At 40.8% G+C, this 111,739-nt stretch overlaps 2 protein-coding genes across 2 annotated transcripts; both read right to left on the bottom strand.

Moving 5' to 3' along the window:
- Positions 1-1,157: 1,157 nt before the first annotated feature.
- RBM34 (RNA binding motif protein 34) lies at positions 1,158-13,177 on the bottom strand (the record flags this gene model as incomplete). The annotated part of the gene is made up of 13 exons (XM_080717232.1): positions 1,158-1,436; positions 2,771-2,889; positions 3,109-3,148; positions 4,253-4,316; positions 4,687-4,770; positions 7,266-7,309; positions 8,228-8,287; positions 9,557-9,791; positions 11,501-11,637; positions 11,805-11,946; positions 12,020-12,235; positions 12,528-12,580; positions 13,145-13,177. 13 exons carry the CDS (start codon positions 13,175-13,177, stop codon positions 1,158-1,160), a joined length of 1,506 nt encoding a protein of 501 aa, XP_080573358.1.
- A 3,840-nt stretch (positions 13,178-17,017) lies between these two features.
- On the bottom strand, positions 17,018-90,107 carry ARID4B (AT-rich interaction domain 4B; the record flags this gene model as incomplete). Its single annotated transcript, XM_080717231.1, has 23 exons — positions 17,018-17,145; positions 21,223-21,369; positions 22,888-23,103; positions 25,597-25,710; positions 28,952-30,166; positions 31,670-31,868; positions 35,108-35,192; positions 49,419-49,685; positions 55,620-55,795; positions 56,326-56,569; positions 57,539-57,636; positions 58,746-58,840; positions 61,027-61,099; positions 63,897-64,051; positions 65,630-65,706; positions 68,608-68,687; positions 70,754-70,892; positions 76,766-76,857; positions 80,189-80,268; positions 81,297-81,387; positions 83,835-83,900; positions 88,310-88,420; positions 90,102-90,107. 23 exons carry the CDS (start codon positions 90,105-90,107, stop codon positions 17,018-17,020), a joined length of 3,954 nt encoding a protein of 1,317 aa, XP_080573357.1.
- Between the last annotated feature and the right edge of the window lie 21,632 nt (positions 90,108-111,739).

Here is a 111,739-nt window from a genome sequence, read left to right as displayed (position 1 = left end):
TAGGTGATTAGGTTTCTTGGTTTAAGTACAGTCGATGTTAGGCTTATTCGCTTATTTTTATAATTTTTTCCTGTACTGGGGATAGACCCCAGGGGCATTCTACATCTGATCTACATCCCCAGCCCCCCCCCTTTTTTTTTTGCTTGTATACTTGGTATAGAAGCAAGGAACATTCAAACTCCTAGCTACACCCCCAGCCCTATTTTTTATTCTTTATTTTGAAACAGGGTCTGAGTTGCAAAGGGCCCAAGTAGCTGAGGCTGTCCTCAAACCATGATCCTGTCTCAGCTTCCCAAATGCTGGGATTACAAATGTGTGCCACCACGCTCAGCTCCTATTTTTTTTTTTAACTTACTTTTTAACAGTCTCATCTCAAATAATATTCTTGAAATAAATGTCTGAAGGCTAATTATGTATTCCTAACAATCATTAAAATTCTGATGTTCAGCTGGGCATGGTGGCACAGGTTTGTAATCCCAACATTTGGGAGAGTGAGACAGGAGGATCATGGTTCGCAGCCAGCCTAGTGAGACCCTCTGCAACTCGAAGCCAGGCTTGGTGGTGCACGCTTACAATCCCAGCATTCAAGAGGCTGAGACAGAAGAGTCGCAGTTTACAGACAGCCTCAGCTACTTAGTGAGGCCCTTTGCAACTCAGTGAAACCCTGACTCAAAGAATAAAAATAAAAAATAGGGCTGGAGGTTTAGCTTGAAAATAGAATGCCCCTTGGTTCCATCCCCAGTACAGGGGAAAAAAAAAAAAAAATTCTGATGTTCACCCTAAAATCATCTTCTATATCCTCAGTAGTAACATAGTTCATGGTAACTGATTTGCCTACATCAAAAACAAATGTTTCAGCCGGGCGTGGTGGCGCATGCTTATCATCCCAGCATTCAGGAGTCTGAGACCAGAAGACCACAGTTCGCAGCCAGCTCAGCTACTTAGTGAGGCCCTTTGCAACTCAGTGAGACCCTGTTTCAAAATAAATAAAAATAGGGCTGGGGGTGTAGTGCAGCTCTGAGGTAGAACCCCCTGGGTTCCATCCCCAGTACTGAAAAAAAGAAGAAACAGCTTCAAGGGTGGTATAAAAGTGAGCTTTGGCTTTAATGTCTCCAGTGCACATGGATCCTGAAGTGCACCCAGGGCTCTGCTGGGGCTCACTTCTGCTTCCGCGGTTTCCTTGCTTGTCCACTTCTCTTCTGTCCCTTCTTCTTTTTAACAACAGCTTTTTCTCCAACAAATGCACTTTTCCTAGATAGTCCTACGTTTTTGGAAGCAGAATTAAGTCCCTGCTTTGGTTTCCTCACATTCTTCACGCCTGGATGCGAATTTTGCTGTTTTAACTTTTCTTTATTCACAGAGCGCATGACTCTGAGTTTTCTTCCCATTAGCTCAGAATTATTTAATTTCAGAGCAAGATGAACAGCATCTGAGTTCTACAATAAGAAAGAATATATTAATTTTCTTCAGAAGCTTACATGCAAAGAGAGTAGTACAATATTGACTTTAGCAGCCGAGAGTGGCCTCGTGGCCTCCCAGCCTGCACTGGGAGCACCGCCCACCTGCCTGCCCTGGAAGGCGGCCAGTCCCAGTGTCCTGGCAGCCATACTTGGTTTTCCCTTTGGTTGTGCTCTCAACACGTTTCTAAGATGTGCCTCAACTGCCATGCCCGGTGTTCAAGTAAAAAACAGGCTCCTTTATTTCACTGTAAGGAGTTTTTAAAAATTTATTTTTATTTTTTTGTAATACTGGGGATGGAACCCAGGGTCCTTCTATCTCCGAGCCATACCGCCAGCCCCACTTTTTTATTCTTCATTGTGAAACAGGGTCTCACTGAGTTGCAAGGGCCTAGCTAAGTAGCTGAGGCTGGGCGAGAACCCGGATCCTCCTGTCTCAGCCTCCCAAATGCTGGAATGACAAGCGTGCTCCACCTTAAGTTTTGTCTGACTAGCATTTGTAGTCTTTTAAACCAATAAACCTTCTCCCAAGACACTACCCTGTAAAAATACTGCTGTGTGTTGAGGGCAGAGAACTCTCCATTGCAGTCCCTGAGATGTGGGACAGGTGCTGAGTATCCTGAAAGCCCGTGCTTGCTAAAGACTCCGTAAGCTACCACGTAACAAAGACAACAGGGAAATGCAAGATCAGCACAAGGCAGAACATGAAATCCTCGGGCGCGCCGTGTTTTTAAAAAACTACCTGGCACTACCTAAACAGTGACATATCTTGGGACCCAGGGGCATCCTAGCGGGGAGCTGTCCCAAAGAAGGAACCACTGCAGTTTCATTATTTCAGGGGAAAAGAATACCGCCAATGCCCAGCATAAGGGAAATGACAGCGTAAGTCGTGTACTATGTCATCAGCGGTTTTATGTGCATACATAGCTCACCTAAAAAGGGCATGGGAGAAAATTGAAAGGAACTTGAGGGAAGAAAAAAACACAAGTGTCACCAGACTCCAAGTTGCTCTTTTACTGCTTGGTGTCTGGCATGGAACTGGTCAGCGAGGGAACTAATAGAACTCTTCCACAAAGACTAAAAGCGTTCTCTCCCGGACTGGGCAGTTACGTTCTTTTGCTGAAGATGGAGAAGCAGATTTAGCCCCTGTAATCTCTGCTAGCCAACATGACCTAACTAGACCACCCCTGGTGCGGTTGCAGCAGTGACGCGCCATGCTGCGGGTCACGAGCCCAGGCTTCTTAGAGGGGATCTGAGGGTGACACAGAAGTGACAGCTCCTCCTCCGCGTGGCAGCGCTTTGGTTTCCCATACCTCAAAGAGCACGTAGCCAAACCCTTTGCCGACTCCTGTAACTGGGTCTCTCACAATCCTCACAGCCACAATCGTCCCGCAGTCCAAAAAGTGTTCCTCCACGGCCGATTCTTCAACTTCTAAAGAACCCAACCACAAAGGAAGTAAAGAGCAGGCCTCTCCTTGGAAGGCTGGAGATGCCTGATAGTACTGCGAGTTGGGCACAGCTCGGTTAATGGAACTGCTACACTGCATGCTACATAGAATGTGGTCTTCAGCAAAACATTGTCACTACTCAGTTTTTATTTCCCTGTTATTTAAATAACAACATTTGCATTCAGTTATTTAAACAAACTTACTGTAAGGGAGATTCCCCACAAATACTGATCTCTTGTCTCTCTGAAACACAAAGGTTAATGAAAACATCTCATTAGACCAGGAAATGGAAGCCATCTCGAAACCTCCTGCCCTGCATCCCTCCAAAGAAAAGGGGTCATCCACTCCCAGCCTCCACACATGTGCTCTGCCTTTTGACTATTTATTCCGTCTTCCCTCTGGCCTGACTATGCACCAGAGAAGGAACTTTTCCTTCACAGCTGGTACTGACAGACAGTAGTAATGGGAAAGTCTTGCTATAATTGGGGTTGGCAATTATGGTACTGAGGCTCGAAGCCAGGGGTGTTCTAGCTCTGAGCACAACCCCCAGCCCCATTTTACTTTTTTGTTTTGAAATAGGGTCTCCCTAAGTTATAGAGTGTATCACAAGACGTCGAGGCTGGCTGCAAACCTGCAGCCTTCCTATCGCAGCCTCTCAAGTACTGGGATGGCAGGTGTGTACACCATGCCTGGCTCCTCCTAGGCACTCATGATGGTATCCATCACAAAGCACAGCCACATTTGCCCCTCTGCTTGTCTCCATCATATACTGCAAGAATATCTTATGGAGTAAGATCTCAAAAGCTCTCTAGTGAATACGTGAACTTTCTATAGACCTAGGAAAGCTCTAACAAGCCCTTGGTCAGCTGATCTCTACTGTACCCCCTGGCCTAACTTTATATAAACATTTGATAGTGACTCAGGGGTGGGCCACCTCTGAATGTCCTGTGTGGGGTGGCAGAAGGTTGGGGTGTGAGGAGAGAGAATGGGGACTGAATCCAGGGCACTGTATATCTTGAGTTATACCCTCAGATTGATTTTATTTATTTTTAATTTTGAAACAGTGTCCACCGCTCTGGCTGGTTTTGAACCTGTGATCTTCCTGTCTCAGCCTCTCAACTACTGGTATTTCAGGCATGTGCCACCATGCCCAGCCAAGGACCTATTCTTGAAGCTGATGCTGAGTCCCTGTGCCCCACTGCACAAGCTCCGTGTCCCCAGAGAACACAAAGGCTACTCTCTTCAGTCTGTCTCATGTTCATGATACTAATTCAACAAAGCTACTCTCACAAGGAAATATTTCTTTCCACAAACCTAATTAAGTTCATCAAAACAAGTACTACTTACAGATGAAGTCTCAGATGCAAGATCAACTCGAATTCGAAATCCTTCTGCAATCTGGGCCCCATTTCTGTAATATAAATACAACAGAAAAACAGCTGTTAAAAAATACTAGAATGTTTGCTCTAATAAGAATCCAAAGAGCCAGGCATGGGTGGTGGCGCACACTTATAATCCCAGCATTTAGGAGGCTGAGACCAGAGGATCGTGGTTCGCAGACAGCCTCAGCTCCTTAGTGAGGCCCTGAGCAACTTAGTGAGACCCTGTTTCAAAATAAATAAAAAATAGGGCAGGGGGTGTAGCTCGGAGGTAGAGTGGCCTTGGGTTCCACCCCCAGACCTGCAAAACAAAAAACAAAAAACAAAAAATCCAAAGAATAAAACGTGCTCTGCCCCAAGAAATACAAGACAATAGCACTGTCAAACCTGAGGCAGAATTACCTCTTCAGTGCCTTCGCAGCCGCGCTCTCATCCCTAAACACGACATAAGCATTAATGTTTTTCTGATCTGGGTGAATTTTACGTCTACAAGAAGAAAATAAAAGACAATATAAAATGTATTAACCTCAAAGTTGTTAAAAGTTTGTACAGCTTACTTTCTACTACCAACAAATGTGACAAGAATTGCTGGGTAGAAGTTTCATCTTGAATATTTAGTAACTTAAAGAACACCAAACTTACAAAGCTAATGGTGGAAACAGATAGCCCATACCATCCCTGTAATCATCACCATAAAGGAACAAGTTGTCCATATTGGTAAATGAATCCTGAGATAACACAAGAACGAAAAAGGATCATCTCAGCAGCAGCTCTGGTACATACAAAAACTGGGTTTTCCTTTTTACTGTAAAATAAACACCCACGTAGAAGAGTGCAGAGCCACACGCAGCTCAGTGGCACGTCCAAAGCCCACCCCAGGCAGCGCCTCCCTGCCTACAAAGATCACCACCTCTGCTAATCTCTGTGGGTCTATCAAACAATGTATTTCTAGACATTACCCTTTGGCCTTGTTCATTTTTTACTTGATCCTCCTCTGAAGTGTCTACTAATTTAATCTTTTCTCTCTCGATTGCTATCTTACTGCTGATGGGCAGAGTTCCCACCACCTGGATCTTGCTGGCTGCAGCCAGTTGTACAGCTCAACACATGCCTTTGCCGGCAACCTGGCAGCTGGATCCAAAGTTTTGGTCAGAATCAGACTTGGCCCCTTTGTCAGGACACAGGAAGGTGCTGCACTCTTTCATGGGAGACTCTGTTATGAATGACGAGCTTTCACTCTTTATGTAATGACGGCAGTTGGCGCTGCCTAAACACGCAAGCTCATTAGATTTGCCAAACGGTGATTTGAGATGCGAAAAGTCAGCCAAAAAAAACATTTCCTGAAGATGAAAACTTACTGTTTTGAGGTAACAAAAATGCTAATACACTAATGAGTACCATCAAGAATGGAACTGAAAAGCCAGGTATGCTGGTGCATGCCTGTAATTCCAGTAACTGGGAGGTTGAGACAGAAGAATTCCAGGTTCCAAGATGACACATAATAAAAATAAAAAGAACTGAGGTGTAGCTCACTGGTAGAGCTCCTCTGGGTACAATCACGAGTACCAAATTAAAATAAAAAAATAAAACAAAGAAAGAAAGAAAAAAATTTAGGCTTCTGAATTTCAGCCTCAGGTACAATAAATATTTCAATAACTCAAAAAGAAGGGTTGTACCACACCAAGTTCTCCATTCCCAACACTTATGGTACAATGTTTCAAGTCTTGGAGGACTTGTATATTTGGTCACCAAAATAAATGTTATTGTGGGAGTCAGTAATTATCAAGTACTAACTATGCACCTGACACTGTGAGGGTTATAGGTCAAGACAAGCAAAGACCTTGTGTACCAAATATCTACAAACCAAGAAGACCCTTGGCAACTTAGTAAAAAATTAAAAAACCACAAAACCCTCAGAAGACATATCCAAGAAGATTAAAATATTTCTAAAGCACAGTAGTACACCTTGTGTAATATAAAGATACCCTTGTAAAATCCACCATCTGGAGTATCATTAAGGAAGAAAAAGACCCCTAAAACCTCAAGAGATAGGGTATTGATGACTTGTACGGGGAAATTTGGGCATGAAACTTCCTTATTCTATTCTAAACACTATAAACAGCCTTGAAATTTCTCATGGTACATTTTTTCAGTAAATTATAATATTTTCTTGGTACCAATATGAAACCTTGCATAAGCTGAAATGAATGAGAAATCCACCATGTGAAAGAGGGAACAGGGAGCCTCGAATGCAGAGAAGGAATCCTCTCAGAATATGAACTCCAAGTTATCCGCCTTTACATAAGGTCCCTTTCAAGCCCTCAGAGAGAGCTTGGTTATAAGCTGGTGGTGCCCCCAGGTAACCAGCAGATAACCAGGAATTTCCTCTGTAAATGTCTGAGCATGCCAGGCGTGGTGGTGCACGCTTGTAATCCCCGTGCTTGGGAGGCGGAGACAGGAGGATCGCGCAGGTTCGAAGCCAGCCTCACTGGCTTAAGAGACCCTGTTTCCAAATAAAAATATAAAAATAGGTCTGGGAGTGTAGCCCAGAGGCAGAAGGGTTTCCAGGAACCCCAGTACCACCAGAAAAAAAGTCTGAGCATGTGCTCCCAAGGGTGATTCTCTAATGCACTTGCTCTCATGGCAACTCCTAGGCACTCCTAAAACCTCAAGAGATAGGGTATTGATGACTTGTACGGGGAAATTTGGGCATGAAACTTCCTTATTCTATTCTAAACACTATAAACAGCCTTGAAATTTCTCATGGTACATTTTTTCAGTAAATTACAATATTTTCTTGGTACTCTACAGTTTTAATTAAGGCTTGAATATAAACATATAAAAAGTTTAAACACTATTAAAGACACAAGAAGCATGTTGTATTATCAAATGTAAGCGTCTATAAAACAGTTAAGTAATTATCTCAGTCCTTAACAAATAGGAAGAGAGTCTAAGCTCCTTTCTTCTACTTATAAACTTACTTTATTGCTGCCAACTTTTTAGATAGAGTTCCCTCTGCTGGAATCTGTTAAGAGAGACAAAAATTTTAATTAAAGTCTAAATACTCAACAGACATGTTGAGATTAAAACCATTCTAGGAAAATGATCCTATCAGAAACAACTGTGCTGACATTATGTGAAAGGGCCTTGTGTCCGCAGATAAAAACCTCCAAGAACAGCACCACTCAACACTAAGCGGTAGTGGCTCTCAGACAGCCTCGTGGAGGTAGACAGTGGGCTTCCACACTGTGCGGGTAACTCCACAGGGCGAAGGATAGAGGAGAGCATAATGGTGAAGGCAGGTGTAAATTATGTAAGGAAAATTGATGAGGGTGAAAACCGCAATGCTTGTGCATTAGTCTCATTGTTTGCCCTAGATCATTTTAACTGTATCTAAATAAACTGACAAATAATATGAGGTCATATTACTTCATCCATATCCCTAAGTTTATATTGTCTAATTGGGAAAAAAATAGTGGTATCTTAAATACGACAGTCTATCCCAATCACTCTATTTTACTAACATATAGCTCTTAAGAGTGAATGCAGCTGGACATGCTAGTGCATGTCTGTAATCCCAGTACCTGGGAGCTTGAGATGGGAGGATCATGGGTTCAAAGCCAGCCTCAGCAATTCAGCAAGACTCTTGGCAACACAGCAAGACCGTGTTTCCACGTAAAAAATAAGATACGACTAGTGATGTAGCTCTGAGGTAGAATGTGCCTGGGTTCAATCCCCAGCACCCCCACAACTCACCCCTGGCAAAAGAAGATACACTGCTGGCCTAAGTGTGGACATCTTTTACTGGGCTAGATTTATACCTGGTGGCCCCAAAGTCAAATGCTCCTTCATTCCCTTAGTACCATGAAGTTAGTAAGCTTGATTTAAATTAGAAATATGTTAAGATTATGAAATTTTAAGGGGGCAAGGGGAGGGAACATACCAAAGAACGAAATCGTACAGACTCTATCTGTCCATATTCTTTAAAAAATGACTTCAGCTTCTAAAAAAAAAAATTATACTTTCAGAATATCAAATAAATGCAAAAAGCATAAAACTGTCTAATAATTTACTGCCAGTTGTTTTTACTTTAAGAACAGTCCAGAAAAAGCAGATGACAATTCAGTTGATGAATGAAAAGTTTTACTAAAACTTATAGAAGAAAACACAATTCAAGTTCATATCAGTATGAGTTACCCAGATTTTTTCTTTTAATTAATCCTTTCTGATTTTTATTACATGTAAATTGAGGTTAGACTCTTATCTTCTAAATATTCTGACATTTTCACATTGTATTAAACCAAAAATAAATACTAGGAATGGTACATCGCGGAGATAGTTGCCTCTAGTTGAGACCACCGCTTGAGAAAAGCTCTAGTGGGTAAGTGTTAGACATTATTCTTATGATCAGTATGTGAGGAATATATAGGTTTTATAAGTAGGACAAGAACTTCTATACCCATTCTACATTAAAAGCAATTTATCGAATAGTTGTATTTGTGCAAACCACCATACTACCACACTCCTTTCCTCGAAGCCTCTTATAATTTAAGGGGAAGATAAACACTGCTACAATATAAAATAACCTCTGCTCAACTGGTAGAAGACAAGGGAGTGGAAAAAGGGAAAACCAAGAAATCTTTTACATTTTTTAAAGAAGTTAAACTGTCCTTCTGAAGATGAGCAGGACGCTGACCCAGGGATTGCCAACACAGTGACTACTACAAGATCACAGAAACCAAAGGGCATGTTTTAGGATTGGTGAACCTGACACAATAATCGTACTAAAAAAACCTTGTGGGGCTGGGATGTAGCTCAGTGGCAAAGTGCCTGCTTTGCAGTTGTGGTGCTCTGGGTTCAAACCCCGGTTCCGAAAAAAACAAACAAACAAACAAACAAACAAAATGAACCCCTTAAAACAATCTTGCTGTGTTCATTCTTTCACAAAATGAATGCTTATTTTCTGAGCCTCTACTATGCTCAAGGCACGTCCTCAGGTGTGAGGGACAGAGCAGCAGACCTTCCATCCCAGGAGATAAGGCTGGAAAAAAAAAAAAAAAAAACCCACCAGGGAAAGGCCACTGAAGGAGTTCAAATACGAACTGCAGGACCGGAATCGGGGCAGTGACTACAATGGACAGTGAAATAATCTATACAATGATAGATGTAGTCATTAATTATGAAGTTGTATCGAGGACTTACTATGCACTTACACAAAAGAGAGTAAACAAAATTAATTATTCCTTTAAATTTTTAGCAACCACAAACTCACCTTCTTATTACACGTGACCGGTAAATTTCCAACAAAAACGGTCCTCTCATTCTTTAGCTGCTCTTCTTTTTGGTTTATTTCAATTTTCTTTCTTTGACTAGCATGAAAGTTGTCATCAACATTATTAAGTATTTTTCTGTCTACTGATGTAACACTAGATTGAGAATTTTTTCTTTTTTGTCCTTGTTTCTGGTGAATTTCTTCTTCTAAATCAGCGTTTGCTAATGCACTTTCCCTAAATGTTAAGGCCAAAAACAAAGAAAATAAGAATTAAGAGGCATGGGAGTTAGCATTTGATTAAGTACATTTCCACTCTCCCAATTAGAAATATTCCCCAATGAGTTCTGTTTTTTTAAAATATAAACTTACTGTTCCCATATATATATATATATATATATATATATATATATATATATATATATATATATGTATATATATTATATGTGTATGTATGTATGGGGATTGAATCCATGCAAGCTATCCCCTCAGCATTATATTTTATTTTCAAACAAACTATTCTAAGTTGCTGAGAACCTCACTAATTTGGTAAAGCTGGCTTCAAACTTAGAATCCTCCTGTTTCAGCCTCCCAAGTACTGAGATTATAGGCATGTGCCACCATGCCCGGCTATGCATCAAAAAATTTAAAGCAGTATTATCTAACAAGTGACTAGTGCTTTAAAAAACAAATTCTGTAACTCAAAAGTTAGAAAACATTACGCACAATTTTATTATTATTTTTTTGTGTGTGTTATTGGTAGCAGAAATTTACCCAGATTTCTTCCTCTGAGTTACACTCCAGCCCCACCCCCCTTTTTTATCTGGAAACAGGGTCTTGCTAGATTACTGTAAGTCTCCCTAAGTTGCTGAGGCTAGTTTTGAACCTGAGATCCTCCTGTCTCAGCCTCCCACCTACAGGCAAGCACAACCATGCTGGGCTTTAGGACAATTTTAAAAGATCTGCTAAAATTGTCAGATAATAGTGGCAAAACTAAAGTTCATCTAAGCAAAAGTCAGTTTATTTAAAGGTCCTGTAAACCTGAGTCTTATTAATACCTAATTTCATTCTCTGCTCTAGAGCTCAGACACTGCAGCAGTCCCTGAGAATCAAAGGTTTATATCCCTGCCAAACACTTATCTTGTAAAAAGAATCTGGTCAGTAGAAAAAACCAGATGCCCTACTTAGAGGAGTTCTTTATTATAAAAAGGGCTGCTTACCAAAAGTAAATTCCAAAACGGCAAATACGACTTATAGTTTTGGTGCACAGGAATGTGTAAGGTCTGACATCAATAAAAAATAAACAGAACAGGATGGGCATCTTGTGGAGCGAGGGGAGAGAATGGGCAAAAGAGGTCATAAAATAATTCTCTCATTAGTAGATATTTGCTGGGTTCCAACTCTGTTCTAGGTTTGCAGACACACAAGAAAACTATTAACTGGTTTCTCAAAGAAAGAAAGCAGTCTGGTACATAGTCTTCAGTAACTGTGGACTACTATCACTTAAGAGCAGAAGCTCCACGGAGGAGGGCCCACTGGCCTCTATATTTTTGTTCACATTGGTATATAACGTAACCAGCAAGAAGGGAAGGAAATGCGACAGAAGGCTAAGGAGATACCCAAGTGAAAAAAGACCTTTTATGTTATACAACTGCTTAATTTTTTTCTATCCTACAGAATAAAGGGACCTACCACTTTGAGAGTAGCTTAAAAGGAACATTTGAACAGAAAGGAAGGAAGGAAGGAAGGAAGGAAGGAAGGAAGAAAGAAAGAAAGAAGAAAGATAGATGGATAGATAGATGGGGGGGACCAAATTAGAGAGGGGAGACAACAGCAGTTACGTGAGAAGAGCACAGAGCACGCAGGACTGAAGGTGGAAAGGGAACGAGATTGAAGAGAATCTCTCACCATCTGTCTTAACATAAGCTAAAAGAAAATTTTACCAACCTGTCTGCCAACTTGACGTCTGCGTTAGAGAGTTTCTTTTTCGTCTTCGCCTTTTTTGCCGGTTCTTGCAAAAGTGGCTTTCGAGGCGGGGGTGGACGTTCATCCTCCTCATCTGGTTTCCTTTTTTGGGGGGCTTCCTTTTAAAACGTGTAAACTGTGTTTGAACCTCACCCCGTGACACTTCTGACCCGGGGCAATAATCTAGCGGTCTCGCCGCCTCGGCAGCTCTCCGGTCTCACGGGCGGGGGCAGGGAAGGGGCTCTGGGGGCGGCCCGCCTGTCCCCGTGCGCGTGCGCGTGCTCACCTGGGGCGCGGGGACGTACAGCGGGCGGGCGGGCGGCGCGGGGGTGCTGAAGAGCGAGGCCAGGCGGCCCGAGGGGGAACGCCGGCCGCGGTGCAGGCTCCCGGCCACCTGGCCCACCAGGTAGTCTCCGGTCGCGTCCGCTCTGCGAAGGGACGCCCGACACTCAGTCGCGCCCGCCCCGCGAACGCGCAGGCCCCACGCGGCGCGCCACTCACCCGGGCTCCGCACTCGGCTTTCTCTTCCGCCCGCTCTTCCCTGCCAAGGCCATTCCTACGGCCAGCGCGCCAGGACCGGCGCCGGGAAGAACGCACTTCCGGTCCGGAAACTTCCGGTGGAGGCCACGCCCCTTCCGCTCCCGGCGGCCGGCGCGGCGCGGGGCGGGGCGGGGCGGGGCGGCGGAGCTGGAGGCCGGGGTTCCGGTCGGAGGCCGCCTGCCCGGAAGTGAAGCGAGTCCCGGGTGGCCGAGGCCGGCAGGGGGCGGGCGCGGCCCGAGGACGGCCCGGAGGAGGCGGCGGGGACGCAGGCCGCCGCAGTCTAGGGCGGTGCCTTGATCTCACGGCCGGCGTCGCGCCAGCCGGCCTCCCGAGTCGTCTTCCTTCCCGCCCGCCCGCCCCTGCCGCTGCCCTCTGCTAAGCGGTACCCCTCCTGCACAGCCCCCTCCTCGCGGGAAGACGAGTCCTCAGCGTGGATAGGAACCGGTTCCCAAGATTCCAGCGTACTTACCGAAGTCGAGTGTTGCCTCGTGTCACGTGCTCAGTCTCTTTCGGTGTAAAAGGCTTGGGGGGAAAAATCCTGTCTCACTCATCCCTACGCTGTCCATTGTACCTAGTGAATCTACGCTACACTGACGTCGGGGTAGTAAAAGATTGCTAGATATGTCACCAGGTGGTCAGTACTGGACTGTGAGTCTTGGATGCAGCCTTGTTGACAAGTCGATTCTGTCCTTTGCATATATACATAAATGTGCGACCTTCACATGCATACATATATGGCCTTTTATTTGCTCTAAGATAACTGTGAAAAATTCACACGATATTCTGCTTCGGTCAGGTTTTGAGTATGGTGCTTCCTGTTTTGGTTTCCCTTATCATCCACAGCCTACTATTTCAAAGATGAGAGAAATGCACGGAAGCAGATCAGACTCCTGCATCTGTCCTCTTGCACCCAATGAAAACAAACCTATTCACTCTTCCTCCTCTTGCAGTCCTTTGCTCTCCACTCTCCCTTAATTCCAAGAATTACCTTCCGTGCTCCGTCCACTCTAGCCTACAAAGCCTCCTGCCAACCAGGTGAATCGCCGATAGGGTGGTTGACCTCAGGACTACTCTCCTTCACGTTACCATCAGACACTGCAACTCTGTATGCTCATGCATACTGGCTCTCCCTGCCCGTGTTGAGTTTTATGACTTCCTGTACTTGTACAACTAAGCCATAAAACTCATCCTCTGGAAAATGTCTTTGCATTCCCAACTTCCCACCTGATGTTGGCTCCACATCCCTAAGTAGCGGGGTCAAATTAGAAGTTGGGAAGTGGACTTAAAAGAATGTAAGGCAGTACATACTAAGATGGAAAATTAATGTGAAAGAGGCTGCAGTCAGAAAGTCTCGAGATTATCCTCACAGCCGGGCGTGGTGGGCACGCTTGGAATCCCCGCTAGGGAGGCAGAGACAGGAGGATCGCGCAGGTTCGAAGCCAGCAGCTCTGGTTTAAGAGACCCTGTTTCCAAATTTCAAAAAAAGTATAAAAATAGGCCTGGGAGCTTAGCCCGGACATAGAAATGTTTCCAGGAACGCCAGTACCACCAAAAAAAAAAAAAAAAAAAAAAAAAGATTATCCTCAGGAACCCAGGAACATTCTACCTCTGAGCTACACCCTCCAGCCCCGTTCTGCTTAAAATATATTTTTAAAAATTTGAAATAGGGTCTGGCTAAATTGCTGAGGCTGCCCTTGAATTTAACAGTCTGCTTCTCTCAACCTTCCAAGGACTGAGCTTACAGGGATGCACCACCATGCCCAGCTCTGAATTGTTTTTTAACCTTTAAGAGATCACTAACCCCTTTGTGTATTGCCTAAATATAGGGATGCTTCTTACACAAATAGACAAAAAGTAATAAGAAATGTTAGCGGTTTCATGGATTTTGCTGTACCTCACTAGGTTTAGAAAGTCAGACTCATTTCAGTTGGAAACCAAGTTTTTGGAAAGCAATTTAAAAGGTGTGCATGTGTATGAAAATAGCCATACATATATACTAATCTAATAAAATGCACTTTACATAACTAAGGGTAGACACTTGGGTCAGATTCTAATAATAATATAAAATTCCAGATCCTCTCAGAGTTGGGAAGAGGGCAGTATGGGTAAATAGCTTAACATTTGGATGCATCCCCCATGGAGGACAAGGTTTGTATAACACACCTAGTAGGTGACAGTATCTGTTAAGATAAAATTGAAAACAGTTACTTAAGTATCTCCCTACAAGCCTTCACAAGAGTTTTTAATATGCTAACACAACTGTCTACAAGTTTAAAAACTTTCCCTAGGCATGGTAATAGAGGTTAGACTGGACCATTCTAGGTTTCAGACCAGCCTCAGCAAATTAGCAAGACCTGAAGCAACTTAGCAACACCGTTTCAAAATAAAAATGCCCTTGAGTTTGGCCCCTCCAGTCCACCTCCAGTTAAGAACAAACTTCTCTAATTTCTGTAAAATAAAACAGCCATTCCAAAGGTGCTTGAAAACACACTAATTTTAACTTCTTGTACCTTAAAACGTTTTTTATTGTCTTAATAAAGACTTTCTCATGCTAGAAAATCCACTAAATGTGACCAAAGCCCTAGATCACTGATTTTAAAAGGGAGTCGGAGCTTGAGTATGGACAACTGTTTTAACAAGATCCACTTGATTCCAGTGTGTAAACACAGTAGTGCACACAAGTCTGAGACCCAACAAAACTCCAATTACATTAAAAGAAAAAATAGCCATAAGGGCCTTAATTTTCTTTGGACAAGCCTCCAAATCATAAGAAAAATATCTACAGGTAGAGTCAAGCAAAACAATATAAAAATATAATATTTAAAAACAAATCTCTCTTTTCCGGATAATGGACCTTTCCCCCCTTTTATCTGCGCCGGCATTGACTCTAGGATCCCGCGTATGCTAAGCGCGCTTTCCATCACTGAGCTATGCCCCTAGTATTGCTCAATAGACTTTTCTTTCCTTTGAGGGGTCAAAGAGTACACAGAGGATCGAGCCCAAGGACATTCTACTTCTGAGATACATCTCAAGCCCTTTCTGTTTTTAGCTGCTAACGGTCTTGCTGAGTGCTGAGGCAGGCCTCAAACCTGTGATCCTCCTATCTCTGCCCCCCCAGTGCTGGGATTACAGGCATGTGCACCACACCTATTGAACTTTTAATTTTTAAAGGTAGAATATTCCCTTTTATTGTATATTCCCTTATATTGTATATATTCCCTTATATTGTATATTAATTATATATGTTCTAGTCAGTCATCACATTCAAAAATGAACTAAAATTACTTAAACCTTTTAGAAACAAAATCACGGATTCACAAACTATGGCATTTTATTTCAGAGCCTTTGCTTACATTTGTACAATATATTACATAATTCTTCATTGTTTGCAGATCCTAATATATACTTTATAGCTTTTATTCTATAAGCTTTTTCTTCAACATTTTGCTGTCAACAAATCTTTACAGTCCTGTACAAATTGGAATAACTTGAAACCATTTCAACAAAATTAGTTACTGTAAGCACACACTACAAGACTGAAAATGCTTTTCTTAGAAAAATTGAATGTAAAGGATTACGGATTCTGACACGTTATCATCTACAACAAAACGCTTCGAAATTCTCACGTCGTATTGCCAGAAAACAAATAAAACATGCCAGCCCCATTAAAAAAAAAAAAAAAGTACACAGAACTACAATTAAAACAGTAAAACAGTCTGTACAAGAAAGTACTGTGTATTAACAGTGCCGGGTATTAAATAGCTTCAATGAACACATCCGCAATATACAAATGTCTTACAAAGGTGAGGAATTAAATACAAGTGCCGAACAGAACAGAGATTGGAATCACACAACATAAAGTCAATACAAACGAAAACAGTTTTGCGTTCATTTTGGATTTTATACAAGGCATTTAATTTTATAGGCCGACCACCTCAATTAGCTATTTATACTTAAAATAACAACCATCCTTCTGAGACAGTTCATATAAACGACCTTGAACCATACTAGTAACAGTTTGTTCCTGAAGTCCTTGTGTTGTAGCTCATAATAAAATAAGCAATACAAATGAATTATCTGTATTTAAGGGAAAAGAAACATTTACAAGAAAACACAAAAATATAACTGTTATAATTCATTATGAATAAATATACACTTTGAACTGGCTAAGTACAATCTTTATACATTGTTTAAGATTTAATACAGTTTATTAGCCATTTTCGTTTTTTTCACACAATGTATTATATCAAAATTAAAAAAAAATACTGATTTATAGAAAAATGGCAAAGTACAGTAGTTCCATTCCAATTTGAAGGGCATGAAAAGCCACTGCAAGACCTTTTAGCCTAATTCAAACCTGTAAACATGTTCAGTCTTTTTTTTTTTTTAAGAGAATCTTTAGTATTTGGTTACCAGGATTGATGTCTAATATCCTGTTAACTGCAGGTTTTGAATTTATTACATGTGCTTGACTTATACAATTAAAGCCACCCTAAGGTGACTTGCTTTAAAAAAGAATTCGCTTGTACAAATGAAAATAGGTTCATATTTTTTTCATAAATAAATGGAAAAATATCAAATGTTCCAGCTTTAACAAAATACAAGGGAATACATATACAGTAAGTTATTTTAACATGTCCTGGCCCACCCCTCACTTAGGCTTACTGTATTGTCTCTACCGGCAGTGAAAAGCCTCCATTTGCCACAGTGGAAGGCCTTCAAGTTACCAGACTCGCAATTCCCAGACAAGTTGGAAACAATTATTGCTTGAGGAAAAGCAGTTCATTGTACTTTTTCTTCATAAAAAAGTGCACTTAAGTGCCAAGTCAGCTTGTCAAGAAACAATTTTTAAATATAAAATAGTGCTTGTCTGATTTTTGTGTATGTGCCACTGTGCAGTATAAAAAGACGTGGCCCTCAACAGCCGGCAAGTGCAACGTGCATCCGCAAGTCCTGCCGTCACCTGCACTCCACTGACACGCCGTTCTGTGACGCACTGGACATGGAAGGTTCAGCCAACGTCAGCATAACAGCGGCTGTGATGGAGCTGGACGAAGGGGAAGAGGACGAAGAGGAAGTAGCAGCACCTGCGGAGGGGAGACCAAAGCGAGAACTTAAAACCTACATTCCATAGCAGAAAGAAAAACAAAAACTCTCTTGTACTGCCCCAAACCATTAGCTTACAAGAGCAGTCAGTTCTCACAGTACCATCATGTGACGACAAGAAAAGCCAGTGTATCTCAAGCTGCTGGCCAGTACCCAAATATGGGAGAAAAAACGTAAAGGATGGACCTGTGCGTGTCAGACAGGGAGGGCGATGGCATGCCTGGTCTGTGAGCCGTGGGAATACAACAGGATACAATACTCTGCAATGAAGGCCAGAACCAGCTTTGAAGCAACTGTGCCTGTTTCTTGTACTAAGAATGATACCTTACTTGATTTGCATTTCACTGTACAAAGACAACCAAATACTTTTATACTGATATTTTTCACAGTATTTAAAACCTGACTTTTAGCTAGGTGTGGTGGTGCCCACTTGTAATCCTGGTACACAGGAGGATCTCAAGTTCTCAGGCAGCCTCGGCTACTTAATGAGGCTTAGTGAAACCCTGTTTAAAAATAAAGAATAAAACATAGCATTGGGGGTATAGCTTAAAGGTAGAATGCCCCTAGGTTCAATCACCAGTAGTGCAAAAGGAAAAAAAAAAAAGACTTTTAGTGCTAACTCCCCAGAAAAAGGCATCTATTTTACACAATCACTGATTACATGGAATCTTGTTGACCAAACCTATAGAACAGTGTTCAAAGAGCTACTTCTGTAACAATGTCTGACTGCGCAGAAAAAAGAAAAAAAGAAGTCTACCAGGTGTGGTGGCAAACACTAGTAATCCCAGCATTCGGGAGGCAGAGACAGGAGGATCGCGGTTTGAGGACAACCTCAGCTACTAATGAGGCCCTTTGCAACTCAGTGAGACCGTTTCCAAATAAAGAATAAAAAGTGCTGTGGATGTAGGGAGAATGCCCCTAGGTTCCATCCCCAGTACCATAAAAAATAAGAAACATAAAAAAAGGGCTGGTGCCATAGCTCAGAGGTAGAATAACCCTGGAGCCAGTCCTCAGTAACAAACAAAGTAAGTGACGTTACCTGAGAGCGAGGCGCTCTCATGGTAGCATTCAAATGGTGTGTTAGCTGTAATTGTAAAGACCCCATCCTCGCCTGCCCCCACCCCGGGTGGCCACAGCTGCCATCTCAAGCCCTGCTGGTCCTGTCTCCTATCCTCCTTCCAAGAGCCGGCTCCCTCCAGCTTCCCTTCTTTTCCACCCACGTTTCTTGCTTAGGTGATTGACATAAACACAGACTGCAGGAACCATTGCGGTATCCCCTCTACTGCAGAGATCCAGTGATGTGCGGGCTGTCTCTAGTCCCGACTACTCAGTTACCACTCACACCCTACGTCTGCTTGCCATTCCAACACGCATGCCTATCGGACATTCTAGATCCTAATGGCTAAAACAGGACACGCGGACCCTGTCCTGCTCCCCGGGCCACACCTCGGCCTTCCAAGCTGCCCCACAGTGGCCGCGGCCCTGGCTGAGCAGGAAGCCTTCTCGCCTTCACCCTCCACCCATCAGCAGTGCCACCGACCAGCGCCACTGCTCTCTTTACTGCTTCCCAGTTCCCCGCAGAGCACACTATGCGCCCAGCAGACAGTCATTTTTAAGAACAGACAACATTTCCCACTCTAAAACTTTCTAATAGCTGTCATAATAAACTCTAAATTACTCATCACCTATATGGCCCCACATAATTTCGCCCTCTGCTTACCTAGCCGATTTTTCTACCACATTCATACCACAATGGTTTTCTTGTTCTTGACAGCCACCTACTGTATCCTAAACTCAGAGGAGAGGTTCTTAACCTGGGCTGATTTTATCCACACACCTCCACACACATCTGGCAGTGTTTGGAGACATACTTGGTTGCCACACCGAAGAGCGCTACTATCATCTGTTGGGTAGTGGCCGCACAGGTGGCACCCAACACCCTACAAGGCACCACGCAGCTCTCTGTAGCAAAGGAGGGCTTTTGAACATATTGTTAAAAGTATCAATCACACCTCATTTTTTTGAGGGAACTGTGTAATTCTCTCTGCCCAAGATTTTTGTTATGTTTTGAACTGGATACCCCAAAATTACATGTTTTAACCCCACCTGCCAATGTGTGTCTTGGAGAGAGCGAAGTAATTAAGGTCATAATTGTAGGGCCCTAAAATGACATGTCTGATGTCTGTATAAAAAGAAGAAACACCAGAGGTCTCTCTGCACCCAGAGAGCCCATGTAAGGATGTAGCAAGAATGTGGCCATTAACAAGCAAACAAGTCAGTTCTGAGGGAAAAACCAATCTGCCAGCACCTTGATCTGAAGCTTTCAGCCTTTAAACTGTAAAAAGTTAAATTTCTGCTGTTTAAGTCACCCAGTCTTTTGGAATTCTTTATGGCAACCCAAGCAAAGTAAAATAAGGCTTTCCCCAAGATTATATGTTATCTCACTCTCTCCTGTCATTCAGGTCTCTTTAGACCATCCTGGCCATTTGTAATCTAAAGCACCCCATGCGTGGAGAAAGGGAAGCTCTGCTCCGCTGTTAGTGATGTCCATTAGGTTGGCCACTGCCCACTCCTGAGCACATACCACAGAGCATGAAATCAGTGTGGAGGAGAGAGGCCGCAGTCCTCTTCCTGCAGTACTACCACAAGGGCAAGTGCAACCCAGCCTAAACCACCACCAAGTGAGGTGTGGGTAAAGAAAGGGTGTTAGAGAGACAAAAGGGATTTATTTATTTATTTTGGTGGTACTAAGGAATGAACCCAGGAGCATTCTACCTCCCAACTACACCCCCAGCCCTATTTTTTATTCTTTACTTTGAAACAGGGTCTCACTGAGTTGCAAGGACCGCACTAAATAGCTGAGGCTGTCCGCAAACCGCAATCCTCCTGTCCCAGCCTCCCGAGTGCTGGGATGACAAGCGTGTGCCAGCATGCACAAGGGAATTCTATTTAGGCATAGTGAAATTCTGTCATTTGCAATAGATCAAATGAAGATCACAATCAGAGAAACAAGCAGAACACAGGAGGACAAACACCACATGATCTCACACAACTGTGAAAAGCAAAGGATGGAGAGGGGAAGGGAGCAGGCATGGGCACTGGGAAAGATTAGCTAATGGTTACATCATCCCTGACAGAAAGGAGGAGTGCATTTGGTACACTATTACACAGAAAAATAATTATAGCCGCATAATTCAAAATAGCTACAAGATAGAATTCTGAATGTTGCCATAACAAAGAATTGATAAATGTTTCCATGGATAAACTAAATATACTGAGTTGATCATTACACAATATTTAAATATGCAGAAACATCACACTGTACTTCTTTAAAGATGTAAGATTATCTATTGAAAATACTTTTTAGGCTGGGCGTGGTGGCGCACTCTTGTAATCCCTGTGCTCGGGAAGCGGAGACAGGAGAATCGCGCAAGTTCGAAGCCAGCCCTGCTGCCATAAGAGACCCTGTTTCCAAATTTTAAAAAAATATTTAAAAATAGGTGTCTGGGAATGTAGCCCGGAGGCAGAAGGATTTCCAGGAACCCCAGTACCACCACCAAAAATAAAAAATAAAAAATAAATAAAAAATTTTAAGCCAGCACGGTAGCACACAATTGCAATCCCAGTACTTGGGAGGGCGAGATAGGAGGATCTGGGTTTGTGGCCAGCCTCAGCTACTTAGTGAGGCCCTCTGCAACTTAGTGAGACCCTGTTTCAAAATTAAAGAATAAAACCGGACTGGGGTGTGGACTGGAGGTAGAATGACCCGCCCCTGGGATCCATACTCAGTACCCCCGCAAAAAGTAAACAGAGCAAAGCACAGCCTTGACACCTCTCAGCTTCCTTAAGTATGTCTCTCACGATCTAAAACCATCTTCTTCACATTTTGGGAGCAGACTGTGAGGACTCTGAAAGTGCACACTGTGACTTGGTATTTCCCACTTTTGAAATGAAGAAAATAAGGCAGGCAGATTTGAGAACATTCCTGAAGATACAAGGACAAAAGCCACATGAAACAGTAACGACCTGGCTCAGGCTTAAGCAAGCCAGAAACTTACTTTCTCTTTCTTTCTTCTTTAAACGCTTTCTCCTCCGATCAATGGAAGCTACTTCAGATTTTAATGACAAATAATGTTTTCTGATTTCTTGTAGTTTTTCTTGAAGAATTGTGATGCGTTCAGCACTTGTCATATTTTCCAGGTCCGCTGTCAATTTAAAACTTTCATTAATACGTAATTGGGGAAAAAATTAATACAAAAAAGGAGAGCCTAGAGTCGTGGAGCAGAATAAGGTCAGGTGGATGCACTGAGAGGCCAGGCTCCATCGTACTTGCTAGCTTTCCTGCTTTCATTTTGTTTTTTGCGGCACTGGGGATGGAACCCAGGGGCACTCTACCTCTGAGCTCCACGCCAGCTTTATTGTTTATTCTTTATTTTGAAACAGTGAGTAGCTGAGGCTGTCCGTGAACCGAGACCCTCCTGTCTCGGCCTCCCAAATGCTGGGATTGCAAGCATGTGTCACCACGCCTCGCCATCCTCTCACTAAGATTATTTTCTGGCCTAGGATACTACTTGGCACATAAAACATGAATACGTGGAGAATCAAAGCTCTAATGGTGTGTGTGTGTGTGTGTGTGTGTGTGTGTGTGTGTGTGTGTGTGTGTGTGTGTACACGGGGGGTGTACTAGGGATTGAACCCAGGGGCTTTCTACCTCTGAGCTATACCCCCAGGTACTTTTTTATCCTTTCTTTTCAAACATGGTCTCGCTAGGTTGCCGAGTGTTGCTACATTGCTGAGGCTGCCCTCAAACGTCCGATACTCCCGTCTTAGCCTTCCAGGTACTGAGATTAGAGGTGCACACCATCATGTCTGGCTTATAATATTTAAAAAGTAATGAAAAATGTTAAAGTTCTGCAACATTTAGATTTTCAATATTCTGAGAATATCTATCTGGCCCATGTGAGGAGCTAATGTAGCCCCTCTGTAGGGAATAAAAGGGAGGGAGCAAATTTATAGCCAGTTGGTGGTGCATACCTACAACCTCAGCCACTGGGGAGGCTTGGGCAGGAAGACAGCCACGTTGGAGGCTAGCTTACAGAATTTAGGAAAATTCTGCTCCAATAAGTAAGCAAATAATTTAAAAATAAAAGAGCTGAGGATGCAGTTGAGCGATATAGAGTGCTTCTGGATTCAATCCCTAGTTCAGCCAACAAATAAAAAGTGGTGGGAGATGGGGTGACAGGATGAGGACTTCTCATATACGCAAAGGCTAATCAATTTACAGCAAAACTTGTCTCAACTGTATCCCATCTACTCTTTAAACAAAAGCATAACATTTTAAAGAAAATTCCCATATTAAAAATATTTACAAGCCGGGCGTGGTGGCGCACGCTTGTAATCCCAACATTCGGGAGGCTGAGACCGGAGGATCGCGGTTCGCGGACAGCCTCAGCTACTTAGTGAGGCCCTCTGCAACTTAGTGAAACCCGGTTTCAAAATAAAAAATAAAAAATAGGGCAGGGGGTGTAGCCCGGAGGTTGAATGCCCCTGGGTTCGTTGGTATTTGCCTCAATTGCCTTAAAAATGTTCTTCTATCACTTTGTTCAAATCAGAATCCAAATACGGTCTACTGTTTGTAATTAGTAAAGATATGTCAGAGTATGGGCATCAAGAAAAACTGGGCTAAAATTTCTACTACTTTGCTGTCAATGCATGTCACTTACACATCTGGAAACTCCACTTGTAAACTTTGGGTAGCCGACTGCTAGGGTCCTTGAGATCAGGATCCTTATCCCCATTCTTTCCACATTTTCCTGGAGACTGCATCCGTGCAGGAGACTTGGCATTATGAGACTTCATTCCAGTGGACACCGATTTGACTGGCTGAGTCTTAGTTACACTTTCTCCAGCTGAAAGTTCTTCACTATCACTACTGTTTGCTGAAAGAAAAGGAAGAGCGTGAGTAAACAAAACTAATGATACATCTGTCACAGATTTTACAAGATCGTTTAAAATTAAGCATTTCAAATAACCACTGCAGTAAAGAGCCTGATCAGAAAACCTAGATAAATCATCTGCAACAGTATTTTAATCAATGAAAAAAACCTCTTACTTCAACTGCCCAAGAATATTTTAAAAGTACACCAATTTTCCATTATACTAGACTACCAAACATATAGTAATCAACTAATGGGTTTTTGTTCTATTATGTCAATATATAAAATATGGGCTTTTTGTGTGTGTGTGGTGTGGAACCCAGGGGGTTTTTCTACCTCTGGGCTATACTCCCAGACCTATTTTACATTTTATTTGGAAACAGGGTCTCACTAAGTAGCTGAGGCTGGCTTTGAACATGTGTGATCCTCCTGTCTCAGCCTCCCAAGCAGGGGGATTACAAGCGTGTGCCACCACGCCCGGCTAAAATATGGTATCTTTTAAACTAACTCATTGTAGAAACTTAATTTTAATACTTTAGGTTGTCTGTATAACACTCTGGACACAATACTGATGTATAATCATCATATTCAACAAATGACTGGGAAAAAACTCAATTCTGACATATATAATGAATTTCTAAAGTAACAGCTTGTTGGCTAAAATAAGCTGTAAGTCTCCCTTAGTAAATATATTCAGAAGTTTATGAAGAATTCAGAAGTCTGCATAATAATTGTGACATCTGACTTTGCAAATTAAGTTTCAGCACTAGATACAAATACTTAACCATGACAGTTTACCATCTAAATAGGTGACAGAATTAGTATTACCACCAATTGCGTCTTTCAAAATTCAAAACATTATTTCAAATCTCATCTAAGTTAATTCATTTTACTAAATTACTCTCAAAGAATGGTTAACTCATTCTGATTTACCATGGCAGAAGTCCAATAATAAAAATGAAATTAAATAATGGCTCTCTCAATCTATGGTTTTACTTACACACACATACACAACGCACACACATATACACTCACTGACTCTTTGAAGATGTGCCTGTTAGAAAATATCAGTTAACTGCAGTCTTGATTAAAAAGTCATAAGAGTAATTAGACAAAAACAACCAGGTGTGGTGGTACAGGCCTGTAATCCTAGTGCTTAGGAGGCCGACAGAGGATGATTGAAGGTTCAAGGTTCGAGGTCAGCCTCAGCAACTTAGTGAGACAATGTTTTCAAAACTTAATAAGAGATGAAAGGGGTGTGGCTTGGAGGCAGAATGCCTCTGGGTTCAATTCCCAGCACCACTAAAACCAAAACCAAAACAAAAAACAAAAGCAAAAACCTTATCAGTTATAACAAATCTTGACCAATCTGTTGTTTTCTCATATACTTATTGATTTCTGTATTAACAGAAGCCACCAAAAAACTAGACAAAACCAAAAACCCAAAACAAACAAAGGTTCTCAAAGACTGAAAAGTGTCCCACACAGTACAGGTACACAGCAAGTCCTCCTGGCGTGGTGTTGGGAATGACCTCTGTGCCTTTCTGCGTGCACTGATGCTCCCAGCCCCGCTGCTGCTCTAGAACCCTTGGCAGCTCCAAGCTCAGGTACCCAGAGCTGGGCCCCACTCTCTACAGGGGCCTGCCTCGGCCTGCCTTTCTTGGCCTTGCTGAGCACAGCCGCCCGGGGCCCCGAGGGATGCCATATTCACCGCCTGAAGTCATACGGGCTCGGCAGAACCTTGGGAGCAGGCCCAATAGCCCTTTGTCTGCACTCAAGTGCAGCTGGGCCGCTGCTAGCAAAGGTCGGGCAGTGGAGATGGAGGAGTCTCCTGGAAGAGCAGAGGCGGCCAGTGTGGGACACCTGAAAAAAAATTCTTTACATATTTTCTGCTTCTTATGTTGTCTACAAAAATAGATCAAATGTGCAGCCCTCAGGAGGAACAGTATAACATGCTTGGCAGGCTGATAAACATGGTGACTGCTGAAATCTTAACTTGGGGCATACTTAGAAAAAGTAATTGTTTGTAGCTTCCTTCAGGACAAATACTTTGGGGCACCAACAATGAATGGACTGTAACAGTCAGAATTGTATCTCCAGAGCTATTTTAATGTTTCCGTCTATGCTAATTTTGCCTTGCAGAAATACTAATCAATTTCATTGTAAAACAAAAAGTATACATAAATGAAGCATTTCTTAATACATATACATCCTAAAAGCAAGTGCAAAGAATTGCGAACAAAAGGTAAGAGAGATACTGAGGTTTGTGCTGTGCTGGCTACTATCACAAAAGGATTTCCATGAGGTCCCACGGCCAATGGCAATGGCTTAAACCCACAATCTGCCTAGGACCAGAAAACTTCTGTGTGATTTTCTTGAGGGTAGAAGCAAAAATCAGAATGCTGAACTATCCCATATGCTGAATACCCTTTTCTTAGTGAGAGAAAAAATGTCTGCTATTATTTTTATGTTAATATTAGAAGGGCTTTCACTTACCACCTTTCCCCTTCTTTTTGCTGACCACCACGGGTGCTTTATGGCTTCTCTTCTGCTTCTTTGACGACCCTCCTCCTCCCTGAGCATCTTGTGCTCTTTTCTGACCTGTACAGGCTGTGATGAAAAAGAAATTAGCACAAAGAATAAAACAGAATTGTCCCTACATTTTTAATTCTACATCTTAAAAAGCAATCCCAAAACTACACATTCTGAGATTATATGTGATTACAGAAATCACTACACATTTTAAATAGTTACTAGTGAAACTGAGTAGCACAAAATAAAATTTTAGAAGGCAAATAAAGTATGCACATTCTTCTTAGAATAATCAGATATAAACTGAAAAGTTCTCAATGTAGTACTAGTTTATAGTCTAGTAATCAAAAAACGGGCATATGCTGAAAATAAAAACAGATTTATTAAGAATCAATGAGCCAAAATACTGGGACTTCGTTACAGCTTTAAATATTTAATTTTAAAATGTGACATTAAAAGAGTAAATTTCTTGCAGTAATTAAAACTTGTCTTGTTTGCCAATTTACTTGAAGAGTAACTTGGCTTGCAGGGCACTGGCTCCCAAGTGCTTATATAACACCAGCGTGGTCGTTCTAAGAAACAGTTGCTCCTCTTGGCGGAAACCTGCCGCAGAATACCATAGACAAACATCAACCTCTGAGCAGTGGTCCTGGTCTGTCCCCCGGGGCCTGCCTGGCCTCCCAGCCTTGCTGACTGAGCCCTCACCACAACCAAGGGCTGCACTTTGCTTAGCCCGCCCGGTTCACAGTCTATCAACCACAGACACAATGTGCACAAAACATCCTTTTTTATCCTGGGGTGGGGAGTTACACCTCCCTTTTATTTTAATGTCAGATACAACAATACATTACGTGAATTATTATTATGATAAAATTATGTCAGGTTTGATACGAAAAAGTGTTTCTTGGCAAAATCATCCTTCAGTGTTCAGCACATAGTTTCTTTGGTTTGGCTAAGACCTCCTAGTTTTCTTTCTTTCTTTTTTTGGTGGTGCTGGGGAGTGAACTCAGGGGCATTCTACCTCTGAGCTACAACCCCAGCCCGGTTTAGTATTCTTTATTTTAAAACAAGATCTCACTAAGTTGCAGAGGGCCTCACTAAGTAGCTGAGGTTGGACTTGAACAGCCAGCCTCCTGTCTTGGCCTCCCAAGTACTGGGATTACAAGCATGCACCACCATGCCGAGCTCTTCATTTTCATTTTTGATGGATCATATCTTATGATTTTTTTCTGTCTACTTTAATAAAATAATTTAAATGGAACATAAAAAGTGATTTACAGATTGAATATTTAAACTAGAGAATCTTAAAAATAACTGTCAAGTTTCTCTTCAAGAGATTTCAATTCTAAGGTTTTTTGATACTAAGAAATAAAAATTTTGTGTAGGCTAAGTTAGAGTAAAACCTAATCTAAATTGCAGAACCTAGGCTGAATTCACTCGAAACAACCCCTCATGTTACCCGGTAACATGAGGCTGTAACTATCTTCTCTATTTCTATCTTTTTAATAAACTCTTTTAAAGCTTAAAAAAAAAAAGCAAATTGCAGAACCTACATTTTTGCTTTTAATACAAGTGAATCCTTCGATATTCTTGTGCCATAAACTTATTAAAATGAGACCATGTGATACAGGGTAGAATACTTTTCTAAAATACTTGTCTAGCATGCATATTACCTGGGGTCTGCCATCAACCCCCACCATACTCATAAAGATTCAAAATGGGGCCGGGCGTGGTGGCACACGCTTGTAATCCCCGCGCTTGGGAGGCAGAGACAGGAGGATTGCACAGGTTCAAAGCCAGCCGCGCGCGCTGGCTTAGGAGACCCTGTTTCCAAATAAAAATGTAAAAATAGGTCTGGGAGTGTAGCCCGGAGGTAGAGGGGCTTCCAGGAACCCCAGTACCACCCCCCCCCAAAAAAAAAAGATTCAAAATGGTGGTGTTAAGTCCATCAAGATAGCATAACTGTTTCTGATTATTATTATTATTATTATTTTTTTTTTTTTTTTTTTGGCAGTACTAAGGATTGAACCCAGGGGCATTCTACCTCTGAGATAAAACCCCAGTCCTGTTTTTTATTTTTTATTCTGAAACAGGGTCTCACTAAGTTGCAGAGGCTTCACTAAATAGCTGAGGTTGGCCATGAACCTGAGATCCCTCCTGTCTCAGCCTCCCAAGTACTAGAATTAAAAGTGTGCACCACCATACTCGGCTTAATTGTAATTGTTAATCATTTTCAAGATATAAGGAACAAGGCTAGGATGGAGCCTTTGTAGAACTATCACTACAAAACCTTTTCTTAGTGTTGAAAACCTATCTAAGCTTCTATGATAAAGGATCTCTCACTTTGAACATCACTGTCATCAAGCCGATACAATGCCGTTCCGTGAGACAGTATGGCACATAAATAGTAGTATATACATGTATATCCCAATTTAATTACAAGTATGATATTTACTTACTGAAAAAATGTTTCAAGTAAAGATCTGTGAGAAAAATTTTAATTAACTAATCTTATCTACAACATATCTCTTTAATGGTAACCAAAATCTAGGACACTAAAATCTAATGAGGGTGTGTTTCAAAGCCAAGTGTCAGCCTGCAGAGAACTGATTTTGACACCTGAACAAAATTGTTTATAAGAAAAGTAGGGGTATGGCACTATCTAGAAGGCACTAATATTTTTGGGGAGCGTACTAATTTGAGCTTCCACTTGTAACAAGTTCAGGGAAAATCAAAAAAGTATTACTGTAGATCATTAATATACACAATAGTCCTTCAATTTGGAAGCTATGCATCTAAGAAAGCATCAAATTCCTTTACAAACTCACACAAGTTAGTCAGGCTTGAAAATCAGTTTGACACGGTTGTCTGAGGAGAGCAGTGCCTGGACAGTTGGTGGCTCCGAACCCTACATACAGTATTGGTTAAGGGTGGAGGGGTCTGTCAATAAATCAAAATGTTTGTGAGAAGCTGCACATTACAACTGCAAAAACAATGTTACAGAAATAGATTTAAGCCCCTCATGCCACATAGTCAACCAATGTATATAATGAATTGTCAACAGGTTTGGCTTGGGCCCAGGTGTAATTCCCAGCATGTGTTTTGATCCACTTGAAAGACCATGATCAAGCAAAAGACATTAAGACCTTCTCAAGCTCTTAAATGTATTTCACAATCATTATTCAAATTACCTTCCAAATCTCCACTTTTACCACGTTCATACAAGTTTGCCACTTACACGCCTCACTTAAAACAAGAGACACTGTGAAACCATCAGGACTGCAAGGGAGCCCTAGAGTCAAACACAAACCCTCCTCACCTTTTTCAGGATGTTCTGCCTCTGGCTGGTTGCTGCCGCTGGAGCTCACGCTGGCCTCAAAGCCTGCTGGGGAGCTATTCCCTTCAGACTGGAGTTCCTGGAGCTCTCCTGCAACACTGTCAACTTCAATTGTGCTATCAGTTTCACTCTTGATACTTCGAACCTCTTCTTGGTTTGGAGCCAGGGGTTCTGATACTGTGACAGAAGACTGCTGCTGACTGGCTTCTGTGACAGTGACGGACGAAGGCGATTCAGGTGTAGTAGGAGGGGTATTTAGCACTGAATTACTGCCACTACTTGGAAATTCTGCTTTTCTGTCACTGACCTCTACTATTTTTTCCTCAATGGGCTTACTATCAACACTGGCTGCTGGTGGTTTTTCTAGCTCTGCACTGGGCACACAGCTCTCTTCCTCAGCAACAGTCTGCAGCGACTCCTCTGCTACGACCTCCTCCGGGGCAGGATGGGGCGGGGAAGCTGCAGCCTCAGTATCAGAGTCTGAAAAAAGCTCCTTCAGTGTTTTTTTAGGCCACTGTCCCTGAATACTTGACCAGACATCTTTTCGATCTTTAGCCCTGCTGTTCTGAAGTCTTTCATCAGAGTTATTTAAAAGTTTTATCCTTTTTTCTGCCACTTCTGAGAATCCGGAATAGAAGCCGGTTGTCCGCAGAGATGTCCTCTTCTCCTCCAGTCCATTGTGCTTCTTGGGTGGCGTGGCCTTTGCTGTGGGCTTGTCTCCATCGTCTTCATCGGAAGAGCTGCTGCTGCTGCGTCCTACGCACAGTGACTCTCTGCTCCTGGCCCTGTCTTCCTTCTTGCCAGGCGATCCCGCTTTGGAACAGTCCTCTGTGTTGCAATGCCTCCTCTTACCGCGCTTCATTTGAGACTTGGAAGACTTGTCTGCTGTGTCCTTCTTGACATCTTTTCTCTTTTTTGTGAGTTCATCATCATCTTCATAATCGGTATCTTCAGAAATTTCTTCTGTATCTTTTCTTAATCTTTCTGGAGATTTTGACAGTGGTTTGGATGTTACCAAATCTGCGATGACTTTGTTTTCTTCCAGCAACGAAGACCTGTTCTGTTCTTCTTTTGAGATGAGCTCATTCCTGGTGTGGACTAAATGATCAGTCTTTGATTCCTCTTTGCCACTACTGTCTATGTCCTGGACCCCTCTGTCATCATCTTGTTCACTGTCTTCAGCAGAACTCTCAGAAGCTAGAAACAGGAGGGGAAAACGTGATGAGCACGCTGACACGCATAATGTAGTCATATTAGCTTACAGAGACCCTGCGTTGCTTCTATTATCCCCAGGTCACAGCTGAAAAAACTGGGTTTCAAACAGGTTAAGACACTCACCCCATGAGGGAAATGTTCTATTACCATGATCACGGTGGTACTTATACCATCGTATCCAGTTACTCAAACTCATCAAATTGTAAGCACAAAAATTATGAATTTAACCAGGTGTGGTAGTGCATGACTATAACCCCAGCAAGTGGGAGGCCGAGACAGAAGGACTGTGAGTTCGAAGACAGCCTCGGCAACCCAGCGAGACGCTCAGCAAGACCCTTCTTTAATAAAAAAAGTTGAATAAAATTTAAAAATGAAATAAAATAGGGCTGGGTGTGTGGCTAAGAAGCAGAATGTCCCTGGGTTAAAACCTCCAGTACCAAAAAGCAAAATAATAAACAGTAAGAAAAACCCAATTCCCATTACACTCAGAACATGTAACTGTCAGAATTTTGAAGTCACAAGCAATACGAATTTTTTTTTTTTTTGGTGGTACTGGGTTCCTGGAAGCCCTTCTTCCTCCGGGCTACACTCCCAGACCTATTTTATATTTTTGAAACAGGGTCTCTTACGCCAGCGCCGCTGGCTTCGAACCTGCGCGATCCTCCTGTCTCCGCCTCCCAAGTGCGGGGATTACAAGCGTGCGCCACCACGCCCGGCGCAATACGAATTTTTAAAAGGCTAAACTATTTTATTTTGTCTCAGAGATCAGGCGCCTCTCATTTCCTGCCAACAGAACTTAGCTGTGACCCCCCCCCGCACCTGTAGTTACGACTGACGCTTCGTTATGCATTCTGTGCTAAGCTACGCCACCAAGAGATGTCATGATAGATGTGATCGATGCCAGAAAGCAGCCATTATGCTTTGCAGTCTGACAGCGCAACATTGACTATGTTTTACATGGCAACCAAGAGGTGGTTCCTGGGGGTTGGGGGAGACACAGTAATGGTACCATAGAGTGAGTATGACATTTTAACTAAAATTTAATAGTGCCCTTGGATTTACTAATAGTAGTAAGATTTCCAGGACTCAATCAGTAGAAATTTTTCTTACAAATAACAAATGAGTCAACAAAATTCTGGCTAAAAAGCAATCGGATAATAACATTAAATTATCTTTATAGCCAGGCATGATGGTACATGCCTGTAATCCCAGTACTTGGGAGGCCGAAACAGGAGGAATGCAGGTTCCAAGACAGTCTCTCAGCAGGTAGTGAGCCTTCTCATCAATCTAAAGAGACCCTGTTTCAAACTAAAAATACAATAGGGATGGGGGTTTAACCAGAAGGTAGAATGTCCCTGGCTTCATTCCTCTGCCACACACACACACACACACACACACACACACACACACACACACCCTTTATAGACATTAACTTAGAGAAATTAAAATTAAATACTTGCATGCACCAGAATGTGTTATGTTTACCTTGAAGTCCATTAAGGATGGAGGTAATCTCGATGGATTTAATATGAGCTGTGTCCGAGTTTTTGGCATCAGTAAGATCCAGTTTGGACACCATTTCAGGAGATGAATTTGTCTGAAATGGTGGTTTAGACAAGCGCCGAAGTTTACAGTTTTTAGGAGAATATTTTTCATCTTTGTCTTTTTCTTTGTCTAATTTATTCTAAGGGAGAAAAATACTCATGTTAGCCATAATTTATCATAAAATATTTATTATTAGTAGTAATAATACCATTTTTAACTTAAAGTTACAGAATATTTTGTTAAATATTTAACAAAGAATATAGCCGGGCCTGGTGGCGCACACTTGCAATCCCTGTACTTGGGAGGCTGAGACAGGAGGATCGCACAGGTTCGAAGCCAGCCTCAGCTACTTAGGTGAAGCTCTCAGCAACTTAGTGAGACCCTGTTTCCATATAAAAAATATAAAATAGGTCTGGGAGTACAGCCCAGTGGTAAAAAAAAAAAAAGCCCCTGGGTTCTACCCCCAGTATCACCTTAAAAAAAAAAGAATATAAAAAGCTCTTTAAAACAAAGGTTTTTTTAAAATATTAAAAAAATACTATAGGATGCAAAAAATGTTGTGTTTACAATATTGGCAATCAAATAATAAGACTATAAAAGCTGTATACAACTAATGACTGATGTTACAAATACTTCAAAAGTATATCATAAGAGATTCAAAATAAATATACAGAGAAATGAAACAATTTTATCATCAAAATTAAACATCTTAAATTTAATGTTCTCATTATAAAATGTGGAATAAGAATAACATTCCTTATTTTCATTCAGCTGACAGCTGGGGAGAAGCAAAACCAAAGATCTGTTGTAAGGTCGAGTCTGGGCAACCTTCCTACCTTATTGAAAGATTAATATGTCAGAAAAACAAAAACAAAGATCTCAAACTGCTTAAAAATCTATGAGCCAACGCTAACGTATTTCCTAAAAACTTTTTTTTCTAAATTTATTTAAAAATAACTTATAGAAAAGATATAATTTCAACAGTTCTCTGATGTGTGGGTATGCAATAAATCATCAGACTACAAAATTTGAGTGATGATTTTCACAATTCTCCTTAGTATATATCATCCCAGATTCACAGGAGAGAGACTAATTCCTTTTTATAAGAAATACTCTTAGAATAGCAGCTCTTCAAGGTTTGTCCCTAGCTCAGCAACATTAGCATCTTCCCAGAGCGTGTAAGGAACACAAACTCCTGAAAACACCCTCTCATCTAGGAAGTCAGATGGGCCCCAGCAGTCTTGAGTTGTAAGGCGCTATCACTTAGACACACTCCTTAGAGCAACTCGGCTGCTCAGAACACACTGAGGTGGCTTCTGTGCAGGGAAACTTCCAGAGCCTGCCAACTACACTGTCGTCATTTTTCTGCTATTGCCGAACTTTCACAACTTTACTACCTCATCCCCGAGGTCACAATCTACCACGCATGTAATCCTAGCATTTGCGGGGCAGAGACCAGAGGATCATGGTTTGCAGACAGCCTCAGCTACTTAAGCGAGGCCCTTTGCAACTCAGTGAGACCTTCTTTCAAAAAATATAAAGACTAAAAATAGGACCAAGGGCGTAGGCTCAGAGGTAGAATGCCCCTGGGTTCCATCCCCAGTACTGCAAAATAAATAAATAAATAAATAAATCCATGCTAGTTGAAGTTCAAATACGTTTTTTCAGTCGGACATGGTGACGCATACTAGTAATCCCCATGCTTGGAAGGCGGAGACAGGAGGATCGTGCAGGTTTGAAGCCAGCCTTGCTGGCTTAAGAGAACCTGTTTCCAAATAAAAAAAATAGATGTCTGGGAGTGTAGCCCAGAAGCAGAAAAGTTTTCAAGAACCCCAGTACCCCCCCCCAAAAAAATGTTTTTTTAGTGGCTACAAGAGGAGTCTCTGCAACACAGGTCTCAGAAAGAGGAGGTAGAGTGAGAAAGGGGTGTGGACTATTGTAAAATGTTACCTAGGCAACATTTTTTAAAATTCACATGCCCCTTCCCCTTATGACGATTTTTTTTTTTAGGGCGGTACTGAAGATGGAACCCAGAGGCATTCTACCTCCAAGCTACACCCCAGCCCTAATTTTTTATTATTTATTTTGAAACCAGGTCTCACTGAGCTGCAAAGGGCCTAAGTAGCTGAAGCTGTCTGCAAACTGTGGTCCTCAGTTTCAGCCTACCAAATGCTGGGATTACAAGTATGCGCTACCATGCCCAGCTCATGACCACGAATTCTAATAATGCCCAAGAAGGAAGCAAGCAAGAAACACAAATATTTAGAAAAACTCTCTAATAATCAATATTGCTTCTTCCATACCTACCCTATCCTGTATCTTAGAAATTCTAAGCCAGGTGTGGCGGCACACGCTTGCAATCCCAGTACTTGGGAGGCTGAGACAGGAGGATTGCAAGTTTGAAGCCAGATTCAGCAACTTAGTGAAGCAGAAAGTTAAACAGCTCCTCACTTTGGATAGGAAGATTCCATTTCAGAAGGAATATTAAGCACCTCAACTATATATACCATTCAAAGTATAAAAAAATTAAAAAGATTTAAAAATTTTAAAACCCAGTTAATGGTCCACTTTCTAATCAAACGTTTAAGCGAGAATTAGTCTCAGAATGAACAAGAGTAATTCTAGCTTAATATAAATGTAACATTAACTTTCCATGTGAGTTCATTAGTAGATACCCAGGTTGTCTATGTAAGGTAAAAGGGTCTTGTGAACATACTCTATGCCACTGCCGGGAGCAGGGTACAAATGAAGAGAAAAATGGGCTCCACCTTTGGATACCCCCTCTTCTTCCTCACAATTGTTTATAAGCTCCTACAATAACCCGTGTCTCCTAGCCATGCTGCTTGACAGCTTCTCATTGAAAAGCAGAGAAATAGGAAAGGTTGAAGTGGTAAATAAAATCTACTTTAGGTGGCGTTCTGTAACACAAAAACTGAAAAAATCCTAAGATTATTTAGCAATGTTTCTTTTTCTTTTTTCTTTTCTTTTTTTGCAGTACTGGGGATGAAACCCAGGGGCATTTTACCTCTGAGCTGCACCCCCAGCCCTATATTTATTATTTATTTTGAAACAAGGTCTCACTAAGTTGTAGAATGTCTCACTAAAGTAGCTGAGGTTGGCTATAAAATCCACAGTCCTCCTGTCTCAGCCTCCCAAGTATTGGGATTATAAGCATGTACCACCATGCCCAGCTCATTTAGCACTATTTTTAAAACACTTTCCAAAAGGAGACAAGTTATTTGCAATAAAATCAAGCATTTGAAAATTTGGTTATTTCCAGAGTCAGAGCAACACTAAGGCACACACACATAACTACATCCTTCTGAAGGAAAGGTCTTAAATTAGGAGTTAATGCTGTGCAACAAAAACAACGCATACCTTTATTTTCTTCCGATGTTTTATCTTTGGCACATTTTTATCAGCAGGTCTTACTATTTTATCAGCTTTAATCCATTCATCATATCTAAAATGAAAAGAAATTAACATAAATATGCACAACCTTTATATTCAGTCATAACATTTTACAACCGGAATGGATCCTGGAGATCACTTAGTTCAGTTTCCTGTTTTGATGAATCGGATACCAAGGCCCAAAGGAGAGCTAGACGAGCGTGCCCACGGTCACCAAACTGGCTGGGCCAGGAGCTCTGGCGCTTCCAAGGCCACGCCTTATCTGCTATATAAACAAGAAATCAACTTGACGAAAAACATTAAGAGAAATGACAATGTTTCCTACAGGTTTTGTTTTTTGTTCTTAAGCAGAAGGTTGGTATTTTTTTTTCTCTAGACTCCTCAGGAACAAAGGTAACAAGGTATACTTTAAAATGGCATTGAAGATTTTAAAAGCAGACTTCTGCTATAACTTATAGACATTATAAATCACATAGAAAATAAGATCCCGTTCATCATTCTGCCAGTTCTACAATATTGTGAGATGCTTCCTTCCTCTGTACGCAGACAGCTGACAGCTGTGATCGCCTCTCAGCTTGATGCCAGCCACCTTCATGATTTCACTGGCTGTAAGTTACTACCAACATGATAAAGCTATCTGCTTATGAAAAAAGGATGATTCATTTTATAAAAACAAAGCCAGAACGAACACTGAAAAGTAATTAAGAGCCAGGAGTGGTAGTGCATTGCCTGTGAGCTATTTGGGAGGTTTAGAAAGGAAGACCCAGGTTCGCAGCCAGCCTCAGCAACTTAGTGAGACCCTGTTTCAAGATACAAAAATTAAACAGGACTTGAGGGTATAGTTCAGAGGTAAAATGTTCCTAGGTTCAATCCCCAGTAACACACACACACACACACACACACACACACACACACACACACACACACAAAGAGGAGCTGAGCCTGGTGAAAAACATGTGTAATCTCAGTACTTAAGGAGCCAAGAAAGGATAACAGATTTGAGACCAACCTCAGCAATACAGTAAGACCCTCAGCAAGCTGGCTAGACCCCATTTCAAAATAAACCATAGAAATAGGAATGGCTTAAAAGCATGTCCCTGGTTTCAACCTCTCCTACAACAACAAAAAATGAATAAACAGTAGGAAGGCATTCTCCCTTTGTATTCTGAAGTTCATTTTATTCTGAAAAACTCACTGACATTTTAAGCTCTAAAACATGAACACATAAATACGAGGCTTCCAGTTAGAATGTGCTCATTACTAGTAGTACTAATGAAGCAACGAAGGCTTCAAATGAAAAACTCAGTTGCTCCAGCCATCACCTGACTAGTGAACTATCCTCTCTGTCACAGAGGCCTGGAAAGCATCGAAAGAGGTTCCCGGAAGCGCTTGCTGCTGGCTCGGTGCGCGCTGCAGGCTGCAGTGCAAGTGAGGGCTGGGCTCCGCATAAGTATTGTGCTGGGCTTTCAGCTGCGGAGGCTGCCGAGGGCCACGTTGAGAGGAAGGAGCGGAATGAGCTCTGGGGAAGTCAACACGCTGGCTAGACAGGTGAGCCTGGTCAAGCAATTCTTGATATCAGGCCTAGTGCATTTCTATATAAAATAAAGAGAATGCATTTAAAAATAATAAGACCAATTAAAATTTTCTGAGGATCATATATATGTCAATACTTTGAAAAGCTTTAAAGCCACAATTATTCTCCCTTTTGGTACCTCTACTGGTATAGTAGCATCTACCTATACATTTACAGTGTATTTTACCTTTCCCAAGAATACCAAAAATTAAATTATGGTTAGGAAAACCATTTAGGAGTGGGTGATTACTCAATGGTAGAGTGGCTGCTACCTAGCAAGCATGAGGCTCTGGGTTCAACCCACAGCAAAGCATAAAGAGAAAAAATTGAGTTCCCCCCAAAACTGGAAAGATAGTGGAAATCTAACAAAAACTACCTCTAAGTACCAACTCTCTCCAAATGCAATCTGAACTCACAGAAGGTTCTATGTTAGAATACAGTTATGGAAGAAGTCAATACTATCAACTTAAAACAAAGAAGGCAAAACAAACTTCCTATTTTTAGGAGATAGATGAGAGGTCATTATGGCTACACATAACATCAGTGTGACCTAAACAAAGACATAATCGGCATAATCAGGGGTTGTTTTACCCTTTTTTTAACTCAAAACTGTTATGTAGTTAGGTTTATCCCAGATATTTTTAAATCAATAACAAAAACTCACTCAACTTAATACAGCCTCATGGATGAACAAGAATTCTGTTACAGTCTGACATGAATAATGTTTTGAATTCAGGTAAAATAGTAGCTTTCAATTTAAGAATACCATTATGAGCTGGGCTTGGTGTAGCACACCTATAATCCCAGTATTTAGGAGGCTGAGAAAGAAGGATCGCAGGTTCAAGGACAGCCTCAGCACCACAGTGAGACTCAATAACCTAGGAAGATCCTGTTCCAAAAGAAAAAAATTAAAAAGGGCTGGGGGTGTAGTTGAGAGGTAGAATGACCCTGGATTCAATCCCCAACATCCTCCCAAAAAGGATATCATCATGATATTGTACATTTAAAACATTTTAGAGCCGGGCGTGGTGACGCACACTTGTAATCCCTGCGCTTGGGAAGCGGAGACAGGAGGATCGCGCAGGTTCGGAGCCAGCTGTGCTGGCTTAAGAGACCCTGCTTCCAAATAGAAATATAAAAATAGGTCTGGGAGTGTAGCCTGGAGGTAGAAGGAACCCCAGTGCCACAAAGGAAATAATGCCAAATGGTATAAATGTTCACTGCAATAGAGTAAGATGTCCTTACTGATAACAATGTACACTGCTTATATTCTCTTAGAAACAAAACTGCTCAGTTTAACAGTGCGAGCCGGCCCACTGCCGAGCTCGCGGTGTACAGTGCTTTACAGTGAACACTTCCTTCCCTCCAATTACAAAAGGACCGGACAGTGGTCAGAGAGTCCAAGCTGTGCGTTGAGGTGTGGAAAGAGCACTGGGTTCCTATGGAGACAGACCCTGGAGTTAGATGATGCAAACTACTTCAACAGTGGAATTTAAACATCACGGTCTTATTCTGGGAAACAATTTTGTTTCACAATTTTCACCAAATGCTCTGTATGGTTTTGAGATTACCTGGCCAATTCCCTGGTTATGTTTACTATTAGGAAAATTACATGGTAAGCTATGGGTTTATAAGTATTAGCTAATATTGTACTCGTTTCTATTTCTTTCGGTGCTGGGGGGCGGTGAGCTCAGGGGCATTCTACCACCAGCTACACCCACAGCCCTATGTTTTGTTTGGAAACAGGTCTCCCTAGGTCCCTGGGAACCTCACGGTGTTGCTGAGTTGCCTCAAACCTGCAATCCTCCTGTCTCGGCCTCTCAAGCACTACGATTCAGGGGCACGCCACCATGCCTGGCTGACTTCGGCACTGTCTGGTTTCTTCCCATTATACTTCCTCACATACAGCACCTAGTGATCATTTGCAGTAGAGGTTTTCCAAAAAGCACTCTGTGGACAATTGGGGACAGGTAGGAAACAAACTGCCTAGTAAAGCTGGGCAACGCCAGAGGGAGGGGCGCTCCAGGGGAGAGAGCAGGCCAGGGCCCGGGAAGGCTCACCGAGACCGCACTCACCAGGAAGGGGGCAGCTGCAAACAGCACAGGAGAGTGTGGCTGAGAATTCATCTCAATTATAAATGCCAGCCAAGTATGGCCAATACCTGTAATCTTAGCACTTGGGAGGATGAGGCAGGCTGGAGACCAGATTCAGCAACTTAGCATTAGCTGTTTTAAAACAGACAGACAAAATTATAAATACATGTGCCGTTTCCATAGTTGGTGCTATGGAAATAAACATATTGGCAGACAAATATTTTTAAATGTAACGAGGTTTTAAATAGCATTTTAGTTGCCTGACCAATCTTATAAGCAAAATAAAAGCTAACCAGGAGACAGAATGATAGCTCTATCTGATTATCCTATTTCAAAAACAGGAAATACTCTTTCCCTTTTATCATTACTTTAGAATATTCTTCAGCTATTCTACTTTCTTCCCAGAATAACTTCAAAGAAGAAAAGAGATCAAACTTATATGAGGGGAAAAAAACAAAAACTCACGCCTTGGAAACACGACATTCCTTATAGGTTCTGCCTAAGAGGTGAAGTCTCTTGAGCCCCCAAATCCCTAAGCTAAAAAGGGCAATATAACAGACTACACCATACAAAACAAAACAAAACCAAAGAGGGCAAAGAAACATACGCAAGCGTGTATACATACGCATTATAAAAAAGCCAAACTAGTATTAATTACTAGTGCCGATTACTTTAAATTCAAGAAAACAATATTAATGGGTCAAGATTACTAATTCCCACAGGGAGCAGTGGTGCATGCCTATAATACTAGAATCTGGTAGGAAAAGAAGGCATAAAGAATGCCACTGGGCTTCATTCTAGTGTGTGCACACACACTCAGTCTGTCTGTCTGTCTGTCTGTCTGTCTGTCTCTCTCTCTCTCTCTCTTCCCTTCAATACCAAGAAAAAGAGGTGAATGAAAGAAAATTCGAAGTGGGTGTGAACATGGATGTGGCATATTCCCAGCACGCAGGAGGCTGAGAGAGTAAGATTGCAGATTTGGGAAAGAAAAGCCCTCCACAGTTTAGTGAGGCCCTGTTTCAAAATAAAGAATGATATCTGGGAGGCTAAGACAGGAGGATTGCAGGTTCATGGGCAGTCTCAGCTAATACTTAGTGAAGCCCTCTGGAGGGAAAAAAAAAAGGAGGGAGGAAGGAACAGGGAAGAGAAAGATAGAGAAAGAAAAGGGGGGAGTGGAGGGGAGGGGCGGAAAGGGATGGAGAAAGGGAGGGGTTCAGAACCAAAACAGAAAGCTGAAACTGATTTTAAGTCTATGTAAAATTTTAGACTTTTATATAGCATTTTAAAATATGTTAAAAATAGATTACAACTTAACTTTAGACATAACAGATAAGGTAGTCAATGTAAATAGAAAGTGAAGAGATTTAGCTCAGGTTCAAGTATTTTAACACTCTAAAACTTAAAATTATTCCAAATAAAGTGAAAGAGCAAAACTTAAATCTAGAAGACAGAAGACTATAAAATATTGCTCAATTTCTCTTGAAGTATTCTATCACATAAGCTAACTATTCATCCCTCAACGCACATTCTTCCCGCCCCACCCCTTTCTAATATAATAATGGGAATTTAATCAAGGAGTGCTTTACCACTACCTTACATCCCCTGAGTTAGTTAGTTAGACAGACAGACAGACAGACAGATACACACACAGGTCTGGCTAAAATTCAGAGGCTGGCCTTGACTTCGATCCTCCCTCCTGCCTCAGTTTCCCAAGTTACTGGAATCACGGGTGTGCAGCATTGCACCCAGCTTAAAGTACATTCTTATACAATACACATAACTAACAAGTGAGTTTGGTTTTAAAATGCTCTGGTCCTTTTCTCAGACATCCCCAAATACAGGAATACCCATCCTTCTCTCAGCTATACTGCCAACCTGTACAGGGGTCTCCAAGAGTCTAAAGGCACAGAGAGCACACATTCTGATGGGACATTAGTACACTGAGGAGGAAGGACACTAGTATTTTAACAGCAACAGGTCTTCAGAAAAACTACCTTATAGCTAAATAATTAGGTTTTCCTCCAAGCATGGCACGCTACTGCCATTAGCTATCTTGTCTAAGGATAATGTAACTGAAGAGCTAGAAGAGAATTTGACCTAAGCAGTTGGCCAACATACAAATTAAACTCTCATAGAACATTAGGTGTAACCAACAGAATTTTATGAAAATGGATCTAAGAAACCAGGTAGATTGGACTGTTTGCTTGTTTATTTTTGTGATACTTAGGAATGAACTAGGGCATTCTTCTCTGAACTACACTTTTGCTCTTTTTTTTTTTTTTTTTTTTGGTGGTGGTACTGAGGGTGGAACCCAGAGGCTTTCTACTTCCAGGCTATACTCCCAGACCCATTTTCTATTTTATTTGGAAACAGGGTCTCACTAAGTTGCTGAGAGCCTCACTAAGTAGCTGAGACTGGCTTCGAACCTGCGCGATCCTCCTGTCTCAGCCTCCCAAGCGCGGGGATTACAAGCATGTGCCACCACGCCCGGCCACTTTTGCTCTTTCTATTTTTCATTTTAAATAGGGTCTTGCTAAGTTACTGAAGGTCTATGTTGCTCAGGCAAGCCTTGAACCTGTGATCCTCCTGTCTTGGCCACTTAACACTGGACTTACAGGTGTGCACCACCACACCTGGTTTGGATTGTTGAGATAAATTATTTTCCGTTTAACTGGATTTTACCTTTAGACATTATGATCTAAAGCAAGTAACTGGCTTCTTGTGACAATCGAAATTTTATTTTGACATGGCACAAAGAGAAGGGGAGCATTAAAGGATTTCATTTAAAATCAAATATTGAAACAACATAGTATTAAACAAATATCTAAAACACTGAATTAGGAAATTAAGACTGCAATTAGTGGGACTGGGGGCGTATCTCAGGGATAGAGGGTTTTGCCTACCATGGGCAAGGTGGAGGGAAGGGAAAGAGAGAAAAAAACGAAACCAAGGGGAAGAGAGGACTGGGACTAGGCAGGGCTTCTCAATTCAGTCACCAGTACATTCATTATAATGAAAGACCTGCATGGAACCAGGACAGTTTCTTCAAATACCATGGAAGGTGTCCCTCAAGGCACATCCATGAGTAACCAGCTGCTCTCTGCTGAGGCCACTAACACCCCGTACCTGGGCAGCCACGAGAGGACACATGCATGAGCAACTTGCTAACCTAAAAAGGCCTCAGGCTCCGCGACCTCCATGAAGGAAGTAATTGGACAGAAGACCCAAAACCAGAGACTCCAAGACTGACTCGCACGCATGCGGCCAACGCCTCTCAGGTACCAGTTACCTGACGGACTGTGCACTGGGCACACAAGGGCAGTTCCTGCCAGCATGGCGCTCAGGACTGAATATGGAAGACAACGCTGAACAGTAATTAAAGGTGACAACACAGACCTTATGAAAGAAGCAGCCACATCAATATCTGCACTTTGTAAATGTGTTAAATATTGATATAAAACTGAAGGAAACCATTCAGAGACCATAATAAACTTGCTCTCACCAGAGAAAAATAAAGTTCTGAAAAAAACTTTATGATTTTTGCTTGAATGTATTGACAAATCATAAAAAAATCATATATTAATAATAAGTCAATCTGATATATTAACCAAAATGGTTACTATGTGTACATCAATTCAGATTTCATTTCTGATAGGATAATTTGCAAAAAAAAAATACTATCCGCATATAATATATACCCAAAAAAGATAATCTTCAAGATTTCTTTAAAAATACATGCAGAGTAAAAATATTTTAATAATTCCAGAGCAAAACTGAACTGAAATACTTTAAAATTACTTGAAATATATGTACAAAATATTAAAAAGATAAAATTAAACAATCTTCTATTAATTTAAGACACTAAAGTCATCTATATTTTATCCTTTGCAATAAAAACATTCATTTAATAACAATTGAACAATATGTATTTAATATCTTGTATCTCTATAGACAAAAAGTTAATGTATATCATACAATTAACCTGTTTGCTAAAACCTCATCTAAAGTGGAAATTTAGATTATGTTAGGAAGGAAGAGATTTTTCCTCTCCTAAACAGAATGAAGAAATATGAGGGGGACTGCATGACAAAATAATTAAAAAATGAAGTCATAATGAGAAAGAGCAGTAGTTACCAATGATTATAACACCAGAGGCCATTTTAATATTTAACTACTTGTGAATTTTAAATTACCTCAAATAACATTTTAATGTAATATGTAAAGCAAAACTTATAAAAACAACCAATCACAATGTAATGCATTTAGTCATGTACCTAAAATATAAGAAACAACAGTATTATATTATTAGAAGAGAATGCTAAGCATTCTTATCAAAATTTCAAAGTCCCTCTACACATAACACTGTAGGCATAGCATTCTCCTCATAATGAAGAAAAGAAGACTGGCCGGAGACATAACTATTGTATTACTATGACAGCACAACTGTACTTGGGATCCGTCACAATCCGCTCAGCAGAGTGGTAATCATGGAGCGGCAGGTGCTCGACAAGGGAACGCTCCGTGCACGCGGACAAGGGAACGCTCCGTGCACGCGGACAAGGGAACGCTCCGTGCACGCGGACAAGGGAACGCTCCGTGCACGCGGGCTGCAGCCAGGACACCCAGTTTCGAAAACCCCACGGCCTACTGTCAGTATCTGATGAGGGCAGGGAGTTAGTACTTATGCACACTTAGAGAAAGATTCTGACACACTGGCAAATCAACAGAACTATCCAATGGAACATGTCCAAATCTGTGATTTACATTAAATATAACTGCCAATATACAAGAACTTCTGAATGGAACAGATATAGCAAATATTAGTAAGCAGGTTTAGTTAGTAAATACTCTTAAGTTGAACATGAAAAGAAAAAAACTGAAGCTAATTTCAATGTGAAAAATAACTGCATGAGTATTTGTGATAAGGACTGTTTATTTTCAGTTAAATGTCCAACTGTAGGTAACTCACAAGTCCCTCTCCTCTAAAAGAACTACAGATGATTACTTGGAAAACACTGTCAAATGATCTTCCTAGCGGGCATGGTGGTGCACACTTGTCATCCCAGCATTTGAGAGGCTGAGACAAGAGGATCGCGGTTCTCAGACAGCCTCAGCTACAGAGTGAGGCCCTCTGCAACTCACTGAGATCCTGTTTCAAAAAAATAAAGAATAAAAAATAGGGCTGGGGCTGTAGCTCAGAAGTAAAATGTCCCTAGGTTCCATCCCCAGTACCACAAAAAAAAAAAAAAAACAAACCTTCCATTTATAGGCCTTTAACTTTTATTCTATAGAAATAAAACAAAAAGACCCCCCAGAATATTTTATCATTACCATAATAACTTCAAAGCACATAAGTAAACAACTTTGCATTCTTTATCAATATTCCTTAATCTAAGGATATACACAATGAAAGGATAGCAGGGAACTATATATGGAAGTAAAAAGAAAGAAGTGAAAAGACAGAATAAAAAGGAACAAAGAAACTAGGCTAAAAATGATGTGTAAAAAATTTAAAGGGACAGAAGAAGACAAAGGAAGCCAAAGGAAATGAGCATTTCCATTAAGTCCCTCCAGTCTCTCGGTGTCAGCTCCATTTTGGCTGATCTCTAGGACATGGACTATATTTTGATGGCGCTGAGGACTGAACCCAGAGGTATTCTTACTCTCAGGCACACCCCTAGGCCTTTTAGTTTTGAAATAGGGCTAAGTCGCTGAGGCTAGCCTTGAGCTTGTGATTCCCCTCAGCCTCCAAGTACTGGAGCACTTACGGAACGTGCCGCTGAGCACGGCTTAGATGGGCTTTTTATATGACCAAAAGAAGTCACAAAAAAGGACTACCATATGTACACACATAAACTTCAAAGGGACCAAGACAAACATTACAGGTTCAACAAGAGTGGAGATTTTTCACAACACTAGATTTGGCAGTTTTCTTGAATATAATACCAAAGCAGAGCGAGGCATGGTGGTACACTCCTGTAATCCCCGTACTTCGGAGGCTGAGACAGGAGGATCACAAATTCAAGGACAGTGAGTAGTGACCAGCAGGTAGTGAGACTCTCATCAACCTCACAGATGCTATTTCCAAATAAAAAATAAAATCAAGCTGGGGGGTGTAACTCGAAGGTAGAATGGCTCTAAATTTAATCCCCAGTCCCACAAAAAAAGTACAAAGCAAAGCCAATAAGGAAACATAAATTGGACTTTATCAAAATTAAAAACTTGTATATGTCAAAGGTTCGCCACCAAGAAAGTGAAAAGAAACTCCACAAGGTGAAAGATAGTATTTGTAAAATATTAAAATGCAGAATATTTAAGGAACTCCTTCAGCTCAACAATAAAATAAATGGGTGCCGACCTGAAAAGACATTTCTCTCCAAAGATGTACAAATGGCAAATAAGCACATGAAAACATTTTCGTCATCACTAGTCATTTGGGATCGCAAATCAACATCAATGGCATATCAATCACACCCAGCAAAATGGCTACAGAAAATCCTTTAAGCAGAGAATCACAAACAGCGACAGCAATGTAGAGAAACTGGAGCCTACTACACTGCTGGTGAGGATATAGCAACCCGCAGGCCTGCAGGAAGCGCGCCGGCCCCAGGGGAGCGCACAGAGGTGCGCAGTGCACACGTGGGCTGAGAAGGGGCTCCCCACCGAGGGTACCGGGCCAGGCTGCCCAGTCCCATGTGCCTCTACACTCTGCAGATTACACTTCGGTAAGGTGGTGGCTTTCACGGACTTCTACTCTCCTTCCATTTGGTTGCTGAGAGATTCAATTTAATTCAGCATTTGCTTAGCAATGGCCATTTGCCAGGCACATACTTTCCTAAACATGGTTAAGCAATAGTAGTGAAATTAATATGAAATAGAGACTTTTCTCAACATATTTCAAGTTAAATGCATTTGTGTAGCATAATGTGGTCTTGCTGAGCATGGTGGCACGTATCTGTAATCTCTGACTCGAGAGGGTGAGGCAGGGGAACTACAAGTTCCAGGCAGGCCAGCTGGGGCAATTTAGTGAGAACCTGTCTCAGAAATAAAAAATACACAAGGCTGGAGATGTAGCTGAGAGGTACAGTGTCCCTGAGTTAAATATCGAGACCCAAAAAATAAAGAAATAAATTAATGCGGTTCTGACATAGAAATCTTAAGAAAAAAAGAGAAAAAGAAAAGGTGATTAAAAATAAAAAATTATCTAGAGTCCTAGTTATATTCCAGAAGATCAGATTTCTTTAGCTCAAAAAGTAAGTTGGATGCCAGGTGTGGTGGCACACACCTGTGATTCCCGCGCTTGGGAATTGGAAACAGGAGGATCATGCAGGTTCGAAGCCAGTCTTGCTGGCTTAAGAGACCCTGTTTGCAAATAAAGAAAGATAAAAATGGGTCTGCGAGTATAGCCCGGAGGTAGAGGGGTTTCCAGGAACCCCAGTACCACCAAAACAAACAGACAAACAAACAAACTTGGAAAAAATCAGTATCAAAAAAGTATCTTAAGTTAGGATTAGAACAATAAAAAAAGTTTAAAAAAAAGGATAAGTGGGCATCAGAGGGACAAAATGTGAGAACTATGAGAAAGGGGAGAACACACAAAGAAGAGGAGAGACTAAAGACAGGATATCTAGGAAATGGTTTGTCAAATTTAAGAATTTGACAAAGGTAGAAAATGAAGGTAGAATTCCCCTGGTCTCCATCTCCAGGACCATTTAAAAAAAAAAAAAAAAAAAAAAAGCTACTTTTTTTTTTTTTTTTTTTTGGGTGGTACTGAGGGTAGAACTCAGGTGCTTTTCTACCTCCAGGCTACACTCCCAGACCTATTTTACACTTATTTGGAAACAGGGTCTAAGTTGCTGAGAGCCTCACTAAGTAGCTGAGGCTGGCTTTGATCCTCTGCGATCCTCCTGTCTCAGCCTCCAAGTTCTGGGATTACAAGTGTGCGCCACCACACCCGGCTGAAACAGAAACTTCTGCAGGTGCCACAGCAGGAACCCAAGTGACATGTGTTGTGGAAAAGTGATCAACAGGAGGCGAGCCCACCGACAAGTCAGACGACACGGCAAGAGAGCACCAATTCAGCTAGGTGGGGCCACGTGTGATGCCCACAGGCACAATTCAGAGACATGGGCGTGAGGGGACTGATCGGAGTGGATTTATGAAGAAATAGGGAAAAAAACTGAGTGAAAGTATAGCTTAAATCTCAGTTTTGGTAGATGGAAAACAAGAGCAAAGATGAGGCACAGTAGAACCAGGGCTTCAAAAGAGGTTTTGAGATGGGAAAGGTCTACAGGCAGAAGAGAATGCGTCTGAACAAAGGAAGAACGCGGGCCCATGTCTTTGAGCTGGCAGGAAGGGAGGACATTCAGTTGGTAGTGTGACTCTGGCCACACTACGAGAGGCGACGGAAGAGAATGTGACTGCAGACACAGTAATAAGGCAGATGTGGCGTGAATCTGTAGAAATCTTTGTGTTTCCATTTCTTTATGGTGAAAAAAGCAAAATCACATGCTCAAAGTGAGGATGCGAAGGAGCTGTTGGGTATATGAGGAAATTTTAAAAAACAGTATGAAAAAGTCTACTAAGAAGGTAAGGGGTACACGCTTGTAATCCCCGCGCTTGGGAGGCTGAGACAGGAGGATCGCACAGGTTCAAAGCCAGCTGAGGCTCTAGGGGTATCCAGGAAGGTCGAACTCAAAGGATTTGAAATCCTTGTGGAGCAATTTCCTTGTCTGGACTAGAAATTCCTTCATAGGGACCCTATCTTATTATCTTCAATGCCAAGCATAATATTTGGCACATACTATATGTTCTACTTATATTTACTAAATAGAGACAGGAGGATTGCAAGTTCAAGACCAGTCTCAGCAACATAACAAGACTCTCAGCAACCTAGAAGACCCTGTTTCAAAACTAACTAAATAAATATAAAAAAAGGGCTGGGAGTATAGCTTGGAGGAAAAATGCTCCTGGATTCAACCTCTAGTGTCTCTCTCTCTCTCTCTCTCTCTCTCTCTCTCTCTCTCTCTCTCTCTCTCTCTCTCACACACACACACACACACACACACACACACACACACACACACACACACACACACGGTAACTAGGTATTTAGATCAGTGGCAAATCTCTGTTCTTAGGAGGCTGAGATAGGAAGACCACAGATACCAGCACACTATAACTTAGGAGACCCTATTTCTTTCTCTTCTTTTGTGGTACTGGGAATTAAACCCAGAGGCACTGTACCTCCAAGCTACACCCCGCCCTATTTTTTATTCTTTATTTTGAAACAGTCTCACTAAATTGCAAAGGGCCTCACTAAGCTGAGACTGGCCATGAATCTGTGATCCTCCTGTCTCAAGCCTCCCACCCAAGTACTGGGATTACAAGCGTTATGCCACCAGGCCCGGATGAAAGACCTTATTCAAATTAAAGAAATAAAATAAAATAAAATAAAATAAAGTAGGGCTGGGATTACAGCTCAGAAGTAAAACATCCCCTGGGTTCAATTCCCAGTATAAGACAGATAGTATTACACACACACACCACACATCACACCACACACACACACACACACACACACACACACACACACACACACACACACCTAAGTTCAGATTTTAAAACTAGCTTGCCAGCATTGAATAAAATTGATAGACAGAATTTCTTTGTATAAACACAAGAAAATTTGTGTAGAAAAAGACTCAAGTCACTGGTCACAACCTAAAGCCAATTCCAGTTTGGTCACTCAGTCCCCTAAGGCCGCAGCAGTTATCAACTGCCTTCCGCTGTAGTCAAGCAGACCTGCCTACATTTTCAGCTTCACTGTCTCAAAGATACCAATAAATTTCTGAGGCTTCTAAACGAGGCTGCAATGAAAAGGCTGTTAACTAGGAGATAAGGCCATCTTGAAGTAACTGGGTTTTGTTTTTGTTTTTGTTGGTACTGGGGGTAGAACCCAGCAGCCTTCTACCTCCGGGCTATACTCCCAGACCTATTTTCTATTTTATTTAGAAACAGGGTCTCACTAAGTTGCTGAGAGCCTCACTCAGTAGCTGAGGCTGGCTTCGAACCTGTGCGATCCTCCTGTCTCAGCCTCCCAAGCCCGGGGATGACAAGCGTGCGCCACCACGCCCGGCTTGAAGTAACTGTTTAAGAAACCCTGACTTTGACATCCTTGTCTACTAAACAAAGACTGGTGACTTAAAAGAACACAAAGAGGCTACCATGGCAACCTGGTTTAAATGGAGACAACAGGCAGCCTGATGGCGCCCTTGCAGAAGTCAAGACGCTCATGGCCCCTTTGCTCTGTAAGAGATTTTTCTATCATTTCACCAATCATGTTTTCTCTGTTCATCTGCATGTACTACATAAAAATCCACTGTGTTGATCTCTGTTTTCTAGACGCTAAGGATGTCTTGTAAGTGCTGAAAACATTACGTGAGAAGTCACTAAGTGAGGTGTTTACATGCTGAAAGCTACAAATTTTTATATGGTACTAAAACCTCAATTACAATACTAGCAAGTCTGAAATTTGTTACTTAAGTTTTAAAATAGGAAAGTATTTTAGAAGTGTTTTTAGGTAATAATCACTAGCTAAAACTCAAGTTACCTCACATTCCATCCGCAGTAATGCACCAAGTAAAGGACCTCTCCACCTTCGACATCAGAATCTTTAATACTAGCTTCATACATTTTTTGATTTTTCCCTCGTCCATACCGCACTTGGACTTTCATGCCTGGTGGATAGCATTCAAACTCCTCTTCTTCATTGTGGGCATCATCTTCATCCTCGTCCTCTTCCTCCTCCTCCTCCTCCTCCTCCTCCTCCTCTTCTGCTTCTTCATCATCTTCGTCTTCCTCTTTAATCGTTTCATCTCTTGAAAGGTTTAGAAAATTGCAGAGTTAATAAAAGATACTTCATAAGCTTTTCAGTTCCAAACCACACATACTGACAAAAATCGTGGCTGTGACTGTTCCGGGAATAGCAGGTTCCATGTGTACAAAATGCTCTGAGTTTCAACTGAATACAGAAAGATACATTTAATGAAAAATGAAGATGCAAAAAGAAATGGAATAAAAGGAAAATTCCAACAGTCAGAAGAACAAAAGTTGGGCTAAATAGAAAGAAACTAGTATGGGCGATTATAACAAATTTCGCATTTTATTATGGAAATATTTTACATGTCAGTTGACAAAAAATCCATTATACTTCATTGCCATTTTCTGACTAAAAAAATTTTTAACAAGTATTTCCAGCCTCAGGATATTTAAAACAAAAGTGTTTACTAGCATATGGCTACTCCTAATAACTTTAAAGCATACTTCAAACACTTTTCCACATGTAAACTGCAATACTTTAATTTTTACAGAAACAGTCTACTAGTCATACCAGTTTTATTTTTCTAAATGTCACATTTCATTTTGGGGGGGGGGTGCTGGGATGGAACCAAGGGGCATTCTACCTCTGAGCTATACCCCCAGGGCTATATTTTATTCTTCATTTTCAAACAGTGTCTCACTAAGGTGCAGAAGGCCTCATTAAGTAGCTGAGGCTGGCTGCAAACCTGGGATCCTACTGTCTCAGCCTCCCAGGTACTGGAATTACAAGAATGTGCCACCACGCTTGGCCTAAATGGCACAATTTCTGCTTTCATTATCACATATTTAAGTCTATTTCTATAGATTCTCTCAACTATATAACGATTCAAACACATAGGTATATGAGTTTAGTTCCAAATAAACAAAACTAAAATCAAAACTATTCCAGGAGACTAAATTCTTAACACCAGATATATTTTGTTATTTTTTGAATCGAGATTAAACCCAGGGCATTCCACTTGAGCTACACAACCGAACTTACTTTATTTATTTTGAAACAGAGTCTCACTAAGTTGCATAGGGCCTTGCGAGGTTGCTGAGGCTAGCAAAGAACCTCTAATATTTCTGTCTTAGCCTCCCAAGTACTAGGATGATAAGTGTGTCCTACCACACTTGGCTACATCATATATTTTCTACAATAGAACACTCATATCCTTTTGTTTTTGGTATTGGGGGCTGAACCCATGGATGCTCTATATCTGAGCTAAATCCAAAGCTTTTTAATTCAGTTATTTATCTATTTATTTATTTTGTGGTCCTGGGAATGGAATCTGGGGGCATCTACCTCCAGGCTACACCCCTGACCTATTTTATATTTTTATTTTGAAACAGGGTCTCACTAAGTTGCTTGAAAGCCTCACTAAGTAGCTGAGGCTGGTTTCGAACCTGTGCAATTTTCCTGTCTCAGCCTTCCAAGTCCTGGGATTACAAGCAAGTGCCACCATGCCGGCCTCTTATTTTTTTTATATTTTTATAAGAGGGTCCCACTAAGTTCCTGAGACAGGTCTTGAACCTAAAATCCTCCTGTCTCACCCACCCCCCAAGTACTGAGATTACAGGTACAAATATTAGCCACAAATCTGTATTAAGTGAGAACATCTTCAATTATAAAATTTTCCAATCACTCAATTTATATAAATTAAATTTCATTATGAAATAAGATTATATTTAGTCAGTGTTTTATATGCTGCACAATATTCTATACTTATTACAACAGTTTTCTTTCAAGAACTACCCATCACTTCACAGCTGACAACTGAATACATACCATAAAACAGAACCACAGGACAGCTGAGCAAGCTTTAAAAGGTTAACAGATGTATTATTTATATAAAAGTCTTCCTCTACTGATGATTTCAGTTTTACATTCTTACATTAACTCATTTAGTAATGACATATTTTATCTATCATTCTGATTACATAATTGTATGAGCCACAAAAATAATCTCTGAACAGTGATGTAAGCAGAACTCTGTTTCACTACGCTTGCCCCTCTGTCAGGCAGTTGGATTGGAAGAAAACCTCGTAGACTTATGGAATGATTTCAAAGACCACACTGAATTATCAAATATATCCATGTTGCCGGAAATATTACAAAGAGCACAAAAAAATCTCAAAAAAATATACCTACTTTGAAGACTTAGGTCGCAGCCAGATGACTACTTAAGAACTAAAACCTAAGTGAAACTAGCTGTCATCTGGATTAAAGGGCAAACTGTTACTGAAAATGCAAGAGCACGTCTAGAGTAAATCAACTTCATAAGGATACGTTATCTGTGAATTTGCCAGAACTGGTATTATGGAAAATAAACTATCAAGAACAAAAAAATTTTTTGAGGGGAATGGAGACTGAACCCAGGGGGAGTCTACTGCTGAGCTTCACCCAGCTCTTTTTTTTTTTTTTTTTTAAATCTAGAAAGAGGATCCCACTAAGTTGCAGAAGTCTTCACAAAGTTGCTGAGGCTGGCCTTGAACCTGCAATCACCGTGGTCTCAGTCTCCCAAGTATGAGATTACAAACATGCATCACCATGCCTGGCTTAAGAATAATTTTAAATAAATGTTAAACGGAGCATGGTATTATACACTTGTAATTTAAGTACTCGGGAGGCTGAGACAGGAGGATCAAAGGTTCGAGGCTGCCCTCACCAACTTAGCCAGACGCTCAGCAACCTCGTGAGACCCTATTTCCAAATAAAATATAAAAACTTAACTAACACAGATAAGAAATATTTTTGAAAGAGTAGCACTTGAAGTGTGAAGATTATATCCCTGCACATCAGGAAGAAAAGGAGGTATATAGGTTGGCCTCAGTAAAAGGAAGAGATTGACCATGCACCTGAGAATGATACAGAATAAAGCCTAGCTCTAAAAAGTGAAACCCACAGCTGAGCTCTGTCTTACATCGTATCAACACACTGCGCACAGCTGGGAGGAAGCCAGTGACAGCAACACAGTCATACTTCAAATGGTAGCCAGGGCAAATCTTTATTTAATCTAGAATAAAAACTCAATACTCCATTTAAAAAAAAAAAGCAAGCAAAATTTAAAAATTGCATTTAATGTCAACCTCAGACACAAAAGAAATTCAGTAGCTTATACAATCACTGAAGTATAAAGCAGCAATATAATGGCCATCAGCCAGAAAGCACTACCCTACTCTTCATTCAAATGATTTGGTGAAATTCAGAGTAATATAACAAACCAAATGGAAGATAGAACGCCAAAACAGCCTCTGAAACTGTAAGATGCAAAAAACAGATTTTTAAAACATAACTGATGCATATATTACATACATGCACACACATACATATACACATATGTATTTAAGTTAAAGAACAACATTTTGGAAAACAAAATGTTTCAAAAAGAGCTTTCATCTAAATTAACAACGAAATGCCAAATTTTCCCAGATTGATGTCACATGTGTTACAATTAATCAAAAATATTTTGAACGCTTCAGTTTAGTAAATACCTATAGCGGGCCAGTCACCAAAGCAGGCTTTTACATATATGACCTTCTTTGACTGCCATACCTAGCCCATGCAGGAAGGACAACTGAAATTCTTAGTGTTCTCAGTTACTGAGAGAAAGTTTATGTACTAGAAAAACACACATACATTAATTCTTTATAGTTATAAAAATTGCATTTGCACTTAAATAATAAAGCTTAGAAATCAGTTACAGTAGTGCCCCATCCCCGATCTGTGATTTACTTTTCCTGGTTTTAGTTACCCAGCGTCAACAGCAGCCTGAAAATATTCAGTAGAGAATTCCAGAAATAAAAACTTCCTAACTTCTGAATTGTGTGTCGGCGTGAGTACGTGCTGACCCTTGCACTGCCCTGCTTCACCCTGCCCTGCTTCACTATGTGGATCATGTCTGTCCAGCACATCCACACTGTCTTGCTACCTACAGGTCCCTTACAGCATCGTGGTCATCCCGTCAGTCGTCACAGTGGCAGTGTTTGTGTTAAAGTCACCCTTGGATTACGTAATAACAGAGCTTCAGTACAAAAGTATGATGCAAAGGAGACACGAGGGTGTAAAACGTGAGGACAGACTAATTGCAGCAACAGTGTAGAACGCGCGCGCACACACACACACCCACCCACACGCACGCACGCACGCACGCACTACAGAATATTGATGTTTTGGTCAACACCAAACTACACACGCGGCAGTAGTTCCATAAGATAGTATTATCTCATGAAATAGACACCTTAGTTTATATAAGTACATTCTATGATATTCTGCACAATGAAACTGTCTAACAAGACATTTTTGAGAATGTACTCCATAGATAAGCAACATAAGACTTTAGATAAGGAATTAAATACCATCCTTGCTTTTACACATTCAACAGAGTGTCTTTGAACACATCCTCAGAGCGCACATGACGCTTTTCAAGAATATCCAAAGCTGGATATGGTGGTGCATGCCTGTAATCCCAGCCTCAGCAACTCAGCAAGACCTTGTTTCAAAATAGAAAATTTTAAAAAGGGGACAAGGGGTGTGGCTCAGAAGTAGATTCCCCTGGGATCAATTGCCAGTACCACCCACACACACCCACACATACAGACACACTCATCACATTTGGACTGCCACATCAGAAAAATTATTTTTTATGGTATGAATATAGTCACGCACTGGTTAGCAATAAGGGTTCTAAGAAATTAATCAATAGGTGATTCTGTAATTGTGCAAGCACCAGAGAAAAACTTATAGGACAGCCTACTAAATACCTTGCTGTATTGTGATCTAATGAGACATCCTTGACTTTGAAATCATATATATACGAATATCCATAACAGACAGAAAAGTCATAGAGTTGAAGAGCAAAAGGAATTAGTAAAACTAAACAAAACAGAACTGTCATACTATATAATAAGTACCACTACCTTGAAATCTTAACTTATTTACTAATAACAAAAAAAATAGAGACTTTAAAATCAAAGTGCTTTGCAAACAGCAGAAGTTTGGAAACATCAACGGATTTAAAACTTTAGGTAAAAAGTTGAATCCTAACTAACTTTTATATTTCAAATATACATTTACATAGACAGAAATATGACAAAGTATAGTCAACATTTTTACCATATTCATCTAACCCCAGTATTTATGCTTCCGTATTTGCTGCCATCAAAATTTCGTAAGTTTGAAATGATCAAAAGATTTAATGCAAAAGCTCAATTTTACTATTTCTTAAGAATGAAACAGACTCCAATAGGTGGTACTCCAAGTATGTGTCAATACCCACAGAAGTATAATGAACAAGTACTTCTTACTATGTACACATATATTTTCTTCACTGTACATTATAACCAAATATCAGAAAATTATTAAAATAATTTAAAAATTTGGTTGTGCTTATTTAGATGAAATTACTAACAACTGAGATGCCTGTTTTTTAAAGCTCTGAAATAAAATTAAATATGAAAGGCTACCTATTAAATCCAGGGCCCACAGGCAGTGTAAAAATAATTCATTATCAGTCCAAGGTAAGCAAAACAAGGAAAGGCTACTAACATAAAACACACCTTCATAAATACTTTTGGCCCTTTTAAGAACTTTCCATGCTTTATGCTTAAGAAATGCATACAACTCTCACAATGTCTATCCAACACATCATCTATAAAACATAGAAAGGATATCTCCCAAAGATCTATTCACAGAGATCTTAATGCAGGAAAAAAAAGCACTTTTCTCTACATAAAAATGTTATCAATTTCTATGATGAGAGCAAGAATTGATCAAAAATCTGATCTTCTACAAATTGACATTGGTAGGGTCTCTGAAGGAGGCAAATGCTCTTTTCTTGATAAATGCAAATCACTCAATTATTCTATACATTGTCAATCAAACAGATCCGCTCATATGAAGACTGAATGACAAGAGTTCATCTGTGCATCATAACAAGAACGAGTTTCTTACCCAGATTTTGCTCTTTCTTCTTCAGCTTCTACCCTTACGCCGAGGGCCTCCTCGACACCAGGTCTATCAGGGTCTTTAGCTCCCACATCTTCCATTTCTTCTGGACTTTTCAAGTTAACTTCTTTTTCCTGATCAGACTGAGTAGGTATAGACTCTAACAAAATCTTTTTATTTCCCTAGAAAAAGATCAGAGGAACCAAACAAAATAAAAGTTTTCAACCTAGATCCACAATCTAAATTGTTAGCCAAAGGAGATATCCAAAAATACTAAGGTTGATCAAGTTATTCATTATTTTAAGAAACTCCTATCACTCTTAAATAAAACAACAGGCAAAAATAGCTAAATGCAAGGCCAGGAGTGGTGGCACACACTTGTAATTCTAGTATATGGGAGGCCAAGACAGGACAATCACAGATTCGAAGCCGGCCTCAGCTCCTTAGTAAGGCCCTCCACAATTTAGCGAAACTCTATTAAAATAAATAATAAAAATAGGACTGAGGGTTTAGCTTAGTGGTGGTGAAATGTCCTTAGGCTCAATCCCCAGTACTGCACAAAAAAAAAGAAAAGAAAAGCTAAAAGCTATCTAAAAGTTAACATGTAGTTATGAAAATATGCAAATAGAATAAAGAATTAATTCTGGGAACCGCACAGAGCATGTAAAAGTGTACCAAAGGCAGCAAAGGAGAATGAAGAGTCTCTGATTACCGAAGAGGGCTTAATGTTCTCCTTCCTTTCAGCTTCATCCTCACTAGGCTTCTCTTCTTTGGGTATGACATTCCTCTCCTCTTCAATCTTTATTTCTTTGATCTCTGCTTCCTGTTCTTCCTTAACTTTTATTTCTTTTACAGTTTCACACTCCTTACATGGCTTGTTAACAACTTTCTCTGGCAATGCCATCTGAAATTCAATATTAGCTGACCTACAGTACTCCTCAAAGCCATACAAGTATCTAGAAATGTGAAGAAAAATTACATTTGTTAAAAACATTTCAAAATATTTCTGCAGTTTTTTCCAATGTGCACTCATTTCTTTTAAGCTCTCAGATATCAAGCCAAATCAACATTCTAATTTATTCTGGCTGGTTCTTTCCAATCATTTCAACCCAAATAAAATATTCTGTCAAAGATTAAAAAAAATCACTGAAAAAGTGTGGTAAGGGTAAAAAGACAGTAACATACTTAGACATAATGAAATTCCCAGTAGTAGCTATTAAGCAGCCAGGACTCCCCTCACTTCTTGAGCACACCTGTCAGTCAAGGTGCTGGCCACAGTCATCTAGTCAACATGCTCATCCAAAGAGGCAAGTGGACTGACGTAATGAGAAAAGAAGGCTCAGGAGAGCATGGCCAAAGGCACAGAGAGCCAATGTGCAACACCAGGGCTTCTTTCAAGTTACAACATTTTTTTTTTAACCTGTATGCAATAACTTCCAAATGTTCTTGGCCACAAAAACTTTCTTCACAGGATTTCTCATAGACCTACTCTTCCTCTGCTATACTAAAATGCCATTGTAGAGTGTTGATGCCGATAAACTGTTCGGACTACTTCCTTGGTGAAGTAATTAACTCAGATAAATGGCAAATTTCAACCTGCTTTAAGTAAAATAGTGAAGACAGTCACATCAAAAACACACACGTGGCCAGGAATGGTGGCACATGCCTGTCATCCCAGAATTTGGGAGGCTGAGACAGGAGGATCACAGTTCACAGACAGCCTGAGTTACTTAGTGAGGCCCTTTCTAACTCAGTGAGACCTAGTTTCAAAATAAAGAATAAACATAGGGCTGGGGGCATGGCTCGGAGGCAGAATGCCCCTGGGTTCCATCCCCAGCACAGAAAGAAAGAAAGAAAGAAAGAAAGAAAGAAAGAAAGAAAGAAAGAAAGAAAGAAAGAGAGAGAAAGAAAATCCACACACTTACTTTTTGTAAGCACATTTAACATTGTATCCTGCAGCTGAGTTCAAGACAGGGATTCCAAGATCTTGGTAGACTTGTTTCCAAACAGCTCCACTTTCAATCTAAATGGTAAAGTGGAATGAAAATTCCCAAATTAAAAGGCAAGAATGTAATATTTTGACAGAGCATATATATTTAAATTTATTGGGTCTAGTTTCAAAGGAATAAAAAAATAATAAATCCTAAATTTGGCTTAAAATAAAATTTTAGTACTCTAAAAAAAGAGAATTACAAGTGTTGAAATATTAGACTCAATTTATTTTAGTGAACCTAATTATATACCAAATACAATAGTATTCTGGTTGTTCCTAAATCATAATTTATAACAAAGAGACACAGAGAAAAATTTAACAGACTTAAAACTTCCCATGACTCTTACAAGCTAACAAATCCAAACAATTCTACTGAAATTAGCAAAACACGTTATTCAACACAATACTCCCAGTTGGATGAATATTATATCATGCCAACCTTAAAATTATTTCGTTAGATCAGCCCAACGATCATTTTCTGTCTATATCAGGCACTTTGAAACAATATGAACAAAAACAAAAACAAAAACAGGAGCTCTACTCTCAGGAAAATATCGCGTAGAACAGGGGGGAAAAAAGGCAAAACATGGTAGTGCTGTAACTCAGATGTGTATATTCCCTTCATGAAAGTTTGAAAAACTTAACAATAAATCAGAAAGCTCACTTTAAGAAAATTAATTATAATCAGCGTGGAACTCCAGGCCTGTAATCCCAGGAACCAGGGAGACTGAGGCAGGTGGAATCATGAAATCAAGACCAGCCTGAGCAATACAGTGAGACCTCAAATAAATAAATTCCATCCAGGAAAGAAAGCTCTGTGTTTCTACACTGTACTTCCTAGACACATGCAGCGGCACATGCCCTATAATCGTAGCCACTCAGGAGGCTGAACCTGGAGACTTTCAAGTTCAAAGCCTACCTGGCCAACATCACATGACGCCATCTCAAAATAAAACTCAATGGTAGATTACCCAACCCTGGGGCTCAGTGCCAGTATCCCAATGAATAAATAGTATTTCCCATTTTCTTTTTTATATTATTGCATTTTAATTAACAGATAATAGTTTTAACAATAGCAGACATCTGAGAAATCATTGTTATATAAAAAAAGACGTTTCACTTCTGATTGCAGTACTTACGTTATCAAATCCTCCAAGCTTGTGTACAAGTCGAAATAACTTGAAGAGATTCAAATTCCGATATCCAAGTACAGGCCGCTTGTTAATAGGCGTGCCTATTAGAGATAACACAGAATAGGTTAGGTCATACAGGCCGCTTGTTAATAGGCGTACCTATTAGAGATAACACAGAATGGATTAGGGTCACACTACACATTTTTATCTTAAATCTCAAGGGATTCAAATAATACCAATGAATATTTATAGTGGAATATATGAGAAATAAAGTTATTTGTTAATCAAAGACATGATATCTACTCCTGAGCCTATGCCACCACTTTTAAAGTTTTACACATAAAAGTTTTGAAACTTAAAATTTCATTTCACTATCTTCCCTCTAGTGACAAAGAGAATACTAAACAAAATGAAGTGCCAAGAAAAAAAAGCTCTTAAAAATTAGAGAAACAAGGTTTAGTTTAACTAAAAACAAGTTCTAAGGTCGGATGTAATGGTGCATGCCTGTGATCCTGGTACTTGGGAGGCTGAGTCAAGAGGACGTCAGGTTCAAAGGCACCCTCAGCAACTTAGCGAAACCCTTTTTCAAAATAAAAAATAAAAAGTGCTGGGGGTGTACCTTATTGGAAGAATGCCCCTGGGTTCAATCTCTAGTACTAAAAAAGAAAAAAGAAAAAACTACTAAGATAATTGATGAAAAACACCTTAACAGTGAAGGTGATTCTTATCATGCTTTCTTTGTACTTTATTACTATAAAAAATGATCCTACAGTAAAACTATATATAGCTTTGTTTCATTCTGACACAAAGAAATGCAAGACTAGAACAATATATCAAACTCTCAAACCATTAAAAGGCAGTACAAGAGTTAAAAGAAATATATGCCACTTTCCAGAAAATATGAGTGGCTTAATCAGAATTCTATTAATTTTCTTCACATTTTTATGTATCTTATACAAAAGCCTAAGGAAAGCATAATTCCTGGGCTACGCCTCCATTCGTACAGTTTGTAATATAGAAGAAGTAAATTAACATTTTATATAAGTGGGGTACACACCTGCAATTCCAGTACTTGAGAGGCTGAGAAAGGAGGCTCAAGTCTGAGTCCAGCCTTAGCAACTTAGCTAGACCTTGTATCAAAATAAAAAATGAGATGGGGTATAGTTCAAAGGCAGAACACCCTGGGTTCAATCCCCAGTAAAACAAACACACACACACACACACACACACACACACACACACACACACACCATTAAAGAATAAAAAGATAGCCCACTGTGGCAGCCCTTATCATTTATGAGGAAAAAAGAGACAGAGCGAGCTACTCATCAGCATTACAGAGATCCAAAGAAGCATGAAATCTACACACGACCCGTCCTATCCTCCGCCGCCCTCCTCTCCCTCGCAGCACTCCAAGGCAAGGGGAGGTGATGTGGAGCAGGGGAGCTGCGGGCCCCAGCTGCGGAGGTCTGGTCCCGCTGCCATCTAGACAGGTAGGCGCCCGCTCCTCCCCTCCGCCCTGCGCAGCATTCACAGTGTATCGAGATCCAATCCACCAGCCAAGGCGCACTGGGACTTGGTCGTGGTTCTTTCTCTACTACACAATACACAACCGGGTCAGAAGAAGACTTAAGGGCCATAAGAAAATGGTGTCTCTTTTACACACACACACACACACACACACACACACACACACACACACTCACGCAGGCATGTATGCCCACTTATTTTCTATTTTGGAGACGACTTTTTAGCAGAGCCCTTTTGCAGCACTAATTCACAGCACTGTGACTCTCGTGCCGCTGCTGCTCCCTAACATGTTTTGTGAGGAGCCACAAACAGCCAAGGGACCCGCAGGAGAGGACACAGGCACAAGTGTCACGGCTACCATACGATCAGAACGCTGCCCATCTCTTCACTCCTCGATGTGGGACAGGCACTCTGCTCAATGTTTTAATAGCCGCAGTCAGAAATAAATACTTGGCCATGGAACAAAGCTTAATGAGCCAAAAAAAAAATTTTTTTTTTCTCTTGTGGTACTGGAGTTTGAAACCAGGGCATTCTACCTCCAAACTACATGCCTCGCCTTTTTTCTATTCCTTATTTTGAAGGAGGGCCTCACTAAGTAGCTGAGGCTGGCCAAGAACCTGTGATCCTCCTGTCTCAGCCTCCCAAGTACTGGGATGACAAGCGTGCACCACCATGCCCAGCTACGAGCCAAAGTCTTAAAACACTACCTCACTGAAGCCTGCAACCTTATAGATAAATAAAAGCAAAAACCGCTCACCTCTATCTTCCATAAATTTGTACAACTGCTGAAGAAAGTTCTCCCTTTCTTCTGGAAATGGCTCTATTTCTTCCTAATTTTAATCACAGAAAAAAGATATTATTTTCCTTAATGCAGCATTTTAATAAAACAAGCAAACGTTTGCCAATACCAAAAGCTACCACTCATTAAAATATTTCAGAGGTATTTTGCAAAACAAAATTATTTCTTAAGACTAAGCTGTTAAAACCAGGTACATCTGGACATTTTATGCTGAATAAGTATGTCCTAAAGGTATCTCAAGAGTTAAATGCCAAAAGTAAAGCCTCATATCAGAAAAGATAAAAGTGAGATTGCTCATGAACTCTTTACTATTATCAGAGATCTATTCTTTAAGTCAGGGTCAAAGGCTCCAGAAGACCTATTCTCAGTATATGAACCAGGGTCAGGGTTTAATATCCAATCTGGCTCTCTTGTTGCTCCTGAAGGAACTGTACAAGTGTGGGTCCCATCAGCTCTAAGTATCCGTCATCATGTGCAGCCCCACTGTACAGTACTTTAAAGCTTCTGTATTGTAAAGTGGGGAACAAACTTGATCTACAATACCTGAAGATTCAGACTTAGGGAAATCTTCAAGTAATAAAAGTGTCCCCCGATTTATCAATTACAAGGGAGGGCCTAGCTTCTTGCTGCTGTGGCCAAGGGCTGTGGCAGCAGGGAGCGGGTCCTGAAGCAACCTGCAAGGAGCAGGGCAGTAGGCAGACTGCGAGCTCACCCACGCAATGACGCTCAGCACTCAACAAGCGTTTTAGACGGGCGCCCGTCAGTGTGGGCGCTCTCCTCGGTGCTGAGTCCACAAAAGAAAGACAAGCCCCACGTGGAGCCGTCATTACAGAACATGACTAGGAGTGACTGCAGGAAAAGTAACTGCAAACTAGAGGCAGGCTGCAGTTACTCTGGCTACACTATACATAGTTCAATAACAGTAAGAGTTAGGATAGTCAATTGATAATGTAAATTTAACAAAACATTTTTAACTTAGAAAATCATGTGCCTAATGCCATTGTTCTAGTGAAATTTGCCCTTTTATTTTAAAACTACTATAGTAAAGGAAGGCTAATTTTAAAATAGAAATTAAAAAAACCTGTTGATAAACTCTAAGTTACTAGTTGGGCAAAGAATAAAAAGTGAGAACCTTTAACTTAATTATGGTGAATCTGTATTTCTCAATTTAAACATAGTCCACATACGCTGGGTTTGGTTTGCGTAGTAAAAGTCAAATCTAAGAAATATTATCTTAAATGTATGGCATCTGAATTAAGTAAACTAGCAAACTTGTTCTTATTCCAAAAGCATTTAAGAAGATGCTTAAACTACAGATCAGGTCTGCTTTTGTAATCACTGAAGAACACAATATAATCAGCAAAAGGTTTGTTAGCCAATATTCACTATTCATCTGTTAATGCTATGCATGACAGACTGCAGACAAGGAGCACACGATGACAGCGCACAGGCCCCTCCCGTCCTTGAGGAGTTCACTGGAGACCGTGGAGGAGAAGAGGCAAGACACCTGTGTGTATGAAGTAGGTACACGTCTAAGTGACGAGGACCATGCAAGGAAAAGCACTCTTTAGACCAAGTGATGGGGAATAACTTTCCTGAAGGGAAGGATGGGGACGAGGCCCTTCAGAGACCAATCCGGAGGTGGCTTTTGGAAACCGCACAGGAGTGTCCTGCTGGCTGAAGGAAGGGAAGAGAGGTGTGGCACAGGCCCCAGAGGGCAGAGGGGAACAGCAAGGTAACTGGACTGAGTTTGTAAAATCCAAAGGGGAACCAAGAGAAGTGATGGGGAAGCGCCAGGGCTTGCACCATGAACAAGGTTTTATAGTAAAGCCAGGTAAGAAGTTTTAAGCAAGATTAACTGCTCATTTTAGGGTTTTAAATACTAAGCTGTCAAGAAATTGATTGAAGCAGAAATACTTTTACACTATCCATTGTCACAGATCTAGAATATAACTTAAAAAACAATCCTGGTTCATTGATAGTTTTCTATACATAAGTGGGAAAACTTCATAACTTACCAAAAACTTACAAATTAACAAGAAATAACCTTAATTTTCTGAATATAATAATTCACTTCATGGTCAAAAATAGTAGCATCAATCATTCAATAACTTTTTTATAAAGCTCTTAAGCAAGCCATTAAAAAGGGTCTGTCACTACTAGACTTAAAGCACAGGTTATAATGAAATCCAGAACTCTAGCCCCTGGGCCCAATGTATTAGATAAAAGTATTTAAGATTCTTTAAATTAGAGAAACATTAATCTTTATTAGGGATTTAACTAAGAGGCTTTTTACATTGATATATACTCTCAGCTCCACTTTACTTGAAAACAGGGTTTTACTAAGTTACTGCACCCTGAATTTGAACCTGCCATCATCTTATCTCAGGCTCCCAAATAGTGGGATTACAGCGTGTGCCGTGGCACTGGGCTTCTGCTCACTTTGTTAATGGTAGATGGAGAATATATTTTATACTTTGCTGGTCATTTCAGTAAACATATAGACTTACACCACACGAAGCGATTCTGTCCTGGGAACACGGTGATGAAAAGCATGTCAGAGGACTAGGTGAGTACTTCCTTACCACCCAATAGACCAAAAGCACAGCAAGATTAAGACAGTAAATCAACACATTATCCATGCTTAACATAGGTTATTCCAAAAGATCAGATTTCCATTTTAAGGTAAACAACCAACTTCATGATGATAAATATTACAAACATAACTTTATTTAGAAATATTTATAATACTAAAATTAAAACTAATTTTAATTGACTGTGCTAAGTCTAACCAGCTGGTTTTTATACTTTTAAAAGGCATTCATTACCTCTTCTTCGCTGCTATTATCCTCTTTTTCTTTTTCATCATCTTCCTCCTCCTCTTCCTCCTCTGCTTCACTGCTAGAGCTGTCTTCTTTCAATTCCGTCTTCCAGTTAGCAGGAATAGTTCTACTTTTGTGAAATTCAAGTGCCTGATCAAAGGCTTCAAAGAGACCATAAAATATGTGAACTGAAGGAATTACAACAACTGAATAGTCTAAAAATGTTAAGATTAAGCAAAAAACAAAACAAAACAAAACAAAACCTACATGTGTTGCTGCTGCCACTGCCGTTCACCCAGTGCCTGCTGTGTTCTGAGCACGGAGCTACCAGACTCTGAGGCAGCAACTGATTTAGCCCTATTCATTCAAAGCATGCAGGGTCTATGCCAGGGGTGGCAAAGCTGCTGCCATGAAAGGCTTATTAGATTCAAATAAACACAACAGGAAAAGAGCAGATTTCACACAGAAATTAAGCTCGTTAGCTGGGCGTGGCAGCACACGCCTGTAATCCCAGTACTTGGGAGGCTGAGACAGGAGGATCCTGCAGGTTCAAAGCCAGCCTGAGCTACTTAATGAGGCCCTGTTTCCAAATAAAATATAAAATAGGTCTGGGAGTGTGGCCCTGAGGGAGAATGCCCCTGGGTTCCATCCCAAATACCACCCACCCAAACACACAAAGAAATTAAGCTTGTCTACTAAAATCAACTTTAACAAAAATAACCATTTAATATTTTATCCAAAAATTAAGTAGTACTATATACCATGCACATGCCATTGTAATAAAACACAAAATGCGTAAAAACTGACCACAAATATGTTCTCTACATTTTTAGTTAAATCTAAATTTAAACTAAAATTAGACACAATAATTCTCCTTTAAAACATATGAAGAAAAATGATAAGTCACAACATCTTAGTGACTCTCAGGTTGTCTACACAGCACATTACTGGATTTAATAGATAAGGACAAACATAACCAACTATTCACAATGCCAAAAACCAATCAGTGAATGTGATGATAGCATCTTCCTCAATCAAACAGAGCTAGTGAAACCTTAGGATAGGGATGTATATTCACAGGCAAAAGACAACAAATCAAAATTACCTTAAGTCCTGTTTCAGCCCCAGAAACTAGTATATTGTTTACAAGACAAAAGTCAAGCTATCACAACAGCTAAAGATACAGTTTTTTCTCACTTCTCTTTTCTTTCCCACTGTCCCTAACTAGAAGCTTAAAAAAGAGAGAAAAACCCTATATACCAAAAGACACATAGATCTTGAAAGTATGAATCACACAAAACCAAATGAAAGATTACCGTGTGTGTGTGTGTGTGTGTGTGTGTTTTACTGGGGAGTGAACCTAGAGACATTCTACCTTTGAGCTACACCCCCAGCCCAATTTTATTTCTTATTTGGAAACAGGGTCTCGCTAGGTTGATGAGAGTCTCACTGCTTTCTGAGCCTGTTCTCGAACCTGCGATCTTCCTGTCTCAGCCTCCCAAGTACAGGGATTACAGGCATACACCTCGACGCCCAGCAGGAGATAATTATAGAAAAAATTTCATGGGCAAAAGATTATTTAACCCAGTAAGTCCCAAGTTTTCAATTCTACAAATATTCCAGTGAAATCAACAGATCCGATAAAATAAGTTGGAAATTATAACCCAGAACTTGCATATCTTTAAAAACACTTCAGTAGTTTTAAAATTACTTGTAATTTATTTTAGGATTACTCTTACCTTGCTTTAATATAGCATCAGGCTTGGGTGCAGTGTCACTATTAATTTCCTGGACATCTTTTCTTGGCACTGAAGTACTATGTCATTTAGTTAGAATAAAAAAAAAGAGAGAGAGAGAGATCAAGAAATCTATTAGTTGCCACAAAAATACTACAAATACAGAAATATAAAGTTACAATGAAGTGACTACACAAGACTGAAAGCTCCAAATACACTGGGCAGGATAATAAATAAGTCGCCATCTAAGGAAACATTTTGCCCTGAGAGATCTCTTATAAACACAGCAATAATTCCAAATATCAGAGTCCTCTGACCATAAAAAAAAACACCTGAAAACTGTTCACAGCAAAATAATACTATTTACTTGATAAAATACATGAATCCAGTACAAAAAATAAAAAGTCGACAGGCTGGTGGTACATGCATGTAATTCCCATACCTGGGATAGTGAGACAGGATTAAGGTAGGAAGTCAACCCCACTAACTTAGAAAGACATTGGTGGTACTGGAGATTGAACTCAAGGGGGCATTCTACCTCTAAGCTCTACTTCCAGCCCCGTTTTATATTTTTATTTTGAAATCTCGGTTTGCTGCAAACCTGCGATCCTCCTGTCTCAGCCTCCCAACTACTGAGATAACAAGCATGTGCTGCCACCCCAGCTCATTGAGACCGTGGGCACCTAGCAAGATCCTTTCTCAAAATGAAAAAGAACTGGGGGTACAGCGTGAGAGTAGAAAACCCTGAGTTCCATACCCAGGGCCAAATAAAATAAAATGAGATGAAATTAATTTCTCAATATACTTTCATGTATCTGTTAACAAACTACCCAATCATAGACTCAGAGTCACTGTTTCATTTATGTCTACCCACTTCCTCCTACCTCAATTAGATTATTTTAAAACAAATTCCAGACCTTATATAATTTAATTGATGTTATTTCATCATAAATTTTTTTAATTTGTGGCTTTTTATGTTGGAGGGATCAGAATTGCACCCAGGGGTGTTCTACCTCTAATTACTCTCTCTCTACACATTCTACCTCTTAAGTTTCACTCCCAGCCCTTTTTACTTTGAAAGAGTCTAGCTAAATTGCTGGGGCTTGCCTTGAACCTGCAATCCTCCTGTCACAGCCTTCCAAGTAATGGGATTACAGGTGTGTGCTACCACCCCAGATTAAAATTCTTTTGTAAAAATGGAGACACATAAGCTGGATGTGGTGGAGCACGCTTGTAATCCCAATAAACTGAAACAGAAGGATCACAGGTTCATGGCCAGCCTCAGCAACTTGGGAGGCCCTCTGTAACTTAGTGAAACCCTTGTTTCAAAATACAGAATAAAAAATAGGGCTGAAGTTTAGCAAAGACGTAGAATGCCCCTGGGTTCAAAATCCCAAGTACCCCCTCAAATGGAGACATATCATTACTATATATCTGAAAATTAAGATACACGATCCTTTTTTTTTTTTTTCCAGCTCTACTGGGGTATAACTAACAAAACTGTTCATGTTTCCAGTGTGTAAGTAATGTTTTCATACATATATGGGTTGTGAAATGATTACCACAATCAAGTTAGTTAATATCTACAGCCTCAGTTATCTTCCAATAGAGAACATGTAAGGTATGTTCTATCAGCTGAGAACCTTCTGAACTTATAACTCTTAAGTTTGTCTGTGTCTGTCTGTCTGTTTGTCTGTCCGTCCGTCCGTCCGTCCGTCTGTCTGTCTCTCTCTCTCTTTTGTAGTACTGGGGGTGGAACCCAGGGACTTTTCTACCTCCGGGCTATACTCCCAGACCCATTTTATACTTTATTTGGAAACAGGGTCGCACTAAGTTGCTGAGAGCCTCACTAAGAAGCTGAGGCTGGCTTCAAACCTGCGTGATCCTCCTGTCTCAGCCTCCCAAGCTCTAGGATTACAAGCATGTCCCACCATGCCGGGTTCTAAATTTGTAACTAACTAACATCTTCCACTTTCCCTAGGCCCCAACAGTAACTTCTTAAAATCATCAAGCCAAACTGGGCATGATGTCACATACCTGTAATCTCAATACTTGGGAGGCTGACAGGAAGATTACAGGTTAGAGGGCAGCCTCAGCAAGTAGTAAGACTCAACCTAGCCAGACCCCGTTTCTAAACAAAAAAAACAGGACTGGGATATCGCCCAGAGGTAGAATGCCTCTGGGTTCCTTCCCTAGTATCACCAGGGGGGGAAAAAAAGCCAGTGTTCAAATTTCTCTCAAATTCTCAATTTTGTTAAAGTTGATTTCACAGATTTATTTCTTTTGTGGTACTAGGGATTGAACCTGGGGTAATTCTACCTTCAAATTCTCCTAGCCCTGTTTCATTTTTTATTTTTCAAACAGGGTTTCACAAAGTTACTGTGCACTAGCCTCGAACCTGTGACTTTCCTGTCTCAATCTTCCAAGTTCTATGATTACAGGCTTTTTACTATGTATCATCATATCCAGATTAGGTGATTCTTACAGAAAAAAAAAAAAAAAGAAATAAACAACTAAGCTCTAAACATCATTTTATATAAAAGTAACTTCCTTAGCATGTAACATATTTCTACAGCAATTCATTTCAATCCTCAGACAACTACAAAAGTCAAATATAACCCCAACATTTATTAGGTATCACTACAACCATTGCACTTAACTACAATATTAGAAAGTCAAAAAGGAAACCTAATAAAATATCAGTAAGTCATCAATTAACTGCCAATTATTATACAGACAAAGGTTGGCAAATAAGACAACACTGAGAGTCTAGTTCAGAAAAGAGCACACTGAGTGGAGAAGCAGCGCAGACCACACCGCCTGAGCAGAGCACGAGTGACGGCTCTCCCTGAATCATCCGACATGCTGAAAGATACAACTCTAAGGTCGCTGCAGGAACTACCGCATCATTTAATCCCAATTTGGAAAAAAACAGCATATATTTATAGACAAGTTTTTCAAGCCAAGAGAATGATACTTACAATTTGCCATCTTTGAAAGATCGAACAAGAATATTGTCTTTCTTTACAGCAATCTCGTCACTACAATCAGGACAAACCACCTTAAAAAAAAAAAGTAAAACTATTATAATTAAAAGCACATTCCCAGACAGTTACATAAGTATCTGCTATTTAAATCCTTTTTAAAAATAGTTTTGTGCTTTAAGTTTAAAAGGCAGCTTGATGAAGGCACACGTGCCTCTGAAATGATGCCCTACATCCTCGCGGCACTCGAGGTAATCCGGACTAGGTTTGGCATGGGCATGGCATTGAAAGCAAGATGAAGCCCTACACTGAGCTCTAGACAGGAAGAGAAAAGAGGTAGAGAGCTGCATCGTGGCTAAGGACAAAGTTCAGAACTCCTGAGCCGTGTTGCCCATGTTGCATCTTGGGAAAAAAACTAAAATATTTACAACAAAGGTCTAAAGCAAGAGTGTAGCATAAAAGAACTGCCTTTGAAAAAAACTGCTGTTGGCTGCTGTCATGAAACTGGACCAGGAAGGAGTAAGAGAGTTTAGGTGCTGCAGTCACCTGGGTCTTTAAAGGACAGTGGTTAGAGATAAGGTGGTGCCACAGGCAATTAAAGGGACTCCAAGTTCTAGAAACAAGGGAAGGAGAAGATGCGAGAGGAGGACACTCGTTTTTCTGTCTTGTATAAATGACAGTGCCATTCACATGAAACAAAAACAAGACAGAAGGCCAAGCTGAGCACGAGGGAGGAGAATCTAAAAGGAGTCTGGGCTTAAGTCTGGAGGTGGCTAAAAACACCCAGATGGAGATAATGAACAGACACATACACAAGCCTGTAGCTCAGCCCAAATCTAGAACCCTAAAATAGAAACCTGGGAGCCAAAAGCTTAAACATAGGGTTATAAAACTTGAGGCCTATGAACCAAAGCCAGGATTTTTTTCTCTGACGAACTACAGGATTTGCAAAGTACATTTATGATAGCTTCTGGTCAAGTGGTGTGAGAAAAAGTAAGTTCAATCTCCAATTATGACACCGAAACTAAGTCTTTATCCTGTTAGTCCCTAAGACACTTTACTTTGTTCTCTTTGCAGCTGAAGCTATAATGAGATCACCCTAAAGAAATACAGAGTGATGTATCCTGAACCTGGATTACAACATTAGAAGCTGGTTAAAAGAGGAGCACTTGGTGAAGAAAAACTGAAAAGGAGGACGACATGATTTTTCTGAGGAGGGCAGTGTCAAAGGCATGGACTGTGGGGCTGTAACCAGCACTGAGCACTCCTCAGAGTCACAGGCATGGAGGGAGTCACTATGAAGCAAGACTAAGGTTAAAGAAGCACATGCCCTGCCCAAATAAGTATGAAAAAATGGACATGAACCAAGAAAGAGGGCCTGGCCTGCTTTTTGTTATTGTTGTTTTATTCCATTGTTGGGGAAGGGCAGACAGTACTGGGATATGAACCCAGGGCATTCTACCTCATAGCTATATCCCCAGCTCTTTAAATTTTTATTCTGTGTCTTACAAAGTTGCTAAAGCTGGGTCACACCTAAAACCCTCCTGTCTTGGCCTCCTAATACCTGGACAACAAGTGTGCACCATCAAGTCCAGTTAAGTGTCTGTTTTGGGGCAGTCTAGACTTCATGGTGGATCTAAAAGTTTTACAAGCTGACATTATGAATTTCCTACCCTAGTGAGACTAGCACAATCAGTCCTCATCCAACTAGCTTCTAAGATTGCCAAGACTTTCCCATTCTCAAATGTCATCAAGAGTTCATTGTACTTACAATCTCGAAAGGTAAGTTTTATGTGATGCTAAAAGCATTAGCCCATTTTATACCTGTAAACAACACTACTAAAAACACCTATAATCCAGCTACTCAGCAGAAGGATTACAAATTCTAGGCCACCCTGGGCAACTTAGAGAGACCTTGTCTCAGCATAAAAAATTAAAAAAAACTACAGATGTAAGCTCAGTAGTATGGTGCCCCCTAGGTTCCATCCCCAGTATTGCAAAAACAAACGAAAAATTAGTAAGAAAATCCATATTTTCTTCATACACTGAAATAGTTTAACTTAACTATAGTTTATATTTATATTTATATTTTTATATATAAATATTTATATTTATATTTAATATTTATGCCGAAGCTACTCACCAGTGCAGGAAACCATAGAGCTTTCTTTTTGTCCAAACTCATGTAATCTACACACACAACTTTGCCCAATAGCTCATCAGTTTGTTTCCTGTCATCCTCATCTTCATCACTGGAGGAGGATGAAGACTCTTCTTCTGGTCTAGAGAGAGAAGAAAGTAAGATATTTCCACTCACCTTCACAAAGAGTAAGCATACCAAAGTGAATATACTTATATCACACAGGCCCGCAGAGCTTTTATCAGATCTCCTATCACCCAAAATATGGCTAATTTAGGCAGCTTCCTAAAATTTGAAGAAGTAGTAGAAAGAGTCCATCTTTACCACAAGGCCTATCACATTCCTTAAAATATTTCAGGTTACCTACTGCTATTTTAAAAGATTAAAGGGCTACAAAAGAAGAAAATTAACCAGTTCCAAAATCCTCAAAAATCTGAATGCCATATATTAAACATCTTGGTACTACACTAAAATATACCAGTTTCCTCTATCAGATTTTAGGAGTTAAGGAGCTAACAATCTTACAATCCCAGTATGATGCTAATTTTTTTTAAAAAGAGGAGGCAGATCTTTAACTGAGTTTAGAATAATGAGAAGCAATCAATAGAGATCACAATTATCTGTAGTACTGAATAACACAAACTAAGAATTCATAAAATATACAGAAGTTTCCTTAGTTATTTTTAAGACTATCTTAGAGTATATTATATTTTAAAATGCATAAAAGTACCAAATATTGGACTAGTAAATTACAAAAAGCTTAAGTGACAAAAGAAAAAGCAAATACACAAACCAGGTATTATTTCATCAATGTTAGAATTAAGTGAAAACTAAATCAAAAAGACCAAAACAAAATATAAAACAAAGATTTTCTCTTTTGAATTCTGTTCCAAGAAGATCCACAGTCAGTGCTAAAGAAAAGAAAGACTTCTAACAAGTGACTGCTCACAACACCCAATACAAGCAGACGCCAGAGGAAATGCTAACTAAACCAACTGAACATAGGTTCTTTTATTAAAATAAAAGAGAATAATGGCTAGCATTAGTGACCTATAAAGATGAAATGCTTTTGAGATAGTTAGCAATGACCAAGCTAACTGACTAAAGCACTGAACTGACAGATGAAAGCTATTCTAAAGCTTTGGACATACTTGAGGTGCAGTAGAACATGTCCTTGGAATGCTCAGAGTAGAGCAGGTGCTTAGAAGGCACGGCCCCGGCCTTGCTCCCCGGTACCAAATCAAACAAACAACAGCAAACACTGTCAAGTGGTCTAACTATTTAGTGATTTAGGGAATTCCAACATACTCCGATTTGCCTTCGATTTCTTTCTGGAGGGAAAGAAAGTCACATATTTCAATATAAATAAAATTAAGTAAAAAATATCATCTTAAGCGTTTGGAGAGACTGGGAACATCACTATTGACTTCCACAATCAGTCAAGTAACTTAAAAAATTATTTCATGGTAGAAACAAAGCAAATCTTCAGTTTGCCACAAAGCAAAAGCCCAATTTTCACTTGGAAAACGACTGGTGGGCACTAGGAAGATCTAACACCTTTATACTAGCAGACTGTGAACTCTTACATATGGACACAGAGCTTGGATACTAATGATTACAGGCTAACTCTGATTCCTGTTTGTTTCTTGTTTGTTTGTGGATTAAACCCAAGGGCATTCTACCTCAAAGTTACACCTCAGCCTTATTTTATTTTTCAACTTAGAAACAGGGTCTCACTAAGTTGGTGAGAGTCTCACCACTTGCTGATGCTATCCTCAAACCTAGGATCCTCCAGTCTCAGCCTCCCAAGTACTGGGATAACAGGTGTGCCCTCCCGCACCGAGCCTGTTTCCTATTTCATTAGGAGAGCTCCAGAGATGGGCGTGGTGCCAAAAACATTTTATAAAAGAGAAAAACAGCTTTCTAGATTAACATCCACTGACTTCCACATTAAACCTTTGTGCTCTGTTCTAGAACCGTCCCAACAGCGAAGGCCTCCCCTCCTCGCCTCTCCATGGCAGCTCAACAGCAGTTCCCACCACAATCGGCCTCGCTCTCTGGCTCTCCTGTCTATTTTTCTGCCTCTACTAGACCCAGTCTAGTCAGCATACTACTATTGCCCTCCGCATGCTGTTTATTTCACTCATTGTAAAGACAACAAAGAACAACAAAAGCCCTAACCTCACTCTTGCCACCATCTCACCTCATTCTCTGCTCCCCCAGACACAGGAAACACCCTCCTCCGAGCCTCCTCCAGTCACCACTGTAGTGCTCCTCCAACCTCCTGCTCTCTTAAGTTTTCCCTTTCTTGGGCACTGGGGCTTGGGGCCAAGGGCATTCTACCTCTGAGCTACACACCAGAACGCATCCTTTTTTTCTTTTTGAAGAAAGATCTCACTAAATTGCTGAGACTGGCCTCAAGCCTGCAATCTACGTGTCTCAGCCTCTCAAGTATTGGAACTAAAAGCATTCACCATGGCTCTGGCCTAACTCTTTTTCATTCACTGTTGACATAGCTCTTTTCTTGGTGACTAGGTATTAATTTACAAAGCACAACAAAATAATGCACTGCCTTTTAAAAAGAAAATCTAATGATGTCACTAGAAATAAAGCTAATTATTATCATAATATTAACAACTAATCCCTTAAAGCTGATCACACATCACTAATAATCATAAATTAGTAGTACATCAAAAAAGAACAACTTCACACTGCAGAGCATTATGGCCGACGCTTGTACTCCTAGTACTCGGGAGTCTGAGGCAGGAGGATCACAGGCTCAAAGCCAGTCTTGAAAACGAGGCAAGGCTCTCAGCAACCTACTGAGATCCTGTTTCTAAGTAAGAAATAAAATTAGGCTGGGGTATAGCTTGGAGGTAGCTTGCCTATGGGTTCAATCTCCAGCAGGAAAGTAAGAGGAAGGGGAGGGGAGGGGAGGGGAGGGGAGGGGAGGGGAGGGGAGGGGAGGAAAAAAAAGAACAAACAAATAACTTCAGGTAAGATATGAGACAAAGATGCCAGACAAAGAACAGCAAAAGATCAGATGCCAATGCAACAGTGAACTGACATTTCAGAGATTAATCTTAAAAAGCTATAGTTAGTCCAGGAAGACTGAAAACACACATGGTCTTACAAATTGCAACATATGGACTATATGGACATATGCATTTAAGAAAAAAAGAATTTTAGGTGTACATGGTGGTGCACACCTGTAATCCTAGTACTTGAGAGGCTGAGACCTGATGATCACAGGTTAGAGGCCAGGATGCAATAATGTAACATAACCATGTTTCAAAATGTTTTTAAATAAAAAGGACTGGAGATGCAGGTCAAAGATAGAATGCTTTTCAGTTCAATCCTAAGAGCACTAAATAAATAAGTAATAAGTAAATAAATAAATGAGTGAATAATTAAGGAAAGGAACTCCAGTCAAATTCTCTTTTTAAAATAAAGGAGCAGCCGGGTGTGGTGGAGCAGGCTTGTTATCACAGCATTCCGGAGGCTGACTCGGGAGGGTCACGGTTGGCAGACAGCCTCAGCTACCCTCTGCAACGTAGACCCTATTTCAAAATAAAGAATAAAAAATAGGGCGGGGTAGGGGAGTAGCTCGGAGGTGGAATGCCCCTGGGTTCCATCCCCAAACCCACAAAAAATGAATAAATAAATAAATGAATAAATAAATGAATACAGGAGCAAAGCCGGGCATTGTGGCGCACGCTTGTAATCCCATCATTCGGGAGACTGAGACTGGAGGACTGTGGTTCACCGACAGCCTCAGCTACTTGGTGAGGCCCTCCATAATTTAGTGACAAGACCACAGTGACCACTAATACTCACAGTAGAGGTCTTTGTTACTCATATTCCATTATACAGTTTCATTCATTTTCCTTTCTGGCTAAGACACTCAATTTTTTTTTTTTTTTTTTGGTGGTACCGGGGGTGGAACCCAGGGGCTTTCGACCTCTGGGCTATACTCCCAGACCTATTTTATATTTTATTTGGAAACAGGGTCTCCATACGTTGCAGAGAGCCTCACTACATAGCTGAGGCTGGCTTTGATCATCCTGTCTCAGGACACTCAATTTTTAAATGTCAGATCAGAAGAATAAACAATATCTACAATCTGAGTGTCCTAATTATACTCAAGTCACCAGCAAGCTAAGGCACAAGTCAGACATGAGTCACCAGATCATTAACAGAAATATTCCCTAAAAGATTTAAACAATTAAGGAAGAGAACAATGCATTACTCGAATCAGGTATAAAAAGGAAAGTGAGTAGCATTAAGTATTTTTACAATTCAATAATTAAGCCTTCTAATTTCCAATTCAAATGAGTATACACTTACTGTTAACTCTAATTAGGAGACCCAAGCAAGGCAGTGCTAGCAGTTGACAGGGGGCCTCGAGAGAATGTGCGAATCAAGCCCTGCTTCTTCCCTCCTGTGCTCCTTGGACTAGTTAGCATGTCCCAGATCCATTTCCCTAATTTTATTTATTTATTTGTTTTTGTGGTACTGGGGGTGGAACCCAGGGGGTCTTCTACTTCCAGGATATACTCCTAGACCTATTTTATATTTTATTTGGAAACAGGGTCTCACTAAGTTGCTGAGAGCCTCACTAAGTAGCTGAGGCTGGCTTCGAACCTGTATGATCCTCCTGTCTCAGCCTCCCAAGCGTGGCCACCACGCCCAGGCCCAGCTCCCGAATTTTAAGTAAGATAAAAATAGTTGGGTGTGGCGATACACCCTTGTAATCCCAGCATTTGTGAGGCTGAGACAGGAAGTTCTCAGTTCTCTGGCTGCCTCAGCTACTTAATGAGGTGCTTTGCAACTCAGTGAGACCCTGTTTCAAAATAAAGAATAAAAAACAGGGCTGAGAGTGTTGCTCGGAGGTAGAATGTCCCTGGGTTCCATCCCCAATACCACAAAACAACAACAACACTAAATATAAAAATAACCCCATGCATGTTAGCACACACTTGTAATCCCAGTGTTTGGGAGGCTGAAACGGGAGGCTCTCAGTTGGTGGACAGTGTCAACCCCTTAGTGAGACCCTGTTTCAAAATAAAGAATAAAAAATAGGGCTGAGGGTGTAGCTCAGAGGTAAAATGTCTCTGCGTTCCATCCCCAGTACCAAAAAAAAACCCAATTAAAAAATAATAATAATAATAATAATAATAATGCCCATCCCCGTGGGTTGCTGTAAGGCTGAAATATGAGATAACGCTTACCCAACTATCTCCAAAGGTCAGATACAATTAGGCTTTCTGATCCTATACATTGAATGAAAGCATTCACTTATACTAATGTTTTTAATAAATCAACTTATTATTTAATATATACTTTCACAAGATACTTTTAAATCCAATTAAAACATTCAGAATTATTTTTAAATAACACTAAGAAAACGTTAAAAGTAAACCCCTGTCCCATCCGCTCCAATGTCCTTCGCCATGGAGGCTGTCTGAGCCCCCTTAGCTCTTTTTCTGGTGGTTACTACTAAGAAGGGAAAACAAACACCGGAATGACAAAAAGGGGAGTACCTTACGTATGAACTTTCCTAAGTGCGAAGACGCTACGGGGCTCAGGAGAGAGAAAGGCATGTCAGGTTTGAGCACAGAACAGAGACGACAGACGGTTCACACAGAGGCAGCTCCGGTGGAGAATTAAGAATGGGCAAGAGAGTGGCACGGGAGGGAGGCGATGGAGACAAAAATAAACGGTTTGAACAGGCATGACAGAAAAGAGCCGACAGGAAGTATCAACGGCTGCATTCTGAACACAGCATCCAGAAACATGCGGAAGAAAGCAGAAGTAAAGAACAGCCATTAAGGTCTGCGGTGCAAGGGACGCGCTCCATCATCCACGGTGAGGACTCTGAAAGGACTACTGATTTCAAATTACTATTCGAGTCCATTAGCATTTTGCAAATTACAATTTAAAAATAAGACCTCTTGAAACAATACTAGAAGAAATGAATCCAGGCTCAACTAACAGTCATTAAAATGGACTTACATATGATTAGATCTTCTTCCTCTATTTGTTTTCTTTCCTATGACTGGAGTGCCAAAATGCTCAGGGTTGGTGAGTGGGAGCTGGTCTAATGTCTGTGGGTAAGAACATAAACTCATCAAAAATTATTACTTCCAACTGCTTGCTTTTTAAACCAATTAGTTTAAGAATACGTTCAAATTTTTAAGATAAACTTTTCTCCATGGAAGGCTAAAACACAACTTTCTTAAAGATAGAAGTTTCTAGTTTCAAAGATACTAGAATAAAGATGAATGAAAACCATTAGAGGAGGGGGCAAGGAAATTGATTTTCTCTCTAGATGATTCATTACCTATTAAAAGATTGACAGGCACCAAAAAATGATTAAAATACAAAACCAAACAAACAGCTCAGTGTGGTACTGGGGATTGAACCCAGAGGCATTGTACCTCCAAGCCATATATAACCCCAGCTCTACTTTTTATTCTTTATTTTATAACAGGGTCTCACTAAGTTGCAGAGGGCCTCACAAAAGTTTCTGAGGCTGGTCACCAACCCGTGATTCTCCTGTCTCAAAGCATGTGCCACCATGTCCAGCTTATTTTTGATATAATTTTGTTGAAATTAATAATGAACTGGACCATGAAAGGGAGAAGCAGCAACATGGAGCCGCAATTCATGTCCAGGAAAGTAGGAAGATCTTTATTTCAAAGTAAAAAAAGAGACTGAAGTAGACTTTGCCTTGTCTTATATCTAAAAACCATGCACCAGAAACTCCTGGAATCCATAATAAAAGGAAAGAAAATCCATATCCTGCTGGGTGTGTTGTCCCAGGCCTGTAACCCCAGTACTTGAGAGAGTGAGACAGGAGGATGGCAGGTTCACAGCCAGCTCAGCAATAAAACAAAAGGACTGGGGACGCAGCTGGGGTGGAGGTGGGGATATAGCTCTGTTATTCAAAATGGGATGCAGGAAATACAGGAAACTTAAGATTTTATGGAAACTTCATAGAGTTTTTAACTGCATGCAGTAGATGCAGAGAGAAAAAATAAAATAATGACTATTTTGGGGTAATACACAAATTATGAATGCTTTGTAGAAGTACTCAAACTCGAGGAGCACCAAGTACTGTGTGCATGTATGTCACTGTCAACATGATTTACATTATGTGAGACTATAATGAACCAAAAAAGGCATATTACAAAAAGAAAAATAATAATAAAAAAAATACCCAAACTCTCCTACAGATGTCAGGAAGTAGGCTGCATACTCAATGAGCAGGCAAAGACTAGAACAATTGATTTCAGTGTGGGAATTTGACTTGATATAAGTAGTTTTGTGATCTCATCATAAAATTCTGAAATTTAAGTCACTGTTTTTAAGTATACAGCTTATTAATGGCATTAATGAACCAAATATTTCTAGTATGATGTAGCTTTCTTCTCAAAGGCCAATGTTACTAGTAGTAATTATAATAGTTGAGTAGTCTTTCAAAAAATAATGCATTTTTTTAGCCAAGCATTAGTGGTGCACACTTGTAATCCCCGCATTTGGGAGGCTAAGTCAGAAGGATCGTGGTCCACAGCCAGCCTCAGCTACTTAGTGAGGCCTCTGCAACTCAGTGAGACCCTGTTTCCAAATAAAAAATAAAAAATAGTGTGGGGGTATAGCTTGGAGGTAGAACACACCTCTGGGGTTCCATCCCCAGTCTGGGGGGGGGGGGGGGGAGAAGCAAGGAAAATGCAAAACAATCAAAAGACAGAAGAAATTCAAGGTAGAAAACTCATGAAAGACATCATAGAGGAGAAAATATTTCTGATGATTTTAGAAAACAAGTAATATTTCAATAAATGGGAAAAAGAGGCCTCAGCGGGGACCAAGGAAACAAAGTATGAACCATAATTTACAAATATCAAATAGTCTAATAAAAGCAGAAGTACAGGGAATGGCAGAAACTGAGAATGAAAATCATAATACAGAGGACCCTGTCCCAAATTCTAACTTTAAATAGGAATCACTCATTGAAAAAGCAAAAAATAAATAAATAAATAAAATCTTCAAAACAAAAAACCGTGAGCCAGGCAAGGTGACACACACTTGTAATGCCCGCGCTTGGGAGGCTGAAACAGGAGGATCCCACATGTTTGAAGCCAGCCTCAGCTACTTAGTGAGGCTCTCAGCAACTTCATAAGATGCTGTTTTCAAATAATATATAAAATAGGTCTGGGAGTATAACCCAAAGGTAGAAAGCCTCTGAGTTCCACCCCCAGTACCACAAAAACAAAACAAACAAAAAAACATGAAGTAAAATAGCTTCATAAATATTATTATGTATCAAAAGAAATACCATTCCAGAAAAAGAGTTTTGCCAAAGTACTCATCAATTAATATTTATAGATTGGACTAGAAAATATAACATCCTTTGTAACGATATGCCTGCTTTTACAATTCTGAGTGGGAAACTGAGGTTCAAAGCTTTGCAAACCCTACATTCTTGTACAACTTTCTTGTTTCTTCTTATCTATTCACTTAGTGGCACTCAGGGGCATTCTACCTCTGAGCTAAGCACCCCCCCAACCTTTTTTTCTTTTGAAACAGGACCTCACTGGGTTTCTGAGACTCTCTCTAGGTTGCTAGGGCTGTCTTCAAACCTGCCATCTTCCTTGATCAGCCTCCAAGCACTGGGATAAAAGGTGTGCACCACCACACCCAGCTCTTACAACAACTCTCCAGGGAAGAACATGACTTAGGTAAATGGTGGTTGACAGCAATCATGTTCCTCACCAGTAAGTTGAGGATAATAACATTAACTGCAGAAATGTAACAAGGCACACAAAATAGCCAGGTCTCTGGTAAGTATTCATCATCTGCTCTGTGCCAGGCACTGCTGCAAGAACCAGACAGACAAAGGCCCTGCGTGCCTTGCTTGCAACAGGTCTAGGAGCACAGGCAAGAAGCAAAACAGGAAGTATATATAAAAGTTATGAAGTAAATTCAGCCAGTCTAAAAGGGAGAACGGAATGGAGGGACTGTTTCTCCACCTTGTTAACGTCAAGGTAGGAATGGAGAGGACTGCTCTAGAAAGGGCAACTAGGCAGGGCTGATATGAGGTGAGGCTGTGACTACTCATGATCAGCAGAGCTAGGGACTATCTGTAGTCTCTGCGCATCCTTAATTTTGACAGGGTTCAGACACCTCTTTCATAATTATTTACAAATTAAAGAAATTATGTAAAAGTACCCTAAACATCATTAAAGAAGGCTGTCAGGTTTTCTTTGTGGACAAATGCTAACATTTTTTCCTGGTGCTCCACAGGCACTCTGAAGCACACTGCACAGGCCACGTTACAGTGGCCGTGTGTACTAATGAATCTGCTAATTAACAGGTGCGCGGACTCAGCAACGCCCTCCACTGAAGCGCGCATCCGCTGCCGACACCGTCACTCACCTCGCTCTCAGCAAAATGCCTCTCTCCCTTCAGGCACAGGGACGATCGTCGCAGCGTCTTCTCATCCCCGTCGTCAAAGACTGTGACAAGTCGAAAGGGAAGCCACCGATGAACTCACCAAAGATTAACAGTACAATGTGCACTAGCACTTAACTGTCTAAGCACAAAGAGACTGCTAACAATACATTCGGAAATCAGCTCACATTTTATGTTTTCTAGTGAATAACTTCAAATATAGAGCTATCCCAGTACTTTTTTTTCTAATTTCTCATGAAAAAGAAACACACCTGAAATAATAATCTTCCCTAAAACAGGAAACATAAAATAAAAATTATAATTTGGTGTTTCAGGAGTCATGCTAATTAACACTTCTCAAAATGGTAAAGGCAAGATTTCCTACTGGTAGATATTGAAAGATCTACCTAAGAAACAGAAAGATTATTACTTAATAATTTCAAAGCGCACCTAATCACTGTATTTTCATTATTTGAAGTAGGGTTTCTCAACCTCAGCACTACACACACGTTGTACCAGATAGTTTCCAGCCTGCGGGTATTCAGCGGCAGCGCAGCCTCTGCCCGCCAGATGCCAGTTGTGCTTCCTTCCAGCTGTCACAACCAAAGATGTCTTCTAGAAAAGCTGTTTTCTTTAACTACTAGAGTAGTAAAGTACATGCCCTACAACTTGTCCCTTGTTCTTAATGCACACAACAGAGAAATATCAGGATGCTGTATCCACACAAGGACATTCTACCCAATAATTACTGTACTAATAAGACTGGCAAATCCTAAGGAAGAGAAAGCAAACTATGTTGTATCAACTATTATAAAATACAGTTAAAAGAAATACCTCTTTTATAAATCAACCTAACACTATGAACTCTACACTTAAAAATGACTGAAATAGTTAAAATTTCTGTAAGGTATACTTGGAAGTAAAAAAGGGTAGAAATTCATCAGCATAACACATACATTAAATAATCCCTATTATAGACATTTTAATATAAAATTTTACGATATTTTTGAAAAAAAAACAGTTAACAGTATTTTAAAATAAGTCTTATTATATTATGAAAACTAGATTTTCCAAAGAAAGTTTACTCTCTTACCTACAGTATACCAGCTCGCATCTGTTAATTTATTGATGACAGCTTCTTGATAAGCACCATCAAGAGTCTTCACTTCCACAATAGCTCCTACCTGAAATATTGAAAACAATGTCTTAAAGGTAAATAAATAAAACTTAGCTTTTTCTTCCCTAAACGACTGTATCACAGTGAAAAATAAAATTACTATTAATTTGATTTATGTTAAGATACCAGCAGTTTTACCCACCAGTGAAAAAGCAAACATAGTACAAGGAGCAAATAATATCTACGTATTATTATAAATACAATTTTGCTTTCTAATCCCTGAAAGAGTACTGGGAACCCTAACAGAGTTACCAGGCCACTCTGTTGAGATCTGAGCCTGTTTAGTGGTCTCTCTCCCCCATACTTCATTCTTCTTTCAATGAGACCGGAGAAGGATAGAGAGAGACAATTAAAAATATCTCAAGCCTGGCGTGGTGGCGCACGCTTGTAATCCCAGTACTTAGGAGGCTGAAACAGGAAGATCACAGTTCACAGCCAGCCTCAGCTACTTAGTGAGGCCTTTTGCAACTCGGTGAGACCCTGTTTCAAAATAAAGAATAAAAATAGGTCTGGGGGTGTAGCTCGAGGGTAGAATACCTTTGGGTTGCATCCCCAATGCCACACACACACAAAAAAAAAATTCTTGCCAACCTGTGCCAGGCAAACCAGACAGTTCCAAGAAAAAGCCATAGTGCTGAGTTTCTGAAGCAGAAACACAAGCAAGGCGTGGAGATGAAGGTCTGCGGAGTATGAGAAGGGCACCAAGTTTCTCGTACACGCTATGACCCTGCCAGAATTCGAGCGTGGCCAGTGACTGTGAGACCACGGCCAATCAATCACTTCACCTCCCTTTGGTTTCCTTTCCTGTAAAGAGGGGTCACAAGAAAAAAGTAAAATGTGCAAAACGACTTGGCACAGTGCTAGCCCATTCTAATGGTAAATATGCTGTGGCGGCTGAAGTTGTATTTTAACTGCACATGCCTTTGTCTTCGCATCCATGAAAATGATAAATGTACATAAAATAATAAATTTCCATAAAATATAAATAATGGAAAAATGACTTTTTTTGTGTGTGTGGTACTGAGGTTCCTGGAAGCCCTTCTACCTCCGGGCTACACTCCCAGACCTATTCTTATATTTTTATTTGGAAACAGGGTCTCTTAAGCCAGCGCGGCTGGCTCCGAACCAGCGCGATCCTCCTGTCTCCGCCTCCCAAGCGCGGGGATTACAAGCGTGCGCCACCACACCCGGCTTTTTTGTACTTTTATAAAAGTGATTTTCCGCCGGGCGTGGTGGCGCACGCTTGTAATCCCCGCGCTTGGGAGGCGGAGACAGGAGGATCGCGCTGGTTCGGAGCCAGCCGCGCTGGCTTAAGAGACCCTGTTTCCAAATAAAAATATAAGAATAGGTCTGGGAGTGTAGCCCGGAGGTAGAAGGGCTTCCAGGAACCCCAGTACCACCAAAAATAAAAAAATAAAATAAATAAATAAAAGTACAAAAAAAGTAAAAGTTTAAATAAAAAGTTTTACTTCTCCACAATATCTATTATATGTGCAAAATATTAATATGCATAGGGTCCGATTAAAAGTCTAAAAATTTAACAACAAAAACCAACAGATTGACATCTATATCTAACTCAAAATCAAACTTTTCTAGCCTCCACAAATGTCAGTTCAATTCTCTTAGCATTTAAATTCTCCAGCCAGGCTGATGTCCACTTTCAGACAGTAAATGGGCCAAAGAGCACAAAGTGGCTTCCCACACGTTCTCTGCAGCTTCCTTACCAGTAGAGAGAAATGTAGCATTGACCTCACTGATGAGTGAGGTGAAGATGAAAACAGTGAAATGAAGCTCTCTAGCTGTTAGGACGCACATGCGCATCACTGCCTAATGACGCTTAAAAATCTGTCTTAGCCTCCCAAGGGTCTGAGAGGTATCGGAGTATGTGTGTGTGCCTGTGTGTGGTGCTGGGGACTGAACCCAGGTACATTCTACCTCCAAGCTACATCTCCCATAACCTATCTTATTTGTTATTTGGAAACAGGGTCAGGCAAGTTGCTGAGGGCCTAAGTTGCTGAAGCTAGCTTTGAAACTGTGATCCTCCCATCTCAGCCACTCAAGCAGCAGGACTACATCCAACCGTAAATGGTTTCTTGGCATTAACTTCCAAATACACTACTAGGTTATTTAATATTAAATTTATTTTTCCTATTAGTCTTTTTGGAAAAATTTACTTATTTTGTTACTCAATAACAAAATAGTGGATTAAAAGGAAGTAATGAAAGCCGGATGTGGTGGTGCAGGCTTGTTGTCATCCCAGCATTCGGGAGACGAGACAGGAGGATCACAGTTCTTGGACAGCCTCAGCTACTTAGTGAGGTCTTCTGCAACTCAGTGAGAACCTGTTTTAAAACAAAGAATAAAAAATAGGGCAGGGGTGTAGGTAAAACGCCCCTGGGTTCCATCCCCAGTACCACACACACAAAAAAAGTAAATAATGAATAACAGAATTACCTTTAGTGGGCCCTTTATATGGTCATCCTGAACTTCCACTGTTGAAGAATCATGTCTAAAGGTCACCTAGAAATTATAAACTTAATTAGCCACCAAAAAGAGAAAAACAAACGCAACAGAAGCTCATCCATGCTCTTGTGATTTCTATTACAAGTAATAAAAACTAGCAGCTGCCTAATTTAAATGATTCCAAACCTTACGATTAATTGAAAAATTATTTAAACAGACAACTGCCCAGACTCTCACTTTATAAAAATAAAATTAACCTATGAATTACATCTATTGCTTGATGTTCTATGTATCCCATTTCATTCGAAATACTATCAGTTATTAAATGTTCTTTTCCTAAAAACTGAGAAAATAAGAAATAGAGCTCTCAGGCTTTGAGAGACTATGATCGTATGAGGGTGTACCTAATAGGAATCGGTATCTGCCAACATTATGGGAGGCTCAGCATTAACCTCAAACATCACATTCAGTTCCCGGCACCTGAGTGGCAGAGCGCTGACCTAACAGGCACAAGGCCCTGGGCTTGGTCCCCAGCACGCCCAAATAATAAGAAAAATTAAGTCTCTACAGCAACCCTTTTGGGCAGGTATCATTATTACCATTTTGTTGGGGAAAAAAAAACAACCTAAGGAACAGAAAGTGTAAGTAGCTGATCCAAGATCATACAGCTGGTAAAGTGAAGCTGAGATTCAGGTGTTGGCAACTGCATGAGCTCCAGAACTCTACTATACTTTAAATCTGCACTAAAGAAATAGAGAATGAAAAACTAGACATGAAAACATTTAAGTAAAATAAGGGGTTCAAGTTTAAATATCGAATTTATTGGAGAAAAGCATAATAGCTTCCACTATTCAGTTCAGAAAACGTTCCCTTATACAAGAGTTCATGTCAGAGTTTAGCCAGTAGCTGGCTTGCATCAGAACGACGTGGTAACCACCAGCGATGAAGGAGATGCCTTGTGCCCACAGCATCCCAGCACTTCAGCATCACTCAAAGTCACCATCACACTTCAGTTAAACCCTCTATACAGTTACTGTCTCCTTCATTTACACTAAATGCCATTTACAGACAGGCAGCAGGTCTTAGCACTACAGCTTCAAAACCTTATGTAGTTATTAGCACACAGCAAATACTCAATAAATATAAAATGGTAGTGAAGGAATGTATGAATAAGTTTGTTTTAAATGCACTTGCTTTTAATTATAAAGAAATTAAACTTGTTAAGATATATACTTTTAATTTGTTAAAACCATTAACACTGAATTAAAAAAAATTTTAGAGCATCCAAAAAATTAAAAGTCTGAAGCTGGGTGTGGTGGTGCACACTTGTAATCCCAGTATTTGGGAGACTGTGACAGGAGGATCCAGGTTCATGGCCAACCTCCGCTACTTAGTGAAGCCCTCTGCAACTTAGTGAGCCCCTATTTCAAAATAAAGAATACAGCCGGGGCGTGGTGGTGCATGCTTGTAATCCCAGCATTTGGGAGGATGAGACAGGAGGATTGTGGTTTGCTGAAAGCCTCAGCTACTTAGTGAGGCTCTTTGCAACTCGGTGAGACTCTTGTTTCAAAACAAAGAATAAAAAATAAAGCTGGGGAGTGCAGCTCTAAGGTAGAATGCTCCTGGGTTCCATCCCCAGACCCGCAAATAGGTGTAGCTTGGGAAGCAGAATGCTCAACACCACACACACACACACACACACACACACACACACACACACACACTCTTAAAATAGGAATTGTACGAGGTACAAGGTACTCTGCAATCAATAGAGGAATACAGCTTGGGCGTGTGTGCTGGTGCACACTTGTAATCCCAGTACTCAGAAGGATATGACAAGAGGACTGCAACTTCTCAGAGCAATTTAGTGAGATCACGTTTCAGAATAAAAAATAAAATGGGGCTTGGGGTATGGGTCAGATGTAGAACACGCCTGGGTTCAACACACACAAAAGAGAGGCAGTAGCGCCAGGCACTGGAGCTTTGTTCCTTTGATTTATGTCAAGACAGGCAATACTGCTAAGTGCCACTTCCTGTTTCACCCACCACACAGGGATGCCTAGCAAGGGTGCAATCAGAGCTAAGCTCTGGCTTGTGCTTCGTAGGCCAAAGCATGGCTCCTGGGTGGCACAGACCCTACTCAGAGAAAACAACTTTTTCAAACTGGTACGAAAGTGGTGTTTGTCACCAAGCTCTACAAAGGAGGATCTCTGGAGGGAGGGCTTTTGTCTAATTCATAGGAAAGTGTTACATGTGCTATCAGCAGCCCTAAAAAAGTGAGAAAATTGATAAAAAAAAAAAAAAAGATTTCATCTCCAGGATAGTGGTGGCCAAAAACTAGGTGCTCAGGGAACACCAGTCCATGAAGCCAGAACAAAAAATGTCACTGTAGAAATGCTGTAAGAAGCTGGGCGTGGGGGCGCACGCTTGTAACCCCAGCATTCGGGAGGCTGAGACAGGAGGATCGCGGTTCGCAGACAGCCTCAGCTACTTACTGAGGCCTGGTTTCAAAATAAAGAATAAAAACTAGGGCAGGGGTGTAGCTCGGAACTTGAATGCCCCCGGGTTCCATCCCAGACCCGCCAAAAAAAATTAAAAAAAAAAAAAAAAAAAAGAAGAATGCTGTAAGAACACTCACTAAACCACACTACCAAGGAACTCAATGCCCCACACCTTTGGAAAGGGAAGACAGGATGGGGCCTAGATGGCCATTTTACAGTCCATACAAGGAGAGAGGGAACAAGCACATGGGCAAGGTAAAAGCTCCAGAAGAGACTCGCTCTCCATGGCAAGTGCAGCACCTCTTCAGCCTGCTTACTTGTTGCTAATCAAATTAGTGGTTGACATGGTATGTTTATAAATCCACTGAGGACAAAGTTAAGGTCAACCTCATCCTCATATCCTCACCCTCCTTCCCATATATTGGCAAGTGAGTTAATAACTACATTTAAATATTTTGCCTGTCACATATTTTTTAAATATAAAAGCATCTTTTGCTAATAACCCCATCGTCAAACTCTTTTTTTCTTTGTGGTAGATTTGCTCATTTTAAGAGAGTGCTCCACCACTGAGTACTCTCCCTCAGCTCCTTTTTGTCTTTGAGGTGAGGATGTTACTCGGGCTGGTCTTCACACTCCTGGGCTTAAGGAATCCTCCTGCCTCAGCCTCGGAAGGAGCTAGGACTAGAGGCAAACACCACCCAACAAGCGCAGGATAATTTATTAAAATGAAAGTAATAACATCATTTTTTCATTATCTAAGACAAAACTCATGTACTATAAAAAGATTTTTGAAGAAAAGCAAGGGATAAAAAAATCAACAATTTAATGTACCTTACTTCATCATTATTAAGACACCGTCATGTCCCAATTACATGGTAAAAATGAGAGAGGATGTCTTAAAACTGTTTATAACTATTTTGCTATGATGGCCTCAGAGAAGTCATTAAGCCCTTATAAGCCTTATTTTTCTGATAATAAAATTAAGAAACTAATCCAGATGACTTTCAAAGTCCTTTCCAGCATTAACACACTAAGTGTGTGGAGGGGGTACTGGGGATGATTCTACCTCCAAGGAGGGACATTCTACCTCCAAGCTACATCTCCGTCCTTTATTATTTTTTGTTTGAAAAAAATATTTTGCTAGGTTAGTGAAGATCTCACCATGCTGCTGAGACTCTCCTGAACCGACAGTCCTTCAATCTCAGCATCTTAGCCAGCCAAGTGCTGGGTTCATGGCATGTGCCACCACCACACCTGGCCCATTATAATTATGCCAACTGGAATACTATAAAATCACTAATAACCCAGGCATGGTGGCAGAGCCTATACTTCTTATACCTGGAAGGGTGAGACAGGAAGACATCTTCAGGAAATAGTGAGGGACTCCTCAACCTAGCAAGACTGCTTCCAGATAAGAAAGAAAATCAGACGGGGAGGAGGGTACAGCTTGGAGGCCGAATGCCCCTGGGTTCAATCCCAGTACCAGGAAGGAAGGAAGGAAGGAAGGAAGGAAGGAAGGAAGGAAGGAAGGAAGAAAGAAAGAGGGAGGGAAGGAAAGAAAGGAAGAAAGGAAGAAAGAAATAAATCACAAATAATGCTTTGGGAGTATTTTTTAAACCATTAATCCTAAAAACTCTTTTTTTTTTTTTTTTTTTTTGCGGTACTAGGAATGATGGAACCCAGGGGCATTCTTCCTCCAAGCCACCCCTGAGCCCTACTTCTTATTCTTTACTTTGAAAGAGGGTCTCACTGATTTACAAAGGGCCTCATTAAGTAGCTGAGGATGGCCTGAAACCCGGATCCTTCTGTTTCAGCCTCCCGAATGCTGGGATTACAAATGAGCAATACCACGCACGGCTTCCTAAAACCCCATTATTGCAGAAAAACAATTCTTAGATACAGTCATCAAACAACAGCTTAAAGATTAATCAAAATATATATTTAAAAAATTTACACATACTATACCTTGACTTTAACCAGTCTTTTTGCCGTCTTGATCTTGGCCTCACAGAAGGCTCCTCTGTATTTAGCACTAACATCAGTGCCCACTGTCAAATAAGGAGGCTCATCAAGGGCCTAAAAGTGCAAGGAAAGAGAATTAGATTTAATCTGCTTAATTATCTTCCACCATCAGAACTGTGGATCTAAATCTGTTTTAGATATAAAATTCATAAAAGTGGAATGTAATTTTAACAAGCCTAGCTACAAAATACTATAAATAAAAATATCAAATGTCTATCATAAAGCCATTTTGAATATATTAAGTGTATATAAAGGCATATTTTTCTTATAAAACACACACAGCTGGTGGTGTGGACTAACTCACAAGCATGGCCTTTAATCTCTAGCTTCAGTCAACCATTCCTTTACTTACTCATCAATTATTTGTAGCTTGGCATGGTGGCACACACCTATAATTTCAATAATAGGAAGGCTGAAACCGGAGGACCACAGGTGTAAGTCCAGTCTCAGCAACTTAGTGAGACCCTGTTTCAAAATTTAAAAAATAAAAAGGGCTGGAGGTGTAGTTCTGAGGTAAAATGCCCTTGAGTTTGATACACAAGACAACCCCACAATTTTTTTAACCCATTATACTACCACTTAAAGAGAAAGGTCCATTTGCTAGATGGTGGATCTTCATTTTTATATTGTAGCACTGGGGTTGGAACCCAGGGGCATTTACTTCTGATTTATACTCCTAACCCTATTTTATTTTGAAGAAGGATCTCACTAAGCTGCTGAGGCCTCTCTGAATTGCTGGGGCTGGCCTCAAACCTGCGATTCCCAAACACGAGGAATACAGGAGTGAGCCACCATACACAACTTAGATTCAAGACTGAAAAAAACCCTTCTAGTATTGAGGCTGAATCGTGGCAGCCATTCCAATTCAGAATCGGTTTGTTATTCCTCTAGACAAGACTAAGGTAAAATAGTATAAAGAAAAAAGAAAATAAACATGTATTCAAACTACTGGTGAAAAACCATACAAAGAAATCCAATCTAAGATACCTGAAACAAACTACTGAACCAAAATATTTCAAATGCTTTCGTATGGGTTCACTTACTCTCCTACCATAAAATACACATGTAGTGAAACTCTAGCAAATCCCTGTTTAAAATAAATAGATGGCTGGATGGAGGGATAGATAGATAAATGAATGAATTGCTGAGAGTTTAACATGGAAGTACATTACTCTTGGGTTCAATCCCCAGTACCAAAGGAAAAAAAAAAAAAAAAGGAAGCAAGATTTTGGAAAATCAGTTTACTAAATGAATTCCTTTTCTGTATCATCTCGGAAGATTCATAAAGATAATGAGTAAATTTAGGGCATTTTCCAATCTATTTGTCCAAACCCCTTTCTATTAAAACCTATTAGCATCCTATAGAAATAGAACATAAAGTACAAGATGTTGTCAGCATAGCAATGAATAACAAATCTATTAGTTTCACTTAGATTTGAAAATAAATTCACCCAAGAGTTTTAACTTTTTTTTTTTTTTTTTTTGCAGTACTGGAAATAGAACCCAGAGGCATTCTACCTCTAAGCCCTATTTTTTGTTCTTTATTTTGAAACAGAGTCTCACTGAGTTGCAAAGGGCTTAAGTAGCTGAGGCGGTTTGCGAAACACAATCCTCCAGTCTCAGCCTCCTGAATGCTGGGGTTACAAGATTGTGCCACCACACCTGAGTTTTAACACTTAGAAGACAACAGATATTTCCATGCTACAACAAAAGTGCTAAGATTTATATTTAGTACCTCCATAATGGCCACTTGACTCACGATGTATGAAGTTCATAAAAAGTAATTTTTAAATTGGGCATGGTGGCACACAGTTATAATTCCTTAGTACTTAGAACTGTGCGACAGTACTTAGAAGGATGAGACAAGGCCACCCTCAAGTTAGGGTGGTACAACTTAGTGAGGCCGTTTCAAAATAAATAATAAAAAGTAGGGCTGAAGGTACAACTTGGGAGTAGAATACCCCTGGGTGGTTCAACCCCCAGTATCACAAAAATAAATAGACAAATAAAAGTACAGATAGATGAGCTGAAGGTATAGCACAGAGGTAGAATGCCCCTTGGTTCAACCCCCAATACAAAAAATAAAGGTATTTTTTAAAAATCGTATTTACAGCCGGGCGTGGTAGCACAAATAATCCCCAGGCTTGAGAGGCTGACACAGGAGGATCCCACAGGTTTGAAGCCAGCCTCAACTACTCAGTGAGGCTCTCAGCAACTTAGTGAGACCCTGTTTCCAAATAAAATAGAAAAATAGGTCAAGGAGTATAGCCTGGAGGTTGAAAGCCTCTAGGGTCCACCCCCAGTACCACAAAACATATATATATATATATTTACAATTTTTTAAATCTGCTTAGGAAAGTCACTTTATTTATGCTTTAACAGGTGTATGCCCTTATAGAAAATTATCTTTCTGTATCATTGTAAATTTTATGTTATTAACTATAACTTGATAACTTCACATTGCCCTTGCACCTAGAGTTAATAATTTCTATTTTACCTGTCTTAGTGCACTTCACATGTTTCATTAGAAAAAAGTATGGTTAAATTCCATGCAGGATAGAATTCAGTGGCTTTATTTCAGCAATAATAGGAAAATGGACTTGTATTCTTTCACTAGAACTTTTAAGGATGGGGATATCATATATACAGCATGGTAGTGATGGATATGTAATAATTTTTATCACAGTCACTATACAATACATATATACCAAATCTTGACTATGTTCAATTTTTGTCAATTAAATATTCTAAAAATTTTAAAAAGCACAAAATTTTCAATTTACTTTGTAGTTTGAAAAAAACTATGTATCGTGATAACAACTGGAAGTGTATGATAGTCTCCATGATGGAACACTCACAACATCCACAACCTAAAACTTATCAACAAATCCAGTCTTAGAGCCCGTAAAATTTTATTTTCAGATAAACAGTAAGTACTTAAATAAAAAATAAACAACCCCAAATTATAAAATGCAGAAGAAATCAATAACAAATATTGCACATTTGTAACTTAAGAAGCAAGTAAGAAATAAGCTTTTAAACTTTAAAGAGATGTGTGTGTGTGTGTGTGTGTGTGTGTGTGTGTGTGTGTGTGTGTGAGTTGTGTGTGGGGGTACTGGGGGAGGAACCCAGGGGCTTTTTAACCTCCAGAATATACTCCCAGATCTATTTTATATTTTATTTGGAAACAGGGTCTCATTAAGTTGCTGAGAGCCTCACTAAGTAGCTGAAACTGGCTTTGAACCTGTGCGATCCTCTAGTCTCAGTCTCCCAAGCACGGAGATTATAAACCTGTGCTACCGCGCCCAGCTACAGAGATTTTTTTTTTTTTTTGGGTGGTTTTGGGGGTGGAACCCAGAGGCTTTTTACCTCCGGGCTATACTCCCAGACCTATTTTTATATTTTATTTTGAAACAGGATCTCACTAAGTTGCTGAGAGCCTCACTAAGTAGCTGAGACTGGCTTCAAACCTGTGGGATCCTCCTGTCTCAGCCTCCCAAGTGCAGGGATTACAAGCGTGTGCCACCACGCCCGGTTCCAGAGAATTTTTTATTAAAAAAAAGAAAACAGCCAGGCATGGTGGCACACCCTGTAATCCCAGCACTTTGGGAGACTTGAGACAGGCGGATCACAGGTTTGCGGCCAGCCTCAGCTACTTAGTGAGACCCTCCACAACTTAGTGAGACCCTGTTTCAAAAACAAAGAATAAAATAGGGGCCAGGAGTGTAGCTCAGAGGTAGAATGCACCTGGGTTCAATCACCAGTACCACACCAAACAAACAAACAAACAAACAAACAACAAGACAAAGCAAAGCCAGGCACGGTGAGGCATGCCTGTCATTCCAGATACCTAGGAGGCTTAAGCAGAAGAATTAGAAGTCTGACGCCAGCTTGGAAAACACAGTGAGATATTGTCTGAAAATACAGTAAAAGTGGCTGGAATGTAGCTCAGTACCTGACTAGCACAGTCAAGTCCCTGTGTTTAATATCCAATACTCCACACACACAAATCAAGAAGCAAAACCTCATTTTAAATAATTTGCTCACACCCAGGCATTACGGTGCATGCCTATAATCTCTGTTCTTGGGAAACAGGAGGATCTCAAAGATAGCTTCAGCAAGTAGTGAAGCTCTCATTAACCTAGTGAGACCATTTCCAAAAAAAAATAAAATCAGGCTGAGGGTGTGGCTTGAAGGTAAAATGTCTCTGGGTTTAATTCCCAGAATAATAATAATGATAATAATAATACGATTGTTCACCATAAATAAGTACAAATTCAAAGTTAATTCACTTTTTTCAACTAGTGTCAATGTTCCTCAGAATTCAGTATTTTACAGTACTAAACCTAATGAAAAAATACCACTGGCCAGGCGTGGTGGCGCACGCTTGTAATCCCCGCGCTTGGGAGGCTGAGACAGGAGGATCGCACGGGTTCGAAGCCAGCCTCAGCTACTTAGTGAGGCTTTCAGCAACTTAGTGGGACCCTGTTTCCAAATAAAATGTAAAAAAAGGTCTGGGAGTATAGCCCGGAGGTAGAAAGCCTCTGGGTTCCACCCCCAGTACCATAAAAAAAAAAGAAAAAAAAAATACCACTGGGTAATTGATAATTTCAGTGGTATGTCTTTAAAATGTTTTTTTCATTTCTAAAAATGTGGAAATAAGTAAGCATACATTATATTATACATATGGAAATGTATGTGTAATAAATAACAAGGATAAAAACAACTATTAACATGAACTAACCTATGGGAAAGGGAACAGAACAGAGTACATGAGGCAGGAGTGGTGAGCATGCTTGTAATCCCAGTATTTGGGAGGCTGAGACAGGAGAATCTCAGAAAAGAGAAAGGGGGAGGAGAACAGAATACATGAATAAAAATATTTTATTCAGCCGGGCGTGGTGGTGCACGCTTGTAATCCCTGCGCTTACAGGAGACAGGAGGATTGCGAAGGTTTGAAGCCCCTCACTGGCTTGAAAGTCTGTTTCCAAATAAAAATATAAAATAGGTCTGGGAGTGTAGCCCAGACGTAGAATGGTTCCATCCCCAGTACCACCAAAAAAAAAAAAAAAAATTTTTATTCAAAGTCTGTTTCTAAAGAAAGGTTTTTTTGTTTGTTTTTGTAACTGGCATGTATTCTTTGCTTTTAGAAATGTATACAAAAGAATATTTCAAATATATACAAAAGACAGAATCGTATAATGAGTCCCTGCATGAAAGCACAATCTGGCGGCCTGTTAACTCACAACTGTCTCATCTATCCCGCCCTTCCAATCCCCTCAATCCTGACTGTTTCAAAGGAAATCTCCGATATCACTCATCATGACAACAAAAATAATTATACAGTGATCTGGACTGAGGATTACTTTGAATTTTCTTTTAAACATTTTCCTATATTCTTTAACTTGCCATAATTATATTAATGAAAGGGTATAAAATAGTAAGTACGAGTATGGGCACCTAGAGCCTGCAGTCGTGTCACATACCAGTAATCCAAGTACTCAGGAGGCTAAGATTGCAGGTTCGAGGACAGCCTCAGCAACTTAGCAAGACTCTCAGAACCTAGAGACTGTTTCAAAACAAAAAATAAAAGGGGCTGGTGGTGTAGCTCAGTGGCAGAATTCTCTTGGGTTCAATTCCCAACACCACAAAAAAGTATAAGCACCTAGTGCTGAGGGTATAGTTTATGGCTGAACACATACTTAGCGTGCGCAAGGCCCTTAGTTCAATCCCTAGCACCAAAAAAGCTTAACAAACAACAAGGACAAAAGAAAAGAATATAGGCTTCTGAGTTGGACGTCTGGGTTCAGATCTACCACTTAGAAAGTACTGACCTTGGGCTAAGACCTCTGTGCCCACTGCATATAGGAACAGTTGCTACCTTAAGGAGTGAGGAATGAGATTCTACACCTAGCATTTAGAACAGGGCCAAGAATATATAGTACCAAACAAAGGCTACTGTCCTGAATAGAGAAGGTGTTTGTGTGTCTGTGCACATGCATGTGTGCACACACACCTATGCGTATGAGCAGGGAAAGGGGGTGTTCCCTTAAAATCCTGTCTCCCTTATAATTCTAGTAGCAAGAAGCTGGGCATGGTGGTAAATGCCTATAATCCTATTATTTGGGAGGTTGCAACACGATAATCTCAAGTTCACAGGCAGCCTAAACAACTTTGTAAGGCCTTATTTCAAAATAAAAGATAAAATAGGGTTTGGGGGGTGTATCTCAGAGGCAAAATGCCCTTGAGTTCAATCTTTCCTATCACACCACAAAAAAATTTAAAAAATGAGTTGGGCATGATGTAGCACACTTGTAATCCTAGCATTTGGGAGGCTGAGACAGGAGGATTGCGGTTCAGACAGCCTCAGCTATTACTTAGTGAGACTTTTGCAACCCAGTGAGACCCTGTTTCAAGATAAAGAATAAAAAATAGGGCTGGGGGTGTAGTCCGGTTGTCGAATGTCCGTGGATTCCACCCCCAGTACTGAAAAAAAAAAATCTAGTAGCAACGGGGGATATACTTGATAACAAAGTATAAAAGTATATTGTGACCCCTTAATATGACAGATAATGAAGACTATACAGCAATTCTGAGGCTAATATACTTTGGTCCAAAGTAGAAATGTACAAAGAATTATTTCCACAGAGCATGGTAGCCCACACATCTAACTCCAGTACTTGGAAGGCTGAGATAGGACTGGAGGTTCAAGACACCCTCAACAATTTAGGAAGACCCAGGGGCTTTCTACCTTCAGGCTACACTCCCAGACCTATTTTATACTTTATTTGGAAACAGGGTCTAAGTTGCTGAGAGCCTCACTCAGTAGCTGAGGCTGGCTTTGAACCTGTGCAATCCTGTCGCAGCCTCCCAAGCACTGGGATTACAAGTGTGCCCAGCTAGAAGAAATTTTTCTTATTGTCAAAGTAACAACTATCTCACAGATATCCAGTATTGCTTAAACAACCAGTTTTCTGGTCAATCTACCAAATGTACTGAGACCTAAAACTCACGGGATTCCTTGGGATCAGAAAAAATTAGCATAAGCAAATTCTTTTTTTTTTTTTCCAGGTCTGGGGATGGAACCCAGGGGCATTTGACTTTCAAGCTACACCCCCTGCCCTATTTTTTATTCGAGACAGGGTCTCACTAAGTTACAGAGGGCCTCACTAAGTCGCTGAGGCTGGCCGCAAACCGTGATCCTCCAGTCTCAGCCTCCCGAATGCTGGGATTCCAAGTGTGCGCCACCACGCCCGGCTAGCAAATTCTAAATTAGTTATTAGTGGATACCAGACGCCAAAATGCCAGGGAATCATGTTCAACACATAAGTGGATCAACAGCCAAGCATGGCGGTGCACACCTGTAGCCCCAGTACTTGGGAGGCTGAGGTGAGAAGAGCGTAGGTTTGAGGCTAGCCCGAGCAACTCAGTGAGACCCTGTTTCAAAAAAAAAAAAAAAAGTACAACAGAACTAGGGATGTGGTAGGTAGGTAGCAAACCCCTGGATTCAACCCACAGTACCACACACACACAAAGAATTGCAAACAATATGTACAGTGTGATCCTATTGTTATAAAACCAAACCACAAAATACTCAAATGCAAGTTGGTATGTGCCAACAAAAACCGTGTGAAGATGTCGGAGCTTAAACGGAGTTCCTGACAGGAATCAAGACTGGGGGAAGATAACACTTTTATTTTAGTGTTCAATGTATAAAATACTGTCATTTTAACATCTGTTGCACACTTTATTACTTTCATAGTAAGAGAAGAACTAGTTTAGAAAAACATTTCTCCAAGTAGGGATAAGGCAAAAAAAATTGGCAACTTCCAAGTGTTGTGCACTCTGATTTGTCCTTCCTTAGAAAAAAATCCTAGTCAGGAAGCTCAGGTGGGTGAGGCACTTGAGTCCGGTAGTCTGAGACTGGTCTACTCAGCAGTGAGACCTCTGATCAAAAAAGGGAAAAAAAATCACTCAACAACATTCAACAAGGTGTGCACCGTGTCCATCTGCCAATAACCCCACTTAAGAAGTCCTAGCAGAGCTGCGTGGTGATGCACACTCATAATCCCAGCATTTGAGAGGCAGAGACAAAAGATCGCGGTTCGAGGACAGCCTCAGCTATTTAGTGAGGCCCTCTCCAACTCCATGAGACCCTGTTTCAAAATAAAGAATAAAAAAAATAGGGTTGGGGGTGTGGCTTAGAGGTCGAATGCCCCTGGGTTCCATCCCCAGTACCGCAAAAAAAAAAAAAAAAAAAATCCTAGCATTCAAGTTGCCAATTTATTTTTCCCAAGAAAATATCAAAAAGATAATCCACTGGACTGTGATCACCACAGTGAGGTGATAAATTCCAAGCGATCTGAAGAGGATTGACTAAGAACACAGAAAATACTAAACTTACTTATTTATCCTAAAAGCCAATAATATGTGACCTGTACTAGCTGGATACAATGGTAAACGCCTATAACCCAAGCTACTCAGGAGGCTGAAGTAGCAGGAACACAAGTTCAAAGCCAGCTAGAAACAACTTAGCAAGACACTGTTTCAAAATAAAATAAAAATTTTAAAAAGGACTAGGGAGCTAACTCATTGGTAGAGTGCTTGCTTCATATACAAGGCCCTAGGTTCAATCCTCAGTACAAAAAGAGAGGAAAGGAGAGGAGAGGAGAGGCAAGGCAGAGAATATGCTTTACTAAAATATTCCTTGTGCTGATCTACAAGAACCCGGTGAACACATAAATTCCTGGGGCAAAGTGCCAGTAGCAAAAAAAAAAACAGAAGTTGACAGAAGTTGACAGCAGTACCTTTTAGCATGTTGCTTTAGATGTGCCTGCATGGGGGATGTGCAGGTTGAATTATTAACATGAGTCCATGATTATAAACTAGAAAAGTGGGCTCCCGGGACCAAGCATCAGCATCACCTGGGAACTTGTTAGAAGTGTAAGTTCTCAGACTCCACTCCAGACACCCCGAATTAGAAACTCTAGGGAAGTGAACCAGCAGCCTGTGTTTTAACGAGCTCCCAAGGGCACGATGACAAGTCCCACAGACTGAGGAACATTGGGCGTAGACTTACTTCTCTAGGTCTTAAGTGGATACTCAGTACTTAACAGGATCTTCATTCGGTTTCCGGCCTGATATAGTATGAGGCAGTACAGTAGGAACAGAATGGACAAGTGAAAGCCATCTGGGAAATCGAAGAAACCATTAAAGACTCAAAAGACGTCATAATGGTGATAATGAAAAAGAAATATAACATCCACAAAATAGGCAATAAAAGGAAAACTCATTTAAATTTATAAAAGTTGTTTTGCAAAGATTCTGTAAGAAAATTAGAAACTGAGATAAAAAGATATCAATACAAAGAAAAATAAGGAAATATAAAGCTAATGCCTCTGCAAAAAAGAGTTAGTTAAAGGCAGGCTGAGACTGCTCTTCTTAGAAAGGCCTGCTTGCCCAGTGAACCATTACCTGGGGTTTGGAAATTCATAGGCCAAGGATTTCAGGACTGTCACCATTCACTGACAGCGCACAGTGGCTGGACTGCGTGTATAAACAATATGGTTTGTGCTGAATTCCTACTTTACTCTGAGGCTCTGCAATCGAGGTCTGCCAGGCCTGGGACGCCCCCTGACCACACCAACTCCACTCTGTGCTGAGTTTCTAAAGAGCTTTCCCTGCAGGCGGCATTTCACTCGCGCCGTCACAATTTCTTGCTGGTAGAAATAAATGTGTCTTGGGTGACTCTACTGGGGAAATCTGCACCTGGTTTTCCCCAGACTTCAATACATATACTTTTCCCTTTTTCTGATATCCATGTTATAATACAGCACAATTGTAAATACAACAAACATTTAGTCCTGTGGGTTCTCCTAGCGAACTGCCAAACCTGAAAGTGCTACTGGGAATCCCCAATTCATTCTCAATTTTATTATGATCTCTGCAACAGTCACAAAGGCAAAAACATGGACAATACCAACAAGTCTGACATGTTTCCATTATTCTTACTTCACTCAACTAGTAAAAGATTTTATTATTCCCATTTCCTTACCAAGGCAAGATGGCTGTGTAACCCGGGGCTTTCAGAGGGGGCTGCTTGGATGGGCCTTATTCTTTAACTCCTACTCTTCCAGTATGTCCATGCTCCTCTCCTAAGTGCCCTCCCATCCCCTAAGAAGCTGGACACATACGCTGACGATCCATCAAGGGAAGCTGGTTTGCTATTACTAACGGTTAACGCATCCTGAGGAGACAAGAGAAAACCACTAAAATCAAGCTACTTGACAAACAAAATTAACTACGAGGATATTGGAAAGTATCTCAAAGAAACAGTTGTGACCTCCCACAGCTCAAATCAAGGTACAAACTCCCAAGTGACCTTTTTTACTGGTAGTGGTGGTGCTGCTGGGATTGAACCCAGAGTATTACCTATTCTGAGCAAGTTCTTTACCACAGAACTACATCTACAGCCCAAATCCTGAGTATCTTCCAATTGTTACTTTACACTTAAAGATACAGAAACTGAAAAGACCAAGTAGTTCCAAACGTTAGTCCAAAGTAAAAGGTCAGTCTCTAAAGCTTCCAAGTTTGACTTGCTGCTGGGCTGCTGTGCAACAGGCCAGCTCAACAGAGCACACGTCCAGGTGCGCAATGGCCTCTACCAGTGCTTGCCATCCACTTTGTCACAAGGCAGAATAGTTGGGAGTCTACCTCCACTGAGACAAAAGACCCCTGAAAATCTCTACTGGTTATATGAGCCAAGAGTTCAACTAAAATTAGTATGCTGCGATACAACCTGAAGTTTTTTTGTTTTGTTTTATGGTGGTACTGGGGGTGGAACCCAGGGGCTTTTTACCTACGGGCTATACTCCCAGACCTATTTTATATTTGGAAACAGGGTCTCACTAAGTTGCTGTGAGCCTCACTCAGTAGCCAAGGCTGGCTTCAAACCTGTGCGAGCCTCCTGTCTCAGCCTCCCAAGTGCGTAAATTACAAGTGTCAGCCACTACGCCCGGCTCCACTTACAGGTTTAATTTTGAGAGCCGGGCATGGTGGCGCACGCTTGTAATCCCAGCATTCAGGAAGCTGAGAGAGGAGGATTGTGGTTCATGGACAGCCTTAGCTACTTAGTGAGACACCTCCACAATTTAGTGAGACCCTGTTTCAAAATAAGAATAAAAAATAGGGCAGGGGGTATAGCTCAGAGGTCAAATGCCCCTGGGTTCCATCCCCAGACCCACACAAAAAAATTAATTTTGGCAATATAATCCAAGGATTCCGTTTTGGGGGGAGGGGCTGGGGACTGAACCTAGGGGCAGTCAACATCTGACCCACACTCCTAGCCCTTTTTTGTTTTGAAAAGGAGTCTCCCTGGGTTGCTGAAGCTGGCCAAGAATTTGTGTTCCTCCTGTCTCAGCCTCCCAAGTATTGAGATTATAGGCATGTGTCACCACACCCAGCTTCCTTCCTATTTTAAAATACAAGCTCTTAGAAGCCTTGTACTGTTTTTATCTAATTTATGATACCAATTTTCAAGCTAACAAAGGTTTTTCCCAGAAGAACAAAGTCCACAATATTTCATTTCGATATATTTTCATATGACTTTCTCTAACTTTTTTTTTCTTTTTTTTTTTGCGGGTCTGGGGGTGGAACCCAAGGGGATTCGACCTCCGAGCTATACCTCCTGCCCTATTTTTTATTCTTTATTTAGAAACCGGGTCTCACTGAGTTGCAGAGGGCCTCACTAAGTAGCTGAGGCTGTCCGCAAACCGCGATCCTCCGGTCTCAGCCTCCCAAATGCTGGGATTACAAGCATGCGCCACCATGCCCGGCTTTTTCTCTAACTTTTAAGAAGAGGACAGGGTAGATTTACACAAGAATCCTTAATACAATGATAAAAGTAATTTCTTGCTTTAAAATTATTTTCTTCTGCCAGGCGTGGTGAGCACGCTTGTAATCTCAGTACTTGGGAGGCTGAGACAGGAGGATCACACAGGTTCGAAGCCAGCCTCAGCTACTTATAGTGAGGCTCTCAGCAACTTAGTGAGACCCTGTTTTCAAAAAAATATAAACTAGGTCTGGGAGTGTAGCCCAGAGGTAGAAAGCCCCTGGGTTCCATCCCCAGCACCATACACACAAAATAATTATTTTCTTCCAACAATGAAAGTAGCCAAAACGTTTCTAAACTAAGCTCACTGTTCAATACAGCCATCAAAAGAGCACAGCGGCAAGCAAGGCTCCATTTACTAATTGGACTTTAGCACGCAGCATCTGCTTTTTCAACCGTAAAAACTGAGGAAATGCTGTTGGCCTGCCTCAAGAGGGCATTGTGAGATATAACTAATAATTATAAAACTTTAAAAAACAGAATGTGCCATTTAAAAACATTATAAGCTGTAATGCTGACGAATTTCTTTAGGAACCATATATTCTGATCCTGCTGGGGTTACTACAATTGATATGTCCCAAAAGTAACCTTTCAATGAAGGTTACTAAGGGATCCCAAGAACAGCCAGGGCTGCTGTTTTCTTTTTTCTTTTTTCTTTTTCTTCACAAGGTCTCATTAAGTTGGCCAGGCTGGTCCAGAACTTGTAATCCTCCTGCCACAGCCTCCGAAACAGCTGGAATTACAAGCATTCACCACCAAACCTAACTTCAGTTAAGCTTCTTGATACATCATCAAGCAAAAAAACTCTCCCTCGCTAATCCTCAGTTCTCCTTTTCAGAGAAATCTCAAGCAACGAGACTTCATTAATAATAGCTTCAAAGAATACTTCATAGGGCTGAGAAAAGCTTCATACATGTTACAGGTACTGGAAGATTACTGGCCATTTAGTAGTAGCAGACATTTCAGATAAGTTAATACTTACTGAAAACCTACTGAATGCTAAACACTGCTCAAAGTGAGCCTCCAGAAACATACCTGCAAAACCTTTCAAAAATCCCACTGGTGGCCTACATAAACCATTTGGTGAAGCTGGACATGGTAGCACATCCTTCTAACCCCCAGTACTTAGGAGGCTGAGACAGAAAAGATCCTAGATTCGTGACCAGCCTCAGTTAACTCAGTGAGGCCCTCAGGAATTTAGCAAGACCCTGTTTCAAAATAAAGAATAAAATATAGGCCTGGGGGTTGTAGCTCAGGATTAGAAAAAATTAAAAATTCTTAAAAAATCATTTGGTGGTAGAGAAAATGACTTCTTAAAATTTTTAATTATTGTATTTTATTTTTTGGTGGCACTGGGGTTCCTGGAAGCCCTTCTACCTCCGGGCTACACTCCCAGACCTATTTTATATTTTTATTTGGAAACAGGGTCTCTTAAACCAGCGCCACTGGCTTCGAACCTGCGCGATCCTCCTGTCTCCGCCTCCCAAGCGCGGGGAATTCCAAGCAGGAGCCACCATGCCTGGCCTTCTTAAAAAATTTAAATTGATTTAAAAGAAATCTTACATAGCCGGGCATGGTGGCACCCGCTTGTAATCCCAGCATTCAGGAGGCTGAGACCAGAGGATCTCGGTTCGCATACAGCCTCAGTTACTTAGTGAGGCCCTCCGCAACTTAGTGAGACCCTGTTTCAAAATAAAGAATGAGAAATAGGAGGGTGTATAGCTCAGAGGTCAAATACCCCTGGGTTCTATACCAGACCCGCAAAACAAAAATAAAAAGTAAAATTAAAAGAAATCTTGCTAAAACTGTCAAAAAGAATGACAAACTGGGCATGGTGGTAAACACCTGTAATGAGCCAATGCTTGGGAGATTGAGACAGGAGGAACACAGGTTCAAACCCATCCTGAGCAACTTTGGGAGACCTTCAGTCACCTGACAACACTCTATTTTAAAGTTAAAAGAAAGAAGGGAGAAGCCGGGCGTGGTGGGCACGCTTGTAATCCCAGCATTCAGGAGGCTGAGACCGGAGGACCGCCGTTCTGCGTGAGACCGGAGGACCGCCGTTCTGCGGACAGCCTCAGCTACGTAGTGAGGCTCCGTAACTTAGTGAGACCCTGTTTCAAAATAAAATGAATAAAAATAGGGCAGAGGGTGTAGCTGAGGTGGAATGCCCCTGGGTCCCATCCCCAGACAAATAAATAAATAAATAAATAAATAAATAAATAAGAAGGGAGGCTGGAGGGTGTAGCACACAGGTAAAATAGCCCTTTCTCCTGGGTTCAATCCCCAGTACCACACACACAAAAAGCATATACAATAATGTATAGTATGACCCCATTTTTACAAAACTGAATATAACAAAATACTCAAACGTCAGTTTATATGTGCCAAAGGTGGTGTGGAAGAAGTTATCCCAAGCTTGAATCAAGTTTCTAACAGAAGGTAAAACTACAGAGATAACACTCTTATTTTAATGTCTACAATACTGTAATTTTTAATATTTATAGCCAACTTATTACTTTATAATAAAAGCTTCTTTAACTTTACTAGGAGTAGAACTAGTTTAGAAAAACATTTCTCCAAGTTAGGGGCAAGGCAAAAATTGGTGACTTACGAAGTGTCGGAAGTGCTCTAACTTATCTTTCTTCAGGGGGAACAGAAAGTCCTACACAAAAGCTGTAGCAGGTCACTTGAACCCAGGAGTTGGAGGCCAGCCTAGCCCACACAGATCCTGATCCAAAATCATTCAACAATATCCAGCAAACATTCAGATAAGCCGGGAGTAGTGGCACATGCCTGTATAATCCCAACATTTGGGAGGCTGAGGTAGGAGGATCAAGGTTCACAGTCAGCCTCAGCTACTACTTACAGAGGCCCTCTGCAACTCAATCAGACCCTGTTTCAAACTAAAGAATAAAAATTAGGGCTGGGGGGGGGGTGTAGCTCAGAGGTAGAATGCCCCTGGGTTCCTTCCCTGGTACCAAAAAAAAAAAATTTTTTTTTTCCAGATAAAAAATAGAAACCGGGCTGGAGGCAGAGCACTTGCCTGCTACGCACGGGCCCTGGGTCTGACTCCTCTCCTAGGTAGGCCTAAGCAAGCCGTCTCACTTTTAAACTGACAGCAGGAGTGGCTTCTCCACTTTCAGGCCTTGCCCGCCTTTCCCTTACTCCTCTCCCCAGTAGATTCTGACCTGGCAAGGTCCCAGCCCTGGCCTACCTACCCCACCCCCAGGGCTTACCATGCTAAAAGAGCTTCAGGTAACTAACTGCCACATCACAGCAGTGATCTGAAGATCCAGAAAACAAAAGAAAAATGTCCTACATAAGCAAGACTATAGGTAGATGCTTACAGCACCCAGTCAACAACCCTTTGGGATAGGAAAAACAATTTACTTTTCCCTTAAAAGAATATCCTCGCGCTTGTAATCCTAGCATTTGGGAGGCTGAGACAGGAGGATCACAATTTGCAGCCAGCCTCAGCTACTCCTTAGTGAGGCCCTTTGCAACTCAGTGAGACCCTGTTTCAAACTAAAGAATAAAAAACAGGGCTGGGGGTATAGCTCCAAGGTAGAATGCCCCTGGGTTCCATCCCCAGTACCGCAAAAAAAAAAAAAAAAAAAAAAAAAAAAAAAGAATATTCTCCGGCCGGGTATAGTGGCACATGCTTGTAATCCCAGCATTTGGGAGGCTGAGACAGGAGGATCGCAGTTCACAGATGGCCTCAGCTATTGCTTAGTGAAGCCCTTTACAAATCAGTGAGACCCTGTTTCAAAATAAATAAAAAATAGGGCTGAGATTGTAGCTTGGAGGTAGAATGCCCCTAGGTTCCATCCCCAGTACCGCAAAATACACACACACACACACACACACACACACACACACACCCTCTTCATTCTCAGGATAACAGGGCAGCAAATCGGGCGAAGGAACAAGTATTGTCTTTATTAAGAGACATTTTGCATCAATAAGGACTGAGAAAACAAAGGTTAGAAATGAGAACAAAGAGCTCTCATAGTAAAGAAATCTGGCTTTTATCTTCCACTAAAAATGATTTTTAAGATTTCAAAAAAAAAAAATACTTCAAAGCAACAGGTTTGATTTAGCCCTAATCACAAAATTGAAATTTTTTTCTTGAAACTTCTAAATTAACTCCCCCCCCCCCAGTACTGGGGATGGAACCCAGGGGCATCTACCTCCAAGCGACACCCCCAATCCTATTCTTCTTTATTTTGAAACAGGGCTGCACTAAGCTGTGGAGGGCCTAACTCAGTAGCTGCTCTCTCAGCCTCCCGGCCAAATAAACATGTACATTAAAAGACTCCCGTCCAGAACGATTCTTTAAGATCTCAAAATATCCAAATATTTTTTTGCCTAGTTTTGAGAAGTCTATAAAGAAGAGAAAACATAAACTGCATTTCCCCATAAGTTTTTTTTAAGATTGTATATTATAATTGTAGTAATATTCCAAATGAACTATAAATAGGAAATAGGAGAGTGATGCTTATGTTAAGTCCTAACAGTATAGTAGAAAAATGGAAGCAATGCAAATAAAGTACACCCCCCCCCAAAAAAAAAGACTCCCGTCCTCTCCCCAGGTATGGGATTCCATGCCTACAGTCTCAGCTAATCAGGAAGCCAAGGAAGACAACAAATTCAACAAAAGACTGAACAATTGACCAGGATCCATTCTCAAAATTAAAAAAAAAAAAAAAAAGCCAAGTGCAGTGGCAGGCTTCTCTAACCCCAGTACTTGGAAGGCAGACAAGACGGCGGGTTCAAAGACAGCCTCAGCAGGTAGTAAGAGTCATCAACCTAGCAAGGCCCTGCTTCAAAATATAAAAATTAAAACAGGGCTGAGCCGGCAGTGGCGCACACTTGTAATCCCAGCATTTGGAAGGCTGAGACAGGAGGATCGTGGTTCAAGGACAGCCTCAGCAATTCAGTGGGATCCTGTTTCAAAATAAAGAAAAAAAATAGGGCTGGGAGCGTAGCTGATAGGTAGAATTTCCCTGGGTTCCATCCCCAGTACCGCAAACAAAATAAAACAAAACAAAACAGGGCTGGGAGTATATCTCAGAGGTAGAATGCCCCTGGGTTCAATCCCCAATAATAAAATTTTAAAAAATTTTAAAGAAGAGCTGGGCATGTGGCCCAGTGGTACACAGTTTTTCTAGTATGTAGGGCCAGGAAACAGAGCTAGAGCTTACTGGTTCACCCTGAAGGCCTATTTAAATTCATGAGACTTTACAATCTTTCTATAGAACGGTAATAGGTAAAGATTATTAAAACCTTTTGTGTGGGGGGTGGGGGTACTGGGGATGGAACCCAGGGGCATTCTACCTCCGAGCTACATCCCCAGCCCTATTTTTTTATTCTTTATTATTTTGAAACAAGGTCTCACTGAATTGCAGAGGGCCTCACTAAGTAACTGAGGCTGGCTGCGAAATGTGATCCTCTCGTCTCAGCCTCCCAAATACTGGGATACAAGCGTGCGCCACCACACCAGGCTGAACCTTATTTTAAGAAGGCATGATAGCAAATGCCTGTAATTCCAGGACTTGGGAGGGAAAGTGAGACAGGATGACTGCAGGTGCAAGGACAGCCTCACCAACTTAGTGAGGCCAGCAACAACTTACAGAGACTGTTTCAGGGATGTAACTCCGAGGCAGAATGCCCCTGAGTTCAACATTAAATAACAAAATAAAATATTTTAATTTAATTTATTTTATTTATTTATTTTTATTTTATTTTGGTGGTACTGGGGTTCCTGGAAGCCCTTCTACTTCCAGGCTACATTCCCAGACCTATTTTATATTTTTTATTTGGAAACAGGGTCTCTTAAGCCAGCGCGGCTGGCTTCGAACCTGCCCGATCCTCTTGTCTCCGCTTCCCAAGCGCGGGGATTATGAGCGTGAGCGTGCGCCACCACGCTCAGCACAAAATAAAATATTTTAAAAGTTAAAAATAGGACTGAGAGCCAGGTGTGATGGTGCACACTTGTAATCCCAGTACTTGAAAAGCTAAGACTGCAGGGCTACAGTTTGTCAACCATTCACAACTTAGTGAGACTCTGTTTCAAATTAAAGAATAAAAAAAAGGACTTGGGCAAGCAGGGCATAGTGGCACAGGCTATAATCCCAGCATTTAGGAGACTGAGACAGGAGGATCCAGCCTCAGTAGAGTGAGGCCCTCCACAACTTAGTGGAACCCTGTTTAAAAATAAAGAATAAAAAATAGTACACCAATAAAATATTAAAAATAAATAAATAAAAAGAAAAATAAATTTAAAAAAATTAGGGTGTAGCTCGGAGGTAGTATGGTCCTGGGTTCAACCCCCAGTACCACAAGAAAGGTGTGTTTTCAATTAAAGTTATTAAATAATTATCAATGGCTACACTCTCATAAGCAATTATGCCCTGTAATCAAAACATTACCCACTTTGGGGCAAGGGGCGGGGGGGTTAGCTCAGGAGCAGAGCAGTTTCCTAGGATGCAAAGCTCTGGACTTGGTCCCTACACCAGAAGTGGGGTGGGGAAGAGTATCGAACCAGCCAACAGCAGGAAAAGCCTATGTAAAGGACTTCAGACATCCCAGTCACCTTTCCAGAACTAAGAAATGTCCATACAAAATACCTATCAAATGGCCACCATTTACTGCAATCAGACACATTTTAATAGTATAAAGCCATACAGAATTATTTTTCTCTTAACTGATGAGAGATAATAATCTAAGACATTCTTCCTTAAATACTAATGGTCCAGAGCAATACTACTCCACCACCTTACTACCCACACTCACATTAAACTGAAAAGAGAACGGCATCCTCCAGGCTGACTCGAATCTTACACTGTCGCTCAGTATAGTGCAAAGCTAAGTCACCTGGCCATTCAGTCAGTGGTCTTGCCTCAGAAAATCTGATCAGGGAAAATAAATGAGTGAACAACAAGTAAAAGCAAACATATATTCACTTTTATAATAAAATTTCAAGAATACCAACTATGCTATAAATTTCCAGATTTCCCAGATTCCCAGAGCAACCACTTACAATCATTTTATGAAATGTTTCCATGAAATCAAGGGCTAATTATAAAGATTATTCTTAGGAATTAAAAAAGTAAACATCTCATCTCAATGAAACATTCATTTCATTCAAAAGATAATAAAGTATGGCTGGGGGTACACACACACACACACACACACACACACACACACACACTCAGCATATAAGCAGCCAGGTGAAGTGGCAAATAATTGTAATCCTAGAAGTTGGGAGGTTGAGACAGGATTGCAGGTTTAAGGCCAGCCTCAGCAACCTACTGAGAACCCCAGCCACTTTTGAAATAAAAAAGGGCTGAGGGTGTAACTGTAGAGGTAGAATGCCTCTCCATAAATAAATAAATAAATAAATAAATAAATAAATGGTAGAGTTCAGAGATCAAATACCCTCTCCCTGAGTTTAATCCCCAGTATCCCCTCCCCCCACAAAAAGCAAACTATTTTATGTTCAATTCACCCTCCCATGCCAATCATTTTCAGTGTGTATTCACACAGATGTATTAGAGCTCATACTTTCCATGGGTGCAGAAACATCCTAAGTGATTCACCACTTTTGTTCTGTGACAGCAAAGGAGTTGGCATGGGGTCTGTTTTTAAACCATTTGTTGCTGTCAAAAGGGCCAAGTGGATAAAACCTGGAAAAGTGGTGTTGGTCCTGGAGGATACAAAGCAGTCACCCTGAAGCTCCCTGATGAGGATGGCACCTAATGCCCCTCCAGCCACAAATGGAACAGACCACTATCTGCACACAATGGCAGCTGACAGCTGCCATGTTAAGAGAAATCACCAAAATGTCAAAGATTAAGTTTTGTTTTTTGTTTTTTTTGCGGTACTGGGGATGGAACCCAGGGGCATTCTACCTCCAAGCTGCACTCTCAGCCCTATTTTTTATTCTTTATTTTGAAACAGGGTCTCACTGAGTTGCAGAGGGCCTCACTAAGTAGCTGAGGCTGTCCGCGAACCTCAATCCTCCTATCTCAGCTGCCCAAATGCTGGGACTGCCCAGCTTAAAGATTAAGTCTTTTGTGAAAGTTTACAATTACAGTTATCGTGTGCATACAAGGTACTCTATGGACACCTTAGACCAAACTGTTGTCAACAAGAATATCTTCAGAGGCCTACAAGACCTGAGAGGAAGCCGAAGTCAAGTTCAAAGAGAGGTACAAATACGAGCAAGAACAGGTAAGCGGTTCTTCCAAAAAGCTTCAGTTTTATACATTTTCTCAGTCATTAAAATAACATATAGTGTAACATAACATAACCTAAAGGAGCTGGGCTCAGTGGCACACACCTGCAATCCTCAGCTACTCAGGAGGCGCAGGCAGAAGGATGGCAAGCTCCAGGCTAAGCTGGGTAACTTAGCAGAGCTGTCTCAAGTTAAAAATGGACAAGGGGATGGAGAATGTGGCTCAGTGGTAGAGCACTTGCCTAGACTGTGTACAAGCCCTGAGTCAATCCCCAGTACAAAAAAACAAACAAACAAACAAACCTGTCTGTCTGTTGGATGTATTATCAGATGGGAAAAAAGAGAACACTCAGAGGTTAAGAGACAGTAGGCCATGGAAGAAACGTAAGCTAGATCTGCTTTTGTAGCAACTTAATTTTTTTTAGCAAGAATAAACTTTTAAAAGTTATTTTTTTCCAAAAATTAATTAGCCCTAACTTCATCCTTATCGCCCGTTTTGCAGTTATTTACACACATTGTTCTGGTCTCGCCTTTGCTGTACTTTTCTTTCACAGAATCTAACAGGAACTCCTGTTGGCTCTATCTTCAAAAGATAAGTAAAAATACAGTAAGCCAGAAGCAACGGCACATACCTATAACCCCAGGACTTAGGAGGCTGACACGGGAAGATCGCAGGTTCAAAGCCAATGCTGCACCAGGCGTGGTGGCGCACGCTTTGTAATCCCAGTACGTGGGAGGCTGAGACGGGGGATCTCAGCTGAGGGACAGCCTCAGCTACTTAGTGAGGCCCTTTGCGACTCAGTGAGACCCTGCTTCAAAATAAAGAAGAAAAACTAGGGTTGGAGGTGTAGCTCGGAAGTAAAATTCCCATGGGTTCCATTCCCAGTACCGCAAAAAAAAAAAAAAAAAGCCAATGTTATACTAACTTAGCAAGTCCCTGTTTCAAAATAAAAAGGGTTCAAGGTATATCTCACAGGAAGAACACCCCTGGTTTCAATCCCCAGTAGAATTAAAAATAAATAAATAATAAAAGTTTGTCAATATTATGAGACTGTACCACTCCTGTATTAACTCCAATGGTTTCCCATTTTTATAGAAAAAAAACACTAAAATTTATTAAAACCTTACTGTACAGACGGGTATGGTGGCACACGCTTGTGATCCCAGTACTGGGGAAGCTGAGACAGGAGGATCGCATGGATTCAAAGCCAGCCTCAGTTACTTAGTGAGGATCTCAGTAACTTAGTAAGACCCTGTTCCCAAATAAAATATTAAAAAGGTGTGGAAGTGTAGCCCAGAGGTAGAAGGCCCCTGGATTTCATCCTCAGCACCACAAATAAATAAATAAATAAATAAATAAGTAAGTAAATAAATAAACTTAGTATAAGCTCAATGTGGTGGCCCATGCTTGTATTCCCAGCATTCAGGAGGCTGATACCAGAGGACTGTGGTTCAAGGACAACCTCAGATACTTAGCAAGGTCCTTCACAACTCAGGGAGACTCTGTTTCAAAAAGGGCTGGGGTGTAGCTCAGAGGTACAATGCCCCTAACAATGCCCCTGGGCTCCATCCCAATACCAAAACAAAAAAAAAAAAAAAAAAAAACAAGGGCATCATAGCAGACATCTGTTAACCCAAGTACTTGGGAGGCTCAGACAGGAAGACCTCAGGTTCAAGGCTGGTCTCATCACCTTAGCAAAACACTACTTAAAAAAAAAAACAAAAAAAAAACCGGGCCTGGTGGCACACGCTTATAATCCGAGTACTTGGGAGGCTGAGACAGGAGGATCGTGCTAGTTCAAAGCCAGCCTCAACTGCTTAGTGAGGCTCTCAGCAACTTAGTGAGACCCTGTTTCCAAATAAAGTATAAAATAGGTCTGAGAGGGTAGCCCAGAAGCAGGAAGCCCCTGGCTTCCATCAAAAGTACCACAAAGGGGGAGGGGGAGGTGCGGCGGTGTATGCCGATTCCAGTACTTGAAAGGCTGAGGTGGGAGGTAACATATTCAAAGCCGGCCTCAAAAATTTAGCAAGACTCTCAGCAACTTAGTGAGCTGTTTCCACGTAAAAAGTAAATAGAACCAGGCATTCTGAGGCTGAGACCGGAGGACCACGGTTCGCAGCCAGCCTCAGCTACTTAGTGAGGCCCTCTGCAACTCAGTGAGACCCTGTTTCAAAATAAGGAATATAAAATAGGGCAAAGAGTGTAGCTCAGAGGTCGAATGCCCCTGGGTTCCATCCCCTGACTCGCAAATAAAATAAAATAAAATAAAATAGGACTGAGAGTGTAGCTCAAAAGTAGAATGACCCTGGGTTCAACCCCTAGCATCACAAAAAGTAAACAAAAAAAAAAGGTGGGAGGAGGGGAGCGTAGCTCAGAATTGGAATGTCCCTAGGTTCCATCCCCCAGTACTAAAAGAAAACAAGGGGTGGGGGACACTTCTAATCAATCCATTTTTTACACATTCTGAGCCAGTAATTATTTTAGAGACAATGAAAAAGCCACTCTACCAAGATTCTAAATACAACTATCTAAATCACAGATCCTCTAAAGATTCTAGTATGCCTAGCCCATCTCATCCAAAACTTCTCTTTTTCTTCTTGGAACCCAGGGGCTTTCTATCCCCGGGCTACACTCACAGAACTATTTTATATTTTATTTGGAAACAGGGTCTCACTTAGTTGCTGAGAGCCTAAGTAGCTGAGGCTGGCTTCGAACCTGTGCGATCCTCCAGTCAGCCTCCCAACCCCTAAGATTACAAGCATGCACCACCACGCCCAACTTCATTCAAAACTTACAAGATGTTTATAACATGAACAATATAAAAGCCTAAGAAAGTTTTAGCTTGGAAAAGAGTAGGAAATGAATCTAACATAATTACAACTTAGAAGTATTTATAAATCTTAATAGTTATCAACCATTTCCTGGTAATGTGTTGTCACTGATGCTGAAAGGTAAATCATAAGTATGAAAAATAAATCTAACAGATTGAACACGAATTGCTTTTGTGTCACAAGTCATATTTCCCAAAAACATACTCTGCAAGCTGGGCCCATGTCCACACCTTTAACTCCACCTCCTTCAAGGAAGGTAAATTTGAGGCTTCAGCCTTGGCAACTTAGCAAGACACTCTCAAAATCCAAAAACAGCTTTTTTAAAAAGGGCTGGGAATCCAGGCCATGTTACATGCCTGTACACCCAGTACTGAGAGGCTGAGACAGGAGGATCTTAGGTTCAAAGCCA

The sequence above is a fragment of the Muscardinus avellanarius genome (assembly GCF_963383645.1).
Source record: "Muscardinus avellanarius genome assembly, chromosome: 20".
NCBI classification, from domain to species: Eukaryota; Metazoa; Chordata; class Mammalia; order Rodentia; family Gliridae; genus Muscardinus; species Muscardinus avellanarius.
This window is presented reverse-complemented; position numbering and strand designations above follow the sequence as displayed.